Raw genomic sequence first — 143,262 nt, 5'->3', positions numbered from 1 at the left:
AGTTCTGCAGAGCACAGAAAATGACTTTGTCAAGTATAAGCCATTGTGGACTTGAACTTTGAATAGAGTGTCACTATATCTATGAACATGTCCCTATTAAAGAGAAGGTTTTATTTCTGCATTATTTTTATAAAGGAAAACACAAGTTTAAAGGAACCCTGAAAATGACTTAAAGGAGGACCCCACCTACACATTACTAGCAAAAATCAAAGGGAAAATTACATGCTTACAACTGGCCTCAGTGGTAGAGGAAATGCCTAGCCTCACTGAGACTTGAAGTGCCGGGGTGGGGAATACCCAGAGGGACTCTCACCCACTCAGAGGAGGAGAGATGGGGAAAGTATTCTGTGAGGAGGTAACCAGGAGTGGGGCAGTGAGAGGGATGTAAAGTGAATAAGTAAAAAATAAAGTTAAATTTAAAAACTTTAAAAAGACCCAAATAGTTGTCTTCAATAATCAGCTAAAAGTGAATAGCAAGCATGAGACCTTATAGAGAAGTAAAGACTAGATGACCTAGGAGTTATGTGTCATTCTGAAAGGTAAAAATTCCTTTTGATAACTGCAGTCCAATGAAAGGTGCTGCTAAAAATTTGCTTGACATGACTAAGTTGTCCTTGGGTTCCTGATTCTTTTTTTTTTTAATCCAGTTTATACCACCTGAATGCCAAATTATTTTTGGATGCCCCATCCACTGAGGAAGGAACCACAATACCAGCAGTCATTGAGTAAAATTACCAGGAGCAGGAAAAAAGATGAAACAACAAACCAGGAAACATAGCAATAGCCCTCTTTAGTGACAGCCCTAGCAACACTTCTATTCATATGTCCTGCCCATACAGGCATATCCACATAGCCATATCATGGCTGGCAAGAGCGGTGCCAGACACCATGTGGGGACAGGGGTGGAGAGAATTCTCATCATTCTATAGAAACTACCCATTTGATCTGTGCTGACTGACACAATTCTAGTAAACAGGACAACAATGTGAAATAGGTTAAGTTTCAAACTAATGTGATTCACAGAACAAAAAGAATCCATAAAGAATCCTTAGACAGAAGAACCTGGTGATTCCTCAAAAGGAGGATGAGAACAAAGGAAGGCACTTTGTAACATAAACAGTTTTTTCCCTCTCACATGGGGCTTTTGTTCCCTTTGGCAAGGCCTTTTTTTTTTTTTTTTTTTTTTTTTTTTTGTCTAAAGATAAGGCAGGACGACTCAAGTGATAACTGTGTGTGTGTGTGTGTGTGTGTGTGTGTGTGTGTGTGTATGTGTGTGTGTGTTTGAATCAGAGTGATTGATTAAACTGAAGTCAAATTTCTGAAGGTAGCTTTGGAGGCCTCATGCAAAAACTTTGGATAAAGGATACTTCTAGACCTCCCTTAAGTCATGTGTAAGCATTTTGCCTACTGACTTAAACTCTTTTACAGTCACACCTCTGTGTGAAACAGCCTTTCCTATTAATGAGCATAAGATATTTCTCATGAACCACTGAAATTCATGAATGGAATGGGGAAGAATGGAGTGGTATGGCATGGGTGTATACTGGGGAAAAGGAATGCTGATTGAGGATGAAAGGAGAATGGGAAAGATGCTTAAACATCCATGGAACATCACACTAATGAGAACCCTGACAAGACTATAGCAAAAATTTGGAATCATTTGTTATTAAAATAATCCTAGCCAGCCACTCACAATGCTTACTTTGTAGGGTTCACAGTAATGGTGAAATAATGCAAGGCCTTAGTATAGACACTCTCTAACAACCTTTTAGAATAGAAGCACACAATGACCTTGGATTTCTTAAAATCACTCAACATAATACTCAACACCTGTGTGCTAGGTTAGCCACTATGGGATTATGTAGTGAACCAGGCAAGCATGGCCTGCCTCATGGAACACACATGTAATTAGAGATGTAAAGTAATCCATTAACTGGAACTTTGTTCAGTGCCCCACAAAAGCACAGGGTACCTGTGGGTAATGGAGGGTAAGAGAGATTATTAGAATGTAGTCTCAAAGCTCAAAAGCATCACCATATGCAACAAGTCAGTGAACTGCCTGCGGAAGACAACATAAAAAGAGGTGACACTGCTCATGACAAGAAGCATCATCAGGAAGTATCAAATGTTCCATTCCATTTGTCCTATTGACTACAGTCCAATACACCAGACTTTTACCCGCATCTCCTCTCTACACAGCCCCTTTCTGCCTTTGGAGCTCTTTGAGAATTTCTCGTAAATATTTTAATCAATATGATCTCCTCTCCCTCTAAGTCCTCCCAGATATACTTCTAATTCTTTGTGTTATTTTTCTTTTCTTTTTTCTTTCTTTTCTTTCCTTTCTTTCCTCCTTCCCCTCCTAATCCTCTTCTTTTTCTCATTGTTCTCTTCCTCCCCCTCATCTCCCTCCTCCCCTCCTTACCTTCCTCTCTTCCTCCTCCTTTCTTAAAATAATGCATCTTCAACAGCAGTGACTCCCTATTTCCCAGGACATGTGCTAAAAAGGTAGTGTAAATTTCTTTCTTTTTTCAATTTTTTATTATTTTCTTCATTTACATTTCAAATGCTATCCTGAAAGTCCCCTATACCCTCCCCCTGCCCTGCTCCCCTACCTACACACTCCCACTTCTTGGCCCTGGCGTTCCCCTGTACTGAGGCATATAAAGTTTGCAAGACCAATAGGCCTCTCTTTCCACTGATGGCCGACTAGGCCATCTTCTGATACATATGCAGCTAGAGACACGAGCTCTGGGGGTACTGGTTAATTCATATTGTTGTTCCATCTATAGGGTTGCAGATCCCTTTAGCTCTTGGGTACTTTCTCTAGTTCCTATATTGGGGGCCCTGTGTTCCATCCAATAGATGACTGTGAGCATCCACTTCTGTATTTGCCAAGCACTGGCATAGTCTCACAAGAGAGAGCTATGTCAGTGTCCTTTCTGGCATATGCAATAGTGTCTGGATTTGGTGGTTGTATATGGGATGGATCCCCAGGTGGGGCAGTCTCTGGATGGTCTTTCCTTCCGTCTTAGCTCCAAACTTTGTCTCTGTAACTCCTTTCATGGGTATTTTGTTCCCCATTCTAAGAAGGAGCGAAGTATCCACACTTTGGTCTTCCTTCTTCTTGAGTTTCATGTGTTTTGTAAATTTCTTTTTAGAGAGTGCCATCCACTGGCCAAATCCTGTTCATTTCTGATGGAAATTCTGAAGTACTCAGGCCCCTTATGCTTGGAAAAAGCAAAACAAAACAAAACCAAAACCAAAAGAAAAAGAGAACAAACAAGAGGTGTTACCTGTACCTACCAGTGGTAGCTTCTTTTAGTATTGGCATGCATCTATATGTTTCTATCTGGTAGCCATAGCCCTTTCTATCCCCTATTCTTTGAGGTAGATTTGTTGTTGTTGTTGTTGTTGTTGTTGTTGTTGTTATTGTTGTTAGAACTCTTTTATCCTCTGACTCTTCTGTGTCTGTCTGAATAATAGGGAAGAAGGAAAATTCATGGGCAGTAACAGTAGTGGGATAGAAAGGGCAAGGGAGAATAAAATCTTTTAAAGCTGCCTTAGCCTAGAGCTATGGAAAATTGGGGAGGGAAGGAAGTTTAGCAAGAGTTTTGTGGTAGAAACTGAGATCTACATGACTTTTGTAGCTTGGAAACCAGAATTAGGTTTATTTTAGACACTCTATTATTCTGGGAACATTTTAGATATCTTTAAGGTACCCTAGATTAAAATAATCTATGATTATTTTAATATGAAAATGAAAAAAATTGAAAATTCAGGAAATATGCAGCTAATAGTATTTGGCATCTCAAGCAGCACCCATGTCTCCCTAGGTTTCACTTAAGGGGGACATGGGTCAAGGACCCTCAATAATATCAACATCCAGTCTAGTAAACTGTATCCTTGGCCAAAACCACACTAAAGATGTATATCAGTGATCTTAGTTTACATTTTAAAATGAATAGAGGTGATCAGTGTCTGAGAGATGCGGGGGGTGGTGTCCAGGTTAGTTATAGGATTGCCCTCTTCCTCAGCTTCTTCCATCCTTTCCCTAATTCAATCACAGTGGTCTGCAACTTCAGTGCATTGGTTGGATATAAGTATCTATATCTGTCTCAGCTGCTGGAAGGCCTCGAGTACAGCCATGCTAGGCTCTTGTCTATAAGCACAACATAGCATCAGTAATAATGCCTTGGAGCCTCCCCTTGAGATGGATCCCAATTTGGGCTAGTCATGACCTTCTTTCCTTCAGGTTCTTCTCCATTTCCATTCCTGCAGTCATTTCAGACAAGAATAATTCTGGGTCAGGGTTTTCGACTGTGGGATGGCAACCACATCCCTCATTTGATGCCCTGTCTTTCTACTGGAGGTGGGCTCTACAAGTTCCTTCTCCCCATTGTAAGTAATTTCATCTAAGGTCCCTTCCTTTGAGTCCTGAGAGTCTCTCACCTCCCATACCTATGGTACATTCTTGAGGGTACCTCCACCTCCTACTTCCCGAGGCTGCCCATTTCCGTTCTTTCTGCTGTACCTCAGGGCTTCAGTCTTGTTCCCCCCACCCAATACCCCTCCCTTCCCTTTTGCTTAACTTAATCATTTCTAGCTCTATGAATGCTGTGACAAATCACAGAGTTTCATCCCCCTTTATGGCTGAATAAGTAGCCCATGGTGTGATATGTAATACATTTTCTTTATTCATCAGTCAATAGACACATAGTTTCATTTCATTTCTTGGTTATTGTGAGCAGTGATGTAATAAACATAGGATTATCCATTTAGCTTTGACACAATGTCATTTCCTTCAGATACGTTTCTCTCACTGTATATAAAACTCAAGATAGATTAAAGAGAAATCTGAGATCTACATGTGCAAAGAATATACAGGGGCATTGGGATGAGCAAGAATTATTTTGATAGGAGCTCAAAAACACTGAAACAAATGGGTTATAGCACATTAAAGGTTACACACCAACAAGAAAGAATCAACAGAATGAAGGAAACATTTAGTACAATCTACCTGACAAAGAGTTAGAATCCAAAAGTACATAAGGAACTCAGAATAACAGCAAAAAGAGAAGAAAACAAAAGCCATAATTGGATGAAAAATGGACAATATTCCTTTTTTTTTTCTTTTTTTTAGGGTTGAGTTCCTGCAAGCTTCCTCTCTTCCTCTCTTGCATTGGTGTCATTATTGTTTGGGTCTTCTTTAGGCAGCCATGTTGGTGAGACTTTATGTGTGAAGCTTCTTTGACATGTCTAGAAGATGCAATTTCATAGCAAACCCTGTTCCTCTGGTTCTTACAATCTTTCTGACCCCTTTTACTCCATATTTCCTGAGCCTAAGGTAATAAAGTGGATGCATCAGTTGGGAATGGACATAACATGATCTCTTGCTCTATGCATTTTGATTGGGTGTGGTTTTATGTAATGATCTCTGTTGCAAAGAATGGTTCTTTGCTGGGAGGCTAGAACTACACTTATCTATGGGCATAAGTCCCGCCCTCCCCCAACGCTTTTATGGTGACTTCTGATACCAAGAAAGCTAGGACTCCAGGAGACTTTCAAGTCAGATCCAGCTTAGATCTGTGTGTACTGTGTCCAAAGTGCTTTTTTTTTTTCACCTGTTCAATTTTTTTTTAATTTTTTATTAGGTATTTTCCTCATTTACATTTCCAGTGCTATCCCAAAAGTCCCCCATACCCTCCCTCCCACTCCCCTACCCATCCACTCCCACTTTTTGGCCCTGGCATTTCCCTGTACTGGGGCATATAAAGTTTGCAAGTCCAATGGGCCTCTCTTTTCCAGTACTTTCCAGCTCTTTAGAGTCAAGAGCTCCGGGGTACTGGTTAGTTCATAATGTTGTTCCACCTATAGGGTTGCAGAACCCTTTAGCTCCTTGGGTACTTTCTCTAGCTCCTCCATTGGGGGCCCTGTGATCCATCCAATAGCTGACTGTGAGCATCCACTTATGTGTTTGCTAGGCCCCAGCATAGTCTCACTAGAGACAGCTATATCAGGGTCCTATCAGCAAAATCTTGCTAGTGTATGCAATGGTGTCAGCATTTGGAGGCTGATTATGGGATGGATCCCTGGATATGGCAGTCTCTAGATGGTCCATCCTTTTGTCTCAGCTCCAAACTTTGTCTCTGTAACTCCTTCCATGGGTGATTGTACCCAATTCTAAGAAGGGGCAAAGTGTGGTCTTTGTTCTTCTTCAGTTTCATGTGTTTTGCAAATTGTAATTTATATCTTGGGTATTCTAAGTTTCTGGGCTAATATCCATTTATCAGTGAGCACATATTTGAGTTCTTTTGTGATTGGGTTACCTCACTCAGGATAATGCCCTCCAGGTCCATCCATTTGCCTAGGAATTTCATAAATTCATTCTTTTTAATAGCTGAGTAGTACTCCATTGTGTAAATGTACCACATTTTTTATATCCATTCCTCTGTTGAGGGGCATCTAGGTTCTTTCCAGCTTCTGGCTATTATAAGTAAGGCTGCTATGAACATAGTGGAGCATGTTTCTTTCTTACTAGTTGGAACATCTTCTGGATATATGCCCAGGAGAGGTATTGCGGGATCCTCCGGTATTACCATGTCCAATTTTCTGAGAAACTGCCAGACTGATTTCCAGTGTGGTTGTACAAGCTTGCAATCCTACCAACAGTGGAGGAGTGTTCCTCTTTCTCCACATCTTTGCCAGCAACTGCTGTCACCTGAAGTTTTGATCTTAGCGATTCTGACTGGTGTGAGATGGAATCTCAGGGTTGTTTTGGTTTGCATTTCCCTGATGATTAAGGATGTTGAACATTTTTTCAGGTGTTTCTCAGCCATTTGGTATTCCTCAGGTGAGAATTCTTTGTTCAGTTCTGAGCCCCATTTTTTAATGGGGTTATTTGATTTTCTGGAGTCCACCTTCTTGACTTCTTTATATATATTGGATATTAGTCCTCTATCTGATTTAGGATAGGTAAAGATCCTTTCCCAATCTGTTGGTGGCCTTTTTGTCTTATTGACAGTGTCTTTTGCCTTACAGAAGCTTTGCAGTTTCATGAGGTCCCATTTGTCAATTCTTGATCTTACAGCACATGCCATTGCTGTTCTATTCAGGAATTTTCCCCCTGTGCCAATATCTTCGAGGATCTTCCCCACTTTCTCCTCTATAAGTTTCAGTGTCTCTGGTTTTATGTGGAGCGTGGACAATATTCCTAAACAGAAATTTCTCAAAAGAAAATCTACAAGTGGAGAACAAATCTATGAAAAAAAGTACTCAGCATCACTCACCATCAGGGTACTACAAATGAAAACCATGGCCAGGTACCGCCTCATTCCAGATTAAATAGCTATCATCAAAAAAGATATCCCCACACCCATATAAAAGGCTCACCACCTTCTGACACCCTAGTCCCAGGGCATCTGACATCTCTTCCTTCTAGCCTAAATAACCACTGCATGAATTTGATGCAGAGACATATATGCAGGGAAAAATACCTGTACACATAAAATAATTTTAAAAAGGAGAGTATGTTGTTTTGTTGTTTCCTACATGTAACACCAAACTGAAGCTACTTATTATTCTTAGATGCACATTTGAATTTACCAGTCTCAAACAGGTTCTTTCTTTTGTTTGATTTTTTTAAAATATTTATCTCATGTGTATGAGTGTGGGAGTGTATTTATGACTCCCCATGAAGGCCAGAAGATGTCAAATCACCTGTAACTGAAGTTACAGATGGTAGTGGGCCCTATGTAGGTTCTAGGAACTGAACCAGGGTCCCATGCAAGAGCAAGAAGTGCTCTGAAATATTGAACCAGCTCTCCAGCCACTGTCTCCCTCATCCCTAAACATTTTCTTTAAAAACAGATTAGTGGCTAAGTTGGCCTCCTTTGAAGGAGAACACAAATGTTAAGATCTCACATTTCCAGAGACATCTAGGCATGTTTTTTTTAAAGCAAAGAAAGGAGATTTATTCAATGTGACCACACTGAGAAGAGGAACAATAAGAGGAACAATAAGAGAGTCCAGTGGCCTCCAGGTCTGTCTTTGGGATACTGATGAGGTTTTGGCTTAAATGGAGGTCAAGAGATGAGTACAAATAACTAAATACTCTTAGTAAAAGTGTGGCCCCACCCATTACTGACCTGTGATTGTCTAGGCTTCAGTCTCTCCAGCAAGGTGGTCTGATAAGTTGTGAAAACTGTGACAAAAAAGTTTCCACTTTTCTGGCACCAGGCCTCAGCCATTTCCTACCCTCAGCATGAAATTTTTGTGGAAAGTTTAATTCTTTTTTAAAATTGGATATTTTATTTATTTACATTTCAAATGTTATCCCTTTCCCAGTTTCCCTCTGCAATGCCCCATACCATCCCCTTACCCTGCTTCTATAAGGGTGCTTCTCCACCTACCTACCCAGTCCTGTCTCACCACCCTGGCATTCCTCTACACTGGAGCATCAAGCCTTCACAGAACCAAGGGCCTCCACCCCCATTGATGCCAGATAATGCCCCATCAGCTCCTTCAGTCCTTCCCGTAATTCCCTCACTGGGATCTGTGCTCAGTCCAATTGTTGGCATTGGCATCTGTATTGGTCAGGATCTGGCAGAGCCTCTCAGGAGACATCTGTATCAGGCTCCTGTCAGCACACACTTCTTGGCATCAGGAATAGTGTCTGGGTTTGGTGTCTGCATATGGGATAGATCCACAGGTGGGGCAGTCTCTGGATGGTCTTTACTTTAGTCTCTGTTCCACATTTTGTCCCTGTATCTCCTTTATACAGGAGCAATTCTGGGTTAAAATTTTGAAGATTGATGGGTAGCCCCATCAGTCAACCAGGGGCCATGGCTAACCTCTAGATATGGTTTCAACAAGTTCTCCCTTCCCCTTGTGGGATATTTCAGCTAATATCATCCCCATGGTGTCCTGGAAGGCTCTTGCTTTCCTGGCATCTGGGACTTTCTGGTTGCTACCCCCAGTTCCCCATCCTCCATTGCTACATACCTCTATTCAATTTCCTGACCCTCTATACATCTCCTCTATCTCCTCCCATATCAGATTCTGCCCCCTTTCCCCCCTCCTCCCTTCCTCCCAAGTTCCTCCCACCCCCTACTTTCCTTGATTATATTGTTGCTCCTTCTGAGTAGGACTGAAGCATCTACACTTTGGTGTTCCTTCCTCTTGAACTTAATGTGGTCTATGAGTTGTATCATGGGCATTCCACATTATTTGCCTAATATCCACTTATAAGTGACTACATACCATATGTGTTCTTTTGTGACTGAGTTACCTCACTCAGGATTATATTTTCTAGATCCATCTATTTGCCCGTGAATTTCGTGAAGTCGTTGTTTTTAATAGCTAAGTAGTATTGCATTGTGTAAATGTACTACATTTTCTCTATCCATTCCTCTGTTGAGGGACATCTGGGTTATTTCCAGCTTCTGGCTATTATAAATATGGCTGCTAAGAACATAGTGGAGTATGTGTCCTTATTACATGTTGGAGCATCTTCTGGGTATATATGCCCAGGAGTGGTATAGCTGGGTCCTCAGGTAGTACTATGTCTAGTTTTCTGAGGAACAGCCAGACTGATTTCCAGAGTGGTTGAACCAGCTTGCAATTCCACCAGTAATGGAGGAATATTCTTTTTTCTCCACATCCTTGCCAGCATCTGCTGTAACCTGAGTTTTTGATATTAGCTATTCTGACTGGTATGAGGTGGAATCTCAGGGTTTTTTTTTTTTGTTTTTTGTTTTTTTTTGATTTGCATTTCCCTGATGACTAAGGATGTCTGTTCCCATGATCTGTCCATTGATGAGAGTGGAGTGTTGAATCCTCCCACTATTATTGTATGAGTTGCAATATGTACTTTGAGCTTTAGTAAAGTTCCTTTTATGAATGTGGGTGCCTTTGCATTTGGAGCATAGATGTTCAGAATTGAGTGTTCTTGGTAGATTTTTCTATTGATGAGTATGAAGTATATTTCCTTATCTATTTTGGTAACTTTTAGTTGAATGTCAATTTTATTCAATGTTAGAATGGCTACTCCAGCTTGTTTCTTGGGACCACTTGCTTGGAAAAGTGTTTTCTAGCCTTTTACTCTGAGGTAGTGCCTGTCTTTGTCACTGAGGTATGTTTCCTGTATGCAGCAAAATGCCATGTCCTCTTTATGTATTCAGTCTGTTAATCTATGTCTTTTCCTTGGGAAATTGAGACTATTGATGTTGAGATATTAAGGAATAGTGATTGTTGCTTCCTGTTATTTTTATTGTTAAGGTGGAATTATGTTTGTGTGGCTATCTTCTTTGGGGTTTCTTTTTTTATTAAACTAATACAATTTATTTTAAAATATACAACTCAGTGTTGACATTTTTAAGTCATCAAAATAATTTATAGTAATTAATAATTTATTTTATTTAAATGCCTCTTAAATATACATAATATCTTCTGAAGCTAAAAGTAATATGCACTCAAGTTTTTAAAATCAATTTTGAACATTAAATATGATAGAAGTATTAAAAATTCTCTTATGAAGTCCTCTATGGAAGGAAATTGTGTCAGGTTCCTGATTAGACAGAAACCATTCCATCTCCAAGGGAGAATATTCAGTGTAACTGAAGCTTCGTAAAATGAATTGTGTAGTGTTTGTTCTGTTTCTATTTTGTGGAATAGTTTGAAGAGGATTGGTATTAGGTCTTCTTTGAAGGTTTGATAGAATTGTGCATTAAACACATCTGGTCCTGGACTTTTTTATGGTTGGGAGACTTTTAATGACTGCTTCTATTTCTTTAGGGCTTATGGGACTGTTTATCTGATCCTGATTTAACTTAGGTATTTGGTATCTGTCTAGAAAATTGACCATTTCATCTGGATTTTCCAAATTTGTTGAATATAGGCTTTTGTAGTTATATCTGATGATATTTTTTAATTTTCTTAGTTTCTGTTGTTATAGCTCTCTTTTCATTTCTGCTTTTGTTAATTTGGATACTGTCTCTGTGCCCTCTGGGTAGTCCGGCTAAGGGTTCATCTATCTTGTTGATTTTCTCAAAGAACCAGCACCTGGTTTTGTTGATTATTTGTATGGTTCTTTTTGTTTATACTTGGTTGATTTCAGCCCTAATTTTGATTATTTCCTGTCATCTACTCCTCTTGGTTGTATTTGCTCCTTTGTGTTCTAGAGCTTTCAAGTGTGCTGCTAAGCTGCTAGGGCATGCTCTCTCCAGTTTCTTTTGGGAGGCACTCAGAGTTATGAGTTTTCCTCTTAGCACTGCTTTCATTGTGTCCATAAATTTGGGTATGTTGTGCCTTCATTTTCATTAAATTCTAAAAAAGTCTTTAATTTATTTCTTTATTTCTTCCTTGACCAAGTTATCATTGAGTAGGGAATTTTTCAGCTGTCATGTGTATGAAGACTTTCTGTTGTTTTTGTTCCTATTGAAGACCACTCTTAGTCCATAGTGATCTGATAGGATGCATGGGATTATTTCAATCTTCTTTTATCTGTTGAGGCCTGTTTGGTGACTGATTATATGGTCAATTTTGAAGAGGGTACCATGAGATACTGAGAAGAAGGTATATTATTTTGTTTTAGGATGAAATAGTCTATATATATCCATTTGGTCCATAATTTCTGTTAGTCTCAGTGTGTTTCTGTTTAATTTGTGTTTCCATGATCTGTCCATTGATGAGAGTGGGGTGTTGAATTCTCCCACTATTGTTGTGTGAGGTGCAATGTGTGCTTTGAGCTTTAGTCAAGGTTCTCTAATGAATGTGGGTGCCCTTGCATTTGGAGCATAGATGTTCAGAATTAAGTATTCTTTTTGGTAGATTTTTCCATTGATGGGTATGAAGTGTACTTCCTTGTCTTTTTTTTTTTTTTTTTTTTTTGTAACTTTTGGTTGAAAGTCAATTTTATTCGATATTAGAATGGCTACTTCAGCATGTTGCTTGGGACCACTTGCTTGGATTAGTGTTTTCCAGCCCTTTACTCTGAGGTAATGCCTGTCTTTGTCACTGAGGTATGTTTCCTATATGCAGCAAAACACTGGACCCTGTTTATATATCCAATCTTTTAGTTTATGTCTTTTTCTTGAGGAATTGAGTCCATTAATGTTAAAAGCGATTAAGAAATAGTGATTGTTGCTCCTTGTTATTTTTGATGTTATTTTTATATTTGTGTGGCTATCATCTTCTGGGTTTGTTGAAAGAAGACTATGTTCTTGTTTTTTCTAGGGTCTAGTTTCCCTCCTAATATTGGCATTTTCCATTTATTATCTTTTGTAGTGCTGGATTTGTGGAAAGATATTGTATAAATTTGTTTTTGTCATAGAATATCTTGGTTTCTCCATCTATGGTAATTGAGAGTTTTCCTGGGTATAGTAACCTGGGCTGGCATTTATGTTCTCTTAGGGTCTGTATGACATCTGCCTTGGATCTTCTTGCTTTCATAGTCTCTGGTGAGAAGTCCTGTGTAATAGGTCTGCCTTTATATGTTACTTGACCTTTTTCTCTTACTTCTTTTAAACATTCTTTCTACTTTGTTTTGTGCATTTGTTGTTTTGTGATGGGAGGAATTTCTTTTCTGGTCCCATCTATTTGGAGTTCTGTGGGCTTCTTGTATGTTCATGGGCATCTCTTTCTGTAGGTTAGGGGAGTTTCCTTCTATAATTTTGTTGAAGATATTTACTGGCCCTTTAAGATGGTAATCTTCAATCTCTTTTATACTGATGATCTTTAGGTTTTTGTCTTCTCATTGTATCCTGGATTTCCTTGATGTTTTGGGTTAGGAGCTTTTTGCATTATGTATTTTCTTTGAGTGTTGTGTCAATGTTTTCTATGGTGTCTTTGTCCCCTGAGATTCTCTCTTCTATCTCTTGTATTCTTTTGGTGATGCTTGCATCTATAACTCCTCATCTGTTTCCTAGGTTTTCTATCTCCAGGGTTGGCTCCATTTGTGTTTTTTTTTTTTATTGTTTCTATTTCCATTTTTAGATCTGGAAGGTTTTGTTCAATTGCTTCACCTGTTAGATTATGTTTTCCTGTAAATCTTTAAGGGATTTTTGTGTTTCCTCTTTAAGGTCTTCTACCTGTTACCTGTGTTCTAATGTGTTTCTTTTTTTTTTCCAATTTTTTATTAGGTATTTTATTTATTTACAATTCAAATGCTATCCCAAAAGTCCCCTATATCCTCCCCGCACCCTGCTCCCCTACCCACTCACTCCCACTTCTTGGCCCTGGGGTTCCCCTGTACTGGGGCATATAAAATTTGCAAGATTCCTGTGTTTCTTTAAGTGAGTTATTTACGTCCTTCTTAAAGTCCTCTATCATCATCATGAGATGTGATTTTTAAATCAGTCTTGCTTTTCCCATGTGTTGGGGTATCCAGGGCTTACTGTGATGGGAGAACTGGTTTCAGATGATGCCAAGTAGCCTTAGTTTCTTGCCTATATTCTTGCTCTTGCTTCTCACCATCTGGTTATCTGTGGTGTTAGCTGGTCTTACTGTCTCTGACTGTGGCTTATTCCTCCTGTAACCCTTGTACCATCAATCCTTTGAGATCACCTCTCTCTGGGAATTCTTTGGGTATGGAGAGCTGTGGAACAGGGTCAGCTCTGGGGCATAGACAGAAACCAGAAGGATCCCGTCCCAGGCTGCTCCTTGGTTCCTTTGTTCTGATGGCTCTGGATGGGTTCCTCTTGGGCCAGGTATTTACAGAAGTGATGGTCTTACCTTTGCTCTCAGGTGTGTCAGCACTCCTGGGAGGTCATCTTTCTGCTTGTGGGATTTAGTTATCTAGGTCTGGTTTTTAATCCTTATTTTTGATTATGTGTTTTTCTAATGTGAACATTTATTAGGATAATGAAGACAAAACTATTAATAACAATAATTTTGACCACAAAAATTAAGTTTGTGGTCAAGTAATGTTCCTATTTATAAACATCTTGACTTGCTTCTCTTCTCATTTTAAAAGCTCTCTGGTGAGTTATTGCTTACCAAAATGTGTCCTAGAAACCTTTAACCAAGCAGTGAAAATGATTCCTTCTCATTTGCTGGCTGGGCATTGGAGATTGACTCTGGCACATCATGCATGCTAACTAAGCACTATAAATGGAGTTATTTCCCCAGCCCTTTATTTCTCCAGTTTTGAAGAGTGATGAGATGGCTCAGTGAGTAAAGGCCATTTGTCTCCAAGCATGACAATTTGAGCTTGATCTCCTGGAACTATAATGTGTAAGGTGAGAATCAACTCTTATAAATTGTCCTCTGTGCTCCCCACCCATGTCATAGTACATGTGTGCCCTGCCCCTGCCAGGTAAATATATGTAGCAAATTTATACACACACACACAAACACACACACATACACACACACACACACACACACACACACACACACACACACATATTGAGATAGGCTAGTGCTATGTAGTGTAGGCTGGCCTCCCGGTCCCTTCCTTAGTTTCCTGAGAACCTGGGATTGTTGATATGTAAGATTATAGTACAGTTCCTAATGACCTGTCAGTCCAAGCTCAAGTAACGTCAAAGCTACTCTTTTGTACTTTGCACATACCATACCATGGCTCCCAAGGCCTTATACACTCTATTCCCATTTGCTTCCCCAAACTTGACTTAAATCTTCCAGAGTGCCAGTTCTCATAAATCCTCTGATAGGTCCAGTCCTTTTTCTGTCTCTGGAAGATTCTTTTCTCCATTCTGTGCCTTAGGTAATCCTTTAGGTCACTGATGTCACTGCTGAAATATCAGTTCCTAAGAGATACATTTTTGACAATCCCTCCCTTGCAGTTATTTCTCTACCATGGCCAGTAAGCCTTCCTTCTACACCTGATTCATTCTCATTTGCAGTTTTTAAATTAGGTTTAATGGTTTCTGTATGGAATACCAGATTTCTAGAAGTCAAGGCAGGAGGATGTCTGTTTTGGAGGAAATCAAAACACAATAAAGCATCATTTCTCTCTAGTTAGAATAGCCATCATCAAAAAGGAGAACATATTGGTTTCCGTTGAACTGATAGGCTCTATCATAATAGGTTGTATGTGTGTGTCTATTTAAAGACTTTTAGCCCTTTATACATAGAGATATGGTCTCTAGTGTCTGCAGTCCGGAGTTGCTCACTTCCAGACATGAAACAACATTATCCATCTATTCACTGTGCTATACAAATGCATTCCTGTATTTTCTATAGGTCAGGATGTTGGTAAGTTCAGCCTGAAGCTTGGATTTTAGTACAGAGAAAAATATAAGCAAACAAGAGTCAAGAATCAGAATTAATATTCAGGATTTACTGTGAAACATTACTCACATGCAAAAAATTAAAAGCCACTATCACTTCCCAGGATCACAATTTCTTATGGTGTCCTCTATCATAATAACAATGACATAGTTTTAAATCCCACTACAAATTCAAGTTTTTTGCTCTTTAGTTATTTTATTTCTATTGTAACGTGCCCTCTAAAGAAGGAATTTAAATGAGCCAATTAGTAACTGGAGGTCAGTCTGAAGAAATAATTGACAAGTCCAGGCCTCAGATCTTAGCAGGCTCTGAGGACTTAAATTGGAATCCAAGAGAGAAGCATTTATTCATTATTTATTTCACTCAATCATTCATGACGTGCCCAGTCTCTAGAGGAAGCTGAGAATCTGACTGAAATACAAAATTAACAAATTAAAATTAATAAATATAGTGAAGAAAAACAAAACCCAGTGCTTCCCTAGATTACTCCAATGGGAAAGCATGGATACTGGGCAAAGCCAGAAACTTCTCAGAATTAGACTGATGTTCTCCTCCACTCCTTGCATTCCAGCCCCTACCCTCACATATGAATCCATGGCCATAATTTGTGCTTAGAGTAAGAAAAAGTGAGTGTCAAACAACATAAGCATTGTTTAGCACATGGATGCTTTCCAGCACATGGCACATAGCACTACCTTCTAATAGATCAGTATCCAGGAAACTTGTGATTCTACACAGTCAATTCCCTTGCTTCAGAAAGAGGGAACTCATGGCTGTCATAAGGCTTTCTCTTAGCTAGGAAGCAACATGATGGGGTGCCCTGGGTAAACAAAAGCCTCTAGTCAGGAATTGTTATAAGGGGAGGTGGCTTTGCCAGACTAGGGCACAACTGTTAAGGCAAATGGATCCAAGGGCTTTCCAGGGCTTGATAGAGGGATAACAAGAGGAAATTAATGGTGAGGTACATTTCTGGTTCAGACCAGAAACCCTGCCCCAAGAAGTATAGGCTAGTGTGTTGTTGAGGCTACTCAGCATGAAGTCTGATCAGTAAGACAGATGTGCTTTTAGAGGGAAAATGCCTACCAGGTACCTACTTTAACTCCCTTGTTCTCTCTACAGCTCCCTTTTCTACTAATTTCCTTCCCCACTGGTTGAACATTACTTTGTATATGCCTGTGAAGGACTCCATCCACAAATCTCTTCAAATTAGATTGTGCTCTGCCTATCTATCAGAGTCCCATGCCAAGAAGAACATCTATTGTAATTTTCACTACAGCCACAGTTCAGTAGAGCAGACAAAGGATCCCCCTGGGTGTAGACAAATTCCCTTTTTTTTTTCTTTTAGAACAGGGGAACGCCAGGGCCAAGAAGTGGGAGTGAGTGGGTAGGGGAGCAGGGCAGGGGAGGGTATAGGGGACTTTTGGAATAGCATTTGAAATGTAAATGAAGAAAATATCTAATAATTTTTTTTAAAAGAAGAGTTCTAGAGCTGAGTTCTGAATATGAAATGCAACCATTGTCTAGGTTAACAACAGGGGTAAACACCTAAGGTAAAAGGAGTACCAGGACCTGTCTATACATGTCCAAGGAGAAGGCTCTGGGCCATAATGGACAGGATGGTTGAAAGGACAAAGAGTTCATGGAAGACTTAATCCCATACCAATTTCTATTTTCATAGCTGTTACAAAATACCTAACAGAAATAGTTTAAGAATATAAAGATTTATTTTGGCTCAGGATTTTAGTGGATTTCTGGGCATCATGGTGGAGAAGGCATGGCTGAGTTCCTGGTGATGGGAATGTGTGGTAAGATTGGATGTAAGATTGGACCAGAAATCAGAGAAAGTGTCAGAACTAGAGACTGAGCTATGACTACCAAAGGCTTACCATTAGCAGTTTACATTTATCAACTAGGCTCCAACTCCTACATGATTTGCAATGTCCCAAAAAGTAAGGAAAAAGCATTTGAAAAATGAGTCTTTGGGTGGACATTTCATACTTGAATCATAACATTGACTCCCCTATATCTGGTCTAACTTTCTTTCTCATTCACCTTTCAAGCAGTGTACCTACACTTTTTAGATCAAACTTATGAAAAATGTTTTATTAGCATGCTCCATGGTGAGCCCTAGGAGCACAGAACAGAGTGAAACAGCCTTCCTTCTCTGAGCAGAATCCTGAGAATGGGAGAGGTCACTGCTCCAGGATAAAGGACAAGTGGAGACCTGAGAAAAATCCATTGTTGAGAACATAGGTAGAAAGCAGAGAACAGCAGTGATGTAAAACAATGAACCATTACTACCTACCAATTGAACTACAGTCACCATGCATTGCTGTCACCCAGGATCCCAACTTCAGAGTACTAGTTCTCTGTAGGCTGACAATGTAAGACCCCAACCCTTGGTTGGTGATACTTCAAGACACACTTGAGTGAGACACCAACTGAGTGAGACACCGAGATGCAAATGGATGCAAAAGCAAGAGGTTTATTTTCAGGGAAGTTGGGGTCAACCCTCAATAAGTCCCTGAAAGCAAGTGATGAGAAAGTGACCCCCAATGGCTATTACAAGCAGTTTTTATGCTTTATAGGGACACAGGTTACATCAGCAAGGTTACAGTTCAAACTTATTGGCTAAGCATATTTACTTTTAAATCTATTGGCTACCAGGTATGACACACATTTGAACTCTACCTGGGACTTTCCAGAGGTTCAGCTGACCCTCTGTCAGTATATTCTGAGAATTTTTTTTTTTTTTTTTTTTTACTAAAGAATGTTCCTGTGAGTAGAGAATGGAACTTGGCCTAACCTTGACCCCAGGCGGGAAGGAGAAGCTGTAAGGAGGGTGTGGGACTGGAAAAAGCCCTTAGGGTCCCCCAACCCTATTTTGACAGAATTCACTCACACTAAAGTGAGAGATTGAGGAATATGTGTTTGTAGAGACTCCAATCCAAGAGACTTTCTGATGTAATGCTTCAGACAAAGTGACAAAACAGAACCGGAAATTCTAGCTAGGCCTTGCTCAAGTTCTTGCTGGAGTTCAAGTACCCAACCCAGGCTGTAATTGTCTTTCTGTGCATCGACCTGCTTGTCTAGTTTTTTTCTAACCCACTTGCTGCTCATCTATTTCTTTTGGTTTTCTTTCAATAATTTTATATTCACATTATGACAGAATATTGTTCAGTTCCTCTGAAAATTAGAAAGCAATGAGCAAAGCCATACAGCAAGTATCCATCATAGTAAAGAGTATCACCTCCACACAGTTGATGTACCCCTTTCTCACCTTTTCCCCGGGATACAGTTTTTCTAAATATATTGGATCTGAGGTTGTTTTAACTTATGGAATATAGAACGTGTGGATACAGAGAGCAAACTGTAGAAACTGAACTTTGTATTATTTTAAAATGTGTGTGTGTGTGTGTGTGTGTGTGTGCCCACAGATACAAGAAGATACCAAATCCCCTGGAACTGGAATTGCAGGAGTTTGTGAAGCACCTGATGTGGGTCCCAGAAACTGAAATCTACAAGAGCAGTGTGTTCTCTTAAATTCCTGAGATATCATTATAGCCTCTATTTTTTATTTATTCCTTTTGAGACAGGATTTCGCTATGTAGCACAGGCTTGCCCTGAACTCCTGATCCTTTTGCCTTAGCCTCTCCAGTGCTGAGGTAAGTGCCTTTATTTCCAGCAACTCTTTCCTCTCAAACACATGCTCCTGTTCTCCCCATAGCCTACACACAACTCCAAAACTTTAGACTAGATTTCCCTAAACCCTTGGGACCTTCCTGAAATTTGAATTGGCTTTGACAGAAGGTTAGAGGGAAGAAAATCAGCAGTGAGGTAGCCTAGAGCTAAGATCGGAAAAGGTGTCCAACTCAAGGCCAATGACTGAATGTCACTTGGCATTTTGCCTTGTGGGAAAATGGAATTTCAGCGAGAAGGAAGTGAATCAGAATGTGTCTGGAAAAGATGGCAAGGGATTAGATAAATGTCACTTTACTTTAGTGCTATATGGCTTGTCAGTGACTCATCACATGAGCTCTAGGGAGATGGTGAAAGCAATTACACCAGAAGTTCTTCTGGGAATGGTGTGTGTGCTTGAAACCCATTACCCCAGAGGCTAAGGTAAGATAATGAGTTCAAGGTCATTCTGGCCTATATAGTGAGACACTGTTTTGGGGGGGTTTATTTTATTTTATTTTATGTTTTGTTTCTTTTAATTGAGTACAGTAACCTTGTTTCTGATATCCATAGGGTTAATATCCTTAAGATGACTCACTAGGAGAATTTGCAACTCAAATAAGACCTCCTTATCTCTGAAAGTTGTAGGAAACAAACAACAAAGTCCCATAGAGAACATACTTTAGTAAGCTATCTACAATTTTTCCCTGAAGTGCAAAAGTGTCTTTATTATTTGATTAGGTAATAAGTTTTACTTCTGTATTTAAACAAGGAGTGGGAAAAATACAAGGATCTTAGTGATATCTAGGACTAGAATGCTAATAGAGAAAATCCAAAAGTATGTGCAGTAACAAATGATTTGGGCAACTGGGAGCAAGCAAGCTTGAAATGTGAAAGAGTCATGTAGAATAGATATTAGTAAGGACAATATATCTCAGGTAGCCTCATGACTTGCATTGGAAAAATTGAGGAAAAGGGCAGAACATCTTTTTTTTTTTTAATTGGGTATTTTATTTACATTTCAAATGTTATCCCCATTCCCAGTTTCCTCTCTGGAAACCCCTATCCAATCCTCCCTGCCCCTGCTTCTATGAGGCTGCTCACCTACCCACCCTCCCAGTCCCACCTTTCCACCCTGGCATTCTCCTACACTGGGGCATCAAGCCTTCCAAGGACCAAAGATTTCTTCTCCCACTAATGCCCAACCAGGTCATCTTCTGCTGCATATGCGGCTGGAGCAATGGGTCCCTCCATGTGTACTCTTTGGTTGGTCCTTTAGCCCCTGGGAGCTCAGGGGGTGGGGTGGTCTGCATGGTTGATATTGTTGTTCTACCTATTGGGTTACAAACCCCTTCAGCTCCTTCATTCCTTTCTATAACTCCTACACTGGAGACACCATGCTCAGTCCAATAATTGGCTGTGAGCATCCACATCTGTATTTGCCAGACACTGGCAGAGCCTCTCAGGAGACAGCTATATCAAGCTCCTGTCAGTAAACACTTCTTGGAATCTGCAATAGTGTCTGGATTTGGTGACTGTATATGAGTTGGATCCCCAGGTGGGACAGTCGCTGGATGGTCTTTCCTTTGGTCTAGGGCAGAGAATCTTTAATGCAATACAGTCAAATCTCAGGAACTCCTGGAGCAATGGCCTTTGCTGTTGAGATATCTCTGTAACTCAAATGAAACAGAAGCTACTTCCATGTCACCTCTTCAGATTTAATGATCAGGCTTAAGTTCCTGCTACCTAGCCAGCTCTCCTCTCTTTCCAACTGTCATTCATTATGATGAGAGGCAGTGTTTGGCATCAACCAATTGATGGCCCTTTGGCCAGTGTAGCATCGTTTTCTTGAGTAGACTATTTGTGTTCACTCCAGACAGAGATGTCAATGACAGACAAAAGAAACATTTCCATCTCAAGTCCAAGCTTGGTGAGCCAATGAGTTTAATGGGATCACAAGAGCATGGGTGGTTTAAGCAGCTGCATTACCAAAATGTCCCATCCCTGCCTGGATGACTCATAAAAGCTGTACCACTGAAATTCCCTACCCAAGTTGTGGGCAGCTGCACTACTGGAGTCTCCTCATTCCCAGAAATTGCTCACTGCATATTATATAATATCAGAGAGAGGCCTCCTGAGTTTTGAAAACTTCATGATCTTTGTGAAACTCATAAATTTCTTATGAATTTCATGAACACCCCCTCCACTAGGGAATAGTTCAACCCAGAACTATAACATCGGTTGAAGGGGTAGGGACCACTATGCAAGGCTATCCATCAGTTTTTAACAGCTGAAGTCCAGTCAGTAGCAGTGGCTATGCTAACAAGATAAAAAGACCAAATCACTCAGGTTCCTGCAAACCTTTTTTAGGATGCTTTGTTGCTGTGAGATCTTGCTAACAGATCATATTTAGAATATATAATATGAATTTATAATGGTGTCTATCTAAAATATTCATGAGAGTGTTACATAAATAGACTGTATTTTTTTTCTAAAATTCAATATTTTTCTTGCTTGGCCAAAGAAGGAAAAACAATGTCATAATGTGCTTTCTAAATGGAACCTTCTACATGTGACAACTCTCAAGCACCACAGCACCAACTCATCCTTTTCATTCCAGCAGTTGCTATAGCAACCAAAATGAACAAGCAACTTTAGTGGCCATGTTGGTGTATTGGAAAACCTGGAATTTCAAAGAAATTAATATTCCTGGGAAGAAGTTGATCATGGGACATTAGTACTCCCTTCTTTGCTCCATCAGGTAATATATTGAAAAATACTGAATTCTGCATAGCTGTTCAAGGATCCCCAGTATCTCAGAGTAGCAGCCATTTGAGCATCATAGCCTTGGAACTGTCCTCTACATTTTTGGGAGGTGTTCTACTCTTGCTCCCCAGAATACTTCCAGGGTGAATTATCTGCATAACAGTCCTTGTTAGAGAGTTGGTGGTGCCATGAGCAGCAAAGGAAGGCAACCATTCCTTCAAGATACTTTTCTTTAGTCATGGAGCTTCTGTGATCAAAGAAATATGTCTTCCTCTTTCTGTTTTTTAATGAATGCTTAATACAACAAACTGTTTCTCTCTATTCCAGATCATTTTTAATATCTTCTTTCTATGCCAGTATAGTTGAGCACCTGACAGAGGATGGATGCAGTGGTTCTCTCTATCTTTCTATATATTCAAAACAATATTCTCAGCCTTTGGCTACATCTTCCCAAAGAAGTGTTGGGGAGATGTCCACTCCCTACTACCCTGCTATGGGAAACTCCCCATGAGCTCAGGCAGTTGGCTTATCTAAATCCCCCACCCAATCACTCTAATAAACACCCCCAGTTGAGAAGCACAACATAATGCATCAATGTATCCAAGAAAGCAGCTATTAGAGCTACCTCATTGATGATATGATAGGGCAGAAACATTTTAGAGACTGCATGGGTATAGCAGGATTGCTGATACAGAATCAAAGTGAAAACAATGGCAATCTATTCCTTTATTGATTTAAGGCCTTTAGTGACCCAGACACTACAGGAGTTGCAGAGGATGAAAACTGACTAGAAAAGAGTTTCTATTCTCAATAACAAATGGCAATAACACCAGTGCTTTGATGCAAAAATACTCAATAAAATTCTGGCAAACCGAATCCAAGAACACATCAAAATGATCATTCACCACAATCAAGTAGGCTTCCTACCAGGGATCCAGGAATGGTCCAATATACGGAAATCCATCAATGTAATCCACTACATTAAAAAAAAAAACTTAAAGAAAAAAAACACATGATCATTTCATTAGATGTTGAAAAAACATTTGATAAAATTCAGCATCCCTTCATGCTGAAAGTATTGGTAAGATCAGGAATTCAAGGCTCATACATAAACGTAGTAAAAGCAATATACAGCAAACCAGTAGCCAACATCAAAGTAAATGGAGAGAAACTTGAAGCAATCCCACTAAAATCAGGGACTAGACAAGGCTACCATATTTCTCACTACCTATTCAATATAGTAGTTGAAGTTATAGCTAGAGCAATTAGACAACCAAAGGAGGTCAAAGGGATACAAATTGGAAAGGAAGAAGTCAAAATATCACCATTTGCAGATGATATGATAGTATATTTAAGTGACCTCAAAAACTCCACCAGAGAACTCCTACAGCTGATAAACAACTTCAGCAAAGTGGCTGGATATAAAATTTACTTAAACAAATCAGTAGTCTTCCTATACTCAAAGGATATGCAGGCTGAGAAAGAAATTAGTGAAACAACAAACAATATAAAGTATTTTGGTGTGACTAACTAAACAAGTGAAAGATCTGTATGACAAGAACTTCAAGCCTCTGAAGAAAGAAATTGAAGAAGACCTCAGAAGATGGAAAGATCCCCCATGTTCATGGTTTGGCAAGATTAATATAGTAAAAATGGCCATTGTGCTGAAAGTACTCTACAGATTCAATGAATTCCCCATCGAAATTCCAATTCAATTCTTCATTGAGTTAGAAAGAGCAATTCTCAAATTCATTGGGAATAACAAAAAATCAGGGTAGTGAAAACTATTCTCAACAATAAAGGAACTTCTGGGGGAATCAGCATCCTGGACCTCAAGATGTACTACAGAGCAATAGTGATTAAAAACTACATGGTATTAGTACAGTGACAGGTAGGTAGATCAATGGAATAGAATTGAAGACCCAGAAATGAATCCACACACCTATGGTCACTTGATCTTTGACAAAGGAGCTAAAACCATCCAGTGGAAAAAAAAAAGACAACATTTTCAACAAATGGTGCTGGTTCAACTGGCGGTTAGCATGTAGAAAAATGCAAAGCAATTCATTCTTATCTCCTTGTACAAAATGCAAGTCCATGTAGATCAAGGGCCTCCACATAAAACCAGACATACTGAAACTAATAGAAAACAAAGTTGGGAAGAGCCTTAAGTACGTGATCACAGGGAAATTTTTCTGAACTGAACACCAATCGCTATGCTCTAAGATCAAGAATTGTCAAATGGGACCTTAAAAAAAATTACAAAGCAAAGGACACTGTCAAAAGGACCAAACAGTAACCAAGAGATTGGGAAAAGATCTTTACCAATCCTATATCAGATAGAGGGCTAATATCCAATATATACAAAGAACTCAAGAAGTTAGAATCCAGAGAAACAAATAACCCTATTAAAATGGGTTTCAGAGCTAAACAAAGAATTCTCAACTGAGGAATACTGAATGGCTCAGAAGCACCTAAAGAAATGTTAAATATTCTTAGTCATTAGGGAAATGCAAATCAAAACAACCCTGCGATTCCACCTCACACCAGTCAGAATGACTAATATAAAAAACTCAGGTGACAGCAGATGCTGGTAAGGATGTGGAGAAAGAGAATCATCTCTATTGCTGGTGGTATTGCAAGCTGGTTCAAACACTCTGGAAATCAGTTCCTAAGAAAACTGGACATAGTACTACCTGAGGACCTAGCAATACCACTCCTGGGAATATACCTAGATGATGCTCCAATGTGTAATAACAGCACATCTTCCACTATGTTCATAGCAGCCTTATTTATAATAGCCAGAGCTGTAAAGAACCCAGATGTCCTTCAACAGAGGAATGGATACAGAAAATGTGGTACACTTATACAATGGAATACTACTCAGCTATTAAAAACAATGACTTCATAAAATTCTTAGGCAAATGGATGGAGCTAGAAAATGTCATCCTGAGTAAGGTAACCTAATCCCAAAAGAACTCACTGATAAGTGGATATTACCCCACAAGCTTGGAATACCCAAGAAACTATTCACAAACTATATGAAGCTCAAGAAGAAGGAAGACCAAAGTGTGGATACTTCAATACTTCTTAGAAGGGGGATCAAGCTATCCATGGGAGGAGATACAGAAACAAAATGTGGAGCAGAGACTGAAGGAAAGGACATCCAGAGACTGTTCTACCTGGGGATCCATCCCATATACAGTGACCAAACCCTGACACTATTGTGGATGCCAACAAGTGCTTGCTGAAAGGAGCCTGATATAGCTGTCTTCTGAGAGGCTGTGCCAGTGCCTGACAAATTCAGAGGTGGATACCTACCATTGGACAGGGTACCCAATGGAGGAGTTAGAGAAAAGACCAAAGAAGCTGAAGGAGCTTGCAGCCCCATAGAAGGAACAACAATATGAACCAACCAGTACCCCCAGAACTCCAGGGACTAAACCACCAACCAAAGAGGCACCCATGACTCCACCTGCATATGTAGCAGAGGATAGATAGCCTTGTTGGACATCAATGGAAGATGAAGCCCTTGGTCCTGGAAAGGGTAGATGCCCCAGTATAGGGAAATGCAAGGACAGGGAAGCAGGAGTGGGTGGGTTGATAAGCAGGGAAGAAAGATGGGACAGGAGTTTTTTTGGAGAGGAAACCAGGAAAGGGGATAACATTTTATATGTAAATAAAGAAAATATCTAATAAGAAAAAGAGAGAAATAAAGCAGCAGAAACCCCATTCTTTTATTTTCTATTGCTCACTTCAACCTGATGATAAAAGTTTCCCTTGTCTCCTATTTGGAAAATCTGGCAAATCTGGGTCTCTATAAACTTTATTTATTTATTTATTTATTTATTTATTTATTTATTTTCATGTCTTAGTTGTTTTAAATGGTTGAGATAGAGATTTTAGGAGATCCAAAAAGCATATACAAGAATATAAAAAAAATGCTATCAGAGTTGTTTGTATATCTGGGTGACTTCTGTCCTTTGGATGTGTATGTGGTGTGTGTGTTTATGTGTATTTGTTTATAGAATGTATTTCTAAGACATAAACATTTTGTTTACTATATTTTTATTTGTTATAATATTTCCAGCTTAATTCCTCTGAGTCTTATATTCAACGCATGTAGTTTTATTAGCAGTAATATTTATTTCAAGTTTTGAAAGGGGAGACAACAGCAATAGTCAATATTTGGGGCGAGTCTCTTGTATTGTCATAACCAACCATTCAAAAGGAATTTCCTTAGGTCTGGCATTGGGGTTTTGTTAGATAGTTTGTGGTTCTTGTGTGGAGCAATATCACCCTATACGTTCATTTAAATTATTTACATATATTCACACACACACACACACGCACACACACACACACACACACACACGCACCTTAAATGTAATTTTAGATAAATATAAAAATGGTTTTTATGACTCTTTTAAATGGCCTAGTTTGATGAAATTCTCATCCCTTCCTCTCCCTCTATAGTGCCTTCTCTCCATCATTCAATTAAAACACCCTTGTTTTTTATATTTTCCCCTGTGATCTGCAATTCCTCTTTTTGATCTCCTTCTCGTACATGGTCAATTTCAGTATTATAATTGCTTTAGTATGTTACAGATCTTGCATGTTAGTGTCTATTATTTTTACAGAATTTTGCTGGAGATAAAAGCAAGGATGTCTTATACAATCCTTACTTAACACTTTTAAGTCAATTACCAAGTATTCATACATGTGATCCTATGATGGATCAAAATACACATAATATCTAAGTTCTGAGAAAGTTCTCACTACATGCTTTCACATCACAGTCATATACCCAATACTGACTCTTGGTTTGGCTTGTCAAACCTTGAAAGTCATCGCCTAAAAAAGAAGAGACAACAAACATATGGTCAAACAGCTTTATTGTTAATTACCTAAGCATGTCTTAAACTTTGAATGGAAGCATACTAACTAGAAGATGCAAGAAAAAAATGACAAAAACAAGACTCCCAATCTCAAGAAAATTTAAAATCAGCTGGCAATGCTGCACAAAACAGCCAGAGTAGAAGATATCTACTGAGTAACACAATACCAGTTAATACAGAGTAAATCCACAAGAACAACCATCAGTGACTATGGCATAAGGTGGAGGAGTATCATAGGCGAATGAACCTTGGGAGGTGAGAAAAGCATCAACTTGTGTTCTAGCCACCCAAATGCCAGTAGCTTAGTGTAGGGCTTGTGTGAGTAGGATTTACCTTTGTTGCATTTGGTTTATTTAACTTTAAAGTAGACAATGAAGTATAGTATCTATTGGCTTCCAGTTCTAACAAGACAGGATTCTAGGTACAATGGCAAGTAACTTGACATAGGTGAGGACATAACACACCAGATGAAAGACAAGCATAAAGCCATAGGGTTTTGAATAAAACTGTGTACATGGGGCAGGTAGGTTGTGAGATAGCAAGGGACAAGCCTGTGTGTCTGTTCTAAACACTCAGAGGGCAGGAAAGTTGAAAATGAACCAAAATGGAGAACAAGTTACTGTGCTTTCTCACTCTATTTTCTCTTTGTCTTTGTAAGATTTTTTTTTTAATCTCAACTCCTTTGTAAAGCCTTTGAGACACACTGAATGAAAAGCCTGTGGATGTGGCTCTAAAGCCCAACTTTAAAAATGTACAAACAGACCCCTTTTGTGGGCCAGGAAACCAAGAGCTGTTGCTGACAAGATGGTGGTCAATCCAAACAGCTTTAGCAGGCCTGGTACAGAAGGCAGGTGTCTCTCCAGGAAGGTACTGGTAATGGGTCGTGCAGGGACATCCTGGGTTCAGAGAACATTTGTGTCAGAAGACGGTCGTGCATGTTATTCCAGAAACTATTTATCCTAGATATTTTTAGAATAACCCACTTATTCCAACCTCTGTAATATTACCCCATCTCCTTCATCTGGCCCTTTATGTCAAGTTGCTAGTCTTTCTGCAGCTTCAAGGCTGAGAGGGCTCCACTTTCTATATTTCCTCTCAGCATATCCTCTGTCAGAATTGTACTTAGGGATTATTATCTGTCTTCCCATCTTAAACCACTGCAATTCTCAGATCACAATGGCCCATGTATATCATAAAGATTTCTTCAAGGGATTAACCCCACACATAGCCCATCATCCCATTTTTAGCAGATGCACTAGGGCAGTCATTTTGGAATGTCACAGTTATCCTCTTATGGCTTCAGGCTTAAAAAGATAGAGTAACCAACCTTTTAGATTCCCAGTCTCTATTCTTCTATCTTCTCTACATCCTTCCTACGAGTCAGATAAATTGTCTAGTTTTATTGCAAAAATGTAGTGGAACTGAATTTAAATGTGCTCCATTTTGTTCTCTCACTTTATCCTGGAGAGAAGATAATAAACTCTCTTTTCCTTCCTCTTGTTGAGAATCATTAAGGAAGATCATTCAACAGACATTGTTTGAGTTCTTATTTTGAGGGGTGGAGGGTTTTTTCTTTTATTCTCCTCTCTTTCTTTTCCTTGCTTCTTGTGGTGTTAGCTATCAAACTCAGTATTTTACCCATGATAAGCAAGCATTCTGCCATTGAGCTATGTCTCATCTCCCATTGATTTTTTTTAAATATATCTAGAGCTCTCTGGGAAGTATTTCCTTACCATCAAACATCCTATTTTTCCTATAATTTGCAAGAGATGTAGCAATACAAATGTATCAACGTTCACCTGAGTCTGTGAGTCCTAAGTCATGTACTTTACTTAGACATCTATGCACTGAATCATTAAGAAAAGGTACTTGGATATATACAAGTGTGTTCTTGGGAGCAATCATTCTTAGAGAATCATTCTTAGACATGTACATCTGTGAAATATAGCTTACCAAAGATTCTGGTTCTGGCTGCCAAATTTCATCTTCTGGAATCTTCCCAATGGCATGAAGAATCTGAAATGAAAGATTACTTTGCTATTACAAACAGCAAAACAGATACAACCTTTCTTTAATTCTTTAAAAAAAGAACTTAGTGTATGCTCTTGGGATATCCATCAACAATGTCAAGTAAAGGGCAGAGAAATCAACTTTGACTTTTAACACCCCCCCCAAGATCTTTTGTTTATGGTATAAAAGATTCCAACTACTAATTTCATCATAAATTTTAGTACTTGTGAGCATAACTTAAGAGGAATGAGGTTAGAAGACTTGCCAAAAATAACAATAAAGAATAAAAGTGAATTTTAAATGTAAAAGAACTATTGTTGACTCTATAATAACAAACCTAGGTCGTCATTTTATTTTTTTAATAATTTTTTAAAAATTATGTATGTATATGTGCCTGCCTGAGTTTGTATGTAAGTGCACAAGGTACTTGAATGAAGCTTTGGAGACCAAAAGAGGGCACCAGACACCCAAAAACCTAGTGCTAGGAACCAAAGCTCTGCAAGAGCAGCTAGTCTCTTAACTGCTGAGCCGTTTCCAGAACTTCTATTTTTAAAGATCAGTTGTATTTGTAATTATGTAATTATGTATGTGTGTGTATGTGTGTGTGTCACACACATACACACACACACATATACACACAGACAGACAGACAGACAGACAGACAGACAGACAGACAGACAGACAGAGAAAAAGAGAGAGAGAGAGAGGTGTAGATGTCTTCTGAGTTCAGAAGATGGTATTTTATTCCCTGGAAGTGAAGTGACAGGCAGTAGTGAGCTTCCTACAGGATCCTGGGAACCAAACTCTGGTCCTCTCAAAGAGTAAGAAGTGCTTTTAACTGCTGAAACATTTTTCCAGTTTCATTATCTTTTAAGTACAGCTGAGTTCTGACCCCCTCCCCACCCATACATACTTCAGGTAAAATAGTAGATATTTTAATTATTTTATTTAAGGTGTTCCCTTTACCTAAAACTGCTATTATAATGGTGTTTCCTGGGTCTTTAGATGAGGAATATGGTGTGTGTGTGTGTGTGTGTGTGTGTGTGTGTGTGTGTTTCTCCCAAGATCTCATCTTTGAGCATTTATCAAAGTGTGTTTATGTGTCCTCCTCCACCACTGCCCATTACCCTGGGTCCTACCTCTCTGGCTGCTCTCTCCCCAGCCTCCACAGCTCCCTCCATGTAGCCACTCCAGTGTGAAGCTGTTTCAGTGCCTGCAAAGAAAATCTTGCCCACTGGCTGACGTAGAACCCTGGAAACACAAAGCAGAGCAGTAAATGGCATTACACAAAACCAGAAATGAGTTCTCACATGAGGACCAAGGCCAGTTGGCTTTTTCAGGTTCAAAACATCTATGAGGACACTGACAATGTAGGATAATGCTCTTCAGGTTTCTCCAGCTCTTGTGTCATCTCTGTCATGGGTTAATGGAACAAAAGCTGAAGCGCATGCATACACTCCTCTACCAAGGGTACTAACAGGAAAAGGTGCTGAAATCAATGGGGGCAAAATACATTTTTGACTCATCTCTATAAAGTGAGGGACTGAATAAGCCCAGTCATGTATGGATCCCTTTATATGAGGAAGGTGATACATGCTTCTGATTTCTTACTTAGTTACTCTACCATTGAACTTGACTGTTTCTTCTTGTCATGCTTTGCCCTTCTACCATTGAACATGACTGTTTCTTCTTGTCATGCTTTGCCCTTCTACCATTGAACTTGACTGTTTCTTCTTGTCATGCTTTGCCCTTCTCGTATGTTTTTGTAGTTATTTCTTTTGGTTTTGTATGATGCAGGATGGAGCCCAAGGCTTTATGTATACTAGACATGTGCTCCACTACTGTACCACATCTCTAACCCTTATATATCTCTTAAAGGGATGGTCTAATGATTTTAAGATTACTTTCATCAATGGCACTAAAGAAATAAATGAGTCTTATGGCTTCATTGACTTCCATCCACTGGGGTTCAGAACTATTGCTAAGTTAAAATTTGTTGGGTGCCAGCTCTTCAAGGTTCTTTACTCCTTAATGTAACCCCAATACTATTATTTATACATCTCAAAGGTGAATGTAGAGGTTAATTGTGGTAGACACTGAAATGTACCACCTAGAATGAAGGACATTTTTGTTGGTGGGAGTCATTCCAGAAGGTGGTATTCTGATGCTGGCACTCTTTGGAGGTGACTATTTCTACTGGCAAAATGACCTCATGCCTGCTTCTAACACCAACTACATTTAGTGACTGACTAGTATAAATAAGCTTTTAAAGATGCAAGCCCCAAGCTACAACATGAGACTACTTGGAAGGATCATTCTACTTTTAGAGAGTGTCATGGGGTCAGCTGGTACTTTCATTGGAACTGTATTACTGATTGGCTTTCCCATTCTTGCTTCCTTCTTCTTCCTTCCATGATGCTGATACTAAGGATGCAGTCTGATATCTATCCTACCTACTGATTGCTTCAGTGTCTACCTCCTAGGATCTCATTTGAAACCAGGTGATCTAAGAACTCTACCTTAGTCTTGGTCCTCTTGCTACATGTCATCTCTGTGCTACATTCTATTTTCTTTCTAGTCTTTTCAAGAACTCCATGACAGTGCTACCAGTTAAAATCTCATATCACAAATAAACAGACAGGCTCAGAGAAATGTGCAGTGACTCAGAAAGAGCCATAGTGCTAGAAAACAGCAGAGCCAGCATTTGAAATATTTCTAGCCGATGTCAACATCTCTATTTTTATCCTCTCTGTGTTGCCTGATATATTACTATCACCAGTTTCTAGAATGATCTCATGATAAGCAAAGGGATAGAAGGTTCCCAGGCACTTAGCCTATAAAGGCAGTCCACTATCATACTTAAAAAGACACCATAAAAGAAGTACTATCTAGAGCCATTTTTAGCCTATCTCGGGATGCCATGATCAGATAAAGGATATCCAGCATTCAGAACAATGCTTATATTAATTAACACTTATCTCTTCTGAGCATGTCTACAAAACTTTCCAGGGAATACTTGATCATGAAGTCTCTAGTAATGGACTGACAATGAGAACAGTCTATTACACGGTGGGAAGTGTGTCTATTAGAGAAAATATGTCACTGAGAGTGTGTCTTTGGGGGCTATATATCACCCTGGCCCCTTATTACTGCTCTGCTCTGCATCCTGCCTTTTATGATGTGATCTGTTCTAATACGATATCCACACTATTATAGACTGATAATCTCTAAATCCCGAGGGGGAAGGAAAACAAATTATTTTTGTCAAGTATTTGGTCCCTCTCAGAAAAAGCTAGCATTGATAATTTAGTATATTGTTGAGTGTCTTATAGGAAAACGTAACAGTTTTACTTGAATCATTATGTTTTCTTTTACCCAAATTTATCATAGCCAAAAAAAAAAGTCAGGGAAAAATAAGAAACCATAGAGTATTGGTGAGATTATTATAATACGTGGAATCATCTGCAATTATTGGGAGCCGGAGGGCATTCAAATGTTTCCAGAGTCAGAAGGTACATTTACCCTCTCCATGCTTGTTAAACTACAAGGCATTTCAGCATATGCTCACTTTCTACAACAGCAGGAACTTCCAGTTGGAGACCTGGTAGAGGGGTACAGTGGACAAAACCTAGTAAAGATTGGAAGACTAAGCCATATGGTACTAACCATGCTAACAATTGTATATAAACATGTAACAGGCAAGGATTAAACTGAGAGAGTTTCTGTCCAGTGGAAATGAGAAGGTGAGTGAGCAGTTAGTGTATGCAATAAAGATGGAGGGGAGAGACTATTATACCGGAGACCTCAACATACACCCTCCTGAATTATGTGGTTTACTGCCTAATTGTGGTAAATTTAATCTATGCTAACCTCAACAGAAATTTCTTAAGAAACATGTATTCAGTTCTTTACTAAAGTTGGCCTGTTTGCTTTGTCCTTAATCTTCCAGCTGGAAGCAGTACACATGTGAATACATCAAGGGCCCTCACAATAAAATTCATTGCAGTGTCTCAGGTGTCCTGGCCTTGCAGAGTCAGGAAAATCCTTTAGATACAGTCTCTACTTGGCCTGGGGGTTCTGTCATTAAGTCATTTTGTGCCATAGTTTCCTACATTATGACATTAAACTTGACACCCATTCATGACAAGGGACAAAGGTGAAAAGCATTATCATGTCACCTTGTGTGCTGGAATTGTTCTTCCATCTAACATTTATTCCACAGACTTATAAGTTAGGGGTTCTTTGTGATCCTTGCCCCACCTCTACAGTCATTTTCCTGTTATTTTATGGAACTGAGCATGGAGCTTAACACTCAATGTCCAGATATCAAATGATACTACATGTTGAATTTAAAACAAAACTCAAGCCTAAACTGATATAGTGGCTAAAAGACAAAGTTTTATAACCTTTAATATGTTGTATAGTACAAAGGGTCTTTCAGATCTTTCTACTTCAATCCTTGCCATTTTATTCAATTAAAATTTTTATTATGTATATGTGAGTGCAGGTACTCGCAGAAGTCAGGAGATCCCTTGGAGCTGGAGTTACACAGTATTGTGAGATGCCTGATGCAGGAGTGAACTCAGGTCCACTGCAAAAGTAGTAAGTGCTCATAATTGTTGAGCCACCACTCCATGCCTGAATCTTCTCATTCTGTCACCAATATCATTTATATTCCTGTCACACTTAGCTTTGCCCAAGACCTTATAAGAACTTGCAGATTCTAAGACCTGACTCTTTCCATAACATTCTATCTAGACTGCATTCTCCATGAAGCTTCTCTGCCCCTCCCGTACTGCCTGATATAAAGCCAATGCACATTTCACTAAGGGAAGCCTGTATTTCCATGGGTCCACAGAATATTGTTATGCCCCTTAACTAAAGCATTAGCCCTGACACTTTAGTACTTAATTTCTTATGTTCTATCCTTCCTCTGCTTCCTACTATTGTCTCCAAAATTATCAACTCCTTGGCAAGGAGGCATAACCTTGATATTGATATTTTTAGAAGTGGTCAGCAAATGGTTGACACTTATTCAATATACTATCAATGAAACAATTACTAGTGACTTCGTCTACACTCAACTCACTAGGTCTCTATTTGAAAAGTAACATAATGATTCAAAAGCATATTGGGTAGGTAGATAAGGACCGTGACATGCAGAATCTTTAATCATCTTTTGATAAGCAGGTTTGAACCCTTCTTCTACTGGTTTTCATAGAGAGCTGATCAATGGCCTTCATCCCAGTAACAGCAGGTGTTGCACTCTCAAGACTTTTTCCTTTTTTCCCATTTTAGTTTAGTGTTGCTAGGAACATCCTGGTAATGGTTATTAAGTTGTGCCTTGTTATTGTCATCAGATACACTAAACTCAGCACCAGTGACTCATATTTGGATGCACAATGCTGTGAGTGCTAAAAAGCCCATTAACTCTGAAGGGGTGAGTCATATCATGTGTTAGAAACAGAAAAAAAAGTTGCTAAAGAATAACTCAGGCTATGATCACATTTTCTTGTGTTTCTCATTCATGTGATAAGGTAAGTAAAATCTAACAACAATAAATGACTAAATAGGTGATTGGTAGGATTAGACAAGGAACTCAATCCCTTTTTTGACTGGTTTAGAATTGCTTTTGAATTTGCAGAGCCATGCCCACACTGATCCAGAGGTGTTCTTGAAGAAGTTTCCTTAGTTGTAGACTCGGTAGGCAGGCTGAACAAATCCTCTGGCTATTTAAAGTGCTACTTATGTGTCAACTTTCTTTGGTTACTTTGACTGAGTTTGCTTCTCTAGAGGAATGAAGAGTGGAAACAACACAATGGTGCAGCACTGTCACTTCCTTTGTGAAACTCATGATCTTCAAAGGAAATTCTGCAGATGCTTTCTAGTATTGACAGGAAAGAAAAAACCAAAGAGAAACATGGTAACCTATGTGGAGCTTGGCTTCAATTGCAGGGGCTTTTGGTCACAGCTCAGCACACTTTTATTTACCAAACATGTCTTGATTGAACGTGTGCCATCCCTGAATGAGTTAGTGGAGTGATTAGGTAGTACCTTCCATACTGGGTCAAGATGCCGGGAGGGAAGTAGGTTGTGTAGCAGCCCCCAGAATACTGTTCTTCACACCAGTTCTTCTCTTCATAATGGACTGGCTGTTAAGGCAGAGGGAAAAAGACTTGAGAAAGAGGCAGAAGATATTTTGTCTATCATATATGGAGCACATGCTAGCAGATTTCATTACAGAGAACCAGTTGTAGCTATCTCTCAGAATTTGCAGGGTAGTGCTTCTAACTCTCCCAGCTTCCTATAGCTACTGAAACCTTTTGTAGAAAGAGGTATAGTATTTGCCTAAAACCTCTGCATATCCTCCTGTATGCTTTAAATTACCTCTGGATTATTTATGTTTCATAATACAATATAAATGCCATGCAAATAGTTATCACACTGACTCTTTAGTAGATGTGTGATATTTTTCAAATATTTTGTAGAACCTCTACTTACAGAGGGTTGACTATACTTCTGAAATATGGCCATATTAGCTTGAAGTTTCTGAAGACAGGCTTTTGGGCAGGTAAATGCTTTCAAGAAGAAACTTGGATAAATTTAGACTTTAGAATTTTTTTTTTAATTTGGTGCATGCATGTATCAATTTTTTGAGACAAAGTCTTGTCATGTAGCATAATGGCCTGAGATTCTTGATCCTCCTATGATGCTTCCATCTTGCAAGTACTGAGATTATGAAAATACACCACTATTTCTGGACACAGACAGCAATTATCTGTTTCTGTTTTCATTTTGTTTTTATCTATCAGAAAGTTTTAGTGTCTAATGGTTTTGAAAAAAGGTTTTAAATGATAAAGTTTACAAGAATGGTTGTCCAAGAAACAAAAGCAGAAGTATATATCTGTGAAAAACAAATGACAGTGAGTTTCATGTTTGACAGGGGTGAGCTTTGCTGAAGGTATATGGTTTTCATACTATGTACTCACTATGGAGGGGGGTGGGACTTCTAAAATAACCATTGGTCTGGAAAATATGTTTTAGCAATCAACAGGCTGTATTTTAGCTAAGAGTTTTATAAAATTTGAACTCCTTATAAAAACAAAGGCCAGAATTACAGCTCAGTGATAGAGACCTTGCCTAGCATGTCCACATCCTATGTTCAATTCTACCCAGGGGTGGGAGGAACCAACAATGAATATCGTAAACAAAAAATTTATCACTAAGCATCACACTGAAAAGAGAAAATAGACCAACCTGTGGATACTTCATTCCTCCTTAGCATAGGGAACAAAATATCCATGGAAGGAGTTACAGAGACAAAGTTTGGAGCTAAGACAAAAGGATGGACCATCCAGAGACTAACCAACCTGGGGATCCATTCCAGAACCAGCCAGCAAACCCAGACACTATTGCATATGCCAGCAAGATTTTGCTGAAAGGACCCTGATATAGCTGTCTCTTGTGAGGCTATGCCAATACCTGGCAAATACAGAAATGGATGATCATAGTCATCTATAGGATGGAACACAGAGCCCCCAATGGAGGAGCTAGAGAAAGCACCCAAGGAGCTGAAGGTGTCTGCAACCCCATAGGTGGAACAACAATATGAACTAACCAATATCCCCAGAGCTCATATCTCTAGCTGCATATGTAGCAGAAGATGGCCAAGTCGACCTTGGTCTTGTAAACTTTATATGTCCCAGTACAGGGGAACTCTAGGGCCAAGAAGTGGGAGTGGGTGGGTAGGGGAGCAGGGCGGGTGGGAGGAAGGTATAGGGGACTTTCAGGATAGCATTTGAAATATAAATGAAGAAAATATCTAATAAAAAATTGAAAAAGTAAAAAAAAATTAAAACTAGACTTTGAAAAATGTTTTTTTTAAATTATGATCACATAGCTGATTTTACATCCTGTTTATAAAGTGTGAGGCCCTGCCTAAATAGTGAATGGCCCTAGGCATCTTCCAGTATTATCATTTTGTGTTCTGACATGTGAGGACTGATAATACATCCTGAGCATCCTTCTTTGGCTCTTAGGGCTTTCTCTTTCATTTCTCCTTCCTCCAAGGAATTTATTCTACTACCACAGCAAACACCAAAGCCCAAATGAAGAAAGTGACTTTCTTTGTACAAAAAAGCACACAAGGACAGAAGCAACACCATTTCATCATCAAAAATGAATCATCAATATGCTTAGAAGAGACTTTTGCAAATGAAAACGTATCCCTTTTGGGGGAAAAATCATATTCCTCGTTAAATGATGTTTTCCATTCAATCCCTTCATACAGTACTTGAGAACATTAATTACCAACTGTTGTCACACACCCACCTGATCCAGGGACAATTCTGAGTTTAGGGACAAAAGAAGCACTACTGGCAGCAGAGTGAAACACTTTCTGAAACCATTTATGCACCAACCCTACACGTACAGGCCCTTTGTGAATATATTGGGAAAGATAAGATGTAGGGTCCTCCCAGCATGAACCCATCCTTGAGAAGCCTTTCAGGACAAAGCAGGCCTCCTCCTACTAGGAAAAGACTGAGAAACAGTCTTACCTGCAGAGCTTCTTGGGAGTTCAGCACTTTTGCATATAGCTCACAAAGTTTCCTCAGTCTGTACAACAGAGAAATAAAATATTTTAATGATAAAAGTAAAGCTTAAAGAAGTAAGGAGAACAAAAAAGGGGAGGTACTTATTCCCTTAAAAAAGTCTCTGAGTATCATTGCTTCCACTTTGACCTTTCAGGTTAACTAATTATGTTTTTCTTTTTCTTGAGATGCTGTGCTACTATGTAGCCTATGCTTGCTTTAGATGGTGTGCTTCTAAGTAGCCAAGTCTTGCTTGGCATTCTCAATCTTCCTGCCTTGGCCTCTCAAGTGACATGATTACAAGCAAGAGTGACCATATCCAGCTTCATTTTAGTTTTTGAAAAACACGAATTTGTTCTATTTCTAACGCCTTAAAACCATGAGCTCACAAATAGGAATATAGCAAGACTGTCACTAAATCTTTAAGAAGGAAAGTAAAATGAATCACTGGGCATACTAACTTAGAAAAGACAGTCTCAGATTCTGCTCCTGACTCAGAAAGGAAGGTGATAGAAATCTGTGTTTCCCAAGCCTTCCTAAAGCTTCTCAAATTTAAAAACTGTCAATATAAAGTTAATAGCCAAATAATGGTTTGCAATAAATAAGTGCTCAGTAAATACTTGCTCTTAAGTATAGTGGGAGAATTGGAAGTAAACCAACTATAATAAATAGTCACTTAAGATAAATCAACTAATTTATCAATTAACATAAATCTAGCCACTGATATATTTATATTTCTATAAATGAGCATAGCTGTTTCAATATTGGCCTGTATAGATTAGGAATGTACAATGGAATCTTAAACAAGACTTATAGCATGGCCAATTCATTTTAGAAGAAGTGCTATTGTAGATTGGAGTGTTGCTTCAGGAGTTAAGAGAACTGGCTGCTGTAACACAGGACTACAGTTCAATCCTCAGTATCCATGTGGCAGCTCACAACAGGTTGTAGCTTCTGTCCCAGGGCATCCAATATACTCTTCTGGCATCAGCAAGAATCAAGCATGGCACACATGTGGGGCATAGACATGCATGCAGGCAAAACACCCATATGCATTAAAATAAATATCTTTCCAAAATGCAATACGGTTTTACACCTAGGAACTCTTTCTTTAAGCAAAAGAATAAAAGTGCTCAATGTCTTCTGCTTCTCTCTTTCTCTGGAATAGCATGGCACTGACAGAAGAATGGTAGCAGAGTAAAGATATGCAGTTAGCTCCAGAAATAGAATTAAGTATTATGGAGGATAAATATTCAGGAAGGTGAGCATTTTAAGCTCTTGGAGAAGAGACTGATAATACAAATATATGGCTGCCAAGGAAAGAAAAAAAAGCTAGACCTTCATTTCTTTGTGAAAATATATTTCTATTAATTATTTGAGAATTTCAATACATTTTGATCATTCCCATTCCTCAAATTCTCCCCGTAACTCTTTCAATATACACTCTCTAGCCACTCTTTCTCTTTTCCTTTTCAATTTTTTTATTAGATATTTTCTTCATTTACATTTCAAATGCTATCCCGAAATTCCTCTATACCCTCCCCCTGCCCTGCTCCCATACCCACCTACTCCCACTTCTTGGCCCTGGTGTTCCCCTGTACTGGGGCATATAAAGTTTGCAAGGCCAAGGGGCCTCTCTTCCCAATGATGGCCGACTAGGCCATCCTCTGCTACATATGCAGCTAGAGATATGAGCTCCAGGGGATACTGGTTAATTCATATTGTTGTTCCACCTATAGGGTTGCAGACACCTTCAGCTCCTTTGGTACTTTCTCTAGCTCCTCCATTGGGGACCCTCTGTTCCATCCAATAGATGACTGTGAGCATCCACTTCTGTATTTGCCAGGCACTGGCATAGCCTCACAGGAGACAGCCATATCAGGGTCCTTTCAGCAAAATCTTGCTGGCATATACAGTAGTGTCTGGGTTTGGTGGCTGGTTCTGGAATGGATTCCCAGGTGGGTTAGTCTCTGGATGGTCCAGTCTTTTGTCTTAGCTCCAAACTTTGTCTCTGTAACTCCTTTCATGGGTATTTTGTTCCCTATTCTAAGGAGGAATAAAGTATCCACATGTTGGTCTTGCTTCTTCTTGATTTTCTTGTGTTTTGCAAATTGTATCTTGGGTATTCTAAGTTTCTGGAATAATATCCACTTATCAGTGAGGGCATATCAAGTGACTTCTTTTGTGATTGGGTTACCTCACTCAGGATGATATCCTCCAGATACATCCATTTGTCCAAGAATTTCATAAATTCATTGTTTTTAATAGCTGAGTAGTACTCCATTGTATAAATGAACCACATTTTCTGTATCCATTCCTCTGCTGAGGGACATCTGGGTTCTTTCCAGCTTCTGGCTATTATAAATAAGGTTGCTATGAACATAGTGGAGCATGTGTCCTTATTACCAGTTGGAACATTTCTGGGTCTATGCCCAGGAGAAGAATTGCTGGATCTTCAAGTAGTACTATGTCCAATTTTTTGAGGAACTGCCAAACTGATTTTCAGAGTGGTTGTACAAGCTTGCAATCCCACTAGCAATGGAGGACTGTTCTTCTTTCTCCACATCCTAAGCAGCATCTGCTGTCACCTGAATTTTTGATCTTAGCCATTCTGACTGGTGTGAGGTGGAATCTCAGGGTTGTTTTGATTTGCATTTCCCTGATGATTAAGGATGTTGAACATTTTTTCAAGTGCTTCTCAGCCCTTCGGTATTCCTCAGTTGAGAATTCTTTGTTTAGCTCTGTGCCCCATTTTTTAATGGGGTTATTTGAATTTCTGGAGTCCAGCTTCTTGAGCTCTTTGTATATATTGGATATTAGTCCCCTATCAGATTTAGGATTGGTAAAAATCCTTTCCTAATCTGTTGGTTAGCCCCTATTTTTCAAGCTAGCTATATATTCATGGGTATGGGGGCACCCACCAGACCATAGTCAATTACGAGAGTCTACATCCTTAAAAACAACTGATGAACACTCTCCTAGATTCCATCAATAAACCTTTGGTTAGAAGTAAGTTCTCATGAGTACATCTACTCTCCATGGCATTACCTCTTACATCAAAATATACTTTAGGAAAACAAAAGATTTTCAGATAGTCGATGAATCCAGAGGTGGACCAGGTTATGCATGCTTGTAATTTCAGCACTTGGGAGATGGAGGCAGGACAATTGTGAGTTAGAAGCAAGTCTGGGCTACATAGTGAGTTAGAGGACAACTTAAACAAGCAGCAACTCATCCTATACCACTCTTATTATAATCACCCAAAAGCAGTGGAAGAATGGATAATTAAAAATACATATCTTGGAGGTCTGGAGAAATGGATTGGCAGTGAAGAATGTTTCAGGCTTTTTGGAGGATCCACCTTCAGTTCCTAGCATCAACATTGGACAGTTCATAGCTGCCTATAAATTCAGTTCTAGTGGTATTCGACATTTCTGGCTTTCAAGGGAGCCTACACTCTCTGTGCCTGTCTATCTGTCTCTGTTTCTCTTTCTCTAACATTCAAGCATGCACGTGCAATACACACAGATGTACACACATGTCACACTTTTGCATGTGCACATGTGTCACATACACTTAAAAAATCTAAACAAAAGATAAAGCAAAAATAATATATTGAAATAGGAGCTTTACTGTGTATGAAATATATTTTATTAAACTATTAGAATGAATAACCCTGACTACATGAAATATGTAGTTGGTATAGTATATGATGTACTAATCTATGAACATGATCAAAAAGACAACTTGGAAAAAGATGTTTTCAAGGCATTGAAGATTCAGCAGTGAGTTAGTCAGATAAGACTTCCTATCCTTCATGGATATTATATTCCAATGGGGACATTTTGAAATATATGGCCCAGTCAGACTTCCACAGATCTGGCCATGCACCAAGGTGGCATGGGTTATGGAGGAGCATGCTATGAGAACTGAAATAATGTACTGTAAAGTCATTTGGGCTTTGAGTCATTAAATATATTATCAGTTGTGGTGCAGGTATACATATTTGGCAGTGGTAGATACAAATTACTAAGAGAGATAGCCTCCAGAAAAATTAGTCTCTGCACCTATAACCTGTAATTGCATCATTTTTGTAATGCTGCCTAACCTAGCAATTTGTCAACTTAGTAATCTTCTCCATAAGTAAATGTTCAGCTCTGGCCTTACATCCATTTTCATAATGTTCATGTTCTTAGCATAATGTCATGTATATAATAACTTGGTAAGTATTAATTTGAATATTTGGTTCTTAAGTAATAAGCATTGTGACATATAAGGCCTTTATCATTAACATAACAGATACTTCACATTAGTAATACACATATTATGAGGTATTCTGTATATCAAAGTCAATAAACATCGAATGGCAAGCAAATAGTAAAAAAAAAAAGAAAAGAAAAGAGTGGAAATAAAGAGGTAACTTACTTGAGAAGCCTATGTTCCCTATTGAGTGTGTGTTTTGCTGTAAAAAACCTATCAACTAAATAATGGAGAGAGTGATAAAAGGAAGAAAGGGAGTATGGGGAAGGGAGAGAGGGAGGGAGGAAAGGAATAGGAGAGGGAAAGAAGGAAGAAGTAAAGCAGATTTTGTTACCTTTCTTCTTTGGTGAGACGTACCAGTTTTCTAGCTTTGTGAGCAAGGATAAATCTAAAATATACAAACAAGAAAAAGACAGGAGTGTAATACTTTCACTTTCACTTTATTTCTATGGCTACCCATGCTCTGTTTAGTATGCAAGGAAACCACCTATATACTGAATACCTACAGTGTCCCTGTTTCAATGTCCCATTCGTGTCACTGAGGAGCACTTTCTGGCTTTAGGGGATCAAGGGAGTAAAAGTAAATGACTAGCCATGGTTTCTCCTAGGTTAGTATGACAAAAGATCTACTGCTGTCTTACCAGGCTTAGTGACCAAGAGACTAGAGTCTCAAATGGAGTCTTAAGGCTGTGCCTGAGCCATAGTAGGGTTGAGAAGTGGTAGGGCCTTTCAGAATACTTTGAATTGTGAGGAATTCAAAGGATTAATATGGTTTCCATGACAGCTCTTTGGGAGAGTGGGTTATTTTAAATAACAAGTTTGGCTTCTCTGCCTGTGACCTTGCTTCTTCTCTGCTGTGTTTTGAAGCAGCATAATGCCCTCAACAGAAGCCTAGCAAATATTAATTTCATGCTCTTAGATTTCCAGAACTGTGAGGTACAATGAACATCTTCTCATAAGTTACCTAGTCTTAAGTATTTTGCTATAGCAACAGAAATCACAGTAAACAACATGGATGCCCACACAATCTCCATACGGAGAACTCTCAGTAAAATATTCCTTTTAGTGTCAGTTTATCATGTAAAGATGGCCCCAAAACATATCTACTAATACAATAAGATGAAGTAGAAAATTAGTACAAAAATTTTAAATGTTATTGGTATTTGACATATACTTATTTATTATTTAAAAAGAAGCACTCACTGATAAGTGGATATTAACCCAGAAACTTAGGTTACCCAAGATAAAATTTGCAAAACTCATGAAACTCAAGAAGGAAGACCAAAATGTGGATACTTTGCTCCTTCTTAGAATGAGGAACAAAATACCCATGGAAGGAGTTACAGAGACAAAGTTCAGAGCTGAAACAGAAGAAAGGACCATCCAGAGACTTCCCCACCCAGGAATCCATCCCATATACAACCACCAAATGCAGACAGTATTGCATATGCCAGCAAGATTTTGCTGACAGGACCCTGATATAGCTGTCTCTTGTGAGGCTATGCCAGTGCTTAGCAAATACAGAAGTGGATGCTCACAGTCATCTATTGGATGGAACACAGGGCCCCCAATGGAGGAGCTAGAGAAAGTACCCAAGGAGCTAAAGGGGTCAGCAACCCTATAGGAGGATCAACAATATGAACTAATCAGTACCCCACAGAACTGTGTCTCTTGTTGCATATGTAGCAGAGGGTGGCCTAGAAGGCCATCAATGGGAGGAGAGACCCTTGGTCTTAGGAAGATCATATGCCCCAGTACTGAGGAATGCCAGGGCCAGGAAGCAGGAGTAGATGGGTTGGGGAGCAGGGCAGGGGGGTGTGGAGGTTATAAGGAACTTTCGGGATAACATTTGAAATGTAAATGAAGAAAATATCTAATAAAAAATAAATAATAAATAAGAGGAAGCAATAAGAATACTCCTATCACTGGATTTGGAGAATAGTACTATCAAAAAAAATTGTTTTATCAAAGGTTTTTATACCTTAATCAATAGTGTTTCATTTTATTGCCAATAACAAGTACAGCTATAATATTATAATTGTGTCTTACCCCATTATAGCAGCATAGGTGCCATCTGGTTTGGTATCATCCAATGTGTACGCAATTGGAGCTTCCTCTCCTTCAATAACCATGGTTCCACAGAAATCTTAGAAAACAGTGAAGTACATGAAAATGTTCATTACCCTATTATTTTGTCCACAGCAATTGCAATGAAAAATACAGTTTTCAATTTGAGAAATTTGGAGGCCAAACATATACCATTCTACTTTAGGTATATAAAAACAAACTGAATTTTTGTCAACGACAGGGCTAGGTAACCATGGTTATATGAAAAAAAAAAAAAAAAAAGAGTGGGCTCAGAAGTTGTAGCACAGTTGGTACAGTGCCTAACATGCACAAATCCCTGTGTTTGCCCCCAGCACTGTACAAACTAGATGTAGTGGTGCCTATCTATAATCTCAACACCCAGGAGATAGAGACAGGAACTTCATCTACATAGTGATTTTGAGACTGGCTGTGTAAGATACAGTCTTGGACAAAAAAACAAAAAACAAACAAACAAAAAAATCAAGTGGTCAGTGGAATACAAGAGGCTGCATATTCCTATTTCATAAGGAGTCATTCCTCTTCCAACTTTTGTTTTAGAGGCAGGATCTCAATATATTGTTCAAGCCAGCCATTAACTCCTCGTCTCATGTGGCTTTCCTACCTCAGCATCTTGAGTATCTGGAACTATACCTGTGTATTTCTGTATCTGGTCCCTTAATGCCAGTTAAAGCAGTTCTTGACATTTAGGACACAGGCAGAGACAACATGGGAAACTAAAATTTTAACAGAGTCACATTCCAAACCTGACCTCTGAAGATCTCCTTTCCTTTCAAGAACAATAACTTGGGTAAAAAAAAATCAATTTGTTCTGAATAAAAGTACTTTCATCATTACCCCCTGGAACAAAATACAGTTGGCCCTCTATATTCATGGGTTCTATACCAGTTCACAGTTACTGTCAAAAACATTTTTTAGGACAGGCATGGTGGCACACATATTTAATTTAAGCACTTTAGAATAGTGACAGGAGAATCTCTGTGACTTTGAGGCTAGCCTCTTCTACACAACAAGTACTAGGACAGCCAAGGCTGCATAAAAAGATCCTGTCTCAAAGAACCAATTTTTTAAAAAATTTCATCTGTACTAACAATATTTATAACCTTTTTCCATGTTATAATTTCCTAAACAATGTGCACATATTTTTGTACATAGTATATACATATATGGCATATAATAGCTTCTATATATAATTTATGTGGCAACACATTATATTAAACATTTTAAATAGAAATGATTTAGAGTATATTGAAGAATACATATAGGGTCTATGCAAATGTTTTGCTATTTCATATCTGCATTGCAAGTATTAAAGGATTATGTTAACTACAGGGAGTCCTGAAAACAATCCCATATGTATAATAGTGATAACTGTTATGCAATTTTAACAAAAGACTGACAGAACAGGGACCATGTCAGGTAAGAGTCTGAAATAATAAAACAAAATCTTGCCCAAATTCTCTACTCCTCTTGTTCTATCATCTACTTGCAAATTTGAGGTTGCTCAAACATTTTTTTTTTTTGGTAAAACTCAGAAGCAATTCCTGTGTAGAAAGGCTAACAGGAACAGAATACCCTAGATACAATTCACAGACCATATGAAGCTCAAGAAGAAGGAATACCAAAATGTGGATGCTTCAGACTTTCTTAGAAGGGGAAACAAAATACTCATGGAAGGTAGAGGGTGGGAGGGACTTGGAAGGAAGAGAGGAGGGCAAGGGGGAGAAGGAGAGCAGAATCAGGTATGAGAGGAGATGGGAATGATATACACAGGGTCAGGAATTTGAAGAGAGGTATGTAGCAATGGGGGATGGGGAACTTGGGGTAGCCACCAGGAAGTCCCAGATGCCAGGAAAGCAAGAGGTTCCCAGGACCCCACAGGGATGAGATTAGCTGAAATGCCCAACAAAGGGGAGGGAGAACCTGTAGAGACCATATCCAGAGGTTAGGCAAAGACCCCTGTTGGGAGATGGGGCCACCCACTCATCTCCAAATTTTCAACCCAGAATGGCTCCTGTCTAAAGGAAATATAGGGACAAAATGTGGAGCAGAGCCTGAAAGAAAGGCCATCCAGACTTCCCCACCTGGGGATCCATCCTATATACAGACACCAAATCCAGACACTATTGTGGATGCCAAGAAATGCATGCTGACAGGTGCCTGTTATAGCTGTCTCCTGAGAGAATCTGCCAAGCCTGACAAATACAGATGTGGATACTCACAGCCAATCATTGGACTTAGCATGGAGGAGTTAGAGAAAGGACTGAAGAATAAGAACAATAATATCAACCAACCAGACCCCTCCAGAGCTCCCAGGGACTAAACCACCAACCACTCCAAGAGGGACCCATGGCTCCAGCCACATATGTAGCAGAGGATGGCATTGTCTGGCATCAATGGGAGGAGAGGCCCTTGGTCCTGTAAAGGCTCGATTTCCCAGTGTAGGGGAATGCCAGGGCAGTGAGGTAGGAGTGGTGGGTGGGTGTGGGGTAGGAGGATTCCAGAGGGGACCTGAAAAGTGGATAACATTTGAAATGTAAATACATAAAAATATTCAATAAAAAAGAAAAGCAAACAGGAGGATTTCCAAATAAAGAAAGAGCTCACACCTTCCTATTCTGCGTGCATGTATGCACATGTGAACAGTCATACTCTGCAGCCTCCAAAGATACAACTGCTTCCTTCTCTTCCTATATCTCTTTCTTTTTTTCAATTTTTTATTATTATTCTTATTAGGTATTTTCTTCATTTACATTTCCAATGCTATCCCCAAAACCCCCATACCCTCCCCCCACTTCCCTACCCACCGACTCCCACTTCTTGACCCTATATCTCTTCCTTAGTTAGCTACTGGATGCATGGATGTTTGCAAGTCCCCCAGGTGTGTTGGGGTAGGAAAGATACTGAGAAATAAGGATTGAAATATTAAGAGAAAAAAGGTGTGCAAAGGATGGATGTTGTACCAGGACATATGGCTATGCTGAGCTGTTCTTACCTCTAAACAAAGATCCTTTATCTTAGAGAAGGGGTTCACAACAATGCTACTAATGATTACCATCAGGGCCATAAAGAGCTTACCATATCATGCTTCAACTGGAAAATCTGGAGACCAGGTTAGGAGGAGTAGTTGAGTGGAGCCATATCTGACACAGGTAAGGAGCACCACTGTCTCAAAGCTAGGTTGTTGCTGACTATAACCCTCATCTACAATGATTACAGGACACGATGATACTGAAACACTGCTTGACTGCCTGTGTCGAATTCAATCTGCATAAAATCAGGCTCTTATGATGTCTCTCTGAAGTCAGTTTATTTCTACCATCTTACCTACTGTAGCTGTACCATGTAAAGCCAACAAACTCCACCTTGGTCTTGCAGAATTCATTCATAGTTAATGCATCACTGGTCTATCAACACTATCCATGAAGTGGAACAAATTCTACCCAGGATATCAAGAAGATTTTATAGTACAAGAGAACTAGGTTAAAAAATCACCTATTCTTAGCAGACAAGAGAGAGTCAAACACGACAAGATCTTGACAACTGGGTGAGCAAGTCAAATTGATTATGGCAGGATCAGTTGATGGGATGATGACAATTAGGTCAGAGTGAACTGGCCCCTGAGTGACGTGGGTGCACTTGAAGAAACTGAAGGAATAGGAGGCCATTTTTTCATGCCAGACCCAGCTTTGGCTGTATCTGTGGGATTTCTGTCCCAGATTCCAGAACTTTGCCCAAGTATACAGTGTCCCAATAACTGGGTGTGGGGCATCATTCTTTTAAATGGATACAAAGGACATTCCCACAATTTAACAAGGTCCTTTAAGAGGAAAAAATGAAGATAAAAGTAGAAACAACCAACCAAAAGGAGGTATTGATGAAAACAATTCAGCCATTCAGGATGCTAAAGAAATTCCTCCCAAAGTAATAACATCATTGGAGAGAAATCAGGGAAGAAATGGAAATATTTCAGATATAGGAGGTGAGCTAGAGGAAGACTTGGAATTAGATAAAACAGTTAGTTGTGTGTGTGTATGCATGTGTAAGGATATAGGAAAAAGTTTCAATGAAACAATCATAGCATTCAAGCAGAAGAGTAATTGAAATTTACTAAGAACAAAATTAAGGGAAAATACGGAAATAATATCTCTCCAAATATCAAAATATATTATAAAGCTATAATGATCAGAACTATATAGCAAAGGACTAGGTAATATATATCTATGCTTTCCATAGTTGGATGTGTATTTGAGATTTAATTTTATTTAAAAAACTACTTTGCATATTTTACAATTATCATGGTATATGATTTTTAGAGTATTTGTATGTAATTTAGGAATAAAAGTGTTATTATAGCATATATTTAATTGTTTAGTTGTATATGCAAAAAATAATGGAGCCCAGTGACAAAGATAATGGGATTTAAAAAGCCCTGTGTGTGGGACCTGAAATGGACTTCTGTGAAGCCCTGGGTTTAATTCTCAACACCATCAAACATCCCTATGTATATATTTGAGAATTTAGTTGCAGAAGAAACATATTTGCATCACATATAGAAAAAATTAAAGAGGAAATTATAAATAGAAAATTCATAACATAGTTTAACATAGACCTTCATCTTGATTAACAACAATAAGTTTTGCACTGTGGATAAATGGGGTAATTTTTCCTGACTTAGATTTTGCTGAAAGGACCCTGATATAGCTGTCTCTTGTGAGACTATGCCGGGGCCTAGCAAACACAGAAGTGGATGCTCACAGTCAGCTAGTGGATGGATCACAGGGCTCCCAATGGAGGAGCTGGAGAAAGTACCCAAGGAGCTAAAGGGACCTGCAACCCTATAGGTGGTACAACATTATGAACTAACCAGTACCCCGGAGCTCTTGACTCTAGCTGTATATGTATCAAAAGATGGCCTAGTCGGCCATCACTGGAAAGAGAGGCCCATTGGACACACAAACTTTATATGCCCCAGTACAGGGGAACGCCAGGGCCAAAAAAAAAAAAAAAAAATGGGAATGGGTGGGTAGGGAAATGGGGGAGAGGGGGGGGTATGGGGGACTTTTGGGATAGCATTGGAAATGTAATTGAGGAAAATACGTAATAAAATATATTAAAAAAATAACTTTTTAACTGTTGAGATTATTTATTCTTCTGTGATAACACACACACACACACACACACACATGCACAAGCACACGCATATACTCATGTGCCATGGCTTGATTAGAGAACAGCTTATGGGAGTTGGTTCCATATGTGTCCCAGGAATCTCACTCAGGTTGATCAGGTGTGATGGGAAGTTTATTTGCCCACTGAACCATCTCACTGGCCCAGAAAGTAACTTTTGTGTCTTTTTCTTTTTCAAAAAACCAAAAAAAAAAACCCAAACAAACAAACAAACAAACAAACCAAACCAAACCAAAAAAAAAAAAAATTGTCCTGTCACAGTACACGTGCATGCCAGAAGAGGACAACAAATCTCATTATAGATGGTTGTGAGCCACCATGTGGTTGTTGAGACTTGAACTCAGGTCCTCTGGAAGAGCAGCGAGTGCTCTCAACCACTGAGCCATCTTTCTAGCTCTGAAAGTAACTCTTAAAACAGTATTAGCTAGCAGAAATTCAAGAACGCAGGAATGGTCAAAAAGGTTTTCCATTAGCTGATACCAGAATTTGACTTACACTTTTATCAGAAATTGCATGCTCCCATTTGAAACTGAGAAACTATCTCAAGAAGCTCTTGATGTTTAACAACAAAAACATGGTAGGGAGGTGGGGATGATTTGGGAAGGATTTAGATGAGGTGAAAGAATATTATGAAAATACAATGCATGAAAATAAATAAACAAAATGCTAACTAATAATTACACAAAAGAAAAAAAAACAGATCAAACCAAAAGCAGTTTATATTCCTTGTCCTAATGATATATATATCTTCCCCTAGGCAGCTGCCTAAAATTCATGCCCCAAGTCTCAGGAGAAAGAAGCTTGGCTCCATTATGCTATTACCATTGTATACAAAGAGCAAAAGAACAGAGCTTTTCGATGTGAGTAGTTTTCAAAGGGTAAAGTACTTGCTAAGTGTATGTGCCACTCCAATAAGAGCACTAAAGCAGGATCTCTTGGAAGTTGGGGAGTTTAGAGACTGAAGTGTGGTTGAAGAAGATTAACAGTTGTTTGTTCTTCAGCATCTTCCACAACCCCCAAGGGGAACCAAAATCCTTGGGTGTACAAATCCCTCACATATGGTAAACTTATTCTCTTATATCATTTTGAGATTGCTAAAAGCACCTAGTAGGATATAGATGTCGCAAAAACTGATGTTATACTGAATGGTTTAGGAAATTAGAAAAAAAGCATACACATGTTCAGGACAGGTATAACTCTCTTCTGAATATTCTTCCTCTCTATCTGGCTGAGTGTGCAAGTGCAGAACCCATGGATACAGACAGATGACTGGGTACAGGAAACACTGTCCTCACACCAATTGTTAGCTAGCCCTATTGTCTACAGCAGTCTTAACTCCTACATTTGTAGTCTTTCTCCTCATTCTAGTCCACCCTGCCCTTTATCCTTAGCCCCAAGGATTGCTATTCTTTCCTGGGCATTACTTGGTAGGTAAGTAGACATGATCAGAGGAAAAAAAAAAACCAGAAATGATTGTAAATGTTTACATGTTGTCCAAGGCAGCAGATACTAGCTGTGTGTGTGTGTGTAGGTATATATATATATGTGTGTGTGTGTATAAATATATCATATATATGTAGATATATACATATATGTGTATGTATTCATTTAAAGCAACTAAAATGAAAAATAATTGTTAGTTCAACTGTCACCAGCTACATCTCAGGTGTTTGGTACCCATATGCGGCTAATGGCAAGAGTATTGGATAGAACACATCAGGAATATTTCAAACAATGTTATATACAGAGCTTTTGTGACCATACCCATGCACTGTTGAAGTAGCATAAGTGTACATAGATGAAGAAATAAATTATTTAATTTAGTAGGACACTAATAAAAGGAGACCTGAAAATTTTCATAATTGTGTGTGTAGCTGGGGATAAAACATAGTCTTGTATGTGCAATGCAAGTATTCAACCATCTATCTACATCCCTGTTCATAAATCCATGTCTTTCTAAATCAGTGTGTTTGAAAAATATATTACAAAATGAAATCACATATTCTCATTGGGGTTGGGAAACGATCAAATAAAATTTATATCAAATTATTTGAAGAATGGGTCAGATTTAAAGGAAAATGATTCATGTATTTGTGCCAGTACATTTTATTTGCAAGATAGAATCTGTAATAGTCAGAGCTAGTATCACACACCTGTCATGTGTGCACTCAGAAGAAAGAGAGCAGAGGATCATAAATTTTCTGTCCAGATTCCAATACAAACAGTTATATCCAAATACATATCTTTTTTTATTAGATATTTTCTTTATTTACATTTCAAATGCTATCCCGAAAGATTCCTATACCCTCCCCCTGCCCTGCTCCCCTACCCACTCACTCCCACTTCTTGGCCCTGGCATTCCCCTGTACTGGGGCATATAAAGTTTGTAAGACCAAGGGCCTCTCTTCCCAATACAAACTTTCTTGGACCTTCTCTAGTAAGTCTTTTTTTTTTTTTTTTTTTGGTTTTTCAAGACAGGGTTTCTCTGTGTAGCCTTGGCTGTCCTGGAACTCACTTTGTAGACCAGGCTGGCCTGGAACTCAGAAATCTGCCTGCCTCTGCCTCCCGAGTGCTGGGACTAAAGGCGTGCGCCACCACGCCCGGCTCTAGTAAGTCTTTATGTCAAGAATGAACTTACCTTTTTTCCTCCAGAAGGGTTCTTTGTAATAAACCATGCATTTAATAACTGAACCCAAAGGCACACGAGAGATCAGCTGGTTTCTTAGCATGGGCAGAGGAGGACTATAGTGAATCTTCATGCCCAAAACAGGTGGAATGGCACTAATCACATATTTAGCCTGAAAGAAAAGTAAATGTCATTAGCCACCATTGGCCTGAGGTAAAAGTTTTTCTTAATCCTCTCTCTTTGTCTACCCTTGCTCCGCTTCCTTAGCTTAACAGTGAAGCCAGAAGGACCCAATTAAAAGCATTCATTACTGCTACCTAGTTCGAAATCTCCTAAGCCTTCCCTGTTACCTCTCCATCCAACTTCCTCATATGCTTTGTCTCAGCTTTTTTTGTTTGTTTGTTTGTTTGTTTGTTTGCTGTTTTTGGCTGCCTTGCATTCCTTGGTCAGTCCAGACATGCTCCCAATTTAGGCCACAGAGTTACTCATCTCCTTCAGCTCTGGGCTCACCTGTCTCAATAAAGCCTTTGCTAACAAGTTTATTTAAAGGACTGTGGTACACCCTCCAATTATACTGTATAGGATGCTTTCTCCTTCTCTGCTTAATTTCTTCTGACTACTTTTCACTATTGGACCCACTTTACCTTCTAACTATATAGCTGATTACAGTTGTAATCTTTTACTAAATCGAAAATTTAAAGTTCATTTACACAATGGAGTGCTACTCAGCTATTAAAAACAATGAATTTATGAAATTCTTAGGCAAATGGATGGATCTGGAGGATATCATCCTGAGTGAGGTAACCCAATCACAAAAGAACATACATGATATTCACTCACTGATAAGTGGATATTAGCCCAGAAGCTCAGAATACCCAAGATACAATTCACAAACCACATGAAACTCAAGAAGAAGGAAGACCAAAGTGTGGATACTTCTATCCTTCTTAGAAGGGGGAACAAGATACCTATGGAAGGAGTTACAGAGACAAAATGTGGAGCAGAGACTGAAGGAATGACCATCCAGAAACTGCCCCACCTGGGGATCCATCCCATATACAATCACCAAACCCAGATACTATTGTGGATGCCAACAAGTGCTTGCTGACAAGAGCCTGATATAGCTGTCTTCTGGTAGGATCTGCCAGTGCCTGACAAATACAGAGGTAATGCTCATAGCCATCCATTGGACAGAGCACAGGGTCCTTAATGAAGGAGCTAGAGAAAGGACCCAAGGAGTTGGGGGAGTTTGTAGCCCCATAGGAGGAACAACAATATGAACTAACCAGTACTCCCAGAGTTCCCAGGGACTAAACCACCAACTAAAGAAAACACATGGTGGGACTCATGGCTCTAGCTGCATATGTAGCAGAGGATGGCCTAGTTGATCATCAATGGGAGGAGAGACCCTTGGTCCTGTGAAGGCTCTATGCCCCAGTATAGGGGAATGGCAGGGCCAGGAAGCAGGAGTGGGGGAGGGGTTGGTTAGCAGGGGGAGGGGGGAGATAGGGGATTTTCAGAGGGAAAAGTAGGAAATGGGATAATATTTGAAATGTAAATAAAGAAAATATCCAATAAAGTCAAAAAAGAAGAAAAAAGAAGAAAAGGAAAATTCCCAACTCTCAGAATAAAGCCAGGGCCACAAACCATGATTGATGTTTATTAATTATTCATTTTCATTTTATAATTACCCAAAGGCATATTAAAAAGATTGCATTTTCTTTTTTTGTTTTTCCATTAATTTATTTATTCATTCACATTATATCCCGATTGCTGCCGCAGACGCCGCCTCCTCCTCCTCCTCCTCCTCCTCCTCCTCCTCCTCCTCCAGGTCACCCATCACAGGTCCCTTGTCCATACCCCCTCCCCTTCTTCTCTGAGAGGGTGGTCCTCTGGGTATCCCCCCATCCAGGCACATCAAGTGAGAGAACATTTTCAATCCTCTCTCCTCTCAAATAGTTTCACTTCTGTTTTTGTTCTTTTAGATAAATGTAGTTAACTCTGGCAAATAGACTATATGAAGTGTGGGCTATTCTTGGCTTCATATAATCTTCCTTACACATGGGCCTCTGATCTCTTTCCCTGACTTTGAACGTGTTGCTTACCTCATATATTTCGTGGTTTAGGGTTTTCACAACAACATTTTCCCCTGTCTGGTCAATGTGGATCACAGGCCTCTCCAGCTTCACTCGGTCCCCAAGTATATCCTTTATCCGTTCACTCACTTGACCGGATCCACCAATAAATTTCCTCTCCTGGAAGGAAGAAAATAGGATGCAAGATGGATGGATAATATAGGAATCAACATAAATAGCTAAGTGAATAAATTTTCCTGGCTATCCCTCCTCTAAAATATGTATAATTGGAGCTAGAGAAAGTACCCAAGGAGCTGAAGGGGTCTGCAACCCTATAGGAGGAACAACAATATGAACTAACCAGTAGCCAACAGAACTGTGTCTCTATTTGCATATGTAGCAGAGGATGGCCTCCCATCAATGGGAGGAGAGGTCCTTGGTATTGCAAAGATCATATGCCCCAGTACAGGGGAATCCAGGCCCAGGAAGAGGGAGTGGGTGGGTTGGAGAGCAGGGTGGGGGGAAGGTATAGGGGGCTTTGGAGATAGCATTTGAAATGTAAATAAAGAAAATATCTAATAAAAAAAAGAGAAAAACCTAGAGAAAAAGATATGTACAATTTCAATTTATTATTGGGAATAGTCCTATAACTTGCTTTTGGGTATAATTTGACTTACATTATTATTGCTATTTGAATTTTCCTCTAATTACAGGCTACCGTCTTTTTGACAAAATTATAGGCTTACTAACTGACCTTAAAGTTATACTACTTCAGATTCCAGGGCTTCAAACTGAGCTGGAATAATCTCAGAATAATCCTTACATCCCTTTTGCCTGGCACTATTTACATCCTTTGGCTCTTTTACCTGCTGAATATCTCATTGTTCCCCGATTAACTTTTTAAAGACTATTTCAAATAGGTCCACAAAGAAAGGGGAAAAAGAGGAGGAGGAGGAGGAAGAGAGGATGAGAGGTAAAGAGTATGGAACAGAAAGGAATATGACTATAAAAGAGATTAAGATCTTCAGCTACTTGATATAGCTGTCTCTTGTGAGGCTATGCCAGTGCTTCTGCCAGTGCAGAAGTGCATGCTCACAGTCATCTATTGGATGAAACACAGGGTCCCCAATGGAGGAGCTAGAGAAAGTTCCCAAGGAGTTAAATAGGGTCTGCAACCCTATAGGAGGAACAACAATATGAACTAACCAGTACCCCCGGAGCTCGTGTCTCTAGCTGCATATGTAGCAGAAGATGGCCTAGTCGGCCATCATTGGGAAGAGAGGCCCCTTGGTATTGCAAACTTTATATGCCTCAGTACAGGGGAACACCAGGGCCAAGAAGTCAGAGTGGGTGAGTTGGGGAGCAGGGCAGGGGGAGGGTATAGGGGACTTTCAGGATAGCATTTGAAATGTAAATGAAGAAAATATCTAATAAAAAGTTGTTTTGAAAAAAAAGATCTTCTGTCTAATTTATAGTCTAATGGTGGGGGACATGGCTTAAAAATGCTCTGCGAACAGGCATTGAATAAATAAAGAATAAATTCTCATATGTGCAGTGTGTTTACAAACATTCTTCTCTTCTTTCTTTTCTATTCTATTCTATTCTGTTCTATTCTATTCTATTCTATTCTATTCTATTCTATTCTATTCTATTCTATTCTATTCTATTCTATTTCTATTTCTTTCTTAATGCTGGTGGATTCAGAGCCTGGTTTGTACTAGGGAGTGTTCTAGGTCTGAGCTACAGCCTAAAGCATTGGATATTCTTTAAAATTCAAGTGCATTTCTATCTTTCTTGTTTGAACTTTCTGAGGAGCCCAGTCTTAAAATTATGCTGGCCCCTGGATACCTGACATCAACTGGTCCCTTTTGAAAGCTACTTGAAGCTACCCCAGTGAAGTATGACAAACCACAAGTTTGCTTCATGCACCACCATTTCATGATTGTAGAATGGCAACCATTTCTGTAGTAGTGGTTTTGTGTTAGGAGAGTGTGTACCTGTCCTCCATTGGTTGTTGAGATGATTCTGGTTGTACCTCCACACTGCTTCACATACCACAGGAACCATAGTGCAGAGACCTCGTGGGTCTCTGCAGTTACACACAGGTTCACAAAGAGCGTGGCAATCTGCTTTGTAGATCTGCTCAGGAAGAAACAAGAATGTGATTAGCAAATGCAGATCAGTCTTCTTAAGATTCTAGCGTCATCAAATAATATGTTTTCTTGGCTACATTTAACACAATTTAGCAAACTTCTGGAATTCAATATCATAAAACATGAGGACATGGATTTAAGAAATATGGTATGTATGTCTCCTTAAACAAAACACCTTATTCAGAATTGATGGTGGTCATATCCTGTGTTATCAGTTGCTCCGACACACCTGCTTGTCTTCCCCCAATCTTTATCTTGGTAAAAGGCTTCAGCACTCACTAAATAGTTAAAGTCAAGACTTTTGAAATCAACTTGAATTTCTATTGCTATCTTTCTCCTCCCACAGCTGCCAAAAAAGACTGTTGGATCTCCTGGAGGTGGAGTTACAGGTGGTTATGTGCAACCTGATGTTGGTGCTGTAAACTGAATCTACATCATCTACAAGAGCAATAGCCACTCTCAGTTGGTCAGCCATTTCTCCAACCACCTATCCATTGCATTTTAAAAACCTCTGATAACATTTAATCTATGATCTAGAGATGCAGCTTGCCCATTATGTCTGAAGATTTAGGTTTACTTCTGAGCACTATAGTGTCCTTTAATTTCATAATTAAGACACAATGAGAAATAAGCAATAGCTAATAATAAGATAAGAAATCACAAGTTATAAAATAAAATATATTTGAATGTAGCTTATGTCTCCCATGATGAAAAATGTTCTTTCTGGAGAAAGACTAATGATGATGAATTGAAGCTTCAGATAAAGGAGGGTAACTGTGTCTCTCTGTGTCAGGCAGGTACATTTTTAATCTTTTGTTTGATTTACTCTGTGAGTTTCAGTAAGAAAAGGAATGAGCTTTACAGCATTTAAGGGAGGAAAGATCAAGCAGTTTAATATAATCAGATTTTATAATTTTTGCCTTGTTGATTTTCAAAAAGATATATGATATACTAAATTTCTCTATAAAAATACATACACATTAGATATCCTTTGGGAATTCTTAATATAAAAAAAGAGGCAATGAGTATTTTCTATACTTCTGTCACCCAAAAGGCAATATAAGTCTCATTTGATGTGTCTCTTTTTTTAGATATAGTTTTTCTAAAAGGCAATTACATATATAAGACCACGTTGAAAATATATTTTGTTCTTCTGAACATCATTTTATAAATTACAACTAGAGAAATGATCAGCATTAGGCTTTGAACATGTTTGTGATTTACATTGAATCGTAATAGGTCAGTTATTCTGGGTGTTTTTCTTTTTCTCTAAAGTCAACAAATGATCTCATACATATCTTGCTTAGGAATAATTAGAAAATGTTCTGATTCTTGTTTACATAAATATCTCAACATTCTTTTTGTGAGTTGCCAACCAAGGGTATTCACTAACTGGAGGCTGAGGTCAAGGTTGTGGCAGTAAATCGCAAGTCTCCATAATCTCAAAGAACCATAACTGGTCTCATTTTGAAGGTGCCTAAAAGCTCTTTGAGGACAAAAGATCAAACTGAATTTATTAAAAGCTTTGCACCACAGAAGATCTAGAACAAATGTAGATTGGAAATCTAGAAAATTTATAAATAAACAGAGTTCTATTACAATCATAATAAATTCTATTATAACTGATGTTCTCATATCAAGTTTTTGATAGCATAGATAAGTGTTCTTAAATGGTTTAATGCATAAAAGGCATCAATTAATGGATTAAGTGATCATTTCAGAATGAAGTGCTTTCAAAGGCATGTTATATAATATGCAGCATATTATATAATGATGATAATATTGAAAGCCTTGAGGTAGTCAAAACGTCCAACAGAACAGTAATAGACACTTATATTGTATAATTCCTTTTTCAGGAAATATTTGGCCATGGATGTCCATTATAAATCAAATTATAAATAAGACGATTTTCAAATGGGGGATTGTATATATCACCATTTCTACTGTATGGAAGCTTGTTTTTCTATGTGTTTTATATTATTTTTTAAACTACTATGTATTCCTCCATAACATAATTTAAAAACCTCTAGTCTATCCCATCTTTTGGGTGCCCATCTCTCTTTCTCTCTCTCACTCTCTCTCCTCTTTCCCTCCCTCTCTCCCTCTATTGTTTCCACTGTCTTTAAGATGAATTATCAGCTGAATTAACAAGCCTGTCTTGTTATTCAGACATGTCTGTTGATTCAGATACATCAAAACCTTGATTTTATTATAAGTGGCCAGTGTTATCACTTCCTTCCTTAACATCCAGAATGTGAAAGTACCAAGTCCAGAGCCAAATAGATTTTTAAGAAATGTGATTTAGCATTACAGGACAGTACTCTTGAACTTGTCACCCAGTTCTATTACTCATGGGCCTAAATTTGGCTTGAAGTTGAAGCCCTGCAATCTTTTCCACTTTTCCTCTTTCAACACTACAGCTTTTTCACTAATTGGGACAAGTAGACCCACTCATTCATTTCTTCTATGGGTGTGAATTACCTAGAAGTCACTGTTATAAACACTGAAGATTTGCACTATATCACAAATGATGTTTCAAATGCCTATGCTATCTGAACCACCAGTAAGGAATACAAAACTAGTCTTACATCAACAACCTGGTAAGTGAGACTGCTAAACCACTGGTCTTTAAAACATTCTAAGTTAAAAAGATGGCTTATTCTAGATCGTTCTGAGGACTTTATAAGGAAAATAGCACTGTGGTCTTGCAAAACTACAGCAAAGTGATAAAATAGATCTATTTTTAAGGGAATACTTAGTTTCAGTATCTTTCAAGTCTTCATGTAGCCAGTGGTATGGGTTTAGACATTAAGCAGATACTTTCTTTCCTCATGTATGTTAAATGGCATACCAAAAACCCAACCAAACAACAACAACAAAACCAAAATAAGCATTGTTACAATAACTGCTTTTGCAAATTGAAAGAGCTTACTTGGTCCAGCAGATCTTATCTAGCAATTCTTTCATTGTCATGTAGTCCCACTCTTCAGCAAGGGGTGCCTTCCATGGAGCATCACTGGGAATCTACGTTCCAATGCATTAATGAAAAAAGAAGAAGACAGTTTTCCATTCAGCAAATTATTTGAACAACAGTACAGCTCTGATTCAGAGAAGAAAACGTTTAAAATTTAATTTTTCCAAGTACCCTTAATAGTTTCTCAAATAGCATAAACCTCAATGCCTGTGTGCTTCTTCTGTCATAGATCTATAGCACTCAGTTTATAATACTGTTCCTTAAGAATAAATATGTTTCTTATATGAATATATTATAGTAAAATTTAATTGCTACATTATATGCAGCAATATATTAACAAAAATAAAACAAAACATTTATAACAATGTATTGTAATAAGTTCTGTGAATATGGTCTCTGTTTCTGGAATAGTCTGTTTAATATTTTCCAACTGCAATTGGTCATAGATTAAAAACAACCATGGAAAGTGAAGCTACACGTAAAGGGAATTAAGTTAATAACTTACAATGGTCATTCATAAATTTACCTCTTTAATTGGGCTCAAAGAACTGCTGCTAATTGTCTCAAAGTCAGAAGAGTATTCAGTTAAAAGTTTCCACGTTATTTATTTACTCGTGGGCTGCACATTTGGGTGTACTAGAGAATCAAAGAAACTTCTGAATTCTGGGGATTCTCTAAATTAGAAATATCGTCCCAGGAAGCCCTACTGGTTTCATACTTCTCTGCTTGCCCATCAAATGTATATAAATAACAGTCTATGTGATATCCCTCATTCTTTTAGAAGTTAGACACAAATTCTTTCATTTCACTAATGTTTATTGATAGTATGTGTTGGATACTATGCTATGCACATAGGATTATTGATACATTGCACCTTTTTCTTCTTCTGAGAATTAATGAAAAATACATATGTAGTCAAAACAGCTTTAGAAAGTGTTACCTCTTGGCCCATCTCATCCATTGTCCTCCAGAGGTTGTTACTATCTAGGTAGGTGATAGGATTCCATACTGGTGGAAATGGGCCCCTGAAGGCATATGATTTTCCCTGTGAGATAAATATATTTAAAAGGAAAGATTTACAACAGTGCAAATCTTGTTAGATCTGTAAAGTTGGCAATTTTTAAAGAGCAAAATCATATTAGCTATTTATATGTGACTGACTGATATATAACACACACTGAAATCTTCTGGCACCTGTCTCCATAGAATCCTGTTCAACTTTTTGGCATAGAATATTCTTTCATACAAATAAGTTTGGTGACAAGTTAAGCAGAGTAAAGTGGTTTGTCTTTGAAATTGGGATCCTTACTATATAAAATCTAAATGCCAGTACAGAGTAACCAAAAAGTATCTCTATTGTCAACAATACTTGTAAACAGCTTAGAATCAGACATGATTATATACACAGAGAATTGGAAAATTACAATTATAAACACAATGCCAATTAGAAGGAGCAAGAAAGCACATGTGTGAAGGAAGAGCCACAAAACAGGACCACCAAGCACTTCCAGGGACTCAGAAGTCTAGATGTACACAGGCGTTTTCAGAAGTCATGGAAATTAAGAGGATAAATAAAGAACCCCAGGTCTCCCTCGAAAGCACTCTGATACTAGCTAGTTCTCCCCACTAGAAAGAGCAACTTATTGACATAGAGAAATAGGAACACAACCCCATAAAATATTGACAATAAGGCAACATACAGCTCACACCTGGGGGGCCTAACTTGCTGATGACAGTTAAAAGATACATATCAAATCTTTTTTTAGGTCTATTTAAAAACCTCAGTCAGATGTTAGGCTGTGTCATAGGACAATGTCTTTCAATTGAATCAGAATAAGCTTCCCAGCCATTCAGCAATGATTCTTCTTGTATTGATTTTATAGTCAGGGCAATTGGGAAGCAAACTGAGAAGAGGTTTTATGCTAATTCTTGCCACCATGTTGATCTATTTTTTCCCCCATAGGTCATAAGAGTCAGGAGGAGGAATGAGTTCTCAAGGAAAAAAGAGTCAGATAAAGAAAGAGAGGGTAGCTCAATGTGAGGAGGGTATTGACATGGCCAAAGCCTATAGAGTAGGCCAGACACTTGGAAAAGAGATATGATTCAAATTCAGAGAAGTCCAGTTAGTAGAATTCCTTCCATTCCATGTTCTAATTATTTTTTCTTAAGTTACAGGGAGTACAAGATAATTAATTCAGAAAGGAGACCCCCCCCCCAAGCCAGACTCTTTAGCTTGAACTGGAAAAGGGAGAAAGACTGGTTTTAGGCCAGAGCAGGGTTAACTAACAAACCATGACCTGCAGTTCAGACTTCACCCAAAGATGGCAGCCTGCAGCTCCTACATTCATCTTCTAAGCAGGAAGCCTTGTGAGATGCCTGCTTCTCCTCCTTTGTCCAAGAACAACACCTTTGCACAGAAGGCATCACGTGGAACAGAGGGGTGCTGGCAGGTCTATTACACAACTCTGCTTACCACACTGCAGCTCAGAGATTTAGGTGAAATAAAATCCAAGATAAGGTATAGGGCTCCCTAAACCACAAGATTTCTGCAAGGTGATGGTGGTAGAGGCTAAGTGCCAAGTGATCCTAATCTAACCATATTCTTATAAAGGGGTTGTATTTAAAATTCTAAAGAGAAGTGTCAGTCTGTGTGAGCAAATTGGTGACCACTGTATATCAAGAACACCATGTCGAACACCATAGTCCTCAATGTCTTATATCTAAACAGATAATCATTTAGCCTAGCTAAATTCATAAAAGTAAGGATGCTTTTATTAGATGAGGGAAAGTTCTTGATAAACACAGGAAAGGGCATTGTTGGACTCATTTGAAAAAAATCTCAAAGCTTTAATCTTCAGGGAATAACTAGGAGAGAGAGGAAATGGAAGTTTATAAAATCACACAACCAAAGGTCCTGCAAGAGGTTTGGACTTCAGATTTAGCTATGATATAAATATTCCTGCAATTGTTACTCTTTTGAACTCTATCCAAGACAGCCGGTCCTTCTGAAGAAATCATGAAAAGACATCAGAATAAGCCCCCAGCTCATGAAGTGCCAAGTTACAAAGTCTAATTCCATATTGCATTTTTGTTTTTTCCTCAAAATAGTCATGTGATGCAGCACAGTAATTTTTCTATCATAGGTTAATAAAATAAAGCACAGATAAGTTTAAGTGACTACTTTGGAATATTACAAGTCACACATAAAAACTTTCGATTTAATTTATAGTAGGTATGTAGGTTAAGAGTGTGTATGTGTGTGCATGTGTGTTCTCATGCATACCAATGTACATGTGTACTTGAGAATAGAGGATGGGAACTTTGTCAATTTTCAGGAAATAATCATTAGCCAATCTATTTCTATCTCTAACTTTCTACACACACACACACACACACACACACACACACACACACACACACATGATTAATATCAAAAGCACCTTGACCAAAGTTAAATAAGTGTCCCAAAGTAACCACTATGACATAGGGCACTATGACACCAGAAGGATTAGGGTGTTTGAGAGAAAGTTACATTGTCCTCCTGGTTCCCCAGAGAGAACAGGGAAGTGGACCTATGGGGAAATGGGGACATAGGTGGTAGGAGTCCATAAAAACAAACAAACAAACAAAAAACCAAAACTCCAAGATCTTTCAAAGATACTTCGGGGAAGGTGGGGAATTGTGAGACAGTAGGCAGGGTTGAATAGAAAAGATTATTAGCTATCTTTGATTTAAATATTGCACACTTAAAACATATTCTCTCTCTCTCTCTCTCTCTCTCTCTCATGCACACACACATACACACACACACACACACACACACACACACACATACCACAATACACCATTTTAAAAATTCTAGTTGATAAAGAAAATTATGAGGACAAAATATTTATGGCACAGAGTATAGCTCTGTGGTAAAACAGTTTCTTATCATATCCTGGGTTTGATTCCTAGAACTACAGAATGTAAAGCTAAAACAAGGTAAACATAATTTTTATCAAGCAAAAATCCATCCTGGTTATAAATACCCCAAAATGCTTTTTCATCCATTTATTTATGCCTTTGGTGGTTGAAGTACAAGCATTTTAGCAATTAATCTTTTGCTTGTCTTCAGCCAATTTTATATTCTAAACATGTTCTGAATCATTAAACCTTGTCAATCAAGGGGTTGAAGGATCCCTCCAGGTTCCTAACATGGATGCAGTTGAATTGGGGGTCTCCATTTTCCAACTATACATCCACATGAAAGAAATTTTTCTTTATATATTTCATTCCAAACAACATGTTTCAATGTATTAAGTGTTAATGCAGATATGAACATCCAGCTATTGTCTGTGAATCTGGGTGTGAACAAGCTATGCAAAAGGTGTATATAAATGCTATTCACCCATAGTATTCATTTTAAAACATCTTATTAATTTTTTCATACAATGTAGTTTGAGAATATATATTCATACATGCATATGCATCAGTCTGTTATATCTAGAAAAGCCTGTTTCCTTTGAGCCACCCATCACCCCCAGATGTTACAATCTCTCTTCATACTTTTCTGCATAGATCCCTGAGCCTTGAAGGGAGGAGTTTGATTAAAACCACCCCTGCAAATTTCATGAAGTTATTGTTTTTAATAGCTGGGTTGTACTCCATTGTGTAAATTACCACATTTTCTGTATCCATTCCTCTGTTGAGGGACATCTGGGTTGTTTCCAGCATCTGGCTATTATAAATATGGTTGCAATGAACATAGTGGAGCATGTGTCCTTGTTATATGTTGGAGCATCTTCTGGGTATATGCCCAGGAGTGGTATAGCATTGAACGTGTATGAGTAATGCTATCCAGGGACTCTTATTGTCTGTAATCTTTAACAGAAGAAGTTTCAAACAGTCTGTGAATATAGTCATTTATTCGTCTTTACAGTGATGATGGAAGAATATACAGGTATCATATTTCAATGAAGTATAAATTCTGTTTTGTTTTTTTTTTTTAAACATCCCATTTAGGGCTTGATTGCTACAAAGTCTCTCACTCTCATCACACTGTCTGGTTCTGTATCTGTGCTAATTACAATCTTCTTTAAAAAAGCTTCTGAGAGTTGAATGAGGCATGGATTAATAAGTAAACAGATTTTAAATATATATATATATATATATATATATATATATATATATATATATGCACCATTATGGGAGAGGGTGAGTGAGTATGGGAGCACCCTCATAGGGGAAAAGAGGACGGAGGAGAGGGACATTGTGGGATGAGGGATGTGGAGGAGTAACTGGGAAGTGGGATATCATTTGAGATGTAAATGAATGGAATGATTAATAATAAATAAATAAGTCATTTTTGCTACTTTCTTCTAGCATACTAATTAGCTGTAGACTTTCCCCTAAGGCCCATGACCTATGTAGTCTCAGGTTATTGGCCACTTTAGAAGCATCACATATGGGTTGCATCTCATGGTGTGGGACTTATCTGTAATTTTAGAAAGTAGTGTGTTACCCCCTTGTTTGTCTCACTATTGCATGAGCATCTTGCATGCAGATTGCTGTTATGTCTCAGGGTTTGCAGCTGGGTGATACTAATGATTACTTTTCTACCCTAGTAGTGTGCACACCGTACATTCCAGCACTGCAACTTCCAGTCAGTAGAGAAGAAGCTTCTAGTTGGGCATCATCTCAATTTCTCCATGTTTGAAATAGAGTTATTATAGTGACTTTAAGTGGATTAATAAGTAAATAGAAAATTCTCAGTTTCTATTTCTAATGTAGCAATTATAGAGCCACAAAAAAGCTATGTGAGATTCTTAATCGTTTTTACAACATGAATTGGAGAGAAGTTGGAACAGAACCTCATGAGAAGAGATATATGATGGCTTTTTTTAAAGGTTACTAGAGCATATTCAGAATGGCTCTGAAATGTGATAGTTCTACAATGAAAAACAAATGGGTCAATATTTGTCAGCTTCAGTTCTCTTTCCTTTTAAAAGATTTATTTTTTGTTTTATGCATATAAATGTTTTTCCTGCATATATGTATTTATACCAGGTACATGCCTGCTGCCAAAATAGCCAGAAAAAAGATAACAGATCTCATGTGAGTGGATTTACAGACAATTGTAAATCAGCACGTACCTTCAAGCACACTAGGCAAGTATTTGTACTGTGGAGACACAGCAAACTCTTGTTCCTTTTACTTTAGAATCAGAGTCATACTCTATCTCACAAGTGTGTGCCAGGAAGGACTAATGGTCATACACAGCACAAAGCACATGTACAAGCTAAATGGCTGTGGCTGAGGGTTTAAGAGCATGATAAACTGTCATCTAAGCAACCTCATCTTACTCATGAAGCCATGTATATTTTTCAAAAATATTTTTCTTTGGGTAAATTCTTTTTTTTGTGGTTTTTTTAAAATTTTTTTTCTTTTTTTTTATTACGTATTTTCCTCAATTACATTTCCATGCTATCCCAAAAGTCCCCCATACCCTCCCCCCAACTTCCCTACCCACCCATTCCCATTTTTTGGCCCTGGCATTCCCCTGTACTGGGGCATATAAAGTTTGCATGCTCAATGGGCCTCTCTTTCCAGTGATGACCGACTAGGCCATCTTTTGATACATATGCAGCTAGAGTAAAGAGTTTCAGGGTACTGGTTAGTTCATAATGTTGTTGCACCTACAGGGTTGCAGATCTCTTTAGCTCCTTGGATACTTTCTCTAGCTCCTCCATTGGGGGCCCTGTGATCCATCCACTAGCTGACTGTGAGAATCCACTTATGTGTTTGTTAGGCCCCAGCCTAGTCTCACAAGAGATAGCTATATCAGGGTCCTTTCAGCAAACACTTGCTAGTTTATGTCTGAATTTCTAGCAAGAAGGCTTAGATTCAATCTTTATGGTAAACTTGATGAAAGCAAGGAAACAATTGGATCTTCATGTGGCCTTACTGTGGAGCCTGTAAAGACTTGCCAGGCTGAAAAAAAAAAAAACAAAACTATTTGAACCCAGTCTTCTGGAACCTTTACTTAAGCAAAGCAGGCTTGCTTGGTGACACACTATTACTAGTGAGTGCCAAAGTCCTACGAGTCTTTTTTCCCCTCTTACCTGGAGGTAATGCCTCACATTTCTATCAGCTTTCTATAGCTTTCTTGTTCTTGATGCTGGTGAGAGTCACTGCCAGCAGAAATAGGTGGCCCCATTCTACTTAGATCAAGATCCCTAAGGATGACATTTTTCTTAGTATGTCACTTCAAATGTACATGGAAACCTTGCCTTCCTGGTCATGGGAGCCTAGGTAGTTCATTTGTCATTGTATAGTATGGCCACTTTTATACATATGAATTAGGTTATACTTAGATCATAAATGTGTTTGCAGAACCAAGCTTTCTTTACTTTTGATCTATAGTTTTAGGTTGAGAGAAAAGAAATTTAATCTTTCCCACAGGGTAAAAGAGACAAAGACCTACAGGCTGTACTTAGACAAATATTTTTCTTCCTCTGTTGGCATGCTGGCTTTGCGGCCATCATTCATATTTATATACATTCAACCTGGCATTGAGATTCTCTTTTGAGAGCATCAACACAAGGGGGCAGATGTGGTTTTGAAATCTGCCAACATCATCCCAGCTTATGAAACACCTGACCCTGTTCATTTAGGGATAGATGGGGAAGATGGAGATGTAAAATGCAGGTCAGGCATTGTAGAGGTAATAGTAATAAGCATGACAACAGCTACTTCCTCTGCAGTAGCCTCTTGGTTGTACTTTACCCAATTCTGTGTACTTCATAATGACTGCAGGACACAGGCACAAGACTACCCTTTTGAGCTAGAGAAACTGAGCCAAAGAGATGAAAAAAGTTATTGGTTGAACTTCTCATAACTAAGTGGCAGCAAGAGTTTAATTCACATATTCTAAGGCTTATGCCCTTGATCAGAAATTTTCCAACCTCTTAATTATTTAACACAACATGCCAGGTATGAGCTAATAGTTTTGATTAAATTGTGTAGTTTAATCTTCACAACAAGGCACAGAGTATGTGAATAGAATATTCCATTTGGAGTTTAGTTCCTAGAGTGGGTTTGATAACTTGTCCGCCGTTGTATGAATTCCATGTGTTGAATTCCATGTATTAGGATAAGAATTTAACCTATGATTTGTGAGTTCTTCTTTTTCTGTATCAGTGAGCTTCCTGGATGCATGGTTGAAATACAATAAACTTCCTATAATAGTAATAGACTTCAGGTGTTGTCTCTAAGAGCAACATCTCAGCTGATTTACAGAAGGTTTCCGGAGGCACTGCATCCAGTAAGCATTGATTCCAATAATCATTTCATATTCTTACAAGCAAGGCAGAAGCTAATGATCAGTTGAAAGACTTCCCAGATAATTTTTGCAATTTTTTTTCCTTTTCCATCCAAAGTCCAGTCTAACTCATCCTCAAATGGTTGTCACACCAACTTCTTTATTCATTCAACAGGCACTTCCCATGTACCTGGCAGTGTTTTAACAAGTGTATATACAGAAGATCTCCTGTCTTTAGCAAGTAGAGATTTTAGTAGGTGTATAAGAAATAAATGAAACAAAAGGGCAGTAAGAAAAGCATGTAGTGGATTGGAGAGGGAACAATGCTAAGCAGACAAAGAGAGTAGGGAGGATAAACAGGAAGCACTGGCAGCTTGGGGTTGGTTGCAACTTTAAATAAGGTGGTCATAGAAGATGTTACTGAGGGGTTAACATGTGAATGTTGAAATGGGGAATTATATGATTATAGTGAGGAAGGGTGCTCCCATTAGTCAGAGCCTCATAGTAGGTATCCTGAGATCAAAAAATGGATACAATAATAGAGGCATGAAAAAGAAGTAGCCCTACTCTCCTTTTTTCTCCAACAGAAAGGTGCCTTTGCTCTTTAGAAAAAAATCCAAACTCCTGAACTTGATTTTCCAGGTGGCCAAAAGAAAGTGGTTGTCGAAAAAATTGGCTGAGTTTGTGTTTGGTCAGGCATCTTGCCTGATCTTAGTGAGGCATCATCATGGAACCTTTTGGCTAATACTCTCTTCTAATTTCTAGTGATAGTTAAAGAAATTTGCTAGGCCCAGATCATAAGATTCAGTTTCATGAAGAGGCATCTAAAACTCTTGTTTGTTCTGAATATCCAGCCATATTTCCCATGCAATTTTGATATTATTGTATGGATATTGTATTATCTCTTTTCTATCTCCAGCCACTTAAATGAAGGAACCAATAATCTGTATCCTTGCACAGTGTCCCCACAAAAGTACAATAGATGCAATTGATGATTGATAAGCATCAGGCACAGGGATTGGTGGGTGGGAGATGAATGATTGGTTGACTAGTAATTCTGAAGAAGAGGCATTCTTTAGCATCAAAGGCAGCAGCATGATTGCTTTGTGAACACAGTTAATTTCTCAGGACTGGGAATATGCCTCAAAAGGAAAGCACTTGCCTAATGTGTGGGTGTTCTTGGATATGACCTTCACCACCAACTCCCAAATTTAATTTCTCTTGAAAGAGTAAATGTTTAAAGTAGAAGGCTAAAAACTGTAACTCAAAAGAATTTATCATTTGTGTTCTTTTCCTTCCATATCTGTTTTGAATGCACCTGCTGATGAAGGCAAGTCTGGATTCCACAAGAAGTCTCCCAAATTAGATTGTTGACTTCAAAGAATACAATTGTGTTCCCAAGGATACTCTGAATCCTTTTGATGCTTGAATCAGCCACTTCACGCCCTATCACGTAGCAAACCACCAGGACAGAATGCTAATGCCAAGAGGCTGTTTCCAAAGGAGAATAATGTTCACAGCTACAAACCACTTATCTGTGCTGACTTTTCACTCTTTTCATTTGCAGACACTTAAGTCTTTATTTGATCAAATGGCATAGGCATCTAAAATATTTCAGTAAATACCACTCCTTTGGTTAGACCATGTAATTTTTAAAATATCCCTAATATATTAAGCAACATGAGTGTTCTGGACCAGGATAATGTGCTTTTCAAAAATTAGAGACAAATAATTAGCAACAGTTGGAATGTATAGGTGAAATGTTGGCTTAAATAAAAGGTTGCACAATCACAATATCTAAAATTCTGCCTAGAAAAAAACATATACACACACTTAAAAATAAATGCTTTAATGAAAAAAGTGCATTTCCCAGAAAACCAAAAGAACTATCCTTCCTATTAAGATAATCATAAAATCTTCAGGGTCCCTCAGTAGCTTTGCTGGTGACAATATTACTCAGTATTTTTCTCTTAAACTGTATTCATTTTAAAACCTAATAGTATTACATCCTTTTAGATGGAGACATAAAGGCACAAAAGTACAAATAATATGGCAAGATGACTCAGAAGTTCATTGTTGATAATTAATGATGCTGACAATGTCAAGGGGATTAGAGAACACACACATATATACAGAGAAGGGAGGAACAGAAAGAAAGATGGAAACAGAGGTAGAGAGAAACAGAGAGATGAACACACAGAGAGAAATGTTAAGGAGAAATTTGGACTTCTTTTAGAGGCACAAACTAAAATTCACCTTGATGAGTCAGAAGATTCCCCCTAGGTAGCTTAATGCCTGAAAATAATATCTATATGTCAGAGGATGCATCTGTCACAGAAAGAAATGTCTGCTTGGCTCTCACAGGCACTTTGCTTCTATGACCATAAATTGTTAGTCTGGAAATTGTGTTGATTGAAGAGACATTTACTTGTTGAGACAGTAAGAAAGGCACAGGACCGATCATGCTGAGTATTATTAGAGAAATTATGCTGGAAAAATCTAGAAATGACACTGTGACTCGTGGAGGGAAACTCTGGACCAAGAGAAAAAAATGTCTTGGAGATATCCGCTTATATGAAAGAATATTTTCAGGAATATTAAAATTTGCTCACTAAAGGAATACTTTTGATTGACGTTCATGCTTTTTAAAACACCACTGTTTCAAAGGAACAGTCACTATCAGGTCAGTTGGTATTTACATTTATCATGAGTAACTATGGGCGATTAGTACTAGAACTCTCTGTGGATGCTGGTATCCTTACATGTTCAAATCCCTTATTTGAAATGATTAATATTTTCACACCAACTGACTGCGCTCTCCATTATCCAGCTCTCATGACTCTGACCTCATATCAAAGTGGAAAAACCTGTGCATGCTCATAAGAAACAATTAGGCTCTGTCAAAGATGAGAAGTGCAACATCAGCAATGAAGTGTTTACACCAGTGAAAACTCTACAGATGACAGCTGGCTTTTTCCTTTACTCTGTTTTGTTTTGCTTGAGAGTGGTCTTAGAAGCAAACAATTGTTTTTCTCCTTATGCTTTCTTGACTTCTCTTCTCTAAGGACACAAGGTTCTTATTGCTCTCAAGATTGTTACATGCCAGACTCCAGGCTTCAATTTTGTCATTCATCCCCTCTGGCTGGAACTTTTTTTTTTTTTTTGTCCTAACAAGCATACCTGCTTAAAGTTTGTTTGAAAGGTTAACAACTTGGAGAGGTCCTCTCTGACTTCCCTACTTAGTGGCATATTCCTCTCATACTCCCCCACATTCTCCAGCCTCTGTTGCCTTATAATTCATATATAACCCACATGTGTGCACAGGCACACACACATATTTGTTTATTACAGTTGTTTTAATACAGTATTATTTTATGTTTATGGGCATTTTTAAGACCTGGCTGAAAAATTCAAATCCTCATTAGAAATTATTAAGTCTTGCCATGGGAAAATAAATATAAAAGCCAAAGTCATTTTCATAATTTAGTAGCTTGATGAATAACTGAATTTTAACTCGAAAATACACTTGAAAATCAAGTCAAAGGCTCATCAGAGTTAAGAGTTATCAAACTAAGAGGCAACTCAAAAAAGAAAAAATCTCCAGGCAAGCATGTGAATTTTTGGTACAAAAAATTAAGAATGTAATTTATACCATTTTTATTATATATAAGATTTTTATTTCTTCTTTCTTTTTTAAATTTATTTTTTAACATTTTTCTTTCAGAAGTGCTAGAAATTAGAATCCAGAGTCTTGAACATGCTAGGCATATCACCAATCACATCAAAATTTTTAGTGCCATCTAATAAATTTTTATACTTTTTATTAGTTAATTGTGTGCCTTTCTCAGGTAATGTGAAAATTCCATGAGGACAGGGTAGTTTGAAACATTTTGCTTACCTGTGTATTTGCAATTTATTTGTAACTAAAATATACAAGATAGCATTCACTTGTGAGATTTATATAGAAACTTTACTAGAAATGTTAAGCTGAAGAACCTTCCTAGTTTTTTGACATCATAATAGATGTACTAGATTTTTTTGTGACTTGAATATTGTAGTTGTCACCAAAGGCATCTGCCCAATCATGCTCTGAAACGAACAGATTCACAGAGAGGAAAACAGAGATACTTTTTTCCCCCTGTTATCTCTGCAAGAAGCAATTACTTAAAGACTACTAAGAATTTTGTTCTGATGCAAGTGCTGCCTGAACACAATGCACATAATGACAATTTCAGTTGACATCTCGACACATATGGTGAAAACTTCAGAAAGCCTGATTCTTAGATGAATAACTACAGTTAATGGCTGCAAAAAGTGGGAAAATCAGTCTTTACAGGGACGAGACCTCTGATAACTTATCCAATTCCAAGTCATCAGTGCTAAACATAGGTATATGGGAAGAACACTAAATTGAGTCATCAGGTTCTATTCATGGATATACATGCATATACACATACATTAACACATATAACAACAATAATTAAAGAAGAGGGCATGAATTTGACAGGGAGTGAAGGGAAGAGGATATGGAAAGAGTTGGAGGGTGAGAGTGTGGGTGGACATTATATGAAAACAATACTATATAATATTCTCAACAAATAATGAAATAAATGTTAAAACAAACAAAATGTAAAAGGTGGTTAGATTGCTCAGTGGGTAAGGGCACTTGCTTATTAAGTCTCAGTTTGATTTCTAGGGGCCATTGACAGAAAAAGAAAAAGAACTGACTTCAGAAATGCCCTCTTATCTCTACCAGCATACTGATGTATGTGCACCCACAAATTCACACATCTACACACACATAAATTAATATTTTTCTAAAAAGAAAAGAGAAACATATAAGTGGATACATACATATACACACATGTACAAAATAAAAATATATATTATATATTTGTAATATAAACACATTAATATATTATACATCAATATATTATATTACTATATTAATTATATTATCATTTAATATAACAATGTTATATATAATGTGTTTATATTAATAATTATAGATCTAATAGAATATATTAGTATATAATATAATCTATATATATATTTATTTGATTCTTACATATTGGAACTTGTGCCATGAAAGAGAAGGTAAAACACAAATATGTATATAACTTCAAGCCTTTTGTTTTTAAGTTTATCTACTTTCATTTATGTGTATGTGCACCACATATATGCAGTGAGTACCCACAGAAGCCAGAAGAGGGCGATATATCCCGTGAAACCAGAAACACAGGTAGTTTTGAACTGAGAGAATCTAAGCCCTCTGTAAGAGCAGCAAACACTTTTGATTAATTGCTGAGCCAACTCTCCAGGCCCCTGTTTTAAGCTTTAAAAAATGTCATCTAATGACAAAACTATAAAGCAGAGGCAACATGTTAGTCACCTTTTGTCACTGTGAAAAATACAAGAAACTGTTTTAAGGTAGAAAGATGGTTTGGCTCACAGTTTCAGAGTTCTTAGCCCATGGTTGACTAGCTCCATTGCTTCTGGGCTTGTGGTGGGATGGAGCACAATAGCTAAAGAAAACTGCTCATTTCATGTTGTCTAGGTAGCAGAAATGTGTGCACAGTGTGGATGGAAATCTGAAGACAAAGTTTATCTTTCTAGGGTATACCTCTATCTAGAGAATCACTTCCTTCAGCTAGACTCCACTTCCTAAGTTTTCCACTACCTGAAAAAAATGGAATCATCAACTTGGAGCCAAGCCTTCAACACTTCCACACCTGAAGCTGTGGGGTAAACTCTGTGTGTGTGTGTGTGTGTGTGTGTATAAGATATATACATACTTATACACATACACATATATGTAAGATATATTCACACACATATATTCATACACACATATAATATATATATATATATATATATATATATATATATATATATATATGCTTACACACACACATACATGATAACTTGAGGATACAAAAATACCAGCTAGGGTAGAGGAGGGTACTTCTTAGGATGGCTAAGGAATGCCTTTCCAAGTGGAGGAAGTAACAAGTATGTTTAGGCCATTGCTACATAGAGAAATAGCCCCACAATTAACTGTCTTTAAAACCTCAATTTAATTATGGTTCACAGTTTCTGTGTGGGTTCACTGGGCACAGCTGAGTGATTCTTGTGTGTGAAGCCTTGTCACATAGTGATATGGCTAGACTCTTGGAATCTAGGCTCAGCTTGGACATACAGGATAGCTTCAATCCTGATGCTAATAATATGATACTAAATGCTGAAAAGCTATATTAAACTGGAATAGGTAATTTTGGTATCCATGTGTAGCCTCCCTAGCTTAATACTTTCAGACTATTTGGACATTTCCCATGATATGTATAATTCAGGGTTCTGAGTTTTGAGTATTCTACAGAGAATTCTACATGCCACTTTCCTAAGGCTGCGCCCACATTAGAACAGTATCACGTTTGTCAAGTCCTTCTGGTTAAAGCAGTAACAGAATCCTCCCAGATTCAAAGGGAATGAGACATGGGACCCCCATCTCCTCCACTGGAGCAAGACTGGTCAGCCACCTTTATTCTTTTTCAAAGTGCAAAATCCAGGAGATAAGAATAAACCTGGCACACAAAAGAGCAAAGTGAAGCTGGGTGTGGTGGTGCACACCTTTAATCTCAATACTTGTTAGGATGAGGCAAGGGACTATAAATCTAGAACCACTACAGGCTACATATCAAATTAAATGTCATCCTGGGCTTTTTATTAAAATTCTGTGTTAAAAATGAGTAAATAGGGGCCAGGAATTTGGATCAGCAATTAAGAGAACATACACATCTCCTATAGAAACAAGGTTTGGTGTTCAGCACCTACATAGTAGTCTCTCCTGGCTGCAGTCAGATCAGTGTGTAGAGCTCTCAGATCCTTCTCCAGCACATCTATCTGAATGTTGCCATACTGGTCACCATGAAAAATAATGGACTAAACCTCTGAAAATGTAAGCTAGCCCCAATTAAATAAGAGTTGCCATGGTCTTGGTGTCTCTTCACAGCCATGAAACTCTAAGACAGGATCCAACAGTCTTTTCTGGCTTCTACAAACACCTTATTTATATGCACATACAAATACACATACACACACATACATGCACATAATTAAAAAACATTAATCTTGAATTGGGTGTAGTCATACATGTCTTCAATACAAGCATTCAGGAAGCAGAGGCAGGTGCATGTCTATGAGTTTGAGGTTTGCATGGTGAGTTCCAGGACCATGTAGAGAAACCAAGTCTTGAAAAAGCAAAATAAATAAATACATAAATACTAATCTTTTAAAAATGAAAGAATAACAGAGTAAAAATTAAGGCTGTGACTTAAACATAATTTTCAGTCAGTCCACGCCTACAATCCTACTCTCCACATTGAAGAATTATGAATTTGTAATCAGCCTTCACAACACTGCAAAATGCTGTTTAAAACATAATAGTAAAAATGGCTAGAATAGAGCCTAGTCAGGAAGTTGATAGGGGAATAACATTTAGGCACTTTTAGGCTATGATAAAGATCAAATTTTATTCATTCTTCTAATAACTATATTTTTTACTGGTTTTTCTCCCAGAGTTATATAGTCAAGGAACTTTAGCTCTGGCCTGGATACATAGGCAAGATGTCACCAAGACTCTGAACTAATCAGGGAAAAAGATGAGGTCCTCAAAATAGAAGCAGCATAGCTATTCTGACCTCAGAAGGAAGAGGCAGCTTTAAAGCAAGCTGTTTTGTTTTGTTTTTTTTTAAGATGGACTCACATCCTTTCTAATCCAAAGAATCAATGTCACTCAGTATCAGAGGCATTCTTCCAAGCCAAACAGCTACTGCACAAAGATATATCTTAAGCATATGGTTTTATTATCTTCCTGCTGCTGAAAAATGATATATGTAAAACAGTGCCTCCTCCAACCTCCAACTGTATGTTTATACTTTGTAGTAGAAACCTGAACATAAGACATGTATAAACTACCTAAGATATATGTATATCCCACCTAAGATACATGTATATTCTATGTTTGTCTCATGTGACACAGAGATCCAGAGATCCAGAACTCTTATTGAAATTAGTAGCTTTAATATCTTTTAAGTTCCCAGGTTGGGTATGGAATGTGACGGCTTAATATTGTGTATGTGTGTTATTTGTTGCTATAACAAATACCTCGGGGGTATTTTATGAAGAAGAAAAGGTTAATTTATCTTATAGTTTTGAATAGTCAGGAATATTATATAGACATTTTCTCAGCTCTTCTGAGCCACCTCTCACAACCTGTGAAATGACAATGATATCAAGCAAGAGTGCATGTGAGGAGGGAGAAATCACAGGGAGAGAAAGAAAGGCAAAGAGTATAGGGAGTAATCAGTTTGGGTCCATTATTACACTGTGTGTGTGTGTGTGTGTGTGTGTGTGTGTGTGTGTGTGTGTGTACGTGTGCCTGTGCCTGTGCAGGCGTGTATATGTACACTCATGCCACAGTGTTAAGTGTGTGGATGTCAATTTGCAGGAGTGGATTCCCTCCCTCATCCATGTTTGTCTTGGGAATGGAAACCAGATAGTCAGACTTGGTATTACATGTTAAGCAATTTCTCTGGTCCCATTCTTGTCTCTTAGACAAGGTAATAACACAGGTTTCTGTGAGAACTACTTTAAACTCTTCAAAGAGTAGCTTTCCTACAACTCAGTGATACCTCTCCTACTAGGCATAATCTTGTAAAGTTTCCACCAACTCTTGACCTCATGAAGCCTTAGTGATACATGCCTTAAGCTCTATAATATCATGTTGAATCCCTTTCTATCACTTACTTAAGCTTGGAAATCTGGACTAGGTCACATAAATGCTTTATGCTCCAATGCACTCATTTGAAAGAATAGTTGATACTAACCATGGGACCTTTAAATATTTAAGGCATATAAAATGCTTAGATTTTGCAAATAGCAAAATCTCAAAAAGATGTCAGGTATTTCATTTATTATATTCAATTTTAATGGAAGCTTCAACAACTGTTAAGTACACACTTGCTTTTATGCAGTAGCCTATGTTATAGGTATTTAGGTATTGTGGTATTTTTTTCTAGTGTGCACATGGTAAGAAGGTATCTTGAGCACCTGATCTTAACATTTGCCAACTTGAAAAGGAGAAAACAGTAAAGACCAGCAGTACAGAGATCTTTGTCTCTCCGCAGTATTTTCACACATGATTGTTCACACAGCAAACATACTGAAGGAAGAAATGGGTGACAAGGGCCCCCACCTTCTATACTCTTTACTTATTGGCCTCTCCTAAGGTCATATTGAAGGCAATGACCACAGACAGCACTTTGGTCCTATTCTGTTATCTCCTGAGTTGGTCAAAGTCAGGGATATACTATTGCATGCATTAAAATATCAACCCTAGAAAATTCCTGAACAGAACACCAATGGCTTGTGCTGTAAGGTCAAGAGTCGACAAATGAGACCTAATAAAATTGCAAAGCTTCTGTAAGGCAAAAGACACTGTAAATAAGACAAAAAGACCACCAACAGATCGGGAAAGGATTTTCACCAATCCTAAATCTGATAGAGGTCTAATTTCCAATATATACAAAGAACTCAAGAAGCTGGACTTCAGAAAAATCAAATAACCCCATTTAAAAATGGGCACAGAGCTAAGCAAAGGATTCTCAATGGAGGAATACGGAATGGCTGAGAAACACCTGAAAAAATGTTCAACATCCTTAATCATCAGGGAAATGCAAATCAAAACAACCCTGAAATTCCACTTCACAACAGTCAGAATGGTGAAGATCAAAAACTCAGGTGACAGAAGATGCTGGCAAGGATGTGGAGAAAGAGGAACACTCTTCAATTGTTGGTGGAATTGCAAGCTTGTACAACCACTCTGGAAATCAGTCTGGTGGTTCCTCAGAAAATTGGACATAGTACTATGGGAAGATCCAGCAATAACTCTCCTGGGCATACACCCAGATGTTATAACTGGTAATAAAGACACATGCTCTACTATGTTCATAGCAACCTTATTTATAATAGCCAGAAGCTGTAAAAAAACCCAGATGTGCCTCAACAGAGGAATGGATACAGAAAATGTGGTACATTTATACAATGGAGTACTACTCAGCTATTAATAACAATGAATTTATGAAGTTCTTAGGCAAATTGATAGATCTGGAGGGTATCATCCTGAGTGAGAAACCCAATCACAAAAGAACTCACATGATATGCACTCACTGATAAGTGGATATTAGCCCAGAAACTTAGAATACCCAAGATACAATTTGCAAACACATGAAACTCAAGAAGAAGGAAGACCAAATTGTGGATACTTCGTCCCTCCTTAAAAAGGGGAACAAAATACCCATGGAAGGAGTTACAGAGAAAAGGTTTAGAGCTAAGATGAAAGGATGGACCATCCAGAGACTACCCCACCCTGGGATCCATCCCATAATTAGCCACCAAACACAGACACTATTGCATATGCCAGCAAGATTTTGCTGAAAGGACCCTGATATAGCTGTCTCTTGTGAGGCTATGCTAGTGCCTGGCAAATATAGAAGTGGATGTTCACGGTTATCTATTGGATGGAACACAGGGCCCCCAATGGAGGAGCTAGAGAAAGTACCCAAGGAGCTGAAAGGGTCTGTAACCCTATAGGTGGAACAACAATATGAACTAACCAGTACCCCCGGAGCTCGTGTCTCTAGCTGCATATGTAGCAGAAGATGGCCTAGTCGGCCATCACTGGAAAGAGAGGCCCCCTGGTCTTGCAAACTTTACATGCCCTGGTACAGGGGAACGCCAGGGCCAAGAAGTAGGAGAGGGTGGGTAGTGGAGCAGGGCGCAGGGGAGGGTATAGGAGACTTTCGGGATAGCATTTGAAATGTAATATGAAAAAAAATCTAATAAAAAATTGAAAAATTGAAAAAAAGCTCCTGAGCCTGTTGGCCACTGGAAAAAAAAATTACCTTTAGATCTGCATCTAATCAGTAAGCCAAAGTATCAAGTTTGTAAACTTCATGCTTTCATGACAAATGCAAGTAAATATCAGTTATGAAGAAATGATTAAAAGATTTCTATTTCCTTTAAAAAAATATGGACCATATATGAAAGCTTTGAATGCTTGCCATAAAGTTTTTCTCTTCAGTTTCTCCAGTCTTCTGATATTTAGGGAAACATTCAAAACCTTCATTTACAGTTGTCTCCCTAGTTACTTTACCCTCTTTTAGTTCCATCTTGCTCACAAGTACCAAGGTCATAGGGACATACTATCACCTTGTGCATATAAGAGATCTTTCCCAAAGTAAAGTCCAAGCTGCCATTAGGAAGCCAAAGGTATATAAGCAATTCCTTTTTTATTTATTTCCAAGCTTTTTCTGATGGCATATATCTGCAGCTACAGCATAAGTGAAGTCAATTTGCAATGTATTATAAGGCCTATGTTGTGAGAACTAGGATTTACAGTGATGTTTTCAGTTTTTAAAGATGGATTTATAATATTTTAAGAAAGTATGTGGACTACACTGACCCTTTAGGCAACTGCTTTCTAATCTGTTAGCTATTAGACGCAGGGTGAGAATATCATGTGTGATTAATTTGAATAGTATATGTTATAAAACAACTAAATGTCAGTTTCTACAAAGGTTGTTACAAAAAACATGCATAATATAGCATTATCAATACTCTATATTAGCTACATTAAAAAACTAAGATTATAAATTGATATATATATATTTTTTTCTTCTGAGACAGGGTTTCTCTGTATAGTCCTGGCTGTCCTGGAACTCACTTTGTAGACCAGGCTGGCCTCGAACTCAGAAATCTGCCTGCCTCTGCCTCCCGGGTGCTGGGATTAAAGGCGTGCACCACCACTGCCCAGCAAACTGATATATTTTTAAGGATAGTGATGCAATAAGAAGTATTATTAGTTTTTAATACTTTATACAATAACAATTACTGAAAAAGAGGCCATGAATTTGAAGGAGAGTCAGGAGGGGCATGTGGGAGAATTTGGAGAGAGGAAAGGAAATGTTGTAATTGTAACTCAAAAAGAATTTAAAAATTTCATGTGTACTGGTCTATACCACATGCTTGCCTTGTATCCACAGAAGACATACGAATAATTCAGATCCCCAAGAAACAGTTCAGACAGTTGTGAGCCATCATGTGGATGCTGAGAGTCAAGCCCATTTCCTCAGGAAAAGCAGCCTGTGTTCTTCACTAAGCATTTCCCTAGCACTATTTTAGATATATTATCAAAATCTACTTCAAATTTTCTTTTGACCTGTTATTAAGACTTCGAGGAAACTTTATATGAACAGATTTTATTTTGACTAGACAAGACAGTTTTGAGCTATAATAATAATAATGATAATAATAATAATAATAAATCACTCATTATAGATACACAACAAATACAAATATATGTTATCTATAACTCATCATATACATATATATATTTATATATGACAAAAAGAAATTAAAATGAATGTATTTCTATGCTCTGAGCTTAGCTCCTTAAGAATATCAGCAATGATTTCCGTGGGTAACCTAAGGAAAAATTCTGAATTGAACTAATCATAACCATATTCTATTCTAGTCTAAAGAAATCAAAGCAAAGTGGAAGGAAATTTAGAAGTTAATACAACCAGAAAACAACATTTGGGTTTTTTCCTTTTTTCCTGTGATCCGTTTAGTTTGGGCATGTGAGTTTAGCTGTAGCCAAATGCTAATCTCCTAGCCTATTCATAACTCAGAAAACAGAGGAAGGAAGACTGGATATAAAGCATCAACTCCCAGGTGGTGTCCAAGGAGCTTGTGAAAATATTTTTAGGATGAAATTTACTGGCCTGGTTTACTTGTAAAAAGAATTTGAAAATCTTGATCTTACCTGGTGTCTCATACTAGAGGACAAGAATTAGAAAAGTATGTTTTTCAGGCTCAGAGGTTAACATCACATATTGCTGTTGCAGAGGAGTTTAGCTCCCAACACCTTCAATAGGCGGCTGACAACCACTGGTAATTCCAGAGGATCAGATGTCCTCTTTTGTGGGCACCTGCACACACATGCACATGAACACACACACACACACACACACACACACACACACACAAATAAACACTTTAAAGAGAAAAGTGCAAGATGGTAAGATGACTCAGAAGTTCATTGGTGTAACCTCCCCAGCCTGAAACCTGTTTGCTCAGGTTTCAGTGTTAGCTAGAAGAGAGCATGGGGCAGAGCTTGCCGCCCTATCTTTCTGCCACTCCCACTGCTGCTGCCTGCCGCCTGGCTGTTCCAGAGTCAAACACGTAGTCACCTGCAACTTTACTCCAGGATGATTTGGTGGGAAAGGGTCCCTTCCCCCGCTTCATAACCTAGTACCGTAATAGTAAAATCGAACCTTGATCAGACTGATTGTCTTGGTTCCATCTTTATCGTGCCGCCTAGCCCCCCCTCTACTCTTGCAGATTCCAAGATGCCTTTCCAGACTAGAACCCAGACATGTGAGCCGCTGGCTGGCCACAAAACATTGGTGATAATGTCAAGGGGGCTAGAGAACACACACAGAAAGACTGACAGAAACAGAGATAGACAGAGAGAAATGACAGAGAGAAAATGAGCATAGACAGACAGACAGACAGACAGACAGACAGACAGACAGAGACAGAGAAAGGAGACTGGGAAATTCTGTCACCTTGTAATACCAACATAGGAGCCTTTGATATTTTGCTTTAGTGAGCTGCTTTGGGATCTAGAGAATGTAAACACCAAGTCTGGTTAGAAGTAGCCTGGTTATTGTTAATGGCTATGTAACCCAGGAGACTGCTGCCTAGACATGTGAGGGGCACAAAGATTTTCTGCAAACAGTGACCCAACTTCTTTTCACAAATCACTCACTAAAGCCTGTGCCTAATTACAGTTTTAAAAATAAACATGACATGAGGTCTTGATGGAAAAAAATGAGTGATTAAAAAAAGAAAGCAACATATCCCCTCACATGACAAAGACTGTGTTTGAAAAACACCATACATTTCAGTATATAGCATTATAAGCCTCTGTACTAGTCTCTACATGATAGGAAGATGGGTAGGGAGATGAATTCATTGCTACCAATAGATACACAAATGTGAAATTAAAGGAGAAAAATGAAGCACAGAAATGAAGAAAGGGAGAAGGCAAGAAAGCACAGAGAAATAATCTGAGAACTTGAGTCCCTTTTGCAACTGGGAATGACATCCATGCCATTGAATTTAATGGAAGAGACACAAACTGATCTGAACAAAAGGAAGTGATGAACTTCAATACACATTTTGTACTCTCCAGAAAGAGTCTGTAGTATTAAGTCAAAAGATCATGAAATTCACTAGGAGACTTCCTGACTGTTTTTATGAAGTACATGTTTAGCATTACTGTGCCTGGATATCATCCTATGAAACTAAAAGAAGATGTCCTTCACAACTTCTTGTATTCTGATTTTGTTAACTGCACAATTGTTAGGAATTGAAAGTCTTTTTATACCAGTTATATTTGGGGTTACACTAGTCAGTTCCTCTCTTTCTTCATGTTTGTTAATTTAATGTGTTTAACTCTAACTTCACCAATGCTCAGCCATTCCTAGAGCCAACTTTGAATCATAGTTTGGTAATGTCTGAAATGGAACACTGTTAGGGCAAAACATTCAAGCAGCTAGAAACAGGGACCACGGGGTTGAAGGGTAGAGAAAGAGGCGGAGCACTGGGAAGCTGTTGGCTGGAAGATTGATAAGGTGGACCATGCCTAGAATCCCAGTACCTCTCATGGTTAGGCAGGAAGATGGTGACTTTGAGGTTAGTCTGGGATCCATAATAAGTTGTTCTCTCAAAACAAGCAAACAAAAAGAGAATAAAGAAGAAAATTGTTGCAAGGCTAATTTGGAAGCAGACCAAGTACTTGCAATGTTTGAGTTGTCACAGAAACTGCTGAAAGTTTAAATGGCAGTGCATTTGCTCTTAGAAATGGTATAGCTTAGAGACTAAGCAGCCATTTTTAGGAACCTTAAAACTCATCATCAGGTTTAAAAGATAGTGAGTTAATGTTCTTGTGAGAAGTTTTAAGGAAAGAAGAGCTTTTTAAAAACTTATTACTTAAGAATTTAATAAGCAAGTATTTTCTGTATATTATTTCCATCACTCTCCTCCTTCCAAGTCCTCAAATTCCTAATCTTTTATTCTTTAATTACTATTACTATAAGTAAATTTATAAATACAACCTGTTGAGTACGTTTTGTATGGGAGCAGATCGAAATCTGCTTCTCTCCTTCACAGAAACTATTGTTTGCCTGTAGCTCTTTCATCTAGTTATGAGATTGCCTGCACCCACATTAGCATGCCAATTGGTACTGACATTTTTCAAGTCTTGTTTAGGCAACCATACTGTTGAGATTTTGTGATATAGCTTCTCTATCATATTTAGAAAATATTTTCTCAAAGGAGCCACTCTGGTCCTCTGAATCTTAAAAATCTTTCCATCCCCTCTTCAATAATGTTTCCTGAGTTGCAAGTATGAGGATTGTATTGTAGATGTATCAGTTGGAGCTGGGGACCCCAAGCCATTTGATCTTTGCATTTTGATTACAGAAAGCTGTGGTTTCCTGTAACAGTTTCCACATGTTGCAAGAAAAAGCTTCTTTGATGAGAGGTGAGAGCTACATTGGCTTTTGATATAATGATAAGTATTTAGAATGCACTTAGAAATTATACTGGATTGTGAAAATGGTGATAGTAGGTTTTCCTCTAAGGTCCACAGTGTCAGCAGCCATGAGTACTAGGCTAGGTTTACAGTGTCAGTCATTGATATTAAGGCCTATTGAGCAGGTCTTAAAGCCAATTAGACACCTGCTAGTTACCTTCAGGATACAAATGCCACTATTGCACCTTTGGAGGATATCTTGACTTTCTAGTCATAGATGTGGTTCATAAGTATTACAGCTCTATAAGACGACTGATTGTTTTTCTCCTTTGGTATCCCGCATAACTGAAAAGGAGGATATTAAGCATGATTTTCCCACTAGGTAAAAAGAAAGGTTTGGTAGGGAGGAAAGTGAGTGCCAGAGATCAGAAACAAATAGCAGAAAGCCCTTCCCCCTATCCTGCAGAATAAAATAAAATAAAAAAATTTTGGTATGTTCCACCCAGTCTCTTTAAACTCTATGTCCTTATAAGGTAGCATCAGAAGCTAAATGAAAGACACAGGTCATTCAGCAAACAGTCTGGGAACCCATTTCTAAATCTTTCTATAGGCTGCCAGTACAAAGTGTTTGGCAAAATATAGTAACACACTTGAAGTTATCTTGTACTTCCTGTCACTTCTTTGTACCACAGGCTGCCAGGGCAAATTATTATCTACCATCTTTGGGAGAGCTGTACTTGGATTCATTAGTCCATATTCAGTAAAAATATGGCCTCTACATAAAATATAAGTCCCACCTCCATTTCTCTTAGGAAACATCACTATCAACACCAATTACTTCGAATTACCTACTTTACATCTCAAGCATAATTTAAAAATGATTCTTGGTTCTCCACAACTCTAGTCACTATTAAGCTTATGCGTGTATGTATGTATGTACATAAAGAATATGCTTACTGATCTAATTTTATATGAAGTTCTAAACAGAATCCTTGCAAGACTAGAAGGAATTTATCTCATATCCCACAATGGTACTCTAATCCCACCACCTAATGCATAATTATCAGCAAATTGTTACATACTTAAGAGCAGCCTGTGCTCTCTACTGAACACAGCATTTTAGTTTCCATAATAACAGCAAAAACTTCAGAATGATCACTAGAGAAATGGGTTCCACTTGCTACAGAGGAAATTACTATTCCCCACAATTTGCTTACAAAAAACATTCCTCCATGATGGCAAGCCATACTTCTTTCCCATGACTGAGCTGTGAATGGAGTCAGGTTGGAATAGAAAGAGAATTGTTCATTGAGCCCACCTCAAATTTCACAGAGTTTTAGGGACAATACTCTTGGCATGTGTAATGTTAATAAAAACAAGATCAGCTGTACCTGGGTAAAATAAAGAGTTCATGTAACTTGCCCCTGAAGCCTTCTATCATGAAGAGAAAAGTATGTGCACTTTGGAACTTAATCCAGGCTTCCTTGGCTTAATATTACTGTGTATACAGTTATCGAGAATGGAAAATCAAGAAACTGGATACAACATGACACTTCCAGCCTATTGACTCCAGGGTGATGCTATATACAAGTCAGATATACAGCAGGACAATTTCTATTTGTTAAATTTGAATATTTTATCTCTCAATATTCCTACTCTAATTCTGTTGCCATTTTCCAATCCCAAGAGACAGTTGAGGAACTTCACCAAGAGTGAATTAAGGAGGGAGATCTACACTGTGACCTCTCTGTCTTTACATAATTTTCACGTACCAAGTTTTCAAGTGGATTTTAGAGTTGTCAACCAGACTGAGGGACTGTGCCAAGTTCTCCGTTCAACCCTAGAATTGTTTAGATAACCACAGTTATAATAGAAACAAACACATAATTCAATATTGAGAAGTCTCCTCAGTCATGTGGTTCAGTAGCGTTGAAGAACAACACAGAAATAGACTTTGATAGTGAATTTGCTTCTGTCCATAGACAAGCAAGTCAATCCCAATGTACCTTTTTGTTCAGTTTCTCTCCTTAATGGAAGCCTAGAAACAAATACCAGTATGAAATTTTACTTTTAATATTAAGTTGCATTACATCTTTACATCAATTACTTGTTAGATCAGCTTTCAGTCCTAAAGTGGTTTTATGGGTATTTAAATTTAGTTCCAGTTCTCATACACTTGAAAACATCTGAAACAGAGAAATTTCATTTACTAGTAGCCTCAAAATCCTCTCCAAAATCTTCAAGGTAGAAATTCAAAAGAGCAACAACCAAATAACAAAGCAATCTCCTATCTGTGCAAATTAAGACATGTACTCAGTGATAGAGAATGAGGCAGAAGTCCAAAATAGAGCAGGTCTCCCTAAAAAGGGTTCTATTATATTTTTATTTTAAATTGTGGTATTTTAAAGGGGAAATGGTTATTTCCAAGACATCTAGACAGCTATCTTCTGAATGATACCATAAGAAATTATTATCAGAATATCAGTAGATTATTAACAATAATTGCTAAGAACTACATCAATAACTTTGTTAATTTTGTAATATTTATTAATTATACAAATAATGGGTTTCATTATGACATACTCTACTTAAAAACACCTTGTAAATTATATAAATTTGACCTGAAATAACCTTTTTTCCACTGATAATGTCAGTGACATTGGCATTACTTCTTTTAATGTAAAGCCACTTTTGGCAAAATCACATTTTAGCCATCATAAAACAAATCTATAGTAACTCTAAAAGAATACAACAGTTTAGGTACACACACAGTTTAGAGAGACTATATCTAGACAGTACATAGGCCTGTTCATCACACCAGGGATGAGGGAGAAAGCAAGAAGAGAACCATCGGCTCTTGAGAACCATCTCTGACTCTTTTGACTGCTTTTGGGATACTTTCCTTCCTACTGGGTTCCCTTGCCTAGCCTTAATATGTGCGTATGTGCCTAGTCTTATTGTAACTTGATATGTAATATTTGGCTGATATCCCTGGAAGGTCTTCCCTTTTATGAAGGGAAATGGAGGATTAGATATGGGGGAGATGGAAAATGGGAGATGTGAGAACAGACTGGGGAGAGAGGAGCGAGGGGAAACTGAGGTCAGAATGTAATGTATGAGAGAAGAATAAAAAACTATTAAAAAGGAAGAAACCAATCGTCCAGCTGATCATTTATCCTATAAGTACTAGAGAATTCCTGATTGTGGGAGTCATCCTCTTTTAAGGAGAAACACCTCATCTTGGGCATATAGGAGAAGAATGATTGCTGCTAATAATCTCAGAAGCAGTCATGGCAATCTGAGATTTTATGTTTTTACAACCTAAAAATATAAAAAGTGTCACATGGCCAAAGGCATAGAAAGTGCAAAAGAGGGAAAAAGTTTTCATTGGGAGCTGAGTACCTAGTTGTTTTATCATCATGTAGGTCCTCAGTGACTGCAACCACTAAGAGGTCAGTGTGACCTCTTGTCCATATTGCAGAACTTCCGTGTCACTAATGGTTCAGGTTCTCTCACTAGTGAGAAGTAACTTGGAATCAAGTTAGTATACCAAACATATATCCTTATGCATATGCATGCAACACTTTAAAATTCACAGATATTTCTAGTTTCCTCCAGCAGAGGTCAGACAACAGCAGTCCTGGACTACAAAAATCTAGGAAGCAATAGACTATTTGAGAGGTGTGATTTTATTTTCAAGAAAAGATAATGGAGCATTTCTTTTTTAATACTACTTTCTCTGTACTCATACTTTCTAATTACATTTTTACAGCTGGCTTGCTTTACTTTTGTAATAATTACAAAGCAATAATACTTTAAGTTTCATGAAGAGCATAATGGCATATGTATTTTTTTTGCCCTGTATTAATTCCAGGACACTGCATCATTATTTATATTTTCTTGGTTGAACATAGGTTAATAGGATAGTCTAAGAAAGAAGCACTTTTGGTTTCCAGTGTGAAAAATGACTTAAGGGCAATATCATGTCCACAGTTGATAAATGGAAGAATTCTTTCTCAAGCAAGGGGCTTAATACATTTGTAAGACCACCAGAATGAAATAAAACCTCCTAGACATAGCTCTGAAGTGACCAAGCTCCTGCAAGACGCAGAGAACAGCAAGTGTAAGCTCTGAGCATCGCTTTTGTCAACTGGAGAAATCTAATAGATCTTGGTGCCACAACAATTCAATTTCTGCAAGTCACACAGGTAGAATAATGAAGACATTTTTTTTTAAATTGGTCAGTTTGACAACACATTTAAAAATCAAAGAACCCAACAAAGAAGTTTATTGGGGTCTGCCTTTGCTAAGCAAATCATACCATCACCATATTGTATTTTCATTTCTAATTCATATGAATCATTCTCAATAGAAACAAAAGGAAAGGCTTATAAAACAATACTGCATTGCATCAAATCAAGTACCTGCTTCATTTCTATATTAATAAATGATTCAGAATGTATGGTCTGTTATGTGTGCTTAATAGAATCACAAATATAAGGATATTACATTGTTATACAAATCAAAACTGTCAGTAGTTTCTTCTTTTTGTTGTTTTGGTTTAATGTTCGGTGATGCTGTGTACCAAACCTAGAGCCTCATGCGTGCTTAGCATGTGCTTGCAAACATAGTTTCATACATATTTAGAATGTGTTTGTATACTTAGGGCCTCAAACATGCTTAGCAAGTGCTATACTCCCAAGCTACTCTCTCAGCTCCTCTTTCTTCCATTTTCTTAGAGAGTGATTTTTTTTTTTTTACCCTGGGACAATAAGTTTCTATTGCTTCCTTCTATCTGTGGGAGCAACTGAGGAAAAGAGGAAGAATATAATTAAACCTCTACCAGAGCAGGTGTAGTGGCTCACACTTGTAATCTCATCACACTCTGGAGGAAGAAAGAGAAGGATCCTAAGTCCAGGGTAAGGCTAGGCTACATAATTAGACCCTGTCTCAATCAAACCAAACCCCTCCCCAAACACAAAGTCCATAGATAAAGCCTCCTATTAGTTCTTCTGTGAGAACTCACAGTGAGGCCTAGAAGAGAGGATTCTTTGCTTCTCACAGATTATCCATGGCTTTGGGGTCAAAGTGAGAATTCTGGGAAAGCAAAGGAATAGGGAGTTATGAGACATGAAGAGGCACGGGAGAATTGGAAGCCACAGAGAGGTGTCCTCAGAGTGAACCCTCCTTAGGGGTGCTTTTCTCTGTGGGTTAATAGGGTGTCAGCTATTTGTTTTAAAGCTGCAAGAATTTCTGCTTTCCAAACACCACCCATTCTTCAAGCCCTCAGCAATTTGAGCTACACACAGATGTTGGGATTGACTAAAAGAAATTACAATGAAGAGATAAGATTTAACCCTGGTTGGTCCAATGAAAAAGAAAAGACTCATAGATCGTGACGTGTGAATATGGAGGAGGAAACCACAGGTTACAAAGGATCCTAGGAAACAGACAAAATACATGCAGATAAATCATGGAGGGATGGGGATCAGTGGAATTTCCACGAAAGGGATGAATTTGGTTATTGAGCCACTTTTATACCAACTTCCAGAGAAGAAGAAGAATGTTAACTGACATGCAAACAATGGTAAAAATATCAAAATATTGCAGGAGTCGTATTCGCCTTACCTTTACAAAGTGTATCAGCCGCTCGACTTCATTAACTTTATAGGTCTCCAATCCTAGCTCTTTGGCCAATCGTAAGATACGATTCTGGGTTGGTCCAACATAAGATCCTCCAAGGTCCACATATTTAACATTTTTATTCTGCATTTCCATGGGGGGGAAAATAAAGATGAGTGTAAAAGACACTACAGAGACCATTTCTTACAAAAGAACACATCTCTGACTACACCACCAGCAAATCAAGGTATGTGTTAATCAATTATACCAGAAATAGCCCTACTTGTCTGTTTTGTGATTTACTTGCCTACAGTCTAGCCCTCCCCCAAAAGGAGTCATTCTTATTGACATTATTCTGTATAGAAATATAAAAATACTGTAGGTACATAATGGAATACTATCATTTAGCACAACATAACTGTACCTGTAAGGACATTATCCTAAGTGAAATAAATCAAACATAGAAAGGCAAGTCCTACACCATGTCACTTATATGTGGAATCTAAAATGAGTTAAACTTGAAAAAATAAAGAATATAACAGTGGTACTAGAGGTCTTATAGGTATGGATGTTAGGGCAGAAGAAATGGGGAAATGAGTCAAAGCATACTGTGGGGCTGTGAAAGGCAGCCTGTTTTCGTTGAACGAGGCTTGCTCTGGAGATCCAGTAGAAAACTCTATGAGGGACAGAACAGTAAGCCACATTCCCAGAGACAGGTGCCTGACACCACAGAGCCCCCAACTCCATAGTTCTGTGACTATAAGTCACACAGACAAAGCCCCAAGCTCACACAGTTACCTGACCATAGCCAGGTATGCTCTGCCCCACAGTTACCTGGCAACAACAAGGTAGCCCAGCCCACTATAAAAGGAGCTGCTTGGCCCCTCCTTGCTCTCTTAAACTCTCATCTTTCTTACTCTCATATCTAGCCCTCCTTCTCTCTCTCCCTTGCCCCCTCTCTCCACATAGCCATGGCTGACCTCTCTCTTTCTTTCTGCTTTCTCTCTTTCTCCCTGTCTTTCTACAATAAAGCTCTAAAACCATAGACTGTCTCTGCTCATCAAGACCCGCTGTACTTGAATGATGGAATAGGTTGCCCCCTAAAGAGTCATGTCTAACTTCTTGCTGGAAGGCCTTCCTGCACTCCTGCCACAGACTGGACTCCTCATTTGGGAACCACGTGGCACCCCCTCTCTTCCTTCCCTCCCCTCCCTTTGACCCTGGGGATGACCGGGCTGCCCCTGGGGCCCCCATTTTGTTCTCAGCTCTTCCGTGGTGCCCAGTGGCATCTGGAATGCCGAGACTGAAAACCTGTTATCTCTGGTCTCAGTGAGGCCCACAGACCTCAGACTGCCCCTTGTCCACCCCTGTGGGCTGGGGTCTGTGGCTTCCCCACAGCTAGACACCCACCCGGGGCCACATGGAAAACATGCCCTAGTCCTCCCAAGTCTGTCTGCCCAGAGCACGGGAACTCTGGTGGGACACAGGTTTTTTCCCACTCCCTTTATTCCTCCAAACCTGGTGCCCTACAAGTCAGAAAGATGGGAAGAGGAAGTTTTTGTTTGTTTGTTTGCTTATTTGTTTTTTGTTTATGTTTTTGTTTTCTGTCTTTTGTTTTTGCTTTTGTTTTTGTTTTCTCAAGACAGGGTTTCTCTGTGTAGCCCCGGCTGTCCTGGAGCTCACTCTGTAGATCAGTCTGGCCTTGAACTCAGAAATCCACCTGCCTCTGCCTCCGAAGTGCTGGGATTAAAGGCATGTGCCTCCACTGTCCGGCAAGGAGAAAGTTTTGAGCTCTGATACATACTATGATCTCCCTGGTTGATAATAATGCATTGTATATTAAAAAACAAACTAAAAGTAATTTCAAGTATGTTGACACAAAAATGTCAAGTGACTGAGATAACAATTAACTTGATTTAATCATCCACATTGTATATGTATCACACTGTACTCCAAAAGCATAATGCAATTATGGATTAATGTTTAAAAATAAAATAAAATAATAATAAATTAAAGAAGAGACTCCCCCTCTAGCCCCAAGATTTAGTTTGCATGGGTGAAATGATTATGTTTTTATTAGAGAAGACTCAAACAGCGAGCTGAAAAGTTCAGACTTCTATTAATTTTCTTACTACTACTACAACACAATCTACTTTTTTTTTTCCACATCCCCATTTTTAGGTCTACTGTACTAACTATGAAGTAAGAAGACTGAAACAGAGAGAATGATATAAGAGGTGAAATAGAGATAAAAAAGAAGCTTTGAGTAGAAGTGTTGTGTGCTTAGTATGTGTAAGTCCCTGGATGGAACAACCATAAACTATGATGATGATTGTGATGGTGATGGTGATTATGAAGACGAAGGAGGAGGAGGAGATGAGGAAGAAGAGAAAAAGATAGGAGATATAAGGGAAATTCTAGAGTCATGTTTCCTGTCTTAGAAGATCAATAATGGAGACTTTCAAGAAATACAAAAGTCTAAAAACACAACTCAGCTTCTGACCCATGTTTCTTATCCTCATCCTTAGTATCTTACCCTAATTGTGTGAGTCCTGCCTCCCACACGGTCCCGTGCTTCCAGAACCACCACACTGAGGCCACAGTCATGAAGAAGTTTGGCTGCTGCCATACCTGAAGGAAAATATAAGAAGACATTGTGATCAAATCTGTTATAGGATAGCAGAGTGCTCCTTATCCCAGCAATCAACAAGAAAAGTCACATTCACATGAGGTCTATTATAATACAACTAAGGAATACATAAGAACTCTCTGTAGAGGCCTAGAGTCTCCATCTAGGAAAGCAAGGGATTCTTCTATAAAGAATAAAGTAAATTTCATTAGCAGTGAATACCTCATCAATAAAAATATTCCATGTTACTATATCAATAATATCCATATTTTAACAACTAAATTATAGGCTGGACAAACTAATGTAAATATAAGACCACAATAAAGAACACCCATTTGCTGTCCCCAAAAATGTCCCATGCTAGCTTCAAACTCCATTGTCTGTCTAATTATGAGATGAAGAAGCAATGCTGAAGAGAGCTAGCCTTCAAACCCTATAAGAGTACATAGTATTTACTGGGAAAACTGGACTTTCAGAAGTTGACAAAAATTTCAAAGCTAAAGTCATAAAAACTGACCATTTGTACATTTTCATATCAGATATGCCTGACCACTGAAGAATGAAATGCAGCCATCCATATTCTTTAACTATTCAACTAGTTCAAATTATTTACTGGCTACCTGGACACAGACCATGAATCTGAATGTAGAAGCATAATGACCCAAGACTTCAGCCCCTCTCTGGTAACAATTTTCAAAAAGAAAACTCCTTTCCCAGAGAGGCAGACTTAACAAGCGTTGTTTGGCTCAATGTATCTCTTCATCGTGTACCCAGAGGCAGAGTCAAGGCTTCTAGTTGGTGACAGAGTAAGGTCCCAAAGTCCTCACTGCAAGTGGCCACACCTATAGCACAGAAGCATCCCATGACCTGGTTTAGAAACACAAGGTTTAGCCGGGCGTGGTGGCACACGCCTTTAATCCCAGCACTCGGGAGGCAGAGGCAGGCATATTTCTGAGTTCGAGGCCAGCTTGGTCTACAAAGTGAGTTCCAGGACAGCTAGGACTATACAGAGAAACCCTGTCTCGAAAACAAAACAACAACAACAAAACAAAAAACAACAAAAAAAAGAAACACAAGGTTTCCTTGGAGTTTTAACTCCAGTTTCCCAGTTTTACCCCCACAACAAGAAAAAAAACTATTTTCTACTTAAATTTAGAATTGCAGAGAATTCGATGACATTTTTCTTATCAAGCATCAGTCCAACAAATGATACAACATGCAACCATAGTAACAGATGTTATCAGCAAGTTCACATAAACCTCAGGAGCATGCTAGACTTAAACAAAAGAATTATGAAGGAAATACAGCATTACTCACAGACACTCACATATGAGATTCCACAAAGGATACTGTCTTTTAATGACGACAACTACCCAATAATATCTGACGAGAAGCCTAAACAGTCCTTTCTGCCTGTATTGCATTATAATTATAAATAGAAAACAACCCCCAAAATGTTCTTAAGCAACATATAAGTGTGTTTTTGAAAATCCTTTGAAATATTTTTAACTTATGTTCAGGGTGTTTGGGGGGATAGTCAAAATGTGTGGTAGACATCAACTGACAAAAAAAGAAAGTTAAAAGTACAAAAGTTGATTTAGCTGGCACAAATATGGATGGCTCAGGGCATCACTGAATTTTTTGAGGGGATAATTAAAAAATTTAGCAGTTGGGGTCCAGTCAGGATGTGATTAAGATGGTGATGAAGAGGTAAGATCTCTTTTTAAGAGCTCTCACAGTGATGCTGTGATAAAGGCACAGGGGATTGAGTTCTCAAAGAGTAAGCAAAAGCTAATTCTCTAGAGCTTCCTAGATCCAAAATGCATTGTTTCTCAAGTGTTCCTTTCCATGTTGGGTTTGCAACACTTAACATATTTTGCCATGGAAACAAAATATGAGATATTGTACATTCTCTAAGAAGACTGGGAATATCTATGTTCAATAAATCCTACTGTAGGTGTTTTCATGAATTACCAACAGTATTGGCCCTAAAATGACTAGACAATATAATTGGCTCTGACAAAACCTGAAGTAGCTTGTAAACACAATGTGACAATATTTTTAAGAGATCTATACAACCAGTTACTACCATAAACTATGGAGCACTTAATTAGTTTCATGTACAATGTACCCTACATATCCACTTGGTCCTCACAACAAGGCTGAGAAATATTTTTATCCTAATTTTCAGTATTCAGATAAGTTACACAATTAGTAAATGGTAGAACCAGAGGTGATCTGGGCGGTGGTGGCACACACCTTTAATCCCAGCACTTAGGAGGCAGAGGCAGGTGGATTTCTGAGTACGAGGCCAGCCTGGTCTACAGAGTGAGTTTCAGGACCGCCAGGGCTACACAGAGAGACCCTGTCTTGAAAAACAAAAACAAAAAGCAAACAAACAAAACAAACTAACCAACAAAAAAACAGAGGTGAACCCAAAACCTCACCTCTTAGCCAACATTCTTGGTCCAAAAAAGAAAGAAATGAAAAAAAATATTTTAAAACATTGATATAGCAAATTCTTGCAAGCGATCTTAAAACATTCTGCTCTATAGCTAAAAATTAAGAATCATAAAAAAGTTTTACTTTTAACAGATATTTGACTTTTGAAAAGGGTTCAAAAGCACACTTATCATCACTGTGTGCTCTTACAAAATTAATGAAACTTGACTTTAAAATATACAAGGTAATCAATATTTTAAAAAATAGTTATTTGGTTCTTTCAGAAATGGTCCACAAAGGCCCTTAAAGTACAAATAATAGAAATCTACACCCAATTCTATGAAATTACAGAAAAATTGTTTATTTTTTCAGTCCTGGTGGAGCAGGCTTTTTAATCTCAGCATTCTGAAGGCTGAGGCAAAAGGTTAACAAATTCAAAACCAGACTATGCTACACAGGGAGACTAGGTCTCCAAAATTTAAAAGCAAAGAAATAAAATTACTGCATTTCTATGGCCAATTAGCTTACATGGGAAAGGTTTCCACCTACCAAGGAAACTGAAATTATTTTAAAGACCTACAAATTAGTGGTATTGAGCGTCGTTAGCATTTCTGCCTCCAGTTTGAGGCTATAGAAAATAGTTTGAGTTAGATTCTAAGGGAGACTTCAAAACAGTGTGGGGCTCTCAAAATCAGAAGCCTCATCTACTTTGTTCTTTGTTCTTCCAATGTGTTTCATGCCCTTCAGATTAAATGGTGATATTTAACAAACCTTTACACTTTAAAATAGAGAAGTAATTGTCTCAGAAGCAACATAAAGCATCTACACTACATAAAGACTTTTTCCTGTTTAAATTTCCCAGACGAGAGAGGATGAGAAAATCTTGTTGAGCAAAATTCACAGTGCCATGAAGTACCTCTGACCTTGTAACATTGGAAAATGATATAGTCATCCCCTTAGAACTTACAAAAGCAATAATATGCAAATGGACCCTCATCACCTCTGTCATGTCTGACAAAGCAATGGTTTTATGAGAAAATTCTAGAAACAACCAAGCAAACTTCTGATCAAAGAACTGGATTTCTTTGATGTTGCCAAAGCAAATGTTTCTTTAGTTATTTAACACAAATAAACCCACCCCCACAAAAGGTCTGGAATAACCACCACAACAAAATTTCCTCTGTTGGGAGTCAAATTCATTAAGGCATGTTATAGGAAGAAGTTTGATGTTAAAGGCACTATGCAGATGAAGCCATGAGTGAAGCAGATAACATTTTGAAGAGACGCCTGAAAGCCAGCTTCTCCACTCAAGTAAGGTAGGCAGATGTAGAAAGAACTTGAAGCACATAGCTGCTGAGGAGTGTGCCTGGGGTCATGCAGCTAGCATAGCAGAGACACCTTTCAAATTCCAGCATACAGACTCAAAGTACCAATAATTCATGAGAAAGTGAAGGCTGAAGGAGATCCACTATTTAACAGTGAATCATAGTGAACTCTTCCTTTAACATGGCAGGGCAGCTCATTCCTTGCCTTTGTGTACATTAGTCAAAAGTACATGTTCCTGGCTGGTAAAGTTCTAAAATGTGTTCTTTTATGAAGTGAATGAAGTCCACTGAAGTGAATATGACTTGATTGGCAGGTTGGGGGTTGGGTGGCATCCCTCCTTTACTTGTGTTACTAAGATACCCATGGAGCTCAGAAAGCTCATTTCCTGAATGATAAGATGTTAATTATCTATGCTTTTCTCTTCCTGTGACAGGATATAGTTGGTATTTAAGTGTGTTTATTAAATGGTTGTATTTAATATCCTTAAATAAAGATAACTCTTACTAAAAATGACCATTTGATAAAAGAAGTAAATGAGTATAATAGTGTCCTTTTAGTATGCTTATAGTAGTAAGTATTTTAATATGGTCTAAGAAAGTAATATATATATGTAGTTTCCTTTAATCACATCAAGTATGGTAAGACTCCCTTGGCCTTTTTAAAAGGAGCAAGAGACAGCCCATTTATAATAATAATCAACTTGTATTTGTACAGCATGGCAGTTTTCAACACTCCCAAATACTCAACCTTCAGAAAGTTTTGAGGTCAGTGCTATTGTGTCCATTTCTCAGATTACAAAATAGAGGCTTGATGAGAGTACACACCTAGTGAAGAGGAAGACAGAGCTGGGTCTGAAATATTGCTGTTTATAGGTCCTGTGTGTTCTAGCCATAGTCCTTCCCACAACAAAAGACTTTTGCTGTTGAAACACATTGTTGAAGTAGGTAGAATTTTAATTAAAATCAGAATGCTTACTTTATTAACTTTCTTGGAAAGACTACCTGGATAAAAATCATCTCTAAACTGCCAGTATCTAAAGCCCTGAGACATGCTCCTCAAAGAGAATACAAATATATTTGGAGCAAGAAGAACTCAAGGTCAGTTCGACTGCTGAACTTTAAGAGCTTTGACCATAATACCATTTTTCATCTTTTATTCATAATAACTCTTCCCCGGCAAGATACCCATCAAAACTTGGGGCTAAATTGAAACAACATAGAAACAAAGTCTAGCATGATATTATTCACATCTTTTCTGTAGCACACACCCCCTCCCTCAGATAAAAAGACAGATCCAAAATCGTGGAAGGGTACTAACCCTGGCCCCCTTTTCTCTAAGACAGTCAAAATATACAACACAAAAAACAAAGCAATGGTTTGTATGAGAAAGGAGACCTTCATCAAAGCTTTAGGCCATTGGTGATTTATACTCTTGAAAGGGATAAGAGACATCAAGCTTCCATAAGTTGCCATAGAAACCTTTTGTCCAGATGTAGCCACTTTGAGATACTTGAACATGATTGTCTTTTGAAGACTTTCAGAATTTACCTGAACCCATAAAAATGGCTTCTTCATCACTTTTGATATGCAAATGATAGAGTTTTTAGAAAATGTCAGCCATCATAATGAGTCTTGCTTCGTAGGAAGTATTTGTGTTTACCCTTTGTTGTTTGAAAGTAGCTGGGTTTCTTTTGTGCACCACAGTCACACTAGGCAAAATGTGTTATTGCTTTACTTCAACACTAGCTCCCAAACATAAAGGAAATACACTCAGGAATAATAGATTCTCTTTCTCAAGAATGTGTGAATTATTTATCTTTAAAACTGCTCAATAGATTTCAATTCACTTGCTTCAAATCTTCTTCAGAATTAGATAAATGATGTGTAGGAATAAATATATCCTTTGGAAAACAACTGTTGGGTTTCGTTGTTTGGTTGGTTGCTTTTTACTCTAACATAGAATCACAACACTCAAGTTACTGAACCAGTAGGATCTTGAGTGTGAGGCTTGCTAGACTTTTTAAAAAGTGAGAACTGTCTCTTTGCTTTATTTACTATTGCGGTGATAAGAATAGTGGTGTTGAGAATAGGACCCAAAGCCTTCTGCATACTCAGCTGCATCCCCAAACTTCACACTGTTTTTAAGCATAAAAAACAAGACGTTTCCTTGCTGATAGCCCTGATGATAAAAGCTTTGTGGTCACTGTACTGGTCCTACCGTAGATTACCAATACAATTTTTAGAATTATACACACTTTTAAGGTAGAATATAGTGCTGGAGAGCTGTAAGTGGTTGTCACAAATGTCAGGAAGAGGGTCAGGGGTCTTCTTGTCTCCTTCACTGGACATGAGCTGATGGATTAAGAATTGTGGGAAATAATTAAACAGAAGCATTGAGAGAAAGAAGTCCTGGTGTGATAGAAGTTAATGAAAGAAACAATGTTACCCTTGGGTCCCAGGACTCTCCCTCTACTTTGATGGCTCTAAGGAGTTGCTTTCCTTTGCCTGTGAATTAAGTGTAAAAGAACTGCCTAAGAAAGAAGGCAATCTGCTCTTCTGTAGCACAAGCTCTTGGCAGGGTTGCTTTCTGGCTGCATAACCATGAGTGAGTGCATACTTTCTGGAGCTTCTCTGATTTTTCACAGGGTGATGTGAATAGATTGGGCTCCTTCTAGTCGGTGATTAAATTAAATGGGGGCAACATGGCGATCACACAAGATATCTCATTATACAGGTGGTATCCCTATGACCCCAAAGCATCTTCTCTTAAAACTTGAAATCTGGGGGATAGCCATGAATGTGACTATAACATGTAATATGCATGCTCCTGGAGGACAGGAAATGGAAGATTTCAACAATTTTGTTCACTGAGAGTTGTGTATAAATAATTAGGAGTGAAATATATATGTGTGTGATTTATTTTAAAAAATGCATCTACAGATAAGAGGGACTGATAGATGGACATAGAAATGGAGAAATTGATAGAATAGATACAATAAATAATGCAAATGCAACAAAAACCATTCATTGCAGAATCTAGTTCATTAGGCACATGAACTATATAATTCTTTAAAACATTTTTGTTGTAAGGAAATTCTGTGGAAAAGTTAAATTATTCCTATTCAGCTGCACTTGTCAGAGACTTAAATTAATGTATCATATGCAATGCCACCAGGAATTATATTTGCTATTCATATATTTTCTTATATAGCATTTCTATATAATTTTGGAGAACACAGGATACAAGTAATTTTGTAAGAGCAGAAATTTCTTGTCATGTAGTCTGGAAAACATACCTAAAGTAATTAGTACAATTAGATCTTGTGGCTAATATTAGTAAGAGGTTTGTCAAAAGCCTTCCTGCTAAGACAAATAAATATATTCTTCCTTCTTTGGTGGTGTATCTCAGTGAGACAGCACTTGCTGAAGATTTGGGAAGCCCTGGGTTCCCTGACTAGTAACACAGCAACAAAATAGCCCTTCCTTCCCTCCTTCCTCCCTTTCTCCCTCCCTTCCTTTCTCCCTCCCTCTCTTCCTTCCTTTATTACAACAATCTGAAGACTATTCACACCATTGGCCTTCCTCTATGGACTGTGGAGGAGTTTATGTCTAAACTAAGTCTTGCCTCTAGAAAATGACAAAACTTAACAGGAGAAGTGCAGGTGCAGGGGAAAGGGTAAGTACAAGGTATGGATAAGTGGTACATATATTGCTTCTGTCAATGATGGACTACATAATATGGTGTTGGGCCCCAAAGATTACATCACTTAGTAATGCTGTCAGTGCCTGAGACCATGTTGAAGAGACTTTTGTATCACATTGATGAAAATACTCGATCCGGCTGGATCAGCGCCGGGGTAGCGGGAGTGCAGGGTTGCCTGACACCCGCCAGCTACCCACGACCCCCGCCGCAGGATTTTGGGACTGCTGGTGAGTGGAACACAGCTTCTGCTCCAATCCAATTGCGCGGGACCTGAGACTGCATTAGTTAGGGAAGCAGAAACTGGCCTGAGTAGGGCCACAGGCCTCACCCGGCCGGATCAGCGCCAGGGTAGCAGGAGCGCAGGGTTGCCTGACACCCGCCAGCTACCCACGACCCCCGCCGCAGGATTTTGGGACTGCTGGTGAGTGGAACACAGCTTCTGCTCCAGTCCAATCACGCGGGACCTGAGACTGCTCTGGTTGGGGAGAGAGAAATCCGGCCTACATAGGGCCACAAGCCTCTTCCGGTCAGAAAAGCACCTGAGCAGCTGGGGCGCAGGGTCTGCTGACACTCGCCAACTGCCCACAACACCCGCCACAGGATCTTAAGACTTCTGGTGAGTGGAGCACAGCTTCTGCTCCAATCCAATTGCGCAGGACCTGAGACTGCATTAGTTAGGGAAGCAGAAACCGGCCTGAGTAGGACCACAGGCCTCATCCGGCTGGATCAGCGCCGGGGTAGCGGGAGCGCAGGGTTGCCTGACACCCGCCAGCTACCCACGACCCCCGCCGCAGGATTTTGGGACTGCTGGTGAGTGGAACACAGCTTCTGCTCCAATCCAATTGCGCGGGACCTGAGACTGCATTAGTTAGGGAAGCAGAAACTGGCCTGAGTAGGGCCACAGGCCTCACCCGGCCGGATCAGCGCCAGGGTAGCGGGAGCGCAGGGTTGCCTGACACCCGCCAGCTACCCACGACCCCCGCCGCAGGATTTTGGGACTGCTGGTGAGTGGAACACAGCTTCTGCTCCAGTCCAATCACGCGGGACCTGAGACTGCTCTGGTTGGGGAGAGAGAAATCCGGCCTACATAGGGCCACAAGCCTCTTCCGGTCAGAAAAGCACCTGAGCAGCTGGGGCGCAGGGTCTGCTGACACTCGCCAACTGCCCACAACACCCGCCACAGGATCTTAAGACTTCTGGTGAGTGGAGCACAGCTTCTGCTCCAATCCAATTGCGCGGGACCTGAGACTGCATTAGTTAGGGAAGCAGAAAAACGGCCTGAGTAGGACCACAGGCCTCTTCCGGCTGGACCAGCACCAGGGTACCTTCAGCTACCCACGACCCCCGCCGCAGGATTTAGAGACTGCTGGTGAGTGGAACACAGCTTCTGCTCCAATCTTTAAATAGTGACAACGATAACAACTAACCCCAGAGATTACCAGATGGCGAAAGGTAAACGTAATAATCTTACTAACAGAAACCAAGACCACTCACCATCATCAGAACCCAGCACCCCCACTTCACCCAGTCCAGGGCACCCCAACACACCGGAAAAGCTAGACACGGATTTAAAAGCATATCTCCTGATGATGATAGAGGACTTCAAGAAGGACGTTAATAACACACTTAAAGAAATGCAGGAGAACACTGCTAAAAAGGAAGAAGACAATAAAGAGGAAGCACAAAAATCCATTAAAGAATTGCAGGAGAACACTGCTAAAGAGTTACAAATCCTTAAAGAAAAACATGATAACATAATCAAACAGGTAGAAGTCCTTACAGAAAAACAGGAAAACACATCCAAACAGATGATGGAAATGAACAAAACCATACTAGACCTAAAAAGGGAAGTAGACACAATAAAGAAAACCCAAAATGAGGCAACACTGGAGATAGAAACCCTAGGAAAGAAATCTGGAACCATAGATACGAGCATCAGCAACAGAATACAAGAGATGGAAGAGAGAATCTCAGGTGCAGAAGATTCCATAGAGAACATCGGCACAACAATCAAGGAAAATGGAAAATGCAAAAAGATCCTAACTCAAAACATCCAAGAAATACAGGACATAATGAGAAGACCAAACCTACGGATAATAGGAGTGGATGAGAATGAAGATTTTCAACTCAAAGGACCAGCAAACATCTTCAACAAAATTATAGAAGAAAACTTCCCAAATCTAAAGAAAGAGATGCCCATGAACATACAAGAAGCCTACAGAACTCCAAATAGACTGGATCAGAAAAGAAATACCTCCCGACACATAATAATCAGAGCAACAAATGCTCTAAATAAAGATAGAATACTAAAAGCAGTAAGAGAAAAAGGCCAAGTAACATATAAAGGCAAGCCTATCAGAATTACACCAGATTTTTCACCAGAGACTATGAAAGCCAGAAGATCCTGGACAGATGTTATACAGACACTAAAAAAACACAAATTCCAGCCCAGGCTACTATACCCAGCCAAACTCTCAATTAACATAGATGGAGAAACCAAAGTATTCCATGACAAAACCAAATTCACACATTATCTCTCCACGAATCCAGCCCTTCAAAGGATAATAACAGAAAAAAACCAATACAAGGACAGGAACCACGCCCTAGAAACAACAAGAAGGTAATCCCTCAACAAACCTAAAAGAAGACAGCCACAAGAACAAAATGCCAACTTTAACATCAAAAATAACAGGAAACACCAATTTCTTTTCCTTAATATCTCTTAATATCAATGGACTCAACTCCCCGATAAAAAGACATAGACTAACAAACTGGCTACACAAACAAGACCCAACATTTTGCTGCTTACAGGAAACTCATCTCAGAGAAAAGGATAGACACTACCTCAGAATGAAAGGCTGGAAAACAATTCTCCAAGCAAATGGCATGAAGAAACAAGCTGGAGTAGCCATTCTAATATCTGATAAGATTGACTTCCAACCCAAAGTCATTAAAAAAGACAGGGAGGGACACTTCATACTCATCAAAGGTAAAATCCTCCAAGAGGAACTATCAATCCTGAATATCTATGCTCCAAATACAAAGGCAGCCACATTCATTAAAGAAACTTTAGTAAATCTCAAAGCACACATTGCACCTCATACAATAATAGTGGGAGACTTCAACACACCACTTTCACCAATGGACAGATCATGGAAAGAGAAACTAAACAGGGACACAGTGAAACTAAGAATAATTATGAATCAAATGGATCTGGCAGATATCTACAGAACATTCTATCCTAAAACAAAAGGATATACCTTCTTCTCAGCACCTCATGGTACCTTCTCCAAAATTGACCACATAATTGGTCACAAAACAGGCCTCAACAGATATAAAAATATTGAAATTGTCCCATGCATCCTATCAGATCACCATGGACTAAGGCTGATCTTCAATAACAAAATAAATAATAGAAAGCCAACCTTCACGTGGAAACTGAACAACACTCTTCTCAATGATACCTTGGTCAAGGAAGGAATAAAGAAAGAAATTAAGGACTTTTTAGAGTTCAATGAAAATGAAGCCACAACATACCCAAACTTATGGGACGCAATGAAAGCATTTTTAAGAGGAAAACTCATAGCTCTGAGTGCCTCCAAAAGGAAACTAGAGAGAGCACACATTAGCAGCTTGACAACACACCTAAAAGCACTAGAACAAAAGGAAGCAAATTCACCCAAGAGGAGTAGACGGCAGGAAATAATCAAACTCAGGGGTGAAATCAACCAAGTGGAAACAAGAAAAACTATTCAAAGAATCAACCAATCAAGGAGCTGGTTCTTTGAGAAAATCAACAAGATAGATAAACCCTTAGCCAGACTCACTAGAGGGCACAGGGAAAGCATCCTAATTAACAAAATCAGAAATGAAAAAGGAGACATAACAACTGATCCTGAAGACATCCAAAACACCATCAGATCCTTCTACCAAAGGCTATACTCAACAAAACTGGAGAACCTGGATGAAATGGACAAGTTCCTAGACAGATACCAGGTACCAAAGTTGAATCAAGATCAGGTTAATGATCTAAACAGCCCTATATCCCCCAAAGAAATAGAAGCAGTCATTAATAGTCTCCCAACTAAAAAAAGCCCAGGACCAGATGGGTTTAGTGCAGAGTTCTATCAACCTTCAAAGAAGATCTAATCCCAGTTCTTCACAAACTATTCCACAAAATAGAAACAGAAGGTACTCTACCCAACTCATTCTATGAAGCCACAATTACTCTGATACCTAAACCACAAAAAGACCCAACAAAGATAGAAAACTTCAGACCAATATCCCTTATGAATATTGATGCAAAAATCCTCAATAAAGTTCTTGCTAACCGAATCCAAGAACACATCAACACAATCATCCATCCTGACCAAGTAGGTTTCATCCCAGGGATGCAGGGATGGTTCAATATACGGAAATCCATCAACGTAATCCAGTATATAAACAAACTCAAAGATAAAAACCACATGGTCATCTCCTTAGATGCGGAAAAAGCATTTGACAAGATCCAACACCCATTCATGATAAAAGTCTTGGAAAGATCAGGAATTCAAGGCCCATACCTAAACATGATAAAAGCAATCTACAGCAAACCAGTAGCCAACATCAAAGTAAATGGTCAGAAGCTTGAAGCAATCCCTCTAAAATCAGGGACTAGACAAGGCTGTCCACTTTCTCCATACCTATTTAACATTGTACTTGAAGTCCTAGCCAGAGCAATTCGACAACAAAAGGAGATCAAAGGGATACAAATTGGAAAAGATGAAGTCAAAATATCACTCTTTGCAGATGATATGATAGTATATATAAGTGACCCTAAAAATTCCACCAGAGAACTCCTAAGCCTGATAAACAGCTTCGGTGAAGTAGCTGGATATAAAATTAACTCAAACAAATCAATGGCCTTTCTCTACACAAAGAATAAACAGGCTGAGAAAGAAATTAGGGAAACAACACCCTTCTCAATAGTCACAAATAATATTAAATATCTTGGCGTGACTCTAACTAAGGAAGTGAAAGATCTGTATAATAAGAACTTCAAGTCTCTGAAGAAAGAAATTATAGAAGATCTCAGAAGATGGAAAGATCTCCCATGCTCATGGATTGGCAGGATCAACATTGTAAAAATGGCTATCTTGCCAAAAGCAATCTACAGATTCAATGCAATCCCCATCAAAATTCCAAATCAATTCTTCAACGAATTAGAAAGTGCAATCTGCAAATTCATCTGGAATAACAAAAAACCTAGGATAGCAAAAACTCTTCTCAAGGATAAAAGAACCTCTGGTGGAATCACCATGCCGGACCTAAAGCTCTACTACAGAGCAATTGTGATAAAAACTGCATGGTACTGGTATAGTGACAGACAAATAGACCAATGGAATAGAATTGAAGACCCAGAAATGAACCCACACACCTATGGTCACTTGATCTTCGACAAGGGAGCTAAAAACATCCAGTGGAAGAAAGACAGCATTTTCAACAAATGGTGCTGGCACAACTGGTTGTTAACATGTAGAAGAATGCGAATTGATCCATTCCTATCTCCTTGTACTAAGGTCAAGTCTAAGTGGATCAAGGAACTTCACATAAAACCAGAGACACTGAAACTTATAGAGGAGAAAGTGGGGAAAAGCCTTGAAGATATGGGCACAGGGGAAAATTTCCTGAATAGAACAGTAATGGCTTGTGCTGTAAGATCGAGAATTGACAAGTGGGACCTCATGAAACTACAAAGCTTCTGCAAGGCTAAAGACACCATCAATAAGACAAAAAAACCACCAACAGATTGGGAAAGGATCTTCACCTATCCTAAATCAGATAAGGGACTAATATCCAATATATATAAAGAACTCAAGAAGGTGGACCCCAGAAAGTCAAATAACCCCATTAAAAAATGGGGCTCAGAACTGAACAAAGAATTCTCACCTCAGGAATACCGAATGGCAGAGAAACACCTGAAAAAATGTTCAACATCCTTAATCATCAGGGAAATGCAAATCAAAACAACCCTGAGATTCCACCTCACACCAGTCAGAATGGCTAAGATCAAAAATTCAGGTGACAGCAGATGCTGTCGAGGATGTGGAGAAAGAGGAACACTCCTCCATTGTTGGTGGGATTGCAAGCTTGTACAACCACTCTGGAAATCAATCTGGCGGTTCCTCAGAAAATTGGACATAGTACTACCTGAGGATCCAGCAATACCTCTCCTGGGCATATATCCAGAAGATGTCCCAACCGGTAAAAAGGACACATGCTCCACTATGTTCATAGCAGCCCTATTTATAATAGCCAGAAGCTGGAAAGAACCCAGATGTCCCTCAACAGAGGAATGGATACAGAAATTATGGTACATTTACACAATGGAGTACTACTCAGCTATTAAAAAGAATGAATTTATGAAATTCCTAGCCAAATGGATGGACCTGGAGGGCATCATCTTGAGTGAAGTAACACAATCACAAAAGAACTCACACAATATGTATTCATTGATAAGTGGATATTAGCCCAAAACTTAGGATACCCAAGATATAAGATACAATTTGCTAAACGCATGAAACTCAAGAAGAATGAAGACCAAAGTGTGGACACTGTGCACCTTCTTAGAATTGGGAACAAAACACCCAGGGAAGGAGCTACAGAGACAAAGTTCGTAGCTGTGATGAAAGGATGGACCATTTAGAGACTGCTGTATCCAGGGATCCGTCCCATAATCAGCTTCTAAACGCTGACACCATTGCATACACTAGCAAGATCTTGCTGAAAGGACCCAAATATAGCTGTCTCTTGTGAGACGATGCCGGGGACTAGCAAACACAGGAGTGGATGTTCACAGTCAGCTATTGGATGTATCACAGGGCTCCCAATGGAAAAGCTAGAGAAAGTACCCAAGGAGCTAAAGGGATCTGCAACCCTATTGTTGGAACAACATGATGTACTAACCGGAACCCCGGAGCTCTTGTCTCTAGCTGCATATGTATCGAAAGATGGCCTAGTCGGCCATCAATGGAAAGAGAGGCCCATTGGACTTGCAAACTTTATATGCCCCAATATAGGGGAATGCCAGGGCCAAAAGAATGGGAATGGGTGGGTAGGGAAGTGGGGGGCGCTATGGGGGACTTTTGGGATAGTATTGGAAATGTAATTGAGGAAATTATGTAATAAAAATATTAAAAAAAAATAAATAAATTTTTGCTTCCAAAAAAAAAAAAAAAAAGAAAATACTCAACAAAAATAACTTAGGCAAGAGAAATATTTATGTTGGCTACTGGTTTCAGAGAGGACTGTCACTGGTAGTTTGGCCTGTGTTCTTGAGCAGAACATGTGGCAGAAGAGAGATGTTCACTTGATGACTGACTGGAGTACAGAGAAAGGGGACTGGCTGTGTTCTATTAGCTTTCATTGTTTCACTCTTTCAGTCAGTCTTTGTCACCCATAGGATGGTGCTACACACATTCAGAGTGGTTCTCCTCTCAGTGACTCTTCTTTGGAAATATCCTCATAGACATACCCAGTTGCCTAGGCAACTCTAAATGCAGTCAAGATAACGGTGATGATTAGTCATCACAAGTTCACTGTAATGTTCTCACTGTTGCCATAAGTGACTCTGTGTTTCTTTATTCCTCTTTCTTTCCCCGTTCTTAGACATTAAATTCTTGTGATCCTGTTTATTTTCATGATCTTGTTCCAAGACCATAAAATTGATCTAAAACTGAAATGTTCCAACCTCAAGATAAAACAATGCTGTCATAAAGAATTGACTATCTCTGGTCTAGAATAAATTGTCTAGCACAGACTCCTGGGAAAATGCTGATATTTGTACCATAGCCCTTAACCTGATCCTCATACAAATATACAGCACATCCCCAAAGAAATAGAAGATGGTAATGAAGAAATTAATCAGTCTCCTTCCAGATCAAATAAAGTTTACGTTCTTTTTCTACAGCAACAATCTCTTTGGCATTAGTTATGAAGAGAGGACTTCTGAGCCTGATTTTAGAAGCCCAGGGATGAAATTGCCCAAGGACACACATCTTAGAGTGTGATCCAATTCTTATATAAAGTAGGTTTATATTTGGAACTGGAAGCACACTTAGTACAACTGAGTTGATGAAAAGTGAGAGATGATAACATGGGAGTGAGAAATATAGTGCCTTCTAACGAAAGGCACAAGGATTCTGCTTTCTTCTTTCCCTGGATTGTGATGCAACAAAGGCAGGCCACAGAAAACATAAAGTCCAGGACTCTGGAAAGCCTGGGGAAAACCCCTCTGCTGGAATGTTCAGGAAAAGGAAAGTTTTTTTTTCACCCCTGAGGAGCCATGAGCTCCTCAGATGAGTAAATTTGGGTAGCACACCATTGCACACCAAATACCGTGTACCTCCCCCACCTCTCAATTTCTTTAGAACCACAAAATGTACCCTTATTTGGAAGCAGTTTTTCATGTATATTATGTTAATTTCACTGGTAATAGCAATTATTTGAGGATATCACAAAGATAAATATCCTGATTAGCCACTCTAGGCTGGCATTTCTTGTGTTTTCAGGACTATCGGGGTCTTAGGGGATGATAAGCAAGGGGAGTTCCTACAAAAAATTCTATTTCAGAAGATATGGATGACTTGGAGAATGGAGCATTGGCCTAAACAGTGCCAATGTTAGCTCAAATACCAGGTGACTCACAGTGACAAAGCTCAAGGATAGGCATTTAAAAAAAAGGTTTTACCTTTCAACACAAAACAGGTCAGTACATAATAATGAGGGTAAGCGAATTGTCTAGCACCTAGGAGAGGACTACAGTTTTCTTAAGGTAGACATTTTGAAATGAGCTATGGACAAGGTTATATATATATATATATATATATATATATATATATATATATATATATATATATATATTCTACATTAGATACAAATTCTATAGCATTTAAGAGTGACTACAGGTCTACAGGGGTCTACAGGTCTCAAGTTATATAATTCTCAAAAGCATTTATGTAAGTGTTCAACTCACCCAAAAACAAAAAACAAAACAAAACAAAAAAACCAACCACATTCTGGTGTCAAAACCTCATCTCCCTTCAGTACCTTAGCAGAGCAATGGCAAACCTAGACCCAAGAAGCGCCATCGTACCAGCTCCAATACTTTGGATTCCAGAGGAATGAAAATCTCGCCAGAGTTTGAACTTTACTGAGAATAGGCCATTAAGAAACAGCCATGGGCAAGTCTGAACTTTAAAGACCTTAAAAAATCACTTTCAGACAGAAGTCAAAAGGAGTAGAAGAATCCATCTTCACATTAAAACACTGGCTCTAGTAATCACACACCAAGCAGTTTGTTCTTTTAAAAAATTATGTTTTTCATTCATCTGTTTATTTACTATATTTTGTGAGCATGTGCTTTCTACAGCACATGTGTGGAAGTCAAAGAACAATCTCACCTCCTTTACCCTGTGGGTCCCTGGGATTGAAATCAGGTAGTCATGTTCAGTGCCAAGTGCCTCTATCCACTGAAACACTCCACTGGCTCAGGTTCTTTGTTTAATGAGGAGAAAATTTTTTTTTACATTTTTTTGGTGTGTGTATAACTTTTAGGAATCAGTTCTCATCTTCCATTGTGTGGTTTTCTAAAAATAAAAGTCTTGCCTTCAGATTTGGCAGGAAGCACCTTTACCTGCTCAACCATTTCACTGGCCTTCTCCTTTAAAAAAATCTAAATTGACTCATGTTAACCCAGTATAGTCAAAACAGATATGGTAACACATAATTGTAATGATAGCAATTGGCAGGCAGAGGCAGACAGACTGAATTTGAGGCTGCCCTGGGCTACATACTGAGTTGCAAACAGCCTCAGCTACAGAGAGAGACCCTATCTCAGAAAAACACAAAAGAAAATACCAGTTTCTAGAGCTTGAATTATGTAAAGTGCACAGACTCATGCTTAGTGTCTAGCATACTACTGTGTACATATGCACACATATGTATGCAAAAAATGTATACACACACCACAGCTCTGAGCAATATATACGTGCTCAAGAGCTTGTGCATTAGATCAGTGGCTGCAGGGCCTTTTTGTTGCCAGCATTAACTGTCAGCACTGACTAGAAAGCCCTACCCTGTCCCTCAACATTCCTCATTCTGAGCTATCTTGTTATAAAATCAGAGTTGAGCAAGGTTGACAGCCTAAAGATACTTCTCAGGAGTGATTCCCTGCCTCATTCTGGCCTCAGCCTTCTTGAGAAAGGAAACATACTTGCCTGGTGCAAAGACTTTCCAAATGCTTTGCAAGTTACTTCTGCATCAGTTCTCTCATCTAAGTAACACCAGCAAACCAACTGTTGGGCCTTGCATCAAAGTTATAGAATTGAAAGTTGTAGCAAGATGTGGCTCCTTCAGTCTGCATTCCAAGTCAGGGTTTGGAAATCACAAAGGCTCCAGGAGGAGCAGGCAGAACAGGTAAAATGTGAACAATGCAGAAGTGGTGAAACAACAGCCAGGAAGATGGGCTGGGGTGACGAAGCTGTGGCCTCAACAAGAGTGCTCTAGTTGAATGAGTACTTGGGCACTGGATAAGTCAGCCCCAACACATGAGTGGCTGGGCCTTCTGGGCTGCTTTGGCAGTTTTGTGCTCTATGTTGTCATCTGGACCTCATGGCATTATTAGAGATGTGGCTGTACCAGAGGAAATGACTTCCCCTGGGTCCTTCTAATTCTAATCTGCTCCCTACTTGGCCTCAAAGATGATGGTTTTTCCTGTCCTCACACACAGCTCCTTGTGGATCCATTAAAAATATGCCTCCTTCAGGTGAGATTTACAAGTTAAGGACCCTGAAAGCAGTGAAGAATCAAATCATATCCATTATTCTCTGATTTTCTTCACTTCTTACAGAGACTCAGTCATCTGCCCAGGAGGACAAACCTAAAACCTAGGCTTCATCATTGAGTCTTCCCTGGTAAGTCTTAGTCCATTGCACCAAGCCCCTGTCAAGTTCTCTCACCTTTGTAGTGCTTGAGTGAAAGACAGGTTTTCATGCTTGGTAGGCAAGTGCATGCTGTGTCATTGACTTGAGCCTCCTGCCCTTTCTCTCACCTTTTCTACTCCATACTCCAAACTCCAGTGATACTGAACCACTTCCCTAGGGTTCTCTTCATACACCACAGTGTTCTGTGTTTTCAGCTCACCTCTCAAACACAGCTCATCTGCTCCTCCACAAGTTCTAAGTTTGTTCTCAGCTTTCTCCAGCCGTTAGTACTTTACCCACAAGAAGGAGGAGATTGGGGCCAAAGGAAGGCTTGCTGAAACAGTATGTATCTAAATTCATGGGAATCTTTTGGAAAGATCTAAAATATTAAACTTTTCACTAAAATTACTTTTGGAAAAAGGCATTTCCTGTTATTTTACACCACTGGACTGAAGATAGGTTGAAACCTTTCTAGCTGGTGGTTTGATAAAGGACTTAACAGAAAGCCAAAATAAGCTGCAAATGTTTGTGAAGACAAGGCCTCAAATGGAACACAGATGACATTACTTATGCTTTTATTAGGTTTGACCTTTTTCTTTTGTCGAGACCAGTATGATTTATAAAAAAAAAAGTTAATTCTCACTCTCAGTTGTCAGGATATTATCAGAAGAGGAACAAAAATGAATACTTCTGCAAAGATCTAGGGAAAGGAGTCTAGGTCCATCTGGGTAAATTACTGCAGGGTGTCTGGAGCTGGGGTCCAGCTTCCTATTTATGTTAGAACATCTGTTTAGCCCAAATTCAAAACAAACCTAAGTGCACACAGAAAATTTACATGTCATTCTGGGCCATGGTCCCAAACCCTTGCCAATACAATGGCCTTCACTAAACACAATAAGTCTCAAACTGCCTTCTTCTTAACAGACTGATTGTTCATATCATGATTGGACAATTAGCTGAGTTGGGAAAGATACAGAGTGGTTTACTTTACAAAAGAACTTACTCTAATTATACCCTTAAGAATGCATTTCTACTCCAAATCTTACACCTCACAAACTTGTATTAATATTGGTATGACATTAAGTGCAATGTCACAAATACCTTGAAAAAAAATTTAGCCCCCATTTTTTCTCCAAATGTCTTCTTTTTTTGTTAAATTTCTTGTGTGTGTGTGTGTGTGTGTGTGTGTATACACATATATGTATGTGTGTTTGTATTGTGAGTGTATTGTTTTATGTGTGTGCAGGTGTACACATGCCAAGTGATACATGCAGAGGTCAGAAGGACAACCTTGGCCGTTGATGCTTGCCTTCCATCTTATTTGTGATAGTATAGCTTTGTTGTTTATGTTGTATAACTCAGTGAGCTGGCATGTAAGAATCTGGAAATTCCCATCTCTGGCTCCCATCTTTTGGAGTTCAGGGATTACATACACAACCGGTCATGTTCTGCTTTATGATCTCAGGGGATTCAAACTCAACTTCTCAAGTTTGTGCAGCAAGTATTTTAAATCACTGACTCATCTCTGAAGATTAGAAAAAAATGTCTTTTTAAAGTTTGTTTTTAATTTTAAATAGAGGGGTATAGGCATTTTGGTTCATGTCTTTAATCCAAGCACTCTGGAGGCAGAAGCAGGCAGATTTCTATGAGTTAGAGAGAAGCTTGGTCTACAGAGTGAGTTCCAGAAGAGCCAGGGCTATTATCCCCAGACCCTGTCTCAGAACAGAGGATTCGACATTGCAGGAGGTAGGAGGTGGGATTGGCTATGAGAGGAATTATGGAAGAAGTGGGGATGAATATGATCAAAAGTTCTTTAAAGAATCAATTAAATGTTGATTTAGAAGACTTTCTTTAAAACATGTATGGTTTGTGCATGTGTGTCTGTGAGTGTGTATTACATGGGCACATTATCCACAGAGGCCAGAAGAGGTATCAAAGTCACCCCCATGCATAGATGCCTTCATAGATACATGGCCATTTACAAAAACAACACCCAAAAATAAGTAAAAAGGAAAAAAATCCCTAAAACTAATTAAATGGAGACTAACTAAAGAACACCCTGGGCTTTAGCCTCTCAATTCCAAACACATGCACATATATATGCATGAATACCGACACACATGCACCACCCACATGAACATGTACAAACACCACATAGTCATACCAAAACTCATTAATCTATTATCTAATTGCTTAGTTAATGACCAAATAACTAAACAAATGCCTCCCCGCAAATTTCTGCCACAGATAAATAATTTGTGAAAGAAAAAAGAGGATGAGGTTCTGGACCAGAGTCAGAGGATGAACCCTCCTTTAGAGGTGAGATGTGCCTTTAATGGCCAACACATGATATCAAGGGTAAGTGTGTTACATCAGATTGGAACAATTATTGCAAATAGTTGTAAGATGAGAAGAGCCTTTGAGTGCTCAAGGAACAGAAACAAATGTCTGCATGCACTTGGGTTTTTGAGTACTGTAAAACAACTCTTTACTCTCCATGGCTCTGAGCACACTTGTAAACTGTCATATCAGCTGGCACTGTGAGTTGAAATGTGAAGCCATGTCAAATGGGAGGCCAGCCTCATTCTACCTTGTTGAAGAGAGACATAATTTAGATCTCAGGAGCCTTCAATCTTTGACAAATCCTTCCTAGGTGAAGAAACAAGTGTTTTGCCACATGGAAATGGTGGCAAGTCCACTCATGCCCAGAATTTCAAAAACAAAACAAAAGCAAAACCAAAAAACCCAACAACATTTAAAGGTGTTTAGTAGTAAAAAAAAAAAAAAGAAGAAGAAGAAGAAGAACCTTAAATTCAGACATGATACTGTATTTTTTTTTCCTTTTCTTCTTGTCTCTCTGGGTTTCTATTTCACTCCAGGAGACTTTATTTCTGGATACTCTGTGTAATTTGTTTGTTTGTTTGTTTTGTTTTTTTGTTTTTCGAGACAGGGTTTCTCTGTATAGCCCTGGCTGTCCTGGAACTCATTTTGTAGACCAGGCTGGCCTTGAACACAGAAATCTGCCTGCCTGTGCCTCCTGAGTGCTGGGATTAAAGGCGTGTGCCACCATGCCCGGCTTACTCTGTTTATCTTTGTGGGGGTTCATTCCTGTGTATATTCTTGGCTCACTGTCTTACTATATCCAATTGCATCCCATCATTCCCCAGCTTTGCCTTCGACATAATACAAAAACAATAAATACTTACCAATTTTCACATTTGTTGGCTTGGCAGCAAATAAGCAGTGATTTGAAAATCAGCTTAGTAAGGTCAGGTTTGGTTTTGTTCTCTTTCTTTCTGCATCATTAGGGGTAGGACTCACGTCTTCATACATGCTAGGCTAACGCTCAACTACTGACTCATATTTCTAGCCCTATAGGGGACTTTTGAAACCACGGGGCTTCCCTCAAAATTTTATGAAAGTAGTAGAACTTGTGATATAAATTATATATATATCACTACTATCCAAAAACAATTCAAGGAATCCTACTTATAAGATTAAGGCATTTTAATTGCAGTATCAGGCGTCACCCTGTGGCTATTGTTCATACACCTGGGTATGAAAGTAATACGCCAGCAGTGGTCAGAGTCTCACAGAAGCCAGTGGGTGCAGTGAAAAGGAGTAGGGGCACTAACAAGTTGAGAGAGATACTCCAGGCTTGACTAAGACAATTTGAATATTAGCTACCTGTCAGTACAGAAAGGTAAGTAAGGAGTGCTTTATTCAAAATGAAGAATGGATTCTATCCCATGCTCCAATTGCATGCAAGTCAAGAAGGGGGGAAAAAGAATAAAACTCATTCTCCCAGAAAATGCAATTAAATTATTTATAAACCTAAGAAAAATGTTTGAGTTTTCTAGTAATTAAAAATGAAAAACAGCCATTTTCACCTCTTGCTTTGTGAATATCACTTTCATTCTCATTTTGAGAAAGATATTTTAAAAAGATGATATTAAAAGCTCCCAAGAGTGAAACAAAACAAGCCCGAAGAGTAACTGAGAAAGCACTTAGAAAAGCAATTTGGCAGGATGTGTCTGAAGCCTTAAACTCCTTGTATTTTAAAGCCAGACATAATTACTTTATGATTCAATATTTAAGGAAAGATTGCCAAATATAGAAAAAGTAATTATTCTTACATATCTTTAGCATGCTGTCACTTATAATAGAAACACACACAAGTAATACATAATGATCTATAGCTTGGTATTAGGTAATTAAGCCATGACAAGCTTTGATGTTCTTTATATTATGTTGTAAAAAATATCATAATGTAGAATATGTTTAGTTTTTAGTATCTGGAAAAATAGAAAACTGTGTCTAAAATAAATATAAGCATGTTACACACACACACTGAGCCAAAGCAAACACATTTATGAAGACTAGAAGAAAACACACACACATGTGTCTATTTAGTTGTTTTCAAGTGGAAAGACTTTAACATGAACACATAAAAATAATCATCAAGAAGCTGGGGCTGGAGTTCAGCAGTAGGGCATTGGATAAGTAAGTTCCTGGGTTTCATACTGAGCTCCACACACAAACCATCAGTCCTATCTCTCATTAGTCATGATACCATGTAAACAATTTTATTCACTAGAATTTAAGAAGGATTCTGTATATAACTAAGTAACTCTTATAAATTTATACATTTTAGAAACCTAAACTATTATATTTACAGACACATAATTAAATATTTTCTTTCTGAGTCACAGCCTACCATCCTTTATAGTTTCAGGCAAAAGAAAGCAAGTACATCAAAACTAATTCTTTCCCAGAGGTCAACTGTATATCAATTTCAATTATAATACATTCAACTATTTGATATTCTATGAAATGTACTTCAGTGAGGAGATGGAGAAAGAAATGCATATTAGTTTTTCAAAGCCAGGAAGTCATTTCCCTTAATTGCTTTTTGTTTAATACCACCAATGTGTCTCTTTTAGATTATACTGTAAACTTTCGAATCTAATAGTGCTGTTTATATTATGTTGTCTAAATCGAAGAATATAATGTATTATTCATCAGTTAAGGGATTGAACTTGGCATAATTATCTGTAACTCCAGGCTCAGGGTCTAACAGAAATTTCTCACTCTTCACATGAAAGCTGTCTCTAAGAATAGTTTGCTGTATGCTAAATATAACATCTAATATAGGAGCTACAGGGTTGGTTCAGTAGTTAAGAGTATATTCTGCTCTGGCAGAGAGCATGGGTTTAGTTCCTATCTTCCATGTAACAACTCGCAACCATGTCTCTAATTCCAGCTATGGAAGAGCTATTGTCCTCTTCTGGTCTCTGAGGACACCAAGATCATATACACAATCAGAGAAACACTCACACCATGTATAACAAAAAATATTAAAAAAACAAAATATATTTATTCATGTAAATATATGCATTCTGTGCATTTCTAGGCATACACTTAAATATGCTTGTAAATGTGGACATTTTAAACTGATTTTCATGAGAATGTTGATTTATTCTATTTACTTTGTAGATATGAATACACATACATCTAAATCAACAAACATAAAATATTTACCTTAGATTTGTTATAAATAATCACTTTTAATGGTTATTGTATTACCTTCAATGGTGTTGTAAATGTCACTGACAAATGGAAAACTAAGGTGTGTCCATTTTGTATTTAGTTTGCACTTCATTTCTGTAAAATTACCTTGCATCATTTTATTTCTCTGGGCATGATGCAGCAAATAAGCACCGTAGACAATAGATGGATAAATAGTGCATTGATTAATGGGTTTCTCTTTGCCAATGTGTGATTTTACTTGGACTTTGGGCTTAACTATAAGAAGGAAGTTTAAATTTGACCACTAAGTCAAAACTCAAGATCTCCCAGAGTCAGATTTAAAAGGATGGGAGTGCAGTGGTTTGTTACAGTTCATGAAAACTATGTGTCTCTTTAACCTTTAATCCCAGCACTCAGGACGCACAGGCAGGCAGATTTCTGAGTTCAAGGTCAGCCCTGGTCTACAAAGTGAGTTCCAGGACAGCCAGGGCTATAAAGAGAAACCCTGTCTTGAAAAACCAAAAAAAAAAAAAAAAAAGAGTAAGGTTAGAAAGGGGTGAGCCTAGGACAATATCCTGTCTGAGAAAGCAAAGTTGCCTAAGAATTTTGCCTAGTGAATCTCCTTCAGCCCTAATCATCTAAGAAAACATATAGAAAAAGCAGACAAACCAGTAATTCAAGCACTTCAGGCCACTTTCTGGAAGACAGCTGATAGATACAAATTACTTTCTATTATTACACCTGAAACTCTAAGGTACTTAGTAAACAATTGCAGATTGCAGTTTTAATCTTAGGAAGATGCCCTGCAAAAGTTTAAATATAAAGTTTTCAAATGATCTTACAATTCATCCTAGGAACATATCCAATATAAATGAAAATATGTCCATCTAAAAATATACCCATCCATTGTGAATGAATGTCCATGGCAATACTCTAATAGCCAGAAAGTAGAAATGACTCAGATGTGCATCAACTAATGAATAAAGAACTTATGAGTTAGTTATACTATAGAATAGTATTCATCCTAAAAGAGGATACAGACTGAAACATGGATGAACCTTGGAAATAGTATACCAAGGAGAATGAATCGAGCCACAGAAGACTGTGCAGTAAATGTTTCCATCCATATGTAATGTCCAGCATAGACAAATCTATTGAGACACAAAATTAGTTAGCCTGCAACAATGGAGATAGCAGTGGTGGCCAAAAGTTGAGGAAATGACTTTGAATATCTTTGTTTCCTTCTGGGAGAGACAAAAAATATTTTTAAAAGTCAGTCACATTGGTTGCAATTATCACAGTCCTATGAAGCATGTTTTAAAAAACAATAGCTTTGATGCTTTAGATGAGTAAATTGTACACCATGTTAATGACATATCAACAGAATTATTATTGCAAAATAGAAAAATGAATCTCTGGAACTTAATACAGTTGATTTTTTTTGTCATTATTTCTTTAGGTTATGCAAGGACAGATTTTTCTTTTGGTGTTGGTTATTTTATTTATTAAGTTGTCTCGGGTTGCAGGCTGGCCCAAAACTTACTATGTGGCTCAAGCTGATGTTGAACTCTCTATCCTTGCCTTAGCTCCATGAGCATTGGGGTTACAGAGCATCTTTAATAGTCAGCCATTTGGAGATTTTAATGAAGATGTGACAGTGGGTTTTGCCCATTCTTATCACCTCATTATTCACTTTTACAAGCAACTGTTGCTTCCTAGAACAATTGCAATTCACTCTTTGAGGGCTTATTTGGTAACTACATGTACTGCTGAACCCACTGAATCATGAAGATCCCCAATACTTCAGTGGGGATAACTGAAGTCTTCCCAGTCCCCAAACAGGATTGAGCTCCAGGAATGAAAACACACTTGCTGTACCATTATTCCACGCCACATTTCTTATTGGTACAGTTGGACTCACTTCACAAATAAATGGCTGGCTCTCAGGTCCTTCTCACAAGGTCTGATTCTAGGAGAACCCAAACCAAGGTTTATGTTCTTCTTTCTCTTCTCAAATAATATTTGCAACTTCTTTTACCAAAGAAATAAAAAAATGAAAGTTCATCAAGTGCCTAATGGAATAGCTCTGTGGTTTTAACTGAGAGAGAGAGAGAGAAAGAGAGAGAGAGAGAGAGAGGGAAGGGAAGGGAAGGGAAGGGAAGGGAAGGGAAGGGAAGGGAAGGGAAGGGAAGGGAAGGGAAGGGAAGGGAAGGGAAGGGAAGATCTCAAAATTAGGCTCTGTTGGTTTCTGTTAACATTGAATACTGTGAGCTTCCATAAATCACCAGAAGAATGGCAATATTTTCTTTTTAAAAAAATACTAAGTGTACTAATTAGCCTGTATGAGAAATGTGGTAGCCTTGGTGCTAGAATCTCTGGAGTCATTGTCTGTCTCTGCAGGTCCTGTCCAGATAATTCTGGGACCTCATCCTTAGCAGTTCCTAGCGTTGTGTTTAGAGTGGGAAACTATAGCACCTAAAAGCCCACCAAAACATCTTGGATTGCTTCAAGGGAGCTGGCAGACTAATGTATGGAAGGTGTCAGGATCAACCAAGGCTTAGTGGGTAAAGATCCATCTATGACTTAGTATCATATAGATATAGAGATAGAGAATTTTTTTACATCTAATACATATCAAGGTTTTAGTACATAATATCCATTTCTTCCCTAGTAGACAACATTTGGGACAAATGCATTTCACCACTGAATTTCCTATTTGAGAGTAAACAGATGCCTAATATAAAATAGCCTCAGCAAGAACTGAGACAGCCATCATGAAATCACCCACACACTTATATCTTCTATAAACAAGACACATCAATTCTGGCCAGGTTTTGCTGAAAACTTTTAATGTTTTGATCCATTTCATTTTGAGATATTCAAATGAGGTGCTGTGTCTTGTATTACAGGAAATTGGAGCCATAGCTGTCATCAACTGCTGAGAATGTCCATGTTTTTAAAACTGGGACAAAAACCCCAAGGAAATGAAGACATTTGCTTAATTATAAATATAGTCTTCTTAGCACCACACCTAGGTTGGTTGCAAGACAATTGTAACCTAAAAGACATTCTTTAATCTTTAATAGCTATAATATATAAAAGTAGTTCAGAAATGAAAGACAACACATAGAAATTTCAAATGTAACTCAAAGACCAAAGTTCTAAATTTTATCTCTAAAAAATTTTCAAAGAGTCTCATGATCTAGCTCAGTGATAAAACGTTTGTCTAACATGCATAAACTCTTGGTTACATGCCCAGCACATAAGAAAAGATTCAATGAGACAATTGATACTGGGATCCTGCTATGCACCAGGCATCATATTGTCCTTCCTACTGAAAATTACAGTAGAAAAGACAAAAATAAGGTGTCACAGCATGTTAGGACTTTGGGGACACAATATAAATTTCACAGGACTGTAAGATAAAAAGATTCCCAAAGTGCACTTTAAAATAAACTCAAAAGGATGATCAAAAGGTATCTGAGTTTGAGTTGAATGAGAAAAAAAGGAAGAAAAGAATTTTATATAGGAGAACAACCATATTATTCAAGGACTTGAGGTGGACAGCATAACTACAGAGGCAAAGAATAGAAAAGGTCTGGAGGCTGTGTGCTATACTGCTAACCTGGGCTACTCAGGTGCATCAGGAGGGGGGGGGAGGGCCAAGAGGTAAATTATCTTTATCTAAATTATTATTAATTATCTTTATGTTTGAATGATTTCATTTGCTTTTCTGACAAGAAGCAGGTTCTATAACTTAAAATGGTTTTGTTTGTTTATTTTACTATTAAAAACAAATTTTTCTTTTTCAGTGTAAGAATGGATTACACATATGAGATGTGAAGTAAAATAAACACACACACACACACAGAGAGAGAGAGAGAGAGAGAGAGAGAGAGAGAGAGAGAGAGAGAGAGACTAAGAGACAGATACTGCATAATTCCACTCATAATGAGGACCTAGTATAGCCAGATTGATAGAGATCAAAACTAGAATAACAGTTGTAAGGGAACTGGCTGTTTGGGGAGAAATAATAGGAAGTTTGTCTTTAATAGGTAGATTTTCTACTTGAAAAGATGAAAGAGTTCCAGAGATGGATGGTGGTGATTTATACTAATGTGAGGCCACTCTATTACATACTTTGATAGTCCATAAATGAGCAGACACTTGGGAGCACGGTGCTAGGTAGAAGGAGCCCTAGATCCAAACAAACAAACAAACAAATAAACACACACACACACATGGAGAGAGAGGGGGAGGGGTGTTGACAGGTTTAAAGTATGCTGTGAAGCTAGAAGTCACAGTTCTTTAGAACTCATAGAAGACAAGAAGTGCAGAGCTAAAGTAATTGTCTGAGTTGGTACCAAAACAAACTCCAAATCAAGGAATTGGAAAGAGCTGATGAAATTGGAAGGTCGCCTCCAGAAGCTCTGATAGGAGTCTGGGAAGAAGAAACAAAGGAAAATAGGCAATAAATAAGGTAGTAGCTTGTTGCTACTTTGGGCAGCCAGAAGGTAGTGTTAAACAAGCCTGAGCTATTCTGTGTAAGAGTTGAGGACACTTGATTTAGAGATGTAACCTTAAGCCTCATGTGTGCTAGGCAAGTTCTCTACCACTATGCTATGTCTATAATCTAGTGCACTGTGGGGCTTGTGCATCCTGTCATGTCAATAATAAATTGACAGCTGCCCATGGGGGTATCAGGCCCATGTGTGGTCTACTTTGAGTATGGTTATGAGAAGTTGCAGAAGGAATAGAAATCCGACAGGCAAATACCAGACATACAGAGCAAGAATCTCTACTTCAGTGCACACAAACAGGATATGGGCTTTGCCATTGAGACCTGTGCAGACCTAGGGTATTAGCAAAAAAGCAAGGCTCTTGGCTTGAAAACTGGCCTGAAGTTGATTCCTGATGCCCAATCAGGAAATTCTAACAGCAAAGCAATTAGGAATAGTAAGAGGAGAAAGCAAGTTGGCAAAGCAGATTGAAGGGGTATCTAGAATTTACAAAAGGAAGCAGAAAACTGCTATCATGGGGATAGAGGCAGATGACAAGAAGTGATTATTTTCCAGTGCCCAGTGAATATATAAAAAATGAAGCTGGAGGTCCCTTTTTTTGACTGTGGGAACTACTTTAGAGAATAACATTTGCTAAATAGCAGTTTATACAACCCACTCCACACAGTCCTGTATTGCAAAGGGCCATAGGCCAAAGAGAGAGAAACTAATATTCAGCTCAACAATTTTGTGAGGTAATTAGATCTTCCCAATCTGTGTTTTCATCCTTTGACTTTCTTACTTTCTACAATTCGTTTATAAACTATTAAAAAAACATGTCACTATCTAGAAAAAATTATATTTTTCAGGAATAAAATTAATATTGCTTTTCTTATGTACACAAATACCATATGTGTCCCTTAGAAATGCCACACAGACACCATTGTTATTACATTCTGCACATGCATTGGGCTTGTTCATCACATGAAGCTGTGATTATTTTTAACAGCAAGTTTAAATAAACTATCACTTTAAAAATTGCCTGCAAATATCATTTGTCAATGCCATTAAGGTATTTATGTACCTTGTTTTTAAAAATGTTGGGGAAAAGTGCTATAATTTTGTATATTAAAGTAAATTAGTGTGAAGACTAGTTTAAAATCTAAGAGTTAGTACTTTTTTTTCATTTTTCTATAAAAAGGTACTAAAACATCTTAAAGCACACATCTATTCACTGGAAACTTAAAATTTACCAGTGCTTTTTAAAGACATTTTAAATTTACTCTCAAACAAATCTTAAGCCTACAAGCCCCTTTCAAAGGAATTCATGTTTAGGGAAGGAAGCCAGATTTAAAAGATATTTGTGGCTGAAATATATCCTCCAAAGAGCACAATAGGAAAAAAATGAAGGGCTTTAGCAGTTCTAGCAGCCTTTCATTATTTTCTCCTCATATACTGAGACCAAGAAATAAGGAAAGCACAAGGTCCAAGTGATTTGTGTGTGTGTGTGTGTGTGTGTAGACAGAATGCTGTTGTGCTATTAACTGCCCTACCCACCTAGCATCACAAGAGCTTTATGCTTTCCCTTATTTCACAAATATATCCAATAGAAGTTCACTGTAGCAGACTGGCAGGCTCACTGAGGTCCACCAAGCTCACATTCCCCTTGGACACATTCTCCATGAAATTGGAGAATGAGGAAAGAAAAACAGAACACAGGCAATGCATCCTTTAAGAGACCACATGGTCTGCATCAGCCACTGACTGCTCTTGTGCGTAGCCACTTTCTGATAACACAAAAGCCACTTTTGTGATAATCTGTTTATCCCTGCTTAAGGCTGGCAATATAATCAAGCAAAAGACAGAGAACTTGGATTCTGTAACCAAAGTGATTTTTCAGCCTTCAGTCTTTGTATAAATGTAAGCTCTTTCATGGAACCAAGAAGCTTCTCCTCTGTTGGTGACACTGTGCAAGTGATGAACAGTAAAATGGAAAGGGGACCCAAAGTAAGGTACTCAGGACTCTGAAGTATGGAGCAACTAGGCAACAAGAACTTTACCTACTAGCTTCAGTGCATGCATACATACACACACACACACAAAAGAAAAAAAAAGAAAAAAAAAGAATTTCACATGATTGTGTGTGTGCGCGCAAGAGAGAGAGAGACAGAGACAGAGAGACACAGAGAGATATGTTAAGGTGGAACTGTTTCCTGGGTGTTGATTCCTAGCATCTATCATGAAGATGGCATTCAACTGTTTCCTAAATGAAAGAACAAGGACAGATAGACAGAACAGCATACTGCTACCCAAGAATTGGGTGGGGGAATAAATAGAAAATCCTAAGCCACAAGATCAAAAAGTACTCTGCAATATCCTTATATAGACACCTCCATAAAAAAAAGTCTGGGTTTTTCAATTTTAGACCAGAATCTTCAAAGTGCTAGACAGTATAATGTTAATTGTCTAGTTCCAGGATGTTATATTTAGTGAGGCATGGAAAAGTCTCTCTCTCTCTCTCTCTCTCTCTCTCTCTCTCTCTCTCTCTCTCTCTCTCTCTCTCTCTTTCTCTCTGGCTCTCTCGCTCTCGACTGTCTTTATGTCCTTCAGAAGTATGCAGTATACATGCATGCATACACAATTTGTTAAGGAATTGAATAAAGTGCTCTTTCCAATGGAGTTTAAATAATGGTGAATTGTAATCATAATGTTTTCTAACCATTTTCAAAGTGATGAGCTAGTAGATAAAGTCCTTGTTGCCTAGTTGCTCCATACTTCAGAGTCCAGAGTACCTTACTTTGGGTCCCCTCTCCATTTTACTGTTCATCACTTGCAAGGTTTCACCAACAGAGGAGTTATCCTTCCTCTGACTCTGTACAACTTGAACTCACACCTCTACTTAGAAAATTCTAAAACCAAAAATGATGATTGCTTTATTTCTGCATCTAATAGAGAGGTCTATCAGTTATCCCTAAACATACAACTGGGTGGTTGTTTCCTCTGCCCAGCTGTAAAACTAATAGTTTATTATTATTATTATTATTATTATTATTATTATTATTATTATTATTATAGGATACTGTTTTCCTGGTGCTTACATTATGTCTTAGTCAGGGTTTCTATTCCTACACAAACATCATGACCAAGAAGCAGTTGGGGAGGAAAGGGTTTATTCAGCTTACACTTCTATACTGCTGTTCATCACCAAGGAAGTTCAGGACTGGAAATCAAGCAGGTCAGAAAGCAGGAGCTGATGCAGAGGCCATGGAGGGATGTTCTTTACTGGCTTGCTTCCCCTGGCTGACTCAGCCGGCTCTCTTATAGAACCAAGACTACCAGCCCAGAGATGGTCCCACCCCAAGGGGCCTTTCCCACTTGATCACTAATTGAGAAAATGCCTTACAGTTGGATCTCATGGAGGCATTTCCTCAACTGAAGCTTCTTTCTCTGTGATAACTCCAGCTGTGTCAAGTTGACACAAAATTAGCCAGTACAATTGACCCCTTTTCAACTTGACACACAAACACATCACTGGTAAGACTCAACCCTTAGTTTCTTAGTCCCACAGTCTTTACAAATTCTTAAAACTTCAATCTCTCTTAAAATCCAAAGTCTTTACAATTAAAAGTCTCTTAACTGTGGGCTTCACTAAAAAACTTCCTTCAAGAGGGAAAAATATCAGGGCATAGTCACAATCAAAAGCTAAAATCAATCACCAAACCATCCAGTATCTGGGATCCAAGTCACGATCTTCTGGGATCCTCCAAGGGCTTGGGTCACTTCTCCGGCCATGCCCTTTGTAGCACACGCATCATTCTCTAGGCTCCAGATGCCTGTACTCCACTGCTGCTGCTCTTGGTGGTCATCTCATTGTACTGGCACCTCCAAAACACTGCATAACCCCTTCAGTCCTGGGCCATCAATTACAACTGAGACTGCAGCTTCACCAATGGCCTTCCATGGCCTCTCACAGTGCCAAGCCTCAGCTGCTCTGCATGACCCCTTCCTGCCTTCAAAACCAGTACCACCAGGTGACTCTTACACATTATTAAGTCCATCCACAGCACAAGGTACAACTTTGGTTATCTCTGGAACACAGCTTCTGTGCTCTCAGAAAACACTTCCCAGATGATTTCACCTCAGTGATGCTGGTCTCTTCTTAATCACTGCTAATTTCTTAACTCCAGTTAACCAGCATCAATAGTCCCAGTAATGCAAAAGTTTTACTTTAGTAGTTCTGGTATCTTGTTAATCACAGCTGATTCTTCAGCCCCAGCTAACCAGAACCACAGAATCTTCACAATCCAAAATAGCAATGGCCCTGAAAAGAGTGTTTAATTTTCCCTCTGAAATTTCACAAGCCAAGCCTCCATTTTTCTGCACTGTTCTCAACATTATCTTCCAAACTCCTACACAACATCTCACAGAGTTCTTAACAGTGAATGGATCTTCTGGCCCAAAGTTCCAAAGTCCTTCCACAGTCCTCAAAACATGGCCAGGTTGTCACAGGAATACCTCACTCTGCTGGTACCAATTTGTCTTAGTCAGGGTTTCTATTCCTGCACAAACATCATGACCAAGAAGCAGTTGGGGAGGAAAAGGTTTATTCAGCTTACACTTCTATACTGCTGTTCATCAGCAAGGAAGTTTAGGACTGGAACTCAAGCAGGTCAGAAGGCAGGAGCTGATGCAGAGGCCATGGAGGGATGTTCTTTACTGGCTTGCTTTCCCTGGCTTGCTCAGCCTGCTCTCTTATAGAACCCAAGACTACCAGCCCAGGGATGGTCCCACCCACTTGATCACTAATTGAGAAAATGCCTTACAGTTGGATCTCATGGAGGCATTTCCTCAACTGAAGCTTCTTTCTCTGTGATAACTCTAGCTGTGTAAAGTTGACACAAAACTAGCCAGTACACATTATTTTTTTAATCAAGCAGTGGGCTATGTCTTAGTCTCAGTGCATGTTGAAGCAAAATGTTACAATATAGGGCCAAGGGTTAGCACTATGGTAGAACATATATGAGGTTCCCAAGTTCAATCCCAAGCACCACCCCACCTTCTGCCTGCCAATGTTACTGTCATTTTCAAAAGGGTAATATCAAAAAGTTACCTGTGGTAACTCTACTGTGTCAGGCAGGATTTTCCATCCTTCTAGTTCACTTGCTCAAGTTCCTCAAAGATAAACATCCTTCAACTGAAGATATCCAATCTTTTAGTCCTGCTTTCTGAACCTGACAACCAGCTTACCTCTCTCTCAGCCTCATTTTCTTCCTTATCATTCTGTCATCTCTTTAATAGTCAGTATCTTCAGTTCCTGTTGGAAGCCTTATATGATGCTGCATGAAAATGATGGTAGGATAAGGGGAAGAAATTGAGATATGCACCAACAGTGTTATTTTCCAGGAAGCAAGAATCAGTTAGGTCTAATATTATGGTTCCTGATACATGAACAACATACCTTGTCCTCATATATCCAGTCTTCACAAATGCATGTTTCATTATTTCTTCCTTAACTGTACTACCATAGTTTTCTCTAATAGGTGAAGAAATTCATATTTGTACCATTTCCATGTCAAGGACCCTAATTCTCTACTTTAAACCAGTCATATATATATATATATATAGATAGATAGATAGATAGATAGATAGATAGATATGGAAAATGCTGAGAGAAACAGATTCCCTGAAATACATTTGAGCTGGTACATGGACTAGTCTCCATATTTCCTCTTGCTCTGGGAATTCTACAGGACCAAAGAGAGGTCATCCTTTGAAGAATAGGCCTATGCAATAACCCTGAGCCCAATCAGCTTCTTTCACTTATGATAGCAAAAGCTTCATCTTTTGATGGTCTGTACCTTCAAACTGGCTGAATCAGACACATGATAAGAATATCTCATGACATGTAGATCAAGAATGCTGATCAACCATTATCTATCTAGATCAGTGACCCTGGAAAACGGCCTCAGAGAGAAATCTGTATGTAAAGCCTTATCAAGACTCAACACATGCAAAGAAGGGAGGTATTTTCCTAAGGGAGGATTTCAATTGAGACAATCACAGCAGGGAAATAAAAGAACAAGTCTGAATTTGAGATGGCCCTTCAGAGTTCCCTGGATCAAGACAAATATTCTATGTCTTTATGCCACCACATTGATTTCAGGGTGGTTTCAGGGAAGGGCAACACTCATGCATGAGTCTATTTCCTCCACCCACAGGCAATTACTATAGAAATTTTCAACTGTGGGACAGTAGCTTCCAAAATTATCAGCCCATGCTCTATGTATCTTCAATATACAACATACAACAACATTATAAAATATACAACATATTCTATACAACAACAATATACAATGTACAACAAAACATTGTTATTTTAAAGTCACCTCAAGTGAGGGATGGGGTTGCCATCCCAAAATCACAACTCTGACCCATAATTGTTCTTGTCTGAAAGAATTACAGGGATGGAAACAGAGAGGAGCCTGAGGAAAAGAAGGTCCAGCATAGACCCAAAGTAGGATCCAGCTCAATTAGAGGCCCCAAGGCCTGACACTATTACTGAAGCTATGGAATGCTCATAAAAAGGGACCTAGCATGACCATACTTCGGAAGATCCAACAAGCAGCTGAAAGAGTCAGATGCAGATATTTACACCCAACCAATGGACAGAAGCAGCTGATGCCTCTTGTTGAATTAGGGAAGATGGCAATAAGCTGAGGAGAAGGGCGATCTCATAGGAGGACCAGCAGTCTCTGGACCCCCGAGATCTCTCAATCACTGGACCACCAAACACGAAGCATACACCGGCTGATATGAGGCCCCCAACACACATACAGTAGAGGACTTCCAGGTCTGTGTTCATTCAGAGATGATACACCTAACCCTCAAGAAACTGGAGGCCCCAGGGAGTTTAGAGGTCAGGTGCAGTGAGGGGCAGGGACATCCACGTGGAGACAGGGGTTGGAGAGGAGGTATGGGATGTGGACCAGTCTGAGGGTGGATGGGGGCAAGGGGTGAAATAAAATATGCAATGTAAAAAATAAATTAATTAATAAAAAGTCAAAGAATAAACTAAAATTTGCCTAACTAGGAATATTTGAAAAAAAAAACAAAACTGAATTTGTTTATGACTTCTACTATCAACAACCTCAGTGCATTACAATTATGAATACTTTTCTTTTTGTTATACCAAGGATGGGGAGCATGTTGGTTTCCTATTGAATTGACTAAGAAACTCATGAATAAAGTCTCACCATAAAGTAAATTGGTGAAATTTTCTTGAGATGACATTTTTGAAATACTAAATGACCTGAAAGGATTCCCAAAATTTATTTCTAAGAATTTCCTAAATAAATAGAATTATGCAAAACAATTTATATGTATAATAGCTTTGACTAAAAAAGAAGAAATTTGAAAAAAAAACAATGTTCAATAGATAAAGCATTAAATAAGTTGTAATACAATAGTATGAATTAATCTTATAAAGTTATCAAGATCATATGGGATCTCAGAATTCAGGGGTGAGAGGGCAGGAGAACCTCAAATTTGAGATCATCTTGGACTACATAATGACCCTTAGTCCAATCTAGGCTAAGTGAGTTCCAGGTAACCTTGGGATATATCATAAGATCCTGTATCAACAAAACCAAACAAATATATGAAAAATATCAAACAAGGGAAGAACTTATAGGATATTTAAAAAGCCAGTGTAAATGACTTATGTAGCCATCTCCTTGTGATAGATTTAGAGGAAGAGAGGGAGACAAGTCTGCTGGAGCACTAGGGCTGGGCTTCAAGCCAGATGGGATCTCAGCACTGAGAGTGGGAACAGGAGTTCCCATCTCAAACTGAGTATCTAAGCTATCTCTAATACTTATAATGACCAGTAGTAGATAGCCAACACAAAATTAACTAAATGGTATTTTGGGAGATTATTTTTGGTAGTACTGTTTTATATGGGCATTTTCAAAATACCAGTGGTCTTTTGCATATATATATATATATATATATATATATATATATAAAATCTTGTGCTTTTTTGTTGTGTTTGTTTTGTGTTATTTGTGCTGTAGTGGTTTGCTTGCTCTTTTTATTTGCCTGTTTGGTTTGATTAGAGAGGGACAGAAGACATGGAGTTTGGTGAGTGGGGAGATGTGGAAGATCTGGGAATAAAAGGGGGAAACTATAATTAGAGTATTTTATGGTATGAGTTTTCAATAAACACAAATAAATAATTGAAAAGATATATAAGTATTCATAACATGCTATTAATTTAAAAACATATAGTAATGAGTATATAATATATAGTTCCCATGAAGAACATATAGATTGAAATAGTAAGAGGAGGTAGTTTTTATGAGGTTTAATTATGCATGATTTTCAGTTCCTTCTTGTCATTTCCTGTAAATTTATAGAATTTTTTTCAACAAAAATACATTTATTATCCTCTATAGTTTCTGCTATTAAAAATGTTCCCAGCTCTCTAAAATTGATTGTCAAAGTAGACTTCACAAAGATGGGACAAATGAAGCTCTCATTTATCTTAATGGGCTTGCTTCTCCTAAACTTCTGAGGGTATTTTGGTTATTAATTAAATTGGCTACTGATATTTTGTTTCATCCTCCTGTTAGGTGACATTGAATCATCTCAACTATTTGTTGGTATAATGTAGAAAACTGAGTGTAACCCATAGACTTGTGATAAAATTAAAAAAAAAAATGCAACCTAAGATAGCAACATGACTGATAGCCTAAGAGAAAGAAATATAACTTCATATCCAAACGATGAAGCCATGACTGCGCATTCAACATGTAAGAACTGTTAAAATGTTGGACAGGTGAATTAAAAGGGGATGTCTGTGAATAGGAACAAATAAAACTAAGACATGTCAGGACGCCTTCACCATTGTGCAGTTCTGGAAAATGCTGCTGCTGAGTAAGCCAGAATGAAATAATGATTGAGAATAAAAATTGACACAAGAGCAAGGGCTTAAACATTAGAGACACTTCAGATGCTGGTTAACACCACATGTGGCAGGGTTATTAATACATAAACAGTGCCACCCATGTAACATTTGATGGAAAGAACCACTCCACAAAGTTGTCTCGTGACCTACATACTTATGCCATGTCACTGATACCCACCCATTCATTACACACACACACACACACACACACACACACACACACACACCACTACTCCTACTAAGCAAATAAAAGTGAAACAATAAAAAAATTTATAAAAATAAATAAAAATATTTTAAAATAAAAAATGCATTTATAGAATATAAAACCTGATGTTCTTGGGCTTGGAATGTAGCTCAGTAATGGAACACTTGCTTAGTAAGCATGAGGACATAGGTTTCATTCCTAACACAACACAAAATGAAACATGTAGTAAAAGAGGTGGTCTTATCTATTAGGTAAAAATCTCAAGATGCTTTCATACTCAGAAATCAATGATTCTTCTAAAGCCAGTTTCTGAAAAGCATAAGGTCAAAGGAACCTTACTTATCACCTAGATATTCAAAATCAAGAATCAGCAGGATATTTAATCTTTCTTGATTTCAAAACCCTTTCAGTGAATCATTAGTCAATGACTTGTAAAAACAGCAAACTCAATATTTACTGATGGGCCTGTCCCCACTTACAGAGAAACATGCTGAAATAAGCACTGGCTTATCCAAGTTGCACACCAGAACAGTTGGGATTTGTAGCCAAGCTCAGGATCCTCTAACTCTTGGGCTTACACATCTAGGTTAGTCCTCTTCCTCTGGGAGGTACATGATTAGCTCCAATATTCAACAGGTTTTTTAACTAAAGAGTTTACCTTCTCTTACCTCAGAGTCTAGGGAGATCCATAGAGTTCCTCACCAAGGAACTCTATTGGTTTAATTTCATGTCTGGGGCTATAGAAGACTAGAGATAGGGACATCGTAACATGACCAGTTTGGGATCAGATGAAGATTCACAAATCTTTAATCAGACCATTTGCCTTTTAAGGCATGGTCTCATGTACCCCAGGATGACCTGAAATTCACTGTGTACTTGAGGATGATTTTGGACTTCCTATACTTATGTTTCCATGTCCTGAGCACTGAGAACACAAAGTAGGAATCACCATGGTTGGTTTATGCATTACTGCAGATGGAACAAGACTGAGGGCATTGGGCATGACAGGTAGGCATTCTACCAACTGAACTACAGTCACAGCCCTAAACAGATAATACAAATAAAATATAGTAGATGAGATGCACTAATGAAGACAGATCTGGGATACTATCAACATTAAGTTTCATGTCTATCAAACATATAGCTGAAAGTAGTTATGGGTGGTTCTGAACAGGGTCATATGCACTGTATACTTTCTAGTTTCCTGGGTCCTAACTAACACTGAAAAATATGTTTTTCTCTTGTCACCTGAAATGATATACTATCACTAATTTTATATTCTATTTAAGCTGAAGACATTCTAATTTAATGCATATCAATCACTATATATGTGTATTTGAATATTACTTTGAATGTTAATTAAATATCTAAGGAATAAATGTGAATTTGCTAAATTTGGGAGATAATACACCATTTGTCATCATTGACATCTGAAGAAAATACTACCATCAATGAAATGACATTTTATGGAGTTTACTGTATCAATGCTACTGGAGGCCTCCATCTTGGAGAAATAATCTAGAACTAAAGTTATTTGTTCAACTTCAGCAGAGATATCAGAGCTAGAGGTCACTTGTGTGTTTTATTTTGTCAAAATGTAAACAGTAGTAGAACAATTGAGTTCCTCAATTATATGCTGTGGCATTTAAAACAAACCTTGTCTGTAAAAGGCAATTACCCTACTAAAATCTTCGAAGAACCTGTGGCCTTGCAGCCATGTGAATGAATGAATGATGCTAGAGCATAGTTAGTTCATTATTGTCATTGCACAGGTGGACATGATGGAACACACCTGTAATTTCAGAGTCCAGGAAGGTAAGGCCTGAGGATGTCGAGTTTAAGAGCAGTCTGGCCATCAGAGTGGGAACTAGTGTTTAACAAAATTATTGTTGCAGAGAAATGGCTCCACTGGACAAAGGTTAAAAGCTGGAATTTACTTCTCTGCTAATGATATGTTCACAAGGAGCAGAAGAACTACAACAGAAAAATGGATACTAAATGGAATAGCAGGGGCCAATCCAAACATTAGCATCTGCAGGCACCAAATCAACTGTAAGTCTTCATATAGCAATATGTTTTGAGTTCATAGTATTTGACATATTTATGTCTTAGATACATCTTTCAAAGTGAGTTTAAGCTTTTTCTTTAAAGTCAACCACTGGCTTCATATATCATCTGTATATGTGGGCAAAATAAGCAGAGCTTGCAAGCAGCGTTCCCCTTTATGATAGCAGTCTGTGTGTGTGTGTGTGTGTGTGTGTGTGTGTGTGTGTGTGTGTGTGTGTGTGTACAGGCTCACATGCATAAGCAGGCACAAGATAATTCCTCAAGCCAATTTCTCAGTCTGTTACTAGGTAAGTGGTCACTTTGCAAGCCATATTAACAAAAATAGCCAACATCTATTGTGCACTTCACAGATGCCAAGCCCCTTTTCCAAGCACCTAACATATATTTTCCCTTTATTCTTCTCAGCCATTTTATGTAAGAGATAATAAGATATTATTATCCTCATTTGCCAGATGAGAAAATGAATGTGGGGAAAGGCTATTTTACCAAAGGGACCAAAGCTTATTAGACAGGACCAGGCTATACACAGTTCTAGCAGTCTGCTACTGCTGCTGCCCCTTTAGAGTAGGGAGGATGTTGCAGTCATTGTCAAAGGCTCAGTTGTACCTCAAGCTGACTCTGATGACTACTGAGGATGAGCAAAGATCCAGAAACTGTGTCTCTTGTGATGTGCTTCTGCCTATGTGTTCCACTAACAAGCTCCTCCTTCCAAAATACCCTAGGTGTAAGGGCATTGTCATTAGAACTCTAATAAAGCTGCCATGAAAATTCAAGCACGTAGACAATGTTCAAAATGTTTACTGTTATAAAACAGTAGCATTGACTGGATAATACTGTGTTGTGAATGCATTTGCCTTTTTTGTATAAGGAAGAAAGGAGTGGAAGAGTAACAATGAGAACCACAACAAGAGCCTGGCTGGGATGATGCCAAAGCACAGATCTAGAGATTCACAAATTTCTCCAGATTAGGAACCCAATGAGTTCATCCAGCCATTTTGATGGGAGTTTGAGGCAGGACAAAGTTGAAATTGGGTAGGTCCTTGTTGCTGCTTGAATGTAAAGCCCATAGTCTCTCACTACCTCTTATGTGTGTCACTTCCAGAAAATTATTGACTGCTAAAGATGAAGTAGATATTGCATTTAAAAGTGCCTGTTTCTGCTCTCAGGGTTTAAATTCGAGGACATTATGTCAAGAGAAATAAGCCAGGTGCATAAATATATGCAGTGCATGACTTCATTCATATTTGGAGGCCAAAACTGTTGATCTGAAAGAAGAGAGCAAAATGGTGGTCACAAGGGCCTGGGGAAGATAGAAGTTATAGACACATGGTCAGAAAAGAGGTAGCAGAAAACAATCATATGTAACATAAGTTAGAATGTTCTATAGCAACAGTGGACTACAGACTACAGTAATTTTTTTCTTTTATTGAATATTTTATTTATTTACATTTCAAATGTTATCCCCTTTCCTGGTTTCCCCTCCAGAACCACCCTATTCCATCCCCCTTCCCTCTGATTCTATGGGGGTGTCCCCTGACCCACTCACCCACTCCCACCTCACCATCCTGGCATTTCCCTACACTGGGGCATCAAGCCTTCATAGGACCACAGGCCTCTCCTCCCATTGGTGCCAGATAAGGCCATTCTCTGCTTCATATGTGGCTGGAGCCGTGGGTTGGTGGTTTAGTCCCTGGGAGCTCTGGGGATTCTGGTTGGTTGATATTGTTGTTCTTCCTATGGGATTCCAAACTCCTTCAGCTCCTTCAGTCCTTTCTCTAAATCCTCCATTGAGGACCCCGTTAAAAACACTGACTTCATGAAATTCTTAGGCAAATGGATGAAACAAGAAAACATCATCCTGAGTGAGGTAACCTAATCATGAAAGAACACACATGGTATGCACTCACTGATAAGTGGATATTAGCCCCCAAATTCAGAATACCCAATATACAATTCACAGACCACATGAAGCTCACGAAAAAGGAAGACCAAAGTGTGGATGCTTCAATCCTTCTTAGAAGGGAGAACAAAATATTCACAGGAGGAAATACGGAGACAAAATATAGAGCAGAGACTGAAGAAAAGGCCATCCAGAGACAGCCCCACCTGGGGATCCATCCGTATAGAGTCACCAAACCCAGATACTATTGTAGATGCCAAGAAGTGCTTGCTGACAGGAGCCTGATATAGCTGTCTCCTGAGAGGCTCTACCAGAGCCTGACATATACAGAAGTGGATGCTCACAGAATACAGAAAGTTTAAAACCTTTTTATTTTGCAGTTCTGAGGATCACATCCACAGCCTTGTGCATGCTGGGAAATCATTTTATTACTGAACTACATGCACCACCACAATTATTTTCATATTTTACAAAGTGCTAGCAAAGGTAACAAAAGGCTTCAACACAGACCAATGCATATTTTCAAGAGAAAGAAATGATAATCACTTTGATTTCATTATACATCGAATTGGAGTGCATAGGTGTGTGTGTGTGTGTGTGTGTGTGTGTGTGTGTGTGTGTGTGTGTGAAGTTATCAGGTACTATATCTTAACTATGTACATGTACTTGTTATATGTTAGTTAACCAAAGATTCATCTGGTTTATGTCATATAAGTTGGATACAGGGGACCTCACTAATGAAGCTATTTTATAATCTATTTACATGGTTTTTGGAAGAAAAAATTTAGAAGTCTCCATAAAAGCAATGATAATAAAATTGGGACACAAATTACCCTAGTTTTATTAGAATGTGTTATCTACCTGTATTGAAGCATTAAACTGTGTCCTATAAATATGTTCAATTATTACATGTGAATGAAACTTTTTGAATAAGGGGATAAAATATTAACTGTCTTGATTTGATCATTACAGACTACATAAATGTAAAAAATTAACATGTATCACATCTTATATTTTAAGATTATAATTACTATCAAAATTTAAAATATATGTAAAAGAAAAAAGTTAGTTTGAAACATCACTATTTGTATGACATGTAAAGTTAATGATTTTTACTGTACAAAGACATGGGCTCTATCATGTAATAATTACATGTTCAAACTGTTTGTAAAAATATGTTTGAACTAAAATAGCATTCCATCTCTGTTCACCTTCCTTTCTTCCCTGCAGCTCGTCCTAGCTGCCCTCCCTCAGAAGGAGTTCAGTGGATTATAGAAAACGAAACTGGAAAAAGGAAGCCTCACCGTGCTCTATGCCCCAGAACTTAAAGTGAAGCAAATCACAAGTCCTTGTTCTAGACCTCTAAAGAATTGGCAAAAGAGACATTGTGACTCACAGGAGTAACTGGAGAAGCAATGTGCTTCATTGTGGCATGTGTATACAACTTAAAACACACCTTTATCCCATCCCCCATTACCTTCTCTTACTTTCCTCCCACATCCCCCTGGTTCCTTTCCTTTCCCCTAATTCTCACTTTGTACTTTCAGCTGCTTTTCAAAAATAGTCTTTCTCCTGCCTTATCTTTTATGGAGGCAATCTTTTCCTTCCCCACTCAGAGAATTGATTTTCTAGTAGATGTTTTGAATCATTTCTAACATAATTTTTCATTTTTGTTCATTTTTTAATCAATCAGTAAGTCTTCGTTTCTAGTGAAAAGAGAAATGCTGAGGAGAAGAATGGGTCATACAAAATCATTTAAGGAAGTGCAGGAACTAGGGCTCATCTGCAGTTTGTGTGGCAATTTACTATGCTTACTGAATATTATCATGGCCTTTCTGTTTCTCCTTGGCTGGGATATACAAATTTCTAAGCACATTATCAAATCCCTGATACTTTTGAACATTTTAGCTTAAAGAGAATTTCCCCCATTTTTTTCTTCATGACAAAAGAAAAGGTGGCTTGGCCATTAATCACAAAGGCACCTTTACCAACAGTTCCCCTGAACTCATGATCCCTTGTGTGTGGAGGACACTCAGTATCCAAGGACCACCAGCTGGTGGCCAGCTCACTTTCCTAACCAGACTGATCACTCATATGTTGGATTTAAAAGTCTCCTTCATGCTCCTACAAGGATCTTAAGCAAGTACTTCCTGCCTCTCATTTCCCAGGCCTCACAAAACCTTTCTCTTTTCTGTTTTGAGTTGGCCTTTTTTAGCTTTTATTTTGGTAATTGAGTAGGATCCACTCCAGAGTTGCAAGACAGTTCCCAAGGTGGCAGCAACTCAAACATTAAAATTGAAACTTGGGACACAGGCAATGGGCTGCTGTGCTGCCAGGCAGTTCCAAGTGGGAGATTTTGTTTGCCCTGCCAAATTTCAGGGGGTAAACAAGCCGCTCCTTCTGTGGCAGGGAATCACTTACAAGCAGACAGATTTCTAAAGAGGAAATGTGTCTCATTCAGTCACATGGAAATTTTGTTTAAGCATCAAAAAGAAAGTTATATATTAACTAGCTATACCCTCAGTGTGTCTCTCTGTTTATCCTAAAGGGAGTGATTAAATTTTGCTGACAGCTTTCAACCTTATCAAGGAATTATCAGATTGCCCTGAGTTTAATCATTGACAAAGTTTAAAAAAACAGAGTGGAATTTGGAGACTGAAATATAAACCATTTTGTCAATCATCTCCTGAGTCTAAAATCATATACTCCCCACTTGGCTCCGGCCATTTCTTCTATGACAGTGACTTCAGCCCTCTACCATGCACATCTGTGGCAGTATTTTTCTCTCTGAGTTGCCAGCTGATGGATATCTCAGAGTGCCTTCCCAGCACCCTACTCCAGCTGTCCAACTTTTCAGTTCCTTCTCATGCCAGTACTTTCTCCATATTCCCAGTCATCTAACACATATCTTTTATGAATTAAAATTATCATATTTGTGAACTACAGAAGATGCTAAGCACATAAGCACATAAAGTCTCTGCACAATCGATCTCTGGTGATAAAAAAACCCAAAAACCAAAAACCAAAAACCAAAAAAACAAAAACAGGGCTGATCTCTGAGTTTAAGGCCAACCTAGAGTACAGGTTGAGTTTCAGGTCTCAAACCACCCCCCCAAAAATGAACTTCAAGATTTAAAAAAAATCAATTGTGCTGTGTAACCAGATTTCCCTCGTAGTCTTTCTGCCACAGCCTCCCAAATGCTGGAGCCACTAGGCCAAGATCCCACCTGATCTTTTAACTTTTGTTTCTGTCAGACCTTCCCCCATTCTTCATACTGAAATTCTTTTTAAGAGGTTTTCATTTTAATTTTTGAAATTAAAATATAATTATAACATTTCCCCCTTCCCTTTCCTCCCTCCAACTCCTCCCATGCCCCTTGATCCCTTTTCAAATTTATGCCTTCCTTTTTATATTATTTTATATATACATATATAATATACACACAACTACATGTTTATATGTATACATCCAAATGCATTAAATATATAGACACAACCTGTTCAGTTTTCTTAGCCTTACTTGCATTGCATATGACATCAGGGCTGGCCAATTGGTGTTAGATAACATTTGGAGGCTCTTCCCTGGAGAAGTCTATTTCCTCCCACTACCAGGCCTTAGTTACTTGCAGCACTGGGGACCCATGAGATCACCCTTCACTGTTTGTATATTAATTGGTGTTGTACTAGCCCAGTCTTGCTCAAGCAGCCATATGTTGAAGAATCATGAAGGAAGGTCCCCTGTCATTTCCAGGAGACACAACCTTACAGCAAATCTCCTGGTCCTTCTGCTCTTGTAATCCTGCCCCCTCTGAAATTTGTACTGTTTCCTGAACATGCTAATATGTCCTTTCATGTGTCTGATTATATACAAGTTACTCTTAAGTTTAAAATGCTTCTGTCATTTAGCCTACTGATATATTCACTTTCATTCTTTAAAGCCCAGTCCACTCCTCTTGTTTGTGAAGTGTTCACAGATTTTTTCTCAGATTCTGATGTTTTCTACAATCACCTTCCCTAGAATTTTGTGTCTCTGTTACTAAATCACCTGCCACAGGTAATTATTTTAATTGTTCCTGACTCTGCCCTTTGTGTATACTTATGAGGGCTCTAGGATCAACAGCCCTGTGTTCATGTTTAATTTCCTTTGTGTCAATATGTGGGATGGGAGGTAGTGTTCATTAAATAAAATAATAAATCTCTGCTTTCACACACACATTCTCCCTTGAGTGTACATGTGTATGTGTGTGTACCTGCGCATGTATGGTGTGCATATATCTCTGCGTGTGTTTTGGTGTGCATTCATGTGTGTGTGTTTTTAAGCTAGAGGTTAACATTTAGGTGCTGTATATATTCAGAATATAGTGTTTCTCGTTGGCCTGTGCCTTCATACTCAGCTGTTTTGTATATATATATATATATATATATATATATATATATATATGTTTAAGATTTATTTTTACTTCATGTGTATGGGCACTTGCTTGTATGTATGTATATACACCATGTGCATACCTGAAGTCAACAGAGGCCAGAAGTTGTTAGATTACTCAAAACTGAAGTAATAGACTGTTTTCATTATATATATATATATATATATATATATGCATTCATAATTATCTCACCATCCTCTCTTATCTCCCTCTTATCTCTATCAGTCCCCACTCACTGACACCAGTCCCTTTTATAACTTTTGGTTTTCTTTTGTATTGGATTTGTTTTAACCTGGGCCATATACATGATCAATGTCTTTGAACTCCCTATTGGAGTCTGGTAGGGTTAGTACTAGCACTGAAGGTTCTCTCTCTCTCTCTCTCTCTCTCTCTCTCTCTCTCTCTCTCTCTCTCCCTCCCTCCCTCTCCCTCTCCCTCTCCCTCTCCCTCTCCCTCTCCCTCTCCCTCTCCCTCTCCCTCTCCCTCTCCCTCTCCCTCTCCCTCTCCCTCTCTCCCTCTCTCTAATAGCCCATGTTGGTAGGCTCCTGGATCCTCTTTTTCCATCCATATCTGGCTGCTAATGGGCCCATTCAGAGCCAGTGCGTACATCTGCAGTTGCTGTGAGTTCAGGATTGCAACTGCTGTGTCTCTTGCAATAGATAATATCCCACAGACCTACTTCCTATCTTCAAGCTCTTGCATCCTTTTTAGCTGTATCTTTACATAGGTTCTGGGAATTGACCTCATGTCTCATGCTTGTGCAGCAAATGTTTTACTGACTGAGCTACTTTCCCAGTCTTTTAAATAGGCTAACAAAAACTAGGGACGCAGTTCATTGGTAAAGCACTTAACTAAAGTGTTTGAGGCCTGTATTCCATTTCAAGCACAACAAAGGTACATATTTCTAGGGTAGTATGTGATGCTTTGATACAGGCACACACAGTATAATATTTAAGTGAGGACAACATTCCTATCTGCTCAAACTTTTGTTATTTTTGACGAAAATATTAATAATTCTTTTTAGTTCTTGTCAACTTACCATGCATTTTTGCTAACTATAGTTACTGTACTGGAAAACAGACCACAAGAAATCATGTCCTCTTAGATTATCCTTTATATATCTCAAGTCCCTTATTAGAGTAACAGATCTTTTCTTGTTTAAAACAGGGCCATATTCCAGAGGCTCACCTTGAACTTTCAGTCTTTCTTCTTCATTCTTCCCAACACTGGGAATCTGAATGTGTGCTCTCATATGTAACGCTCCTTCAATTTGACACCTTCAGTGCCCTGGGTGCCATTTTAGACTTTTCAAAATCAGAGCTCACAGTTTTTCAATTCTCCTCCACAATGAGCTTGTAAACTGACTAGAATTAGCAGGTGTTTTCTGCTGGTAGCAGATACAGCAATTGAGTAAGTCTGAGCCTTGAACCCCTTGCTTTTATTAGAACAATGACAATCCCACACAAAATTCTGGACAAAGGGTAGTCTCTGCCTCACCCCCTTGTTTTGATCAGTTAATGTAGAGTTTCATCATGGTTTATAAAAACAGTTAAACCTTTATACACCTCTCCTATATGGGTCTCACATGAATAATTTCAGTGAGTTTGAAGGTTTAGAGCACAGAGATTAGGGATATAGCTCAGTGGTAGAAGTCTTGCCTGGTATAGTAGGGTTCTGAGTACTGTTCCCTGCACACACACACACACACACACACACACACACACACACACACAAGCATACAGTTGAAACTTTGAAGTATAAATGAGAAAAGCCAAAATAATGGAGGAAAAGTAGAAAACCCATGAAGGCACTTTGGGAAAGTGAAGTACTTTTGTTAGTGGCCTGGAAAGGGAAGGCTCAGTTTCCCACAAGTTAGAGTACAAGATAGTGTCTATAGCAGTAATACTTTCTATGGTGCCTAGGTGGGGATGCTGTTAATGTTAAGTCCAAGCTTTTCTTGGATAGAAGATTCCAAAAGGATTGCCATGAAAGCTGAATTTCTGTCCAGCCTTGCCATTTTAGGACACTGTGCTCACCCATCAATGCATCTGCAGTACCAGGCTGCTTGGCTGCTGTGGGTATGCTCACCATGGCTGGCTAGACAGAGGTATTAGCTCAAGGTCTGACCCAAAGGTGAGGAGGGCTACCATGAATACACAGAACCAAGGTCAGCACCCATCCAATGCTTGTTTGTGTTCTATGGTTTCCGGAGAGTTTGGTCACCCTGTCCTGTGCTCATGATAGCAAGAAAGGATGGCTCTTTCTCCATATGTCCAATTAAAATCAAGTGAAGGCAAATCTTTAAACAATTACAGATTTTGATATCATCTTCACTACCGTTCTAATAACAGACTCCTCTTAGAGTCTGAGTGTCTCAGTTAACCTGGCCATGCTGAAAGCATTGCATATTCTTACCAGCCCTATACCATGGAGTCTGCCTGGCCTTCCTAAGAGTCCCATTCCTCACAGGGGTTCCCTATTCCCCACTTCTGGCTTCTGTGCTTCTTGTCCTTGCTCCATATGGATGGGCAGTCTTTGGACCTGAGAACCTAGTGGCAGTTCAGTCACCCTAGGATACTCAAGGAGAAATGGCATGGTGAAGTGAGACTAGAGGGAGCATTCACTAAGAAGACACAATATGTTGGCTCTGTCAGATCCATAGCCATGGAGGGACCACATAGAATTACTGAAGTCTCAATGATCCTGGGCAATTGATTGGTAAGAATAGCACCCCTTTTCTTGTTCAAGGCCACTTGCTCAGTGCCAACACAATAACCTGTTGCTTGCCTGTTTTGAGTGAGTACAGTGTCTAGGTCATTCTGGAACCAATTACTGACCTTTGCAGGTCCTTCAACCCTAGCAGTTATCTCCAGCTTTCCAGTCCCCTTTCTCCTCAGCTGAAAATTCCAGCAAGCCTAAGAAAAGTCCAAAGTCTGACTCCAAACCCTCAGCGTGCTTCCAGTCTCCCACTTGTGGCCCAGAGACTCACTAAATCCTTTTCCCGGGAAGAACACAGCTAGACAGTAATTCAGTTCTGACCCAAAGAGACAGCCTCGGGTACACCTACAGTCTAGAATCTAGGGTCAGCTCCGGCCCCTTTGCTTTGCAGGCCTTTCGAGCCAGCCACTTTTCTGAGAACTTAGATAGCTCTAGTTCTAGCTCACAGAGGCGACTGACCTGAGATGCCGCCCCCCACCACGATCACATCGCTTTTGTTGCTCATGTTGCTCGCTAGGTTCCAGGCCTCTTGAGTCCGCTGCTACTGCGTCTGGACCTCTGCCTGCGCCCGCGCTGCTTACTGTCCCCTCACACTAGCGTGGCTTTAAGCTGGCGGGCTGCCTAGACTCAGAGCCCCGCCCGCCTGTCCACCCACAGGCGCGCAAGCTGGGTGGAGCGCTCAACCCTCGCCCCCGCCCCCGCCCCCGCCCCCGCCCCCACCCCCCAGCTCGACAACTCAGGCACAAGGAGGGCGGACACTCCAGCTGGGAGGGTGACCTGGAACCTTAAAGTCCATCCCCAGGGGTCAAGATCCTGTTGCCCTCTACAAAATATTTTCCAATCTGCCTTGTGATCACTCTGTGCAGCTGAGGAGTTGGAAGCTCTTCCAATCAGAGTAGGGGACCAAAGATTAAGAGCCTTTCAAGTGCCAGGCACTCTGTTAAACATATTATGCAAGATTTCTGCTCAATTTCACAATGACCCAGCTGACACAAGAGGAAAGCAGACAAAGTACTAAGTGATGTGGTAGAAAGAAAAAAGAAAATGTATACTAAAATATCACCTCAGGGTCTCAAGAGATGGCTCCAACAGAGGACCTATGGTCAATACCCAACACTCACAGACACCTGTATTTCCAATCCCAGGGGATCCTACACCATCTTCTGACTTTTAGTGGGCATCAGGCATGCAAGTTATATTTGCACATGCAGGCAAACACCTATATATGTATTTAAAACCACATTTTACCCTATAGGTCTATCTGTAATCCTAGTCCTAGGGAATCCCAGGGTCTCTTCTGGCCTCCAATGGGTACCTGGCATGTATGTTGTATTCATAAATGCAGGTAAAAATATCCATATACATAAAAACTAAAATCGCATTATACCTCATAGCTATGTGTGGTCAATATATGCCTACTTACATTAATAATAAAAACAAGGAAGAGTCCAAGGCTCGCCTTCATAGATCAAACAGGATTAACGTTCCCAGACTTACTTTACTCATCCACATTTCAATCATTTGCACACACACACATACACACACACACACACAAAATGCTGTTCTTTAGTTAACTACAAAAGGATGCTCTAACATTGTGATGAAGTACCTAACCTAAAGACATCCAACTTTCTCCACTCTAAGGTTAGAAAAAGTCATCTTCAGGAGCCAGGGGAAGGGGTAGCTCAGTGGTAGAGTCCTTGCAGGCCATAAACTAAGCCCTCAATTTCCCTGTACCACAAGGGAAATAATAAAATCAACTTCTTATTGATCAAACTCATGCATCTGTGGTATAATCCATGGAAGCTGGTAACCAGAATACCAGTAATGGTGGTGAGGAGGCCTTGGATAGGTGAATGGGATTCAGCGTTCCCCACTCCAAATGGTCTGTTACATTTATGTGACCTTGGGATGACTATCAGGGAACTGTGACTTTTACAAATGCAGGACTAATTCAATACTGTTATAAATGCTTAAACTGAGATGACAGGCAACACAAGGAAATATTACTTATAATCATAAAAGAACAAAAGAAAGGGGACCTTGGGGGTGTCCGCCCACTCCATGCCCAAGGTGACCCAGTGCTGCTGCCAACCTGAAGGGAATTGTCCCAATTTGACAAAAAAAAGGAGATCAAGGGGATACAAATTGGAAAGGAAGAAGTCAAAATATCACGTTTTGCAGATGATATAATAGAATATATAAGTAACCATAAAAATTCCACCAGAGAACTCCTAAACCTGATAAAGAGCTTCAGTGAAGTAGCTGGATATAAAATTAACTCAAACAAGTCAATGGCCTTTCTCTACACAAAGAATAAACAGGCTGAGAAAGAAATTAGGGAAACAACACCCTTCTCAATAGTCACAAACAATATAAAATATCTTGGCATGACTCTAAATAAGGAAGTGAAAGATCTGTATGATAAAAACTCCAAGTCTCTGAAGAAAGAAATTAAAAAGGATCTCAGAAGATGGAAAGATCTCCCATGCTCCTGGATTGGCAGGACCAACATTGTAAAAATGGCTATCTTGCCAAAAGCAATCTACAGATTCAATGCAATCCCCATCAAAATTCCAACTCAATTCTTCAACGAATTAGAAAGAGCAATCTGCATATGCATCTGGAATAAAAAAAAAAAACCCTAGGATAGTAAAAACTCTTCTGAAGGATAAAAGAACTTCTGGTGGAATCACCATGCCTGACCTAAACCTGTACTACAGAGAAATTGTGATAAAAACTGCATGGTACTGGTACAGTGACAGACAAGTAGACCAATGGAATAGAATTGAAGACCCAGAAATGAACCCACACAGCTACGGTCACTTGATCTTTGACAAGGGAGCTAAAACCATCCAGTGGAAGAAAGACAGCATTTTCAACAAATGGTGCTGGCACAACTGGTTGTTGTCATGTAGAAGAATGTGAATCGATCCATTCCTATCTCCTTGTACTAAGGTAAAATCTAAGTGGATCAAGGAACTTCACATAAAGCCAGAGACTGAAACTTATAGAGGAGAAAGTGGGGAAAAGCCTTGAAGATATGGGCACAGGGGAAAAATTCCTGAACAGAACAGCAATGTCTTGCACGGTAAGATCAAGAATTGACAAATGGGACCTCATGAAACTGCAAAGCTTCTGCAAGGCAAAAGACACCATCAATAAGACAAAAAGACCACCAACAGATTGGGAAAGGATCTTTACCTATCCTAAATCAGATAGGGAACTAATATCCAATATATATAAAGAACTCAAGAAGGTGGAATCCAGAAAATCAAATAACCCCATTAAAAAATGGGGCTCAGAACTGAACAAAGAATTCTCACCCGAGGAATACCGAATGGCTGAGAAGCACCTGAAAAAATGTTCAACATCCTTAATCATTAGGGAAATGCAAATCAAAACAACCCTGAGATTCCACCTCACACCAGTCAGAATGGCTAAGATCAAAAATTCAGGTGACAGCAGATGCTGGCCAGGATGTGGAGAAAGAGGAACACTCCTCCATTGTTGGTGGGATTGCAAGCTTGTACAACCACTCTGGAAATCAGTCTGGCGGTTCCTTAGAAAATTGGACATAGAACTACCGGAGGATCCAGCAATACCTCTCCTGGGCATATATCCAGAAGATGTTCCAACTGGTAAGAAGGACACATGCTCCACTATGTTCATAGCAGCCTTATTTATAATAGCCAGAAGCTGGAAAGAACCCAGATGCCCCTCAACAG

General features: G+C 38.7%; 1 protein-coding gene across 1 annotated transcript; it reads right to left on the bottom strand.

The window, feature by feature from the left end:
- Positions 1 to 26,571: 26,571 nt before the first annotated feature.
- On the bottom strand, positions 26,572 to 140,150 carry Maob (monoamine oxidase B). The gene is made up of 15 exons (XM_085838255.1): positions 139,994 to 140,150; positions 90,698 to 90,792; positions 88,168 to 88,305; positions 59,517 to 59,621; positions 58,535 to 58,626; positions 55,447 to 55,588; positions 53,480 to 53,629; positions 51,387 to 51,546; positions 43,502 to 43,598; positions 41,787 to 41,840; positions 37,160 to 37,217; positions 34,656 to 34,753; positions 29,741 to 29,852; positions 28,545 to 28,607; positions 26,572 to 27,487 (listed from the first exon to the last, which is right to left on the bottom strand). Exons 1-15 carry the CDS (start codon positions 140,037 to 140,039, stop codon positions 27,335 to 27,337), a joined length of 1,563 nt encoding a protein of 520 aa, XP_085694381.1. The 5' UTR covers positions 140,040 to 140,150; the 3' UTR covers positions 26,572 to 27,334.
- Positions 140,151 to 143,262: the final 3,112 nt, after the last annotated feature.

The sequence above is a fragment of the Mus caroli genome, unplaced genomic scaffold (genome assembly GCF_978045245.1).
Source record: "Mus caroli unplaced genomic scaffold, Mus_caroli_1 scaffold_5, whole genome shotgun sequence".
In the NCBI taxonomy this organism is placed as follows: Eukaryota; Metazoa; Chordata; class Mammalia; order Rodentia; family Muridae; genus Mus; species Mus caroli.
This window is presented reverse-complemented; position numbering and strand designations above follow the sequence as displayed.

Excerpts from the sequence above, each read along its gene's own strand:
- Maob (XM_085838255.1), bottom strand. The coding sequence starts at position 140,039 with ATGAGCAACAAAAGCGATGTGATCGTGGTGGGGGGCGGCATCTCAG. Across the intron at positions 59,622-88,167 it reads GGCTGATACACTTTGTAAAG|GGAAAATCATATGCCTTCAG; the intron begins GTAAGGCGAATA and ends TTTATCTCACAG. Across the intron at positions 53,630-55,446 it reads CAACAACCAATGGAGGACAG|GAGAGGAAATTTATTGGTGG; the intron begins GTACACACTCTC and ends TCTTCCTTCCAG.